At 44.8% G+C, this 143,631-nt stretch overlaps 4 protein-coding genes and 2 long non-coding RNA genes across 17 annotated transcripts in view; 4 read left to right on the top strand and 2 right to left on the bottom strand.

Moving 5' to 3' along the window:
* Nucleotides 1-4,930, top strand: part of GTF3A (general transcription factor IIIA) — a 9,064-nt gene extending 4,134 nt beyond the window's left edge. Inside the window, exons 5-9 of the mRNA XM_035116078.3 lie at nt 75-148; nt 1,175-1,258; nt 2,990-3,219; nt 3,312-3,371; nt 4,610-4,930. Coding sequence (XP_034971969.2) covers nt 75-148; nt 1,175-1,258; nt 2,990-3,219; nt 3,312-3,371; nt 4,610-4,768 — 607 coding nt within the window. The 3' untranslated portion in view covers nt 4,769-4,930. The remainder of the gene's footprint in view (nt 1-74; nt 149-1,174; nt 1,259-2,989; nt 3,220-3,311; nt 3,372-4,609) is intronic.
* Nucleotides 2,014-10,049, bottom strand: MTIF3 (mitochondrial translational initiation factor 3). Of its 4 annotated transcripts, none has more exons than XM_035116079.3 (5): nt 9,898-10,049; nt 7,352-7,867; nt 6,072-6,226; nt 4,537-5,119; nt 2,014-3,345 (listed from the first exon to the last, which is right to left on the bottom strand). In XM_035116079.3, the coding sequence occupies exons 2-4, from the start codon at nt 7,830-7,832 to the stop codon at nt 4,910-4,912; spliced, it is 846 nt and encodes a 281-aa protein (XP_034971970.3). In that variant the 5' UTR covers nt 7,833-7,867; nt 9,898-10,049; the 3' UTR covers nt 2,014-3,345; nt 4,537-4,909. The 4 variants fall into 4 exon arrangements, with proteins under 4 accessions (XP_034971970.3, XP_034971971.3, XP_088524384.1 ...); XM_035116080.3 differs by having other exon boundaries at nt 9,752-9,982; XM_088668258.1 differs by having other exon boundaries at nt 9,690-9,949.
* A 36,632-nt stretch (nt 10,050-46,681) lies between these two features.
* LOC148686012 (uncharacterized) lies at nt 46,682-59,273 on the top strand. Its single transcript, XR_015949680.1, has 3 exons — nt 46,682-46,785; nt 50,477-56,275; nt 56,746-59,273. It is a non-coding gene; the product is annotated as an uncharacterized LOC148686012 (long non-coding RNA).
* On the bottom strand, nt 47,604-126,497 carry LNX2 (ligand of numb-protein X 2). Of its 8 annotated transcripts, none has more exons than XM_088668254.1 (11): nt 123,942-124,192; nt 120,876-121,072; nt 67,377-67,872; nt 63,114-63,361; nt 60,076-60,275; nt 58,859-59,227; nt 55,504-55,647; nt 53,541-53,718; nt 52,024-52,255; nt 50,511-50,669; nt 47,604-49,645 (listed from the first exon to the last, which is right to left on the bottom strand). In XM_088668254.1, exons 3-11 carry the CDS (start codon nt 67,769-67,771, stop codon nt 49,510-49,512), a joined length of 2,061 nt encoding a protein of 686 aa, XP_088524380.1. In that variant the 5' UTR covers nt 67,772-67,872; nt 120,876-121,072; nt 123,942-124,192; the 3' UTR covers nt 47,604-49,509. The 8 variants fall into 8 exon arrangements, with proteins under 8 accessions (XP_088524380.1, XP_034970452.1, XP_088524383.1 ...); XM_035114561.3 differs by lacking the exon at nt 120,876-121,072 and adding an exon at nt 112,558-112,630 and having other exon boundaries at nt 123,942-124,169; XM_088668257.1 differs by lacking the exon at nt 120,876-121,072 and having other exon boundaries at nt 67,258-67,872; nt 123,942-126,497.
* On the top strand, nt 123,532-127,163 carry LOC148686011 (uncharacterized). 2 transcript variants are annotated; one of them, XR_015949678.1, is made up of 2 exons: nt 123,532-123,596; nt 126,472-127,163. It is a non-coding gene; the product is annotated as an uncharacterized LOC148686011 (long non-coding RNA). The 2 variants fall into 2 exon arrangements; XR_015949679.1 differs by lacking the exon at nt 123,532-123,596 and adding an exon at nt 123,619-123,744.
* A 3,682-nt stretch (nt 127,164-130,845) lies between these two features.
* Nucleotides 130,846-138,125, top strand: LOC118085515 (protein POLR1D). The gene is made up of 3 exons (XM_035116254.3): nt 130,846-130,951; nt 135,001-135,075; nt 136,623-138,125. Exons 1-3 carry the CDS (start codon nt 130,926-130,928, stop codon nt 136,906-136,908), a joined length of 387 nt encoding a protein of 128 aa, XP_034972145.1. The 5' UTR covers nt 130,846-130,925; the 3' UTR covers nt 136,909-138,125.
* The last annotated feature ends 5,506 nt before the right edge of the window (nt 138,126-143,631 follow it).

Genomic DNA, 143,631 nt, shown 5'->3' with positions numbered 1-143,631 from the left:
TTCACTTACACTGTTTATGAACTGGGATTTTTATTTTTGTTTTGAGTGTTGTGTGTTTTGTTTTTGTCATGTAGGTGCAGCCACGAAGGATGTGAAATGCGCTTTTCCATGCGTGCCCATCTGAAGCGTCATGAGAAGATTCACGAAGGTAAATTATTCCTCTTGCTTTGGCTGTGTAAAACCCAGCACTGTTGTAGCTTTAATGGGTTGCCATCAGATATAAGGCTCAAAACTGGAAGTTATGGAAGCAGGTCTGTTGGTTTTAAATCAGATTGAAATCAGTCACAGTGCAGGGTGTGTGTCATTTCAATAGCAAATTATATGTAGGGCAGGAGTGTGTGAAAAGCCTTCTTTGAGCCTACATTAGGGCTGACTTTGGGAATGATGCTCCTCTTAAAGGTGGTTTGTAAAAGGCCTCTTCCCCATTGACCCCATGCTGGGTTAACATTTCATTGAGGAATACTATATAAGTCACTGTTAAGAGCAGTGGCTTACTGTACCAGAAACTCAGCTTCAAGTTGAGGTAATTTGTTTACTCTCTCCTTGGACAGCAAGATCTAGGCAGAGCGTGGTAAAAGATGTCCTACAGGAGGGGAAAGAGAACCTGTGGCCGTCCAGCTGTGAATGACAGCTCTCACCATCCTATTAAGGACTGCCTTACTGCTTATGTTCGGTCTCGACCACTGAGATCTTCTGATAGGGCACTTTTCATTGGTCCCACATACCTCTGAGGTTCAGCTGGCTTTTACCACAGGCTGAGGTTGTAGTGTGGCAGGTCTTGCCCTGTGGAACTGCTTGCTTGTAGAGGTTCAGCAGGAGTCATCATTCCTGCTGGTTTTACTTGATTTCTTAAAGACTGAGTTATTCAGATAGGCCTTTCATACTTGAGGTGCTTTGCCAATCACCTTTTACCGTTGTGTTTGACATGGTTAATGTTTTTACTTAGTACTGTGCTTTTTATGTTGTATACTGCCTTGTGAGATATACGAGAGTGTGGTTTTTAAATAAGACAGTCAATCTGTCTCTGCCCATTGGCTGGGGCTAATGGGAGTTGGGAATCCAACTAATGTTTGAGGGGCTGCAAGCTCCCCTTCTATGCCCTACAGCATGTGGCTTTGCATTTATTTACTTTTTTATATTAAAAAAAGGTTGTTTAAACTGTTTTTCTTAATAGGTTATGCATGCAAAAAGGATGGCTGTTCATTTGTTGGGAAAACCTGGTCAGAGCTTCTGAAACATATGAGACAAAGTCATGTCGGTAAGTACTATCAGAACCTTTACACATTGATTCAGCTTGAACGATTTCTAAAGTTTGAAACCCATTATGTACTCTTCCCCCCCCCAAAAAATAGCAATCATTTCTTCTACTAATTATCCTTTCTTGACTTTGTTTGCTTTATAGCAATACAATATGCTGTGCATGCAACTAGTTTCAGGTGTGCATTTGTAAGCATGGCTATAATTGTATATCTATACACAAACAGCAATTGCATAACTCTCTTCAGTGGGTTAAAAGCCTGTCATGTGTACCCTTGACAGTCCTAATAACAACCCTAAAGCAGGTCAATATTATTCCTTTTCACAGATGGGGGATTTGAGACTTGGGGGGGGTTGTAGCTTGTTCAAAGCCATCAAGTGTGTTCATTGCAATGGTAAGATTTGAACCAGGTCCTACTACTTGGTCCACGGCTCTGGACTTTTGGTCACTCTGCTACAATATCTCATATGTAGGGTGCAAGGAGTGTTAAATTGTCCAATTGTCTAATTGGCAATTATCAATAACACAGCTTTGTGAGACAGAAGGATAGCAGAGAAATCTATCTGCCTACGAACAACTTTAGCTGTGTTGCAGACACTTGCAAAAAATACTCGCCCAGTACGCTCTGTCACAAATGTCCAGCCTTGTTTCTAAAACGTCCAGAAACTTTTCCTCCAAAGTTCAGATAACAGTCCGTAGCAGCGAAAGCTTGATCCAACTTTTCTGTGCCTGTGAAATAACTCACGTCTACTCCCTTGTTCATTAAAACAAAGAGATTTATTGCTTAGGGCAGCTCAGCCGGGTGAGTTCATCTCCATCTTGACTGGAAGCTGCGACACGAACAGACAGAATAAAAACATACAGTGTCATATATAACAGATACAACAGCAACAGGTACTACTTCCTGTTTACTTCCTGTTTATATGGACACGTCACAAGGCCCCGTGATCCAGGACGATTGCTGAGCTATTAACCCTCTCAGCTCACAAGGAGTATGTGTGTACAGCTGATGGATCTGAGTAGAAAGTAGAAAGCAGTTGAACAGGGATGGAGAACCTTTTGCTTACAGATCTGCCAGGTGGCCCAATTCAGCCTGCACAGTTGTTTTTGGCCAGCCACACCCACCTGCCAGTTACCTGACATATGACAGATACAGTATGGGGCCTACCGGATGTTGCTGAAATACAGCTCCCATCATCTTTGGCCATGCTTGCTGGGGTTGATGTGAGTTGTAGTTTGGCAGCATCAGCAGGGGGCAAAGATCACTCCAACCTGTCATACAATGTCAGCTGCAGCTGCCCTTTTGTAAGGAGGCTTGCATTTGATGTCATTTAAATTCAGCAGTGAGTGCAAGCCTTGCTACTTTCCAGTGGAATTGGGTTCAGATCATATGATATATCAGGTGATTGATGGGTAGCTGCAGCCACCCAACAAACAGCATGCAGAAGTTTGCCCACTTTTCCATCTGGCCTGCTAGACAGAACTGGTTCTCCACACCTGCTGTAGCAGAAGGCTCTGAGTGCTTGCTGGATTGTACCGGTGCAGGCGATACTCTGATATTATATTCTGCTGCTGAAAATAGTATGCACGTAAATTGTTCCTCGCCTTTGAAAAAAACAAGAGGTGTCACCGTTTAAATCCTGTTTAGAAATTCTTCTATTTCAGGTTTTACATTGGGTCCCTCCCCCCCCCCCACTCCCGCGCCCATTTCATTTTCTCTCTCATCTCCAGAACCGATAACCTGCAGCGTGTGTGGCAAAATATTCCGCCGCAAAGATTACCTCAAGTGCCACCAGAAGACCCACGCTGCCGAGAGAGAGGTGCTTAAATGCCCAAGGGAGGGCTGTGGCAGAACGTACACAACCCTGTTCAATCTTCAAAGCCACATTGCCTCATTTCACGAGGCAAGAAGATCGTTCACCTGCGACCACCCTGGCTGTGGGAGAGTCTTTGCCATGAAAGTAGGTGTTCTCAAGTTGACCTTAACATGCACATTTTTCTTCCTCCTCTCTTGGTCGTGCACGTATAAACTTTTGATTTTTGTTCTTTGCAGCAAAGTCTTGTAAGGCACGGTGTTGTACATGACCCTGACAAGAGAAAGTTGAATTCAGAAGTAAGTCAGAGGTTTCAGTTTGCTCTCCCCATGCAGGTTTAGGTGTGAACCCGCTTTGAATTGCAGGGCCTGAGTGGAGGATGTGATTGTGACAGGTTTATTACTGAACAGGGGTAATCTGAACACTGGGGTCTACATCAGCGTTTATCAAACTTGGGTCTTTGGACTGTAGTTTTTGGACTACAATTCCCATCATCCTTGACCACTGGCCCTGCAAGCTAGGGATATTGGGAGTTGTAGTCCTAAAAGTGGGGGGGGGCAGGTGACCCAAGTTTGGGAAACTGTGGTCTACGTGATGGAACTAGTTTATTTCTTTGTGTGCTGATAATAGCTCATAGTGGTTGGCAAATGGGAACTGATGATTTGGTGATAACAAATCAGGCACCCCCAAACTCAGCCCTGCAGATGTTTTTGGCCTACAACTCCCATCATCCCTAGCTAACAGGACCAGTGGTCAGGGATGATGGGAATTGTAGTCCCCAAAGATCTGGAGAGCCAAGTATGGGGATGCCTGCTTTAAATGAAATATCCATCAGAGCTTATTTGTGAAGGTGACCTATATGCACAGGGCGGGGGTGCATATCTACGTTGCCTTGAAGGGCCTTAGAGGTGCAGGGTTGATCTGATGTTTTGTATTGAACCTGCTGGCTTGTAGGAGTGCCTGCTCTTTGCCGCCTCCTGCTTACACCCTACTTCTGCATTTAAATATCAGAGCAAATATAACAAAAGTACCGTTAAGTTGGATCCATAAATAAGTCAGCTATAAAAGGGGCTGACAGAAACATACTCTTCCAACCCCACCCCACCCCGTCCTGAAAAATCTCCCAAACAGAGGGGGAAACTTACTGAAGGGAATGTGGGGCAAAGGTTGAGGGGATCCCTGAAAACTGGGCAGAGGCAACTTCCATGAGTAAGATTTCCTCTTGTGAAAAGGGCCTCCACCAAAATTTCAGGCATTTCCTCACCCCCAGCACCAATTCCATTCAATAAAGTCCCCAGGCCCCAGGAAACTTATCTCTGGATCCAGGGCTCTTTGCTGCAAATGGAAACCAAACCCTGAAACTTCTCGCCACTTCGGAAAACAGACAAGAGTGGACAACACCACTTTACCATCATTTCCCACTGGTTAGCTGCCAAGATTGCTGACCATAAAACGTATACGTACTTTTTTTAAAGCTTTATTGTTTATATGTTTATCCCCTTCTGTGAACCACAAATCTATGTGTTTCTTTTCAAAGGCTAAAAAGCCACGTCCCAAGCGGAGTTTGGCCTCACGTCTGAGTGGATTCATCCCGCCTAAAGCATGTCGAAGAAATGTTTCCTCTGTAGATGAGACTCTGATCACACCTAAAGTGAGCGCCACATTGCCTACTGTGGAAACACTGTCCCTTGGCTAGATTCTCAGATGAACATGGGCAATATATTCATGCATATGAAGTTGAAAATGGCTTTACGAAGTAGCCGTTACTGGCAAGTCTATGGGGTCTGTAAAGAAAACTGGAGAGACATTCATTTTTTTATATATATAAAAAATTAAATCACTGCTTGAGAGTTTCTGATTCAGTGCTGTCCTTTCTCTTCTCTTTCTCATCTCCTTTGTTCTTCTCCATTCTTTTGTACTCCTGGATTTCTTTGTTTGACATATGCCTCAATACACACACGCTCCTTCCTTCTTTGATAGTGCGGGGCTCAGAGAGGTAAGTCGCTTTCCCAGGCATCTTATCCAAAATCTGACCAAAGAATGCCAGCTGAAAAGGAAAAGATGTACTGGCATTATGAATGTATTACTTGAGCCTTTTAAAAAAAAAGTTTAGTGAAAGGACTTGACTGAAGTGTAAAAAAATCAGACATAGGCTGTTGCTATGCAATGAACGCTGTTGGTGGCAAGCAGAAATTCTATCATTTTACAGATTCTGACTTGGGTCACTTAGAAATGCCTGACGAAGCACAGCCTCCTCCATCTTGTGTGTTAATTTAGTGCACTGGTGAGCAACTCGATTGGGGTTGGAGACTTGCCTATCCCCCATTACGATATTCTCATTATCGTTCTGGCAAGTTCTATTGGGACAGATGCCACTTCACTCTGCATGCTTATTTTCCTCATTTGATTGACAGCTGCACTGGGGAAAGATAAGTAGTACCCTGAACTGGCTCCGAGACAGGGATCTCCAGCTCTTGACCCCAAATCTCTTTGTAGAGGTCAAAATTAGCTTACCTTCACCCCAATTTCAACAGGAATTACTTTCATATAACTATGCTGCTAAGGATTGTAGCCAATTTTAAACCGTAAGCCTGCATTCCTTATGCAGGAATGTGTGGCGTTAGACATGCTTTAAAGCAGGGATGGGAAACCTCTGGCCCTCCAGGTGCATTGTGGCTAGAGATGTAAAGGACTTCAAATTTCTAATTGTGGACTACAATTCCCATCATTCATGATGGCTGGCCAAGCTAGCTGGGGCGATGGCTACTGGGAGTCATAAGAACATCTGCAGAGTTTCAGGTTCCCCGAAGCATTTCACTCATCAAGGTTATGGGCAAGAAAGAGGGAACTGGCTGCTTGAAATCTTTTTAAAGCATCTAAAAAACAAAAAATGCTCCAAATAGTGTTGGCAGAAACGTAAGTCATACTAAAGGTCAGTTCACAATACTGGCCAACTTGACTGTGAGAGGCCCTCCATGAAAACTTTGGTTGTAACTTACCATCTTTTCCTGTCCACCACCACCTCCCTTTTGCTGCAGTGTAACCCGGACATGATGCTTCTTGTCAATCCACTGCTGAATCTGTTTCATCTTTGTGTCTAAATCGTGCTGCTCAATTGCTGTGGAAAAGGTTAGCTCCTTCTGCTGAACGGGGCCTATTGAAATGATAAGCAGAGAGATTGTTAAGATTTGTTTTCAAGCAGCTGTGTTCCAAACCAGCTCAGATTTAATTATGTATGGGGGTTTTTTTTTTTGAGGGGGGGATTGCAGCATGAATTTCACATGGCAAAAGTATATGACTACCCTATGTTCTCCTACAAATGGACCTTGAGCTTGTTTGGAGGTTCTAGCAGGGGAGCGCAGCTATCGTATACCCTTGACCGAAGAACGGTACACTCCTATCTGGGATGGTCGTCCTCTTCCACCGAGCGCACATGTGAGGGCGATCTGGCTGCGACATCTGTCACCCCACTGATCGCCAGGGTTGATTCGGCTGATCTGGCTGGCTAGGCGGGTGCCCCCTTCCTCCCTCACCGCTCCATGTGCGTCCCTCCCGAAGCTGCATGCTCGGTGGAAGAGGACGACCATCCCAGATAGAAGGAGTGTACCGTTCTTCGGTCAAGGGTATACAATAGCTGCGCTCCCCTGCTAGAACCTCCAAACAAGCTAAAGGCAAAAGTATATGAAGTACAGTAGCTCCTTATTTACAGAGGCCCAAATATCCTTAAGAGGACAAGAAATGTACAGAAAATGGTTTTTTCTGCTCTTCCTTCCTTGCTCCCAAGTTGTTATTGTTTTAATATGGCTAATAAACTGGCAACGCATATGCTTTTATTCTTTTTAGAGCATGACTCTGGGTGATGTAGTGATTTGGATCTATGCTCAAGTGGCAATGAAGGAAAGCTTTTTTTTGTAGTCTTAAGAAGTGTGCCTTCTGCCAACCGTGCTGTAGTTATGATAAAGAGCTATGTAGGGCATTAAAATACCCAAAGCTAGTGGTGGTTCTGGGAACATCTTATTCTCTCCCCTCCACTTTCTGCACTTGTGAACTAAAGCAGTAATATAGGAGAGCCTGCAGTCTCTGTTTAAAAAATGGTGCTATCCCTGTATGAAATCCTGGAGCAGATGCAGATCAGCATACTTCCCATTATTTTGATAACCAACTAGGCTAATAAATATGCATTTAGAAAAATGCAGAGAGAAAAAACCAAAGGACTAGAGCCTAATCCATCTTTGAAAAAGCTTTTTAGAATTATGGACTGAATAAGTGCTATACATACCATTTTTAGAGCTAGCTTTCTGCTTATCTCTAAGTCTGAGCCGCTCTTCGAGGATCTGCTGCCCGGACATTAGTCTGTACATTGGAGGGTCTGCCTTCTCATTCAGAAGAACAAGCTTCACTGCCCTTTCATCCATGATTCGAATCACATCTGCCCTGTGGATGTTTCCCTGGTTTTCGCCGTTCTCATCAATCAGCTGAATAATCCGGTGGGGGATTTTCCTCCCAATGCTTTCAATTGTATTTTTGAAACTGGGGATTCTTTGCTTTGCTTTTAGGTTCTCCTTGGCATCTTCATGAGTACAGAATGCTCGTGTAGGGACAGGAAGAAGTCCTTTTTGAGAATCTCTCGTTATCCAGGTTTCCAAGGCTGTAGTCCTTTTTACTGGTTGCACCAAAAAACTGGTGAAATACTTAGTGATGTGATTCACTTCCTTCCTTCTGGCCTGATCCAATAGTTTCTTTAGGCACAAGGCAGCCATTCTGGATACATGGGGGTGGGGGAATGCCCAGAAACCTAAAAACAATATTTAAAAATGAGAAAACCTTGTGAAATAAATATAGTTTCATAAACTGCTTTGAGGTTTTATTACAGCTAAGAGGTATATATGTCTTTTGAAAGAAATAAAAGAATATTTTTAAAAAGGCACTGAAGTTGCTTGCTTAAATTATCAAGATATCCTTTCCTATGTAAACACCTGTAAAATTATATTGTATACAAGTTTTCAGGTGCCCAGAAATATCAACATACCCAGGCCTTTGCTGCTGTTCATAACAGTATGTTATTTTTTTAAATTCCTGCCTGTTTTCAGATGTATTGCATTGCATTCTAATTAATGTATGACAGGACTTATTTTTAAATTGCACACCCCCTTGGAACTGCTGTGGGAGGCAACAGAATGATACCTTAAGGGTATACAACAGTTTATTATCAGTTGGATCCTGTAGTAGTGAGAGCACGCCTGCGCGCGCCTGCAGTCTGGCCCGCCACAAGGTCTGAGGGACAGTGAACTGGCCCCCTGCTTAAAAAGTTTGCTGACCCCTGCCTTAATAAATATATAACCCTTTGCATGTATTGGAGGTGCATCCCATTGAGTTAAATTGGGACATTCTTCCTGGCAAGCGTTTTGTGGCCTAGGGGGTGCAATCCTATTCCTACTTACTGCGTAAGCCTGATGGAACTCAGTGGGGCTTCCTTCTAAGCAGACATGCCTAGGACTGCTCTGTAATTAGGTTGCATGAACACCATATTTGCTTATGATTTTGGACAAAAAAATAATGTGCAATTTTTTTGCAAAAGCATGAACGGCGGATTTGATACACATGTATGTGTGCATATGTATGCATGAGTGTGTAAGAATCTTGCACCCCTTATGACAAGGCCAGAGCATAATGTGTTGGGAGGAAATTTTGCTCTAGCCTGCAGGGGCTACAGATGCACACACCCCTTTTGGAATATCTATGTGTGAAACATTTGCCTGGCAAACGAGTGGCCCCAAATCAGATCAGGCCTACTGAAACAAATGGACCCCAGTTAAATAATGGCCATTCATTTTAATGAGTCTTCTCATTGGATACAAACCAATATTTTTATCATTTTCACATTTTTGCAAATTTGCACATTTCCAACTGTCCGCACACCTGCATTTTGTCAGATATTTTCCACTGAAGGGAGGATGGTTGTGGTCTTAATTCAAAGATTTTCATGCTGCCTATGCGTGGTGCTTTATTGAGCAATATTACGCGTGCTTGTTTCGATGTAATCTGCCATGGTATTGCTTGGCAATGAAGAGTGGGAAAGAAAGAAAATGGGAGATTTATAAAGTGGGAAAATCAACTGGAGAGGATGAAAAGAAGCAATTTACAGTTCCTGCTCTGCAGTTATCCAGTGAAACGGGCTGTACATTTAGGGAAACACAAGAAAGGACTTCATGAAACAATGCATCATACAATTCTTATAAAAATGCATTGCAATGTGATGTTTGCTCTGTAACTTTGCTTTAGTGGAGTGGTGGGGAACTTGCTGTGGGCCTCAGAACATGGCTGGACTGCAAGTCCCATGGTTGGAATCCAACAACATCCATTGGGACATTAAAGAGAGATCCATTCAAATGAGCATAATATATCGCAGCAACTGGTGAATGTCGCACTCCTGCTTTCTATCAGCGCATTAAGCCCTCTGCAAATCCTCATGTATCAGGTGCTTGGAAAAGTGTGCATTTCACCCTGTGGACGGTACACGCCAGAGATTTGGGGTGGAACCTCTTAAAACTGACTAGCAACTTAATGGGGTACAGCAAAAGACTTTATATACAGTATACACATACAACCCGCTGTACCACGCAAGGCTGCTGGAATTTGGGAGACCTGCGCGTAATCACAGATGTGATTTAGACTTCACCATTTGGAGCGAGGGCTCAATCCGAAGCCGCGCCTCGAAGCTCTGGCAGGCAAACACAGCCCTTCTCCGGAGCAGCAAGCGAGGGGTGATCGTTCACAATGGCCGCGGGTTCAAAGGCCTCCTGCAGGGCGAGCCCCTCGGCTTACCTGTCGGTCCCCCGGGGGCCGTCAGCAGCTCCAGCGCCGAGGAACGCGGGACAGGAAGCCAAACGACCCGTCGGAGGGGAAGAGGAAGGGCTTGCGGAGGAAGCGGGGCGGGGAAAGGCCGAGCCGGTCTTCCGAGAGTGCCTGGCTGGCTGAGCAGGGGAAGGGAAGGGAAGGGTGAACGGAATAGCCTCAGGCAGGTGCCTCGATCCGGGCGCTGCGTCCTAGCGCGCGGCTGGGGCAGAGGCTCGCGCTACTCGCGGGTGCTCTTTTTGCTCCCTGAAATAGCAGAGCAAATGTTACATTGGAGGCGAGGTTTCACAGCTAAGGACGGACTGGTGCTTTTCCAGTTCGCCTGGACTACGACTCCCATCATCCCAGGTCACTGGCTCTGGTAGCTAGGGCTGATGGGAGTTGCAGTCCAGCAAAAACACGTGGCAGGCCCAAGGAGTCCCCCAATCCTGTTATAGCATCGTGTGTACGCAGAGGGTGCCATCTAGCTATCTAACTGAACTACATCTGATCTTGGGAATCATGAGGTAGGTGCAGATGTTTTGCCCACAAGATGACTCATATAAACCTTTCTGTGCTGTGAACCATCAGAGATCTATGGATGAAGGGTGGCACAGGAATCAAGTGCTGTAAATAAATAACAAATGAATAAGGGCTTGCATTCTTACATCTATTATCAGTGGCTGTACATTTATTGAAACAAAATAAAAAAATATTCCTTCCAGTAGCACCTTAGAGACCAACTAAGTTTGTCATTGGTATGAGCTTTCGTGTGCATGCACACTTCTTCCGAAAGCTCATGGCAGTGACAAACTTAGTTCGTCTCTAAGGTGCTACTGGAAGGAATTTTTTTATTTTGTTTAGACTACGTCAGACCAACACGGCTACCTACCTGTAACTAGTACATTTATTGCTACGTTTATGTCTCACCTTTCCTGCAAGGAGCTCAAGGTGGCGTACATAGTTCTCCCTCCTTATTCTACGCAATAATACGGTGACTCACCCAAAGGCACACAATGAGCTTCACAGCTGAGGAGATTTTAACCCTGTTAGTCCAGTTCCTAGTCCAGCACTCTGAGCGTTAAGCCACACTAGCTCTCAAACAATCAAGTATATGTTTTAAGCAGGCACAGCCTGTTAGATTAGTGTAGATTTCCGTGATGTACCGATTGATTTAATAAACATTCAGCTAAGATTAGATTGATGAACACATGTTATGTTTAAACATCAGGTTACCAACCCTTTGCCCTTAAACTTGGATTTGTCTGTTGGGTGTTTTTTTCTTCTAAAAAATAAATAAATTTCTAAGCAGGTTCAATCCTGGGTATCTTCAGGTTGAACTGGGAAAGGCTCCTGAGGTTCTGGAAAGACCCTGAGAGACTCCTAGGAGTTTTGGCGGTGTTGAGGTGCACACACAAGTTACTGCACTATAAAAACCTTCTCTTGCTGCTTACTGCTTATGGGTAGGTAAAAATAATGGAAGAGTTACTTTGAAGTACACATACAGAGTCTCTTCAAATTGGTGCATAAATCTACACCACAAATTAAAGGACCGTTCTCTTGTCATACCAACAAAAATTTTGCACATGCACGCAGGAAGTCACAATGCCTACAGCTGTCTGTTTCAAGTTTTTGCCCTTTTAAAAGTTAAGGTGCAAATTAATCCAGACAATTGGGGCAAGGGGGGTGGGAGCTGAACAAATTAACTGTTTATTGTATCTGATCTGGTGGTTTATGCAAATAATGAAAACGTGTGCAGCAAGATGAAGTGGTCGTGGGGGGGGGGGCGGAATACATCTTTTTGTAACTTTTGAAAAACTATTCTGAAGAAGCACGTTCCACCACAATGTTGCCCAAGATAGGCTTTTAAAGGAAGTTTCCTTGAATGGCAATTCTAAAAACAAGCTCTGTGTCTTTTTTGGTAGCAAATGAGTGAAAAATGAGAGAGAGAGAAAAAACACCACATCAAAAAAACCCGTTGCCAGTGTAACAAGTTTATTAAATGTCTAGTTAAACATGGCAACTGTATGGCGCGGGCCTTTCCGCTGTACATCTGAGACATTATTCTGTAGCTTTTGCAAGCTGATGGGTTCAGCTGCAAAGATTCTGAAGGCTGCTTTGTTGCCAGCCTGGGACACATCCGTGACCTTATTAGAGTGGAAGTGAATGCTCTCCTTTTTTGCAACAGTAAATCTACTAATTTTACAGTCAGTTGAACAGCAATAGATTAATTTGTTTAAAGTCCGCATTCACAAAGCCAACGCGAACTTCACTGCCTTGAATGCCCTAAACTACAGTGTTGGTTTTCTTCTCTCTCTTTTTCTCGGAAGGGTAGACACTATTACAGCTTGCCCCTAGAATGGTCTGCGCAGTTCACTGTCACCTGCTTCTCAGCACAGGTGCTGACCTCTCCCTCTATTCTCTACCTCCTGACAGACTAACAACTAGACTGATCCTTTGTGTGCAGCAGCGAACGCTTTCCAAGCGACTGGACCAGTTTTCTTCAGCATTCCACAGGAAACAGGAGAAAGGCAAGGTTAAGGGGGCATTCAGAGGGTCAGAACGGGTTAAATTTAGTTAACATCAGAGGTTATAGCTTTTAACAAGGAGTGTGAAGAAAACTTATTTGAAGATGCAATTTGTTTCTTCTTTGTCAATCATTTTCCTCCCCTGAATCTCTATTGATAGTGACAGCTTAACAAAGTTTTTATATGCTGGCTCCCCCGCCAACTCCCCACCCGCCGACCAGCATCCTTTATGCAGGATAAAAGGGCTGGAATGCTCAGAAAGAGATGCAGGTGGAAAACGACTTTATAAAGCTTCCATGATTTTGAAATTGAGGGTTGAAAGTAGGTCCCCTGTTTGGCTAAGTCAAAATTAATTTGTAGATGTTAAGAAGACGGACACATTATTGGCAGAAGAGGGAGCTGCCGGCGGCAGGCTGTTCTATGGGCTGCATTTTAACAGCCTGGTCTTTGTGTAGGGGGGGGGGTCTCTCCACATACATATCCCACTCTCTTTTCCCTTCCATGGAGAGGGAGCTCAGTGAAATCATCTATATGAGATTCTTGTTGGCGGTTTATTTTGTGGGGAGCTACTTAGCATAGAAACGAAGCACATGTAGCTGAGAGGTTTTGGTGCTACAAAGTGTGCCACCCGAATATTCATCGACTGGCTCCTTTTGTCTTTCCAAAATGTAAAAATTCTGGTTAGGCTGTTCTTGAAAGTACAGTTTAGCCATTGTTTTAAAAGGAGTTATTAAAGTAAAATCCTTTGATTTAGTCGCATTAGAGCCAGTGTTGTGTAGTGGTTAGAGGGCTGGACTAGGACCTGGGAAACAAGGGTTCGGGTCCCTACTCAGCCATGAAGCTCACCAGGTGATTTTGGGCCACTCACGCACGCTCTTATTATTGCATGGTTTTTGGACCCTGGACAATTTGGTATCATCAAACTTGACTACCTTACTGCTCACTCTAAACCAGGGGTAGGTAACCTCAGGCCCGTGGGCCAGATGTTTTTACATGAGTAGAATGTGTCCTTTTCTTTAAAATGTATCTCTGGGTTATTTGTATGGCATGCCTAGTGTTTTTACATGAGTAGAATGTGTGCTTTCTTTAAAATGCATCTCTGGGTTATTTGTGGGGCATAGGAATTCGTTCATTTCCCCCACCAAAATATATAGTCCGGCCCACCACATGGTCTGAGGGACAGTGGACCGGCCCATGGCTGAAAAAGGTTGCTGACCCCTGCTCTAAACCATTTATGAACCATTTTAAAAGTGCATGATCCAGTACTGAACCGTGGAGGATCAGTTAGAGCAGATCCTTGGAGCTACCGGTACTTTCTTTTTTTAAAAAAAAATATATTTTATTAATTTTCCAATTAAAACCAATTATATCACATTCATTATTTCAAATTATACACATATATATATCAATCAAACCGAATGTTATGCCAAATCGTCTAAAGAATTTTTTATTTGGGTTCCCATGCTTCAAGAAATTGGGGATTCCTCGCAACCGTCCACTGCCGTCTTTTTTCTAAAGTTCAAATCGTCCTCCAAGTTCATAATAATCCAGATCTTCCCCTTACAGTCACATAGATGTTTTCCACTTTCAACCGATTGTTTCCCAGCTGCTGAGATAAATATCAAACAAGGTTTCACAAATGTTCTTTCTCCTGTGTGGGTTAATCAGTCCAGCCTCCCCATAAATCTTCTTAGTCTGGAGCTCCCTGTTGCGTCGAAGCAGCGCCATCTTAAAAAGCTCAAATCACTTTCGTTTTCTCTCATAGCCATGAAGATTAACGATCTTTATAAAATTTACAGCTTTTCCAGGCAGAAGACCCAAACATCAAACCATAAACTCTTGGTAAATTAATGGATCTCCTTGCCCTATAGCTGAACTTAGCTTCAGGTCGCTGCTCCAATTCAAAGTGCGTCACAGCTCATAAATCCTCTGAACGCGTCCAGGACTCCTTCCGTCCGACTAGGGGGGGGGGGCTTTTCTCATCGGCAACTCCACATCTTTAAAAAATATGCTCAGTAACAACAGTTTATAAAGTTCAACTCACACAGTCTTTTGCTTCTCTTTCACTCCAAACAAGCCAGGACATCGCGTCTGGGAAGGTACGAAGTAACTCATATGAAGAAAAATAAAACTCCATTCCCTTATCGCTCCGTCCCCATCAATCCTTCTTCCAGATGATATACAGCCTTTAACTCCTCTCCCTCAGCAGCATAGATTTCTCAGCAGTAAACAGCGCTTCTTCCCCTCCTTCTGAAGTATGTCCATAGATTTAAGCCTAATTATCTTCTTTAACCATGGAAATCCCCGCCATGCAGATTAGCGTCCGGGAGTCCTGGCCCTCGTAAGTGCTTTTCAGCCCAAGCTCCCCCCACTCCATAAACAGTCGGAGTGGGTCTGGGGGCATCGCGGGCCAGCGGCCCCTCTCCGTAACCCCCGGAGAGGGTAGGGGGTTGCCATTTACTCCCCTAGCAACCGCCAAATTCCTTACGAAGGTCAGAGGGATGGAAAACAGGTCCGCCATTCCTGCCGGCGGAAACCGGAACCCGCCGGAGCTACCGGTACTTTCAACACCCCTGCATTGGGAGAACTTTCCATTTATTCCCACTGTCTGCTTCCTCTTTCTTAATGAGTTACTGATCCATAAGGGGACCTCTCATCTTATTCCATGACTGATAAGCTTACTCAGTAAGGTACTTTGTCAAAAGCTTTTTGACAGCAAGTATACACTCTATAGGTGAATCACTTCTATCTACATTCTTGTTGACACTCTGAAAGAGCTCTGATCAGTTAGGGAGAGAAGATTTACTCTAAGGCATATCGTAACTGACGAAAGCCTAGCAGCTCAGCCATTTTCACACTGCATGGGGCATCCAACGGGTCAAAGTTGGTGCTGGGGAATGTGGTCTTCTCCTCCAGGCGAAGAGAACCGATGCACTTACTGTAAGTTACCTTTCCCGAGACCCACCTGGAGCTAATTCTGCCTCTGTACATATCAACATGATGTTACTCCCTGTTGTAATCCTGTTGACTACAAAATACATGGGTTTGTGTCTCACATGCCCTCCAAGGGCTCAAGGTGGTGCATAAGAGGGGGTATTCCATTTTATGGGATGCGAGTGGCGCTGTGGTCTAAACCACAGAGCCTAGGGCTTGCCAATCAGAAGGTCGGCGGTTCGAATCCCTCCGACAGGGTGAGCTCCCGTTGCTCGGTCCCAGCTCCTGCCAACTAGCAGTTCGAAAGCACGTCAAAGTGCAAGTAGATACATAGGTACAGCGGGAAGGTAAATGGCATTTACGTGAGCTGCTCTGGTTCACCAGAAGCGGCTTTGTCATGCTGGCCACATGACCCAGAAAAGCTGTCTGCGGACAAATGCAGGCTCCCTCGGCCAGTAAAGCGAGATGAGCGCCGCAACCCCAGAGTCGTTCGCGACTAGACTTAACTGTCAGGGGTACCTTTACTTTTACCTATTCCATTTTATCTTCACAACACCCCTATGAGGTAGGCTACGCTGCGAGAGAGTTAACTGGCCCAGAGTCATCCAGTGAGCTTCATGGCTTGGTGGTGATTCAAGCCCAGGTCTCCCATGTCCATCCAACACTCTATCACATTGGATCAGGATACAGGTGTATTTGGCTCATTTATTTAGAAAGGGGAAAGGGGAATGCTTGTTACATTTTCTAACAAACTCCTCTCGCCCCCTCCCTCCCTGCTCTCACACATCTATTATGAGAAATGTCCAGGATCAGGTAATAGCTGCCTTAGGTACTAGATGATATTATGTTAATGAAGAGTGGGATAAATGCTGTGGCAAATTTGCATATAATGATCACGGCCATAGCCTTTCCTGAAGTGCATATCCCAGTGTGGCTGCCCCCAAACAACAGACCTTTTCCGTACCAGCCATAAAACTCGGGGAAGAGTCTGTTAGAGAGACAGAACGGCATTTTCTAATTTCTGTCCTACATTTAACGGTGCTACTGTTGCGGCTCCGAAGGCATCAAGTAATTACGAGCATGAGAGTGGTTACACAAATGAAATAGGCGGTATAATGTGGCTGTGTCAGAAGCGGGTCTTCGGCTCACAACGAACATGCCCAGTTATCATCAAGCTGTCGCATCTTGTCTATAGAGAAAGAAAGCAGGGGGAACACAGAATTGGGCCTAGGTGATGGGGCATCTCACATGGGACCCTTGTCTTTATGCTCCCTTCCTTCAAACATGTAACTCTGAAAGCTTTGCACATGACGCAGACCTGAGACTTGGTCAGTGACGCAAAGAAACTTTAATCCCGGGCAGTGGGATTAAAACCTATCCAAATTGCACTTTTCATTGTAGAACTAACACATGAGAACAGTGAGAGAGCCCTCCGAGCCTCTCTACCTGGCGCTTGGGACTTTCCATGTCCCACCCCTTCCCCACCCTCTCCCCAGGCCATACCTCTCACAAGCCCTGCTTTGCAGCCCTCTGCAGTGCTTTTTCCTGGCTGGAATGGGCCCTTGGCCCTTTTGCTTGCTTGGCTGGAGAATCGAGAAGTAAACATGTACAAAAGTAAACATTTGACCACCTACTTTTGCTCCTGCCCCCCCCCCTGCTGGTTGGCAGCCCCCCGAAGTTGGCCCAGAAGGCAATGTGGCCCTTGCCCCCCATCCCGACCCAGAACATAGTCTTTTAATGATATTTTCACTGTAGTAAACAGTGTCCCCAGATTTCAGGCACCTACAATCTAGAGCGGGGTTTCCGAAACGTGGGTCTCCAGCTGTTTTTTGGACTACAACTAGCAAGACCAGAGGTCAGGGATGATGGTAATTGTAGTCTGAAAACAACTGGAGACCCAAATTTGGGAAACACTGATCTAGAGGTCCCCCACTACACAAAAAGCGCCCAAAATATTCCCCAAATTTCCAACAGAATCTCTTTACATGGGGTATTTTTCAGCCAATGCAACATGCTGAGGTAAAAATGTTTCCAGCTAAACTAATTGAGAGAAGCAGATTTAAAAGCCTGGGATTAAAAAAAAATGTCCCAAGAAATATGAAGTGTTGTTAGTTTGCCTGCTGCCTTACTGCTTGCTCTGAGGTGAGATTTAAAGGAAGGCAGAGCAGTAGCACCCAATTGGGAATCCAAGCATGAAGGGCAGCCAAGGAGAATAGGCGGAGTCATGAAAATAGACAGGAAATTTGGGAGGATGAAGGCAGGGACTGACACAACCACAGCCTGTACTGTTGTGCTGAAATCTTTTGAAAGGTATGAGCTTGGGCACTGTGGTTCTGCTGCAGAGTTGGCACTTAGAAGAGAGAAGCATATACAGTTTTACGCAGTGCCATTTTTCTAGAAAAAATAATTCACCATGACTGCCTCCTTTGCTCTCTTAAGAATGGCAATGGCGTCCAACACCTGAGAGGTGCTGGAACGAGTCCCAGCTGAAAAAAGCCCTGGTTTTTATGGCGGTGTACCTGAAGGAGAGGTAGGAAAGTCAGGTTCTGTCAGTGGACCTGGTGAGAACTAACTTCCATTTGGTTCCCAACCCCCCTTTCTGCAACCGTTTCTCGTGGTGGCTATTCCACCGGGATATTCTGTAACTTTATCATTGAACAGTACGGTACTCCAAACGGGCTGTAGGTTTGAAAAACCAACAGTAGCCTCTGGAGAGCCCCTCTGTTACCTTGCAGGTTTACCTAGTCTCCTACTGAGGGCAGCCTTCTTTATTTCTGACAGTGCCCCAAAGAATGTGGCTACATTTGGGGGGGGGGGAGGAGGTGAGGTATTGTGTTATATTAAAATGGTGGTTCCCCGACTCAACCACTATGATGGATGGCATGTGCTGATGTTGGGCCTTGCAGTCTGAAAGTGTTTTATTTATTTGTTTATTGCTCCATTCCATTCATGAATCACTTCCTACGAGGCACCTTGAAGTGACAAACAACAACAAAATAAACGATCAACACTGGAAACGTATATTAAGCGATTTCATATATAAAAGCAATTAAAGTCTGTATGGGTTAGGGTATTTTTTGGGGGGGGGTATATGTTCATATAATGTCCCCCCTTTACACAGTTGTGTGTTTTGTTCTCTTTCCTTCCCCCTCCCTTTTTGTATCATTTTACGTCTTTATATTTGAAAAATTATCAGTAAAAAAATAAAGTTAAAACAAAACAATTTCATACATAAAAGCAATTTCAAATCTGAGACAGCTGCTGACTGGGATAAACACCTCCACTTAAAAGGCTTGTTGGGAAAGGAAGGCCTTCGACAGGTGCTGAAAAGATAATAGAAACCATGCCTGTCTGATTTGTAACAGGAGGCAGTTCCAAGGGGCAGGTTCTGTCACACTAAAAGCCCTATTCCTACATGTATGGAACAGACTTCCTGGTGAGATCCTATCTTTAGGGGACCCTACCCCCGGCAGAGCGCAGTGATCCATTGTTTATATAAGGGGTGAGACAAGCTTGAGTTGGTTTCTCAATATGTTTATTTTCCCTCTTCGTTTTATTCCATATCTATTAAACTATAAGCCATTATTTTAAACTGTGAACTGCCTTGATCATATTTATATCAAAGCAGCCTCTAGTAAAAATAAAATAAAATAAAAAATAAAATAAAGGCATACATAATAGCTGGACCCAAAGGTCTACTTTAGACTTGCCCGAGGGCTCGGGAGCACACCCAATCAGATTTTTGAACTTTTCATGTTATTCAAGCAGCACACTGCTCTCCAGCTTTTTGTCACTTGAAGCAATTAAGTCTACATGATGGCTATAACAGATATTTTATTCTTTTTCTATTAAAAAAAAAGGAGAAAGAAATATCAGTTATAACAATCATGTAGACTTAATTGCTTCAAGTTGATAAAGTCAAGTTCTGCCCTCCCACACTGCTGAAGTTTTATTCTTTTTCTAACTTCCGCAATGTGGGAGGGTAGAGCTTGACTCAGTTTTACCATTGGGTTTTGGGTTTTCTCCGTTTGTTGGGTTACAATTGATAGGAAAGAAATCGTCACATTTATATTGAGTTCAGCTTTCTGAAAGTCTCTCCCCCCCCCCAGCCCCCTCCAATACACACACTTTTCCAATTCCACACACTTATGCCTCTGGTGGCAGTAATTAGCTCAATGTGCTAATGAGGACCCTTGGAGGAAAGACTGACAGGACTAATTAGTGGGTGAATTTCACTTTAATAAATGTATGGGCAATTTTCTAAATGCAGATGGCCCAGTCCGTCCTGGTGGGAGTTCTGCCCAGAGCCACTTCATATGGTAAGTGTCTGAGAGAAGTGGTTAATTGGTAAAATGCTACATGATACTGATTAGAAGAGAGCTAATGGCTGCCTTTGCTTCCCAATGCATTATTCATTGCCAGACAATGCGAAAACCTCGTATCCTTCAAGAGGTCCACCACAGCCAGGTATTTTCAGCAAACTGGATGGGGGTTACGAGAAGCAGGGCCGGCTCGTCATAGACCCCCAGTGGCGCAGGGCACCATGGCGCCGGCCCGCCAGGAGGGCGCCGCGAGCTGCGCCCGCCCGCTGGCCGGCCTGTCCGCTGCGCAGCTGTGCGCGGTGCCCACCTGCCCACTGCGCTGGGAAACGGGGCGGGAGGGCGCCGGAGAGATCGTGCTGTGCCTGCCCGCCCACCGCGCTGGGAAACGGGGCGGAAGGGCGCCGGAGTGATCCGGCGCACCATGGCGACGGGCCCCATAGGGCGCCGGAGAGATCCGGCGCACCATGGCGACAGGGGCGCTTAAGACGGCGCTGACGAGAAGCACCTACCTGTGCAGTGACAAGAGCTCAAGTCATGGATTTCTTGCCCCAAAAGAGACTTCCGTGTAGGAAGCAGCATGAAATGTTATGCATGTGTTCATGTTCCTGTGGGCATGCACATGTCCTGGGAAGCCATGGCCAGCTAAAGCTAACAGAACACACCTTCTGAGCCACCATAGAGCCGCTTTATGCTGAGTCAAAGCATTGGTTTGTGTTGCCCAGTGCAGCCTTTCCTAATGGGTTGCTTCTCACCAGCATCTCAAGCAAAAGTTTTTCCCAGAGATTGTTCTAACTAGAGAATTTGGGGGTTATATCTGTCACCTTCCACAGGCAAAACATGCATTCAGTGCTCAATGGACCCTTTCCCTTCGTAGGTAGGTAGATAGATTTAAGAATATTATTATTTTTTTCATTTTCACAATAACCTTCAAATCAAATACATTGATTCATAAGCCAACTTCCCACCCTCATTTCTACAGTGTTTTTACTCAAACATTTTCTACTGCATTATATTTTTATCCGTTTTAAAAAAAAAGTTTCTCTATTGCAATTACGTTGTCATTTTTCTTCCGCGGCTTTTATCTCGAATCCTGCCCACGATTTCATTTGACTGTAATATTCTTTTAAATAGTCCACGAAAGGCCTCCATTTTTCTATTAAAAGTTTGTCATTTTGATCTCTTAATTTCACTGTCAGCTTTGCCATTTCTGCCATAGTCCATGGCTTTCAAAAGCCGCTCCTTCTTCTTCGTTGGAACCTTCTCTTCTTTCCATTTCTGTGCATATACTATTCTAGATGCTGTTGTCACTTAGATAAATAGTTTGGGCATCTTCTTTGGCACACCTGTCCCTAGTATACCTATAAGAAAGGCTTTTGGTCTTTGGGGAATAGACAACTTTTATTCTAGCTTTTGTCTTTCATGACTTGGAGTTTGTTACTTAGCCAATATGTAACTGTACTGATTCTCTATGTGCCCATGTTATGGTTTTCATAGAATCATAGAATTGAAGAGATGGAAGGGACGCCGAGGGTCATCCAGCCAACCCCCTGAAATTGCAGGAATATTTTTTCATCTTTTAATTTTAATCTGTTATTATATAATTGTCTTGTTTTATATACTTTATAAAATAACAAATCTTTTAATAAAAGTACATAGGCAGGGACACACAGAGCATGCTCTGTTATAAATCTCAATCTGGATTTCAAGCCAGGATTTCTGGGAGCTGAATAATTTCTGAGTTCAGCAGCTTCTAAGTATGAAATAACTTTTACTGTCGCTCCCATTGGTTTCAATGGACAGGCGTTTCAGGAGAGTGCAAAATAAAAAAATTCCTTCAGTAACACCTTAAAGACCAACTAAGTTATTATTTTGGTATGAGCTTTCGTGTGCACGCACAATTTTGCTTCGACTCAGACCAACACGGCTACCTACCTGTGTCAGGAGAGTGCAGTTGGCTAACAGATTCAGACTAAGTTTGGGTGGCTGAATTAGTGTTAGGACACATGTACTGCATATTGCGCAAGGATTTATGACATCTATTTGCACCCTCCTTGTTAACCCCTTACAGTGGGACAGTCTTCAGCATCTGGTTGGTCACTGTGAGAACAAGGATGCAGGACTAGATGGTCCATTGGCAGGAGCAACCAGTGGGACTGAACAGGTGGGGCTCCCACCTTCCAGAGGTGCTGGGTTCCTGCTGCTTACTGAGAGGGGTCTCTCACTCTGCTTCACCTGGTCCTCTTTTTAATAAACAGAAACAAATACCCAGCAGAAACCACATCGTAAAATTATTGCAGTAAGGGTATTGTTTTCCGGTTTCAGCATTTCTTTGCTTTATAGACAGCACAAGAGCTGTACTTACAGGCCACAGAAAAACATGCAGGCTTCCCCCAGATTAATGAATAAATCAAAACCGTTGCCAACCTGTGGGGCTAAATTCAGGCCTGGTGTAAGATGCTGCGGCCCCTGTGTCATAGGATTCACTTAGGCACCCAGAGCTCAGCTCGGACCACAGTCTCTTTATTTTATAATAAATTACCACATGGATCATCAAATTTGATCTTCTCTCATAAAGGTTTAATTAAGAAAAAAAGCCAAATCCCCTGACACAGAAAGCCTCTGACTAATAGTACTAATAAAATGCTCTGAAATGTTTGATAGATACTTTCACATACTAATTGGCTTTCATTAACTTTAACACTGGCTGAACTGATCAGAGGAGCGCTGGCTGGGCTCACATACTCCAGTAACTGCTGCTGCTACTGCAGATTATTATTATGGTAAGTAAAGAAGGGAAGGGACCCAGGTGGCGCTGTGGGCTAAACCACTGAGCCTAGGGCTTGCTGATCAGAAGGTTGGCGGTTCGAATCCCTGTGATGGGGTGAGCTCCCGTTGCTTGGTCCCAGCTCCTGCCAACCTAGCAGTTCGAAAGCACGTCAAAGTGCAAGTAGATAAATAGGAACCGCTACAGCGGGAAGGTAAACGGCGTTTCCATGTGCTGCTCTGGTTTGCCAGAAGCAGCTTTGTCATGCTGGCCACATGACCCAGAAAAACTGTCTGCGGACAAATACCGGTTCCCTTGGCCAGTAAAGTGAGATGAGCAGTGCATCCCCAGAGTCGTTCACGACTGGACTTAACTGCCAGGGGTACCTTTACTTTTACTGTTGGCCACATGACCTGGAAGCTATATGCCGGCTCCCTCGGCCAATAATGCGAGATGAGCGCGCAACCCCAGAGTTGGTCACGACTGGACCTAATGGTCAGGGATCCCTTTACCTTTGTTGTTGTTGTTTAGTCGTTTAGTCGTGTCCGACTCTTCGTGTCCGACTCTTTACCTTTACCTAAGTAAAGAAGGGAAAGGCAGATGTCCCATTTTTCATATTTGGGTCTGGAAGCAGGTTTTTCTCCAACTCTGATTGGCCAGTGAACCTTGGATATTTTGTTTCCCACACTAATGTGTGGTTTAGGCTCACTTGCTAAATCAGGTAGGGGGAAATTTTGGCCCTCCAGATGTTGCTGGACTACAGCTTCCACCATTCCTGGCCAATGGAACATCTGGAGGGTCGAAAATTCCGCATACCCGATCTAAATAATGAATTTCCAACTTCTTAAGTCTGGGAAAGGGGCGAAGGGAATACTCTTATATTGGAAGCAGGTCTCGCCAATCTTTTGGAATTTTGAGGAACTGTTGTGGGCACCAGTCACAAAATGATTGTTGTGAGGGACAAGACCTAAAACAAAAATTCTGCCAATGGCATTCTTTCTCTTAGCTGGGGCTAGCCAGATATCCCCAGAAGCTTGCAGAGCGGGGCAAGACGACAATGGCCATCCGTTGTTGGTTACTTATGGCATCTGGTACTCAGAGGAACATAGAAAGCTGCGCTTATACTGAGTCAGACCATTAGTCCTTCTAACTCAGTATTTGGTACACAGGTGGCTCTCTAAGGTTTCAAGCAAGGACCTCTCCTAGCCTCACATAGAGATACTGGAGATCAAATCTGGGATCTTTGCTTGTAACCTATGGACCTTTTATATTCAGTGTACTCAGAAGTACACTGCTTCTGACCATATGCACAAACAAACATGCATTTTCTTTCTCCTCTTACACATGCATTTATCTCTATACTCTATATACACAAAGGCAAGGCAAGGCAAGAAATTTGTGAACAGACCTGTGCATCTTGTGATTGGGCCTGACACCAACAGGCAGAATATGCAGGCAGGTTCTCAGTGCCCCAGAGCCCTGTCAGGAGTACCGCTGCTGGTGTTGCTAGATGGCAGCCCTGTCCCCCCCCCCTCTTCCTTCGACCAGCAATGAGTGCAGCTACGCCTTCCACTTGCTCTGGCTCAGGCACATGTCTGAGGCTGTTTTTACTACAAATATATGTATTTTCCCTGCATAGTTTTTTCCTGCTGCTGTAGCTGAGAACCAATGCAAGACTGTGAGTAAGCAAACCATATTTTAAACTTACTTCCCAGTCTGTTGTCTGAATCTTTGTTAAGCAGGTTAAGAAAAGGGTCAGTCAGCTTGCTTCGTTTTCAGAATTTGGCCAGAGGTAAAAGTCATTTTACTTTGGTGCTGGAGGAGACTCTTGAGAGTCCCATGGACTGCAAGAAGATCAAACCTATCCATTCTGAAGGAAATCAGCCCCGAGTGCTCACTGGAAGGATAGATCGTGAAGCTGAGGCGCCAATACTTTGGCCACCTCATGAGAAGAGAAGACTCCCTGGAAAAGACCCTGATGTTGGGAAAGATTGAGGGCACTAGGAGAAGGGGACGACAGAGGACGAGATGGTTGGACAGTGTTCTCGAAGCTACGAACATCGGTCTAACCGAACTGCGGGAGGCAGCGGAAGACAGGAGTGCCTAGTGTGCTATGGTCCATGGGGTCACGAAGAGTCGGACATGACTAAACAACAACAAAAGTCATTTAGAGGCTGGTGTCAGCAACAATGTCTCTTGAGTCTTCAGAAACTGTCAACAAGCACCATTAAGACCCCAATGTAAGCATCAGCATTTCCATATACAGTATACATAAGATCCCCTTGAACAAGGCAACAATTTCATTTTAAAGTTCATCCTGCCTCTGGTTTTTTTGTCCGTTTCATGTCTAATCCTACTATACCATCTACTAAGACGTTTTGAAAGCACTCTGAGTGAATGGGTGGCAACGTAAAATTAAACAAGTGCAGAAGCCAAAACTTGTGTTTATAGAAAGTGAAGCTGTATCCCTGACAGAGAGGCAGCAGGAATAGATCACTTTCTAACAGAGCTAAGGCAAAAAATTCAAGATTGTGAATTTGAAGCTGTAGGAAACGCCATGTTAGGAAACGAGGCTGTGCTGAGTAACACAGACGGCAAGTTAAAGGAGTGCTCCTTTAACCCCGTTTTAAGGTTTGCTTAGGCTATTAATGCTTGTGGGGATGAAGCACTGGCAGAAGTTCAAACACATGCAATGGGACCTGAAGGAAGTGAAAATATATGCCACAGATTAACCAAAAAAGCACCTAAAGAAGGGCTTGTACTTAGACTAAGAAAGACCCCATCTAAAGCTAGTCCCCAAAAAACTAGCAGCACAGCACAGGATAATCATTGCAACAGGGTGTGGACACATTCGCAAGCCTAGAGCATGCCCAGCCTGAGGTGCCATGTGCCACAAGGGCTCATTTCGCCTAGATGTGCACAAGAGAGAGAAAAGAAGCAACTCCAAAAGTGGAGAAGGAAGGTACACTGTTGCAGAAGTGTGTGGTATGCTACTATTGATGTTGTGGGGGTGCTTGAAGCTAGATAGTGGATCTGAGGTATGCCAGACAATTTTTGCAGTGAACCTGCAAGGTGTGCGCGAAGACATTGTACTAGTGGCTTTCGAAAGCGTCAGAATTAACTAAAGGGTGCGATGATAGCACAGCTGGGCTGCACAAAGTAGATCTAGTCAGGACGGGTGAATCTGTGTGTTGTGTTGAGTTCCCTTTGTGACCACAACTTCCCTGACTATTAGGACAGTCTTCGCTTGCAGAGCACATGAGACACCGTGTGAACCTCAGCTTTCGATGCTGGATATCTTTGAAATACCTTGTGATCTAAGAAGGATCCACAAATATCCAAAGATATTTGCCGCAGTGCTCTGTGTTTCTCTCTGTGTGTGATCAATTAGATTGTTGAATAAAGTACCTCATGTGTACATTGCTTTAGGTGGAGCACTTTGTTCCTCGTTCTACTTTGTATTCCCTTAAACTTGCACAATCTTGGCCTGTGTGGTACTGTTATTGTTGCCTGGAGAACATCTACTCCCCACTCTCTTTAGGACTTAAAAGGATGGGAACTGCCTCCTAATTGCCCAATTAGTCCTAATGCCACGTAGTGTTGACTATTTAGTTGCCACGTATTGTGTACAAAACTAATTGTGGTGAAAGCCAAATGAATAGGAAGGAAACAAACAAGCTACTAGAAAATAATTACATGGAGTGTTTCTTTTTAGTACCTCTAGAGCAGATTTCATTATAGTCAACAGCTTCTAAAGCTGCTCGAAATAGCAGTATTTGTCATTTTCATAGAAACTTGATAATGACATTAATTTATCTTAATGGCCTGTTCTATTGTTATAAATAGTAAAATTAGCTCAAATTGTCTTGCTTTTGCTGGTTTTGGATAGCTCCAAAGGGCCCCACAACAGCAGATGAGTAGGTAATTTGGTGTGCTTGACAGACTTCCAATAATTTGTTATGTGGAACATGAGTAATGTTAGTGCCATTAATGTTCATTTTCCTCTAAATTCATTACTGCCCTTTTCCCTTTTATCTTTTTTAATGTCTGGGCCATTTTTCTATATTTCAAGTGGCTCCACCAAGCCTATTCATATTCCGCTGTAGTAGCTATTAACATTCTGAACATAGCGAACACCAGGTAGAAAAACAACTCTTTATGAAATGATGAGTTTGGTGGCTATTTGTGACCCAAAGCAGGTAAAACAAGGTGGTATTAAACAATGGTCATAATTAAGTCAAATCTAATTGCAAAGGAATTTAAATGTTGTCATGTTTCTTGCAAAGATTAAGAAAACAAAATGCTTCATGAAATGTCTAGGAAAGTGCAAATGCTTTAATATATAATAATCACCACAAAAACAAGAAGGGGTGGGTGGGAGAGACGGAACCCGCCAGCACAACCTGTTTCCCCGAGTATCATCTGTGTTTAAAGTTCACAAGATATTTTCATCCAAAGTGATATCTGAATACAAAGGATGCTCTCCTGCATTTAATTCTTATTAGCCCTGGGAAATGGTCCTTTTGATTGAGGTTTGTTGACATGATTATCATCTAAACAAATGAGAGAGCATTTATAAGGGTAAAAATGAGTATTTGTGAATGTGTTTACTTTTCAATTGTGTTTCCCTTCAATTCCTGCCTCTTTTACTTCCCATGACGCTGTGCCTGGGTTTTCCACTGCTATTGAGATGAGGTGCAATATTTTGCTTTATGAAGTCTCAGTAGCAGACGTGAGCAATTTTCAGCGCGAGGGGTTGTAACTGTCGGGTTAGTGATTTACTGCATTACTCCCCAAAAAACCTGAACAACCTCTGGCAATCCTCCCCCCGAAAAGCTCAACAACTTTGGGCCATTTTCTTAAATTTGAGTCCCCCCAAATAGGGGGCGTTTTATACATGAAGGTGTGTTATACGCGGAAAAGTATGGCAATATCTTAGAAAGGGAGCTGTGGGAACATTGCCCAGACAGATGCTTCGCCTGCCACTTCAAAACAGGCAGCAGCAAGACAACAGCAAAAGACAACACTCCCCCCCCCCCATTGCAACTCTAGATTTTGTTGAGAAGTTCTCCCACCTTGGGCCTGACTCAGAGAAAGGTAGTTGCATTTTACGTCCCATTAAACTGAATGGAACAGGTTCGTGGCAACGAAGTTGATTTTCATTGGGACGAAAAGCCCTTTCACGTATCATACAAATGATCCATCACCAGGGAGCTGCAGCCAATCTTATTTCATTCATTTGAGGTATATTACCGGTAATAATTTGCCCTTCATCAGTGTAGATGCTAGGGCCATGTAAAGGTAAAGGTAAAGGAACCCCTGACCATTAGGTCCAGTCGTGACCGACTCTGGGGTTGCGGTGCTCATCTCGCTTTACTGGCCGAGGGAGCCGGCATTTGTCCGCAGAAAGTTTTTCTGGGTCATGTGGCGAACCAGAGCAGCACATGGAAACGCCGTTTACCTTCCCACTGGAATGGTACCTATTTATCTACTTGCACTTTGACGTGCTTTCGAACTGCTAGGTTGGCAGGAGCAGGGACCAAGCAACGGGAGCTCACCCTGTCGCGGGGATTCGAACCGCCGACCTTCTGATCGGCAAGCCCTAGGCTCAGTGGTTTAACCCACAGCGCCACCGGCGTCCCTCTTAGGGCCGCGTACAGAACACAAAAATAAGAACAACCCCTCCAAATCATAAAATACGCAACAAGACTTACAAATACACAAAATCATTTTAGATATATACCTAAAAAAGAAGAAGAAGTGGGGGGGGGAGGTAGTCAAGGCTCTCAAGCATGACTAACTTCTTCAGGTCGGGAGTCTTGAATGATACATTCAATATGCATAGCTATATTTGCTGTTAACAAACTCAATTTCTCAAATGTTATATATTCAGTTTCTGCTTCCAAGTACTGTATAAGAAAAAGTTTATTTTACAGTGGTACCTCGGTTTACGAACTTAATCCATTCCGGAAGTCTGTTCTTAAACTGATACTGTTCTTAAACCGAGGCACACTTTCCCTAATGAGGCCTCCCGCCGCCATTGCCCTTCCACCGTTCGGATTCTGTTCTTAGACCGAGGTAAAGTTCTCAAACCGGGACACTACTTCCGGTTTTGCAGAGTTCGTAAATCGAATTGTTCATAAACATGACTGTTATTAAACGGAGGTACCGCTGTATAAGATTAATGCCATGAGAAAAACAGTGACTTCATGTTCTTTTTCAACGAGGTAACAGATATTAATTTTCATCTGTAGACTCACGCATAGTAGCAAAGTATGCTGATCACATTTGGTTAATTAAATACTTTCACACATGCTGGAAGATAGAAATGGAAAGTTATTAGTTTGAGGGTTTGTTTTTAAAATGGTGTCACAATGCGCTAGCTTTCCCTCTTTGTTTCTCAACAGCACCTTTCTTGCTTGCATAAGAAGGGGGGGGGGACGACACAGCAAGCATTCATTTCTAAGATCATGCTATTTTGTGGCTTTGTGTAAGGAGCACCATAATCAATACCCTAATCAAAATATACTCGGGCATGGAATTGTTCTTTGTTTTTTTTTGTTTTTAATATGGAAGATAATGTTTTTGTAATGCAGGGTATCAGTGATAACAGTTCATAAATATTTATCCTAATAACGTGAATGCATCCACCTGCCTTCATTTATAAAATAATAGCCTTTGAGAGTAAGGCACAAACCTTATTCCATTTAACTGACTTTCACTGCAGTCCATTAGACTCGGCTGTGTATTCTGCTAAGGAAGCTGCAGCGTGTCAGCAGCCCATAATGGTTCATGGAAGATAAATGGAATTAGGCAATTGAATAATTACAGGGGCACTCTCTATAGCGCTATAAGTAAAGGTCTGTCAGCATTTCCATTAGGAAATCCAGTCCCCCAGCTTCAGCAGCATACATCTGTAAAGTTTGACTGGGGACAAAATTCAACAAACAGAAACTCATTTGGGGGGGGGGGGCGGGAGAGATATTTCCATGTTTGCTTCAAAACCTGATGACTCACTTCTAAAAAGTGCTCAGCACACACAGAGCCTCTACTTGCCCACCATAATGAGCAGAGTTGTTTGCAGTTTATATGCCAACAATCATCACATTAAAGCTGCAATCCTACGGGACCTACTTCCAAGTAAACACAAATAGGATTGCAATCCTAAACACTCTTACCTTTAAAACACCACCCACCCACCCACTAGAAAATCTACAGCCTACAAAATCTACAGCCATTCTGTTTTGTTCTTTTTGAAAATCAGTACTGATAGGAGTCGTGTGGTTTTTGTTTTTGTTTAAAAATAGAAGAATAGTATTATTATAACTTTATGCATTGCCTTATGCCGAAAGGTATCAGGGCTACTTAAACAAATAAGTATTAAAACAATGCAATGATAACAACCACAAGTGACCATGCTCAGTGAATTCGGTGAAAGCACAGGCCTAGTAAACTTAATACACTTACCGAGTACACATTTCCCACCATAAAATCATCACAAGCAACAATCTGAATTCTTTTTCTTTTTGTGGGTGGGTGCTTTAAAGCAGTGTTTCCCAACCTTGTGCCTCCAGATGTTTTGGGACTACAACTCCCATCATCCCTAGCTAGCAAGACCAGTGGTCAGGAATGATGGGAATTGTAGTCCGAAAAGAGCTTGAGGCACAAGGTTGGGAAACACTGCTTTAAAGGTATGGTGGTATGTACCACACCCTTAAGTGTGTCTAGAATTTTTTAAAAAAATGTGTCTAGAATTGCACTTTGCCAATGGCAGTTATTTATGTTTACTTGGAGGTAGGTCCCATAGGATTGCAGCTTTAATGTGCTACTTGTTTACATATAAATGCAAACAGCTCATTATGGTGTTCAAGTAGATTCTCTCTCTCTCTCTCTCTCTCTCTCTCTCTCTCTCTCTCTGTGTGTGTGTGTGTGTGTGTGTCTTGAGGGGGTATTTGAGCACTTTAAATAAGTTAGTCACCAGGCTTTGAAGGCAACATGGAAATATATTCGCCCTTAACTTTTTATTGCCAGTACAGGTTGCATGCATCATATTCCGTCATAGCTGGCACAAACTTATGTCGAAACAAAATAAAAAAATTTGAAAAACAATTTTCTTCCAGTAGCACCTTAGAGACCAACTAAGTTTGCCAGAGCTTTGGTGTGCATGCACACTTATGTGCATCCCCTATAGGAGAAGTGGAGACACTACGGGGGATATCTCGTGTGACCAAGAGCAGTGTTTCTCAACCTTTTTTGGGCCACGGCACACTTGTTCCGTCAAAAAAATCACGCGGCACACCACCATTAAAAGACGGGGCAAATCCTGGGGGTTGGGAATGGGTGGGGGACTGAGGAATAGGGAGGGTGGGGAGACAGGGGGGAAAGGAAGTAGGTCGACCCACTGGCACACACACACACACCCCAAAAAATGAGACTGAGAGAGGTCATTCCCACAACATTTACCTGCTTTGCCAGCCCTGGATGAGGTTGGTGTACTTGCTGAGAGAGCCCTCGAGCACCACCTCCGTCGTCCTGCCTGCCGCCAGCCCCCCGCTCCCTCCTGGGCTGGCCGCGGCTGAGCTGGGGCTGCTGCTGCTGCCGCCACCGCCGCCTCCCTCCGGCCTCCTCGCTGGTGTAGCCGCCGCCGCCGCTGCTCCTTGGCGGCCCGAGAGCCCTCCCCGGCTGGCGGAGGAGGACGGCGAGGAGCCCGCCGAGGTGGGGCGGCTGCTGCTGCGGCTGCTGCTGCTGCTGTTACTGCCGCCGCTGGACGGGGCTGCTGCTGCTCCGGAGTCCCCGCCGCCCTGCGCTGCTGCCGCCGCTGCCTTCTCCGTGGAGCGCGCGGGGAGAGCGCGAGGAGGCGGCCTCGGCCATGAAGCGCTGCCTCGCTCAGGGAGCGAGCGCGAGGAGATGACGGAGAAACACCCTTCGCGCCCTCGCGCCCTCCAGACTGACCCGGCCGGCTTCCTTTCCGGTGGGTCAGCGCTGCCTATTGGCGGCCGCAAATCGCCCTTCTCGTTGCCTCACGTTGTGGCACACCAGCCACCGTCTCGCAGCACAGTAGTGTGCCGCGGAACAGTGGTTGAGAAACGCTGACCAAGAGAACGGCAATCAACTGGACTTTGTATATATGACACTATGTTAAGAAACATGTTAAAATGCAGAAATCTTAGGTGCAAGATCCTAAATGCCATTAGGTGCACTCTTATTAGGCCATCTCAGCGTGCATGAAGGGAGACGTTCCCAAGTATGCAAGGTAAGGAAGATTAGACTCAAGCAGGTAATGATTGTCAAACCATTAATAACATCTTAAATTCTGGACATATCTGGGATAGATTTTGTAGAATCCCAAATAAGAGTTTGTACTGTATGAATTATTATCCCATTTGAAGCACGGAATATATCTCAAATGGCTTTAAAACCATATTGTAGTGAAATATGCAGTTTATTCCATTAACTACTCACTGAGTCAATTGGAGAAGTGCTGTTATTAATTTCAATGGAAAGCTAAAATGCAGTTCATTTTCTGTAATTGCAGGCCCATGGCCTAAAGAGACCGTAAAAGCTTTTAATCCAAGGCATTTTTAGAAGGGCATGATCAGAATTACATTTAGCATCATAAGGTACATAATTATGAAAGCCTCTGTAAAATACAAATGAAAAGAGCTGCGCTTGGTATGATCCAAATCTCCAGTGTTGCAAACCAGACAGGTATCTGATGCTGAGCCCCATCTAAGCACAATTTTAAAAAGGTGATTAGACAAACAAATATTTGCATCTCAATCCTAAATGCATTTCTTTGGAAGTACCAGGATAATTGATCACATTTGTAAGCCTCTGCCTTCATCTGAGCAGCTCAAATAAGCAAAGGGGGTTATTATATTATTATACATTTATGGATTGCATTTCACATGAGTCACAAGGTGATTTACAAACATACAATCCAATTATCCACAGTTAGCCTTTTTTTTTTTTTTTGCAGCAACCTTTCGGGATGGGCTAGGCTGTAAGATAATGACTTACCCAGGGAGCACTGAACCCAGCTTTCTTTAGTCGAAGGGAAGCCATGTGGTGGCCCTCAAGATGTTGTTGGGAGTTGGAGTCTGACAATCTCTGGAGGGCAACACATTGTCTATTCCTGCCTTATTCCAACAAATGGTCTAGTATAGGCATGTCCAACAGGTAGATCGTGATCTACTGGTAGATCACTGGACGTCTGTGGTAGATCACCGGTAGATCAGTGGCTCCCCCCAAAGAAGCTAAAAAAAAAATTGGCTCCCCTAAAAAAAACTCAACATCTTTGCCCTCCACCCCTAAAATGACCTGAACCACCAAAAACTGGGCTTTCCTTCCTAAAAAATAATAATCTCAATGTCAATGTTGCTTTCCTCCTCGCTAAAGAAGCTCAACAACTTTTACCTGAACCCCCCAAAACAGGGCTTTCCTTCCTAAAAAAGCTCAACAACTTTGACCTGAACCCCCCAAAAGGGGATAGATCACTGCCAGTTTTTTAAGTCTGTGAGTAGATCGCAGTCTCTTGGAGGTTGGCCACCCCTGGTCTAGTACATCACACTGGCCTACAGCTCTCCCCTTCTTCCTGTGGTCACCCCACTATTCATTCTCTTGCCCTCTCCCTCTGGGCTCAATCAGCACCACAGACTAGGAGGAGAGGGCAAGACAAGTGAAGGTTGTTCCTCCTTCTCCATGCTCTTGACACTGCTCAAATACTTTGAATGGGCAGGTAAAACAGGCAGAACTTTGGGGTCTGGGCCTTGGCATGCAGTGCTTAATCTGGGAATGGCACTTGCTTTTAAGACAAGTGGAGATTTACTCTAATCCTAAACCCTATGACTCCAATTTGGGGTAAATCCAAAGCAACCCTCCCCCAAATGTTTTGGGCTACAACTCCCATCATCCCCAAGCAGTGGCCATGCTGGCTGCTTTTGGTGAGCCCCCTTGGTAAACACCTTTTTCACTAACACACATTCTAAGAATCTCGTATTGAACAGCGACAATCCTGCATCTCAGCCGATTTGTCCAGGAATTTACATAAGTTATAAAGCAAAATGTTTACTGGTGACACACGGAATCAGAATATGCATGATACCGCAGTGGGGAAAAGCTCAGGAAAATTTGCACATTTACTACAGCAATGGGGAGTAGCTCAGCCGAAACAAAGCATACAATTTCTTTGGTTTGAAGAAGGAGTAGGAGGAGGAGGAGTAGGAGTAGGAGTAGGAGTAGGAGGAGGAGGAGGAGGAGGAGAAGAAGAAGAAGAAGAAGAAGAAGAAGAAGAAGAAGAAGAAGAAGAAGAAGAAGAAGAAGAAGAAGAAGAAGAAGAAGAAGAAGAGTTTGGATTTGACATCCCGCTTTATCACTACCCTAAGGAGTCTCAAAGCGGCTAACATTCTCCTTTGCCTTCCTCCCCCACAACAAACACTCTATGAGGTAAGTGAGGCCGAGAGACTTCAGAGAAGTGTGACTAGTTCAAGGTCACCCAGCAGCTGCATGTGGAGGAGTGGGGAATCGAACCCGGCTCACCAGATTACGAGTCTGCTGCTCTTAACCACTACACCACACTGGCTCCCAGTGAGAGAGTTAACTAAATAATTCTAGTCCTGGTTAAACTAATACATGCATTGCAGACACACAAGAAGGAACAAGCATACATGGCATGAGAAGAGGCAGAAGAAGGGTAAAAAGGGGGGGGGGCAAAAACGATGCCGGACAAAGTGGACCTTTGGTTGGATCCAAAAGGGCTCGTCTAATATTTACTTATATTAAGGATGAATACTCTGTTTCTTCTCGGCTACATTTTACAAGAATGCATTCTCTCTTTGCATTCCTTCTGGTGGAGAGAGATTGCACCCAGGCAAGTGTAGCCTCCAAGTTTTCCTTCGTTGCTTTTGCACCAAGGCATTGAAGTGCTTTATTTTTAGCTAAAACCGCCTATGGTTGCTTAGGGAACCCGTTACACAGTGTACCTTATTTTCACAGAATCCCGTGGCTTGAACAGCTGATACATGGGTGTTCTTATGCCATTGTTTTTCCGAGTGGAAATAAATTAGAATCTAGACTGGATGTTCTCCCGGGAGAAGCAATATTGAATTTGATACTTGCACTAGGCGTGTGGCAGTTGGTGGTTGGAATGGCAGAGAGGCTAAGGCCAAAGTCCTAAACGGGGTTATTTGGTAGTAAATCCTACTGGAATGAATTGGGTTGGCTTCTGATGCAGTCCTTAGTTACAGAGATCATCAGGTTACTATTAGTTGTTTAGGGGAAAAGATAGGTGTAATACAGCCTCCTCTGTGTAATAGAGGTTAGTGGCATGGTTTTGAGGATGGATTTGGGAAAGGGCCAAACCACCTGGATCGCTCAGTTGGTTAGAGCATGCTGCTGATAATGCCAAGGTTGCAAGTTTGATCCCCATATGGGTTAGCTGCCTATTCCTGCATTGCAGGGGGTTGGACTAGATGATCCTCAGGGTCTCTTCCAACTCTATGATTTTGCACACGTCCCCAGTGCTGTGGTCCTGATCCACATCAGACAGTTTTAAGGTCACAAGATGAGGTCGGGAGATAGGATTGCTGACCCCATTGTTTGGCCCTTTTGACATGCAGTTGGGTTAAAAACAAGAGCAAGAAATCTGCGAGAACGGAGAGTGCTCCCGTAGATCTCTGGGGATCAGTCTCCATGAGCAGAGCTCTCCAATTTCGTAGCATATCCTGCTCACAGAAGCCAGGCTGCAGAAGAGTGCCATTCAGCATTCTCATCCTGATTTCCATTCCCTTACATCGAGTTTACTTCTTAACTGGTCAAGACAAAACCAGGGAGTGCACTGTAAGAACCAATTCTTTGCCTCATTGGGTTTTTCTGTGGCTAAATGGACCAATTTGTACAATAAAAGTGCTCTAGATAGAAATGGTGGATAATGATAGCAGGAAACATACGGGATTGCACAGGGCATGATGAGCACTTTAAAACAACTGAGACTCACCTAAACGTTTTGTGGCCTGATTCACCAGGTAACTTAACAACATAGTCTTTTCTCAGAACAGAGACTATGCAGAAGCCAAAACCAGGCACCAATAAAAAGGGAGAATGAGGGGTGTGCCCTGCTGGCCATGGAGTAAGCAGCAGAAACAGAGAGCTCCAGGAGAAAATATTTTAAAAGACGGATTTCTCACTCAGAAGACGAAGTATCATGAAGCAAAGAATACAGGTCCGTCCTTAAGAACTTTTCAAGCAGGAATGTAATCTGGAGAAGTGAAATAATGAACACTACTACTTAATTTCTGGGCTAGATGCCAGGCATGGGCCAAACGCCAAACTTATTGGGTGGAAAAGAATCTAAAGCAAAGGGCTTGTGAAGACAAAAAATGGACAATTAGAAATGATTGGAGATCCTACATTTAAATAGTAGAAGAAGAAAAAGAAAGGATCAATACCCAGGACAGCAAAATATTTGGAAATCTTGGAGTAAATAATGGAATATAATTAATTGCTCTTACTTCTGGTCTCCGGGCCTGAAGCCTGATAGCATGCTGGAGACTAGATTTTATTGCAGCAAAAGAACTTGAAAGGGAAAAACAACAATAAATACTACAAAGATAACAGAAGCGGGTAATGACCGCTTCCCCAACATAAAAGGGAGGCGCATTTTGCGCAGTCGCGCGCAGCCCCCCTTGGGAACCCTAGGGCAGACCTGGAAGTTTGGAGGCTGGCACTGCCTACTGGAGGCTGGAGTCACCGCCCACTCCATCAGCCGACCAATCCGGCCAAAGGGGGCGTGCCAGGGGGATTGGCCAGGTAGGATCAGGTAGGCTTACCTGCACACAAAGAAGAGGAGCCATTCTTGGGAAGCAGCCGACGGATTCAGAGCTTTCCCACCCTCCACTCCCTAACCTTTTGCTTGCTTTACAGGTCCATTAAATAAATAAATAAATAAATAAATAAATAAATAAATAAATAAATAAAATTAAAATAAAATAAAAAATAAAAAATATTTACTTCCACAGGCTTCTTGCTTTTCAGGTTTTCTTCCACAGGCTTCTTGCTTTTCAGGTTTTTCTTCCACAGGCGTACACGCACGCAGGCGCTGCTACGACCGGTCGCTGTTAAAGGGCTGGAAAGGACTTTCCCTGCATTGGCAGGTTTCGCCTTTCCCGTAGCAATTCGTCACAACTTTGGCGATGCAGGCCTTGGGCGGAATCCTTTAGTCATTTACATAAAGGGGAGGGGCGTGGGGGTGGTGACCCCCCACCCTATTGCGGCGGCGATAACAGGGTTCCCGTAATCGGGCATCATGGGGGAGGGATTTGGCGATGCCACTTGGCTGGTTATTGCCCTCCCCTTCCAGCGGCGGCGATCGGGGGGGCGGGCTATCTGCTTGAACATATGTTCTCCAGAGTTAGCCCAACCCCCACTCATGCTGGACAACCCTGAAGATCACCCCACCCCCTGCTGGGGGCTGGGAGGGATATACGCCCAATGCCTGCGCCAAGGTCTTCCTACATCTGAATTTTAATAAAGTTGTGGCCAATTTTTAATCCCATAAATACGTGGTCCTGTGTCATTATTCCACTCGGGGCTGCCCTGGGGGCTGGGGGGGACTCCGCCTGACTGCGCAAAATCCAAGCCGAGACATTCGCATTAAACTATAAGGAAATTATTGTGACTTTAAGGCACGTTAAATAGCAACTTGGTAAAGCATTTGAGTTGGCTAGATGCCAATAGACAGTTCCTGGGGGGCAAAGCAATCCTAAATAAATTGGGTGAGGGGAAAAAGCACCCATCAGATTGAAGTGTCCAGTGATTAACCAGACCCCAATCAACAGAAGCAATTATGGCAAGCAGACAAGAGAAACAAAGTGGAGATGGTAGTAAGAAAAACGGGGGAAATGGAACTAGAGGGGGAGCAAGGAAGAGTTGGGGGCGAAATCTGAAGAAAAAAGGCATCAAGACCCAGTAGATATCTTGGATAAAATAAAAGAAATGATGCAGAAAGGCAACGAGATTCTCAGAAACCAGATCGTGACAGACATTACCACTCAAATAGACAAAGCAATTTCAGAGATCAAAGTAAGAATAGATAAAGTAGAAGCAAAGATGGACCAAATGCAAGAGAAGAGTGGAAAACAATGATGAAAAGATAAAGCAACATAATGTGAAAATTGAGCAGTGGGAGCTGAGAATGATGAGAGTATTTCAGGAGTTTTACCAAGAGTTACCGTGTTTCTCATATTATAAGACATGTCTTATATTTATTTTTTCCTCAAAAAAACACACTATGGCTTATTTTCAAGGGATGTCTTATTTTTTCCTCCTCCTCCTGCTGCGGCCGGCATTGCTGCTGCGCCTATCACTATGTCTTATTTTTGGGGTATGGCTTATATTCCTTGAATGCTTAAAAATCCTGCTATGGCTTATTTTATGGGTATGTCTTAAAATATGAGAAACAGGGTATATTCAGCAGGTAACAATTCTATGGGGAAGATGAAAGAATATATTGAGAGACACTGGAAGATAAAGCTAGAAAAGAGGGATAGAGAGGTTATGAAACAACCAATTTCAGAAAAAGAAATAGAGGAAGTTATAGGGAAACTAAAAGGAGCAGATGGATTGGGAACAGAATATTATAAGGTTTGTTTTTTTAAAAAAAAAATTGGTTTCTAAATTAAAAGTATTATATAATTCAGTAATAGAGGGTGAGAGGATCCCACCATCATGGAACAATCAATAATTATCTTAATTCCAAAACCAGGAAAAGATTTGAAGGTCCCAGGATCGTATAGACCGATTTCCCTAATAAATCAAGATGCTAAAATATTGACTACAATAATGGCAAAAAGGATGAATAATTTCATGTATAAATATATAAATAAAAACCAATGTAGCAGGAAGACAGATCTCTAGTTTAATAGCAAGTGTTGAATAAAATAGATATAATAAGACAGCGTTTCTCAACCGCTGTTCCGCGGCACACTAGTGTGCCGCGAGACGCTGGCTGGTGTGCCGCGAGTGCGGCGACGAGAAGGGCGATTTGGGGAGAAGGGCAATCCCCAAAGCGAAGAAGACCTCAGGCCTGGCAGCTAGGCCTCTTTCCCACTCGCACCCCGCGCCATCTCCTAGCAACCGGCCGTCGGCGGCGCTGATTGGCCAACGTGGCTCCCGCCACCATTTTCAAACGGCTTTTTTTTTTTGCCGAGGCGGCCGGGCGGCCCTCCTCCCTCAGCCGCCGCCATTAACCATTCTCGTCCTGGGCTTAAGCGGAGGCGAGTCTGGTCTCGCCCGGCATGGAGAGCGACCCTCTGGCTGAGAAGCCCCCTCTGAGGAGGAAGGGGAGGCGGCGGCCGCAGCCAGCGGCGCGGCCCACCGCCGCCGCAGGGGGAGCGCCTGTGAGGCGCGCTTCTATTTGAGACCACCGGAGGGGCCCGGCAGGCCGCCTCCTCCTCCTCAACCGCCTCCTCCTGTGGGCGGTAAGTGCCCCCTCCCACCCCTGCCCTGGGTCCTTAGGGTGAGGGGTGGGTGACGAATAAATTCATGGTAATAGGAATAATAGTAATCGACGAGGGGGGGCAGGCGGTGTGAGGTGCTGGGGGTGTTGACCCCCTCCCCAATATTATTCGCTTCAAAAGGAGGGGGCGTAAGAGCCTTCAGCCCCCTACCCGTCACAGGGACGATCCGATTGCATCGCCACCACCACAATCATTATTGATTACAGTGCTATTGAACCCCAGGCCCAGTTTTCTCCCCGAAAAGGGGAGGGCAGCACAGAGTTGGTGTGCCTCGTGATTTTTTTCATGGAACAAGTGTGCCCTGGCCCAAAAAAGGTTGAGAAACACTGTAATAAGAAATAAATTAAAAGCTGGTATAGTAGTATTGGATATCTTTAAGGCTTTCGACAGTGTAGAATGGCCGGTGTTAAAGATAATTATAGAAAGTTTAGGATTTGGAGAACAATCTAAAGGATTAATAGATCAATTATACTTGAGGAACAAGGCATATGTCGTAGTGAACAATGGTATAATAGAAAAAATAACACTAGCCCGAGATACTCCTCGATTGGAAGGTTAAAGAGGAGGAGGTGAAAAGTGCAATGATACATTGGGCCCAAGACCTTGGTCACAATATCCATATGAATCAGTGGGAGAAATTATGGAGGGAGAATATTAGGTTACAATCTAAGAGAAAATGTTATGAAAATGCTCTATCGGTGGCACCTCAACCCAGCCAAACTGGCCAAAATGTATAAGAATAGATATGAAAGTTGTTGGAGATGTAAAAAGGGGAGAGGTTCATATATGCATATGTGGTGGGAATGTGAAAAAATCAGAGAGTTCTGGGACATTGTATATAATGAACTTACCTTCCAAGTCCCGGACTGCAGAATCTGGGACCGGCAGCTGTGTGACACCGGAAGTTGCGTCGGCGTAACTTCCGGTGTCGCTTTGCCCTTCTATGGGCACCAAAAATGGCCGGCAGCGGCTTCGAAAGTCGCTTGTATGCATGTCAGGAAGTGCGTCGACGCAACTTCCAGTGTCACTCCGCCCATCTATGGGCACCAAAAATGGCCGCCGCCGACACCGGAAGTCGCGTCTATGCACTTCCGGACATGCATAGATGCGACTTTTGGAGCCGGCAGCGGCCATTTTTTGTGCCCATAGAAGGGCAAATCGGAAAGAAAAAATGGCCGCCGGTAGGAGAAAATAACGGAGAAAAACGGGAGACGAAGTGATATGGGGGACCACCGGGAAAAGGTAAGTAAAAACGGGGGTTTCCCGGGGAAAATGGGGTACTTGGCAGCTATGATAATGAATTAAAAAAGACATTAAAATTCCCATTCACGAAAAGACCAGAGGCCTTCTTATTAGGGATAATGTCAACTGAAGTCAAGAAAGAAGAAAGACCACTCTTTATGTACGCAACATCTGCAGCCAGGATTCTGGTCGCAATGAATTGGAAGAGTGAATTTACACCTACAAAGTCAGAGTGGCAGGTAAAATGACAGAATACATCCAATTGAATTTTCTCTGAAGGAAATTAAGGAAACAAAGTACAATAACATGATACTTTGTAAAAAAAATAACAAATGAGATTTATGTTATCTTTCTTATCTTTATTCTTTCTTTTCTTTTCTTCTTCTTCTTCTCTATTTTTCGTTGTATTTTTTTTTCATGTAGTGTACATGCATAAATTGTAACATGGTAAATTGTTGTGTAAATATGTGTTGAATGTCTAATAAATATTTATTAAAAATAAAAATAAATGGAGGATCAACAAGATCAATTAAAAGAGGTGTGGGAAAAGGAGACAACAGGGCAGATAAATAGTCAAAGCTGGAGGAAAATATGAGAGAAACACACTTTGAAAATGTTGTCTATAAGGATAAAAGAAAATTATTGCAAGTTAGTACAGAAATGGTACTTAACACCAGTAAGATAAAAACAAATAAATAAGGAATATTTGGTGTTATGTTGGAAGGGATGCCAGGAAACCTGGACTTATGTTCCCAGTTTGTAAAATACATTTGTAATAGGTTTGCAAATATGTACAAACTTTTTGGCAAAGGGTGTTTAAGGAGATAACCGAAATCACAGGGTTAAAGTTGACTGAAAGTCCAGAGGTAGCATTGTTATCAATTTTTGATAGGGTGGAAGGTTTGCAGCCTATGAAAATTTATTGACAGCGGCACAAGTTATTATAGCTAGGAAGGGGAAGGGTGAATATAAAATGGAAGAATGGTATAAAGAGGTGTGGGATATAGATATTAATGATAAATGAACATGTGCTATTAAGGTAGGACAGTGAATATGCAGGAGAAATGATTTTGAGGAGATATGGAAGGTACCTGTAGAATTTGTACTGTTAAAACGGAAAGAGGTCAAACCATCGCAAGAGGTGTTGTCATTTTAGGAGGTTGGATAGTTCTAATGGAATGGTCTTGGGGGTGGGGTGCACATTTTTATTTCTATGTATTTATTAGTAAAAATAAATATAATAATATTTCTTTAAAAGGGAGAATGGGGTTGTTGTTGTGTTTTTTTTAAAAAAACCTCCTATCCTTCAGTTTATATATGACACTGTTGAATCTCATCATTTGAAATCATTTAAGAGGGAAGGCACAGCAGAACAAATCCAACCATACAGACTACAATACTATAAAGGAAGGAAATTCATCTATGTATCAGTAGGGCAAGGGAGGGAGAACCCACTCCAAACAAGTTTTCATTACCAAAGATCATGAACAATAGCAGTAGCTCCCCTGAACAGGAAGCCTGCCTGCATTGCTTGCAATTACTAGATCAAGCATTCAGAGGAAGGAACACTTTGGTTTTGTCTGTATAGGATATGGGTAGGCAAACTAAGCCCCAGGGGCCGGATCTAGCCCATTCGCCTTCTCAATCCAGTCCACGAATGGTCCGGGAATCAGCATGTTTTTACATGAGTAGAATGTGTGCTTTTATTTAAAATGCATCTCCGGGTTATTTGTGGGGCATAGGAATTCGTTCATATTTTTTTCCAAAATATAGTCCGGCCCCCCACAAGGTCTGAGGTACAGTGGACCAGCCCCCTGCTGAAAAAGTTTGCTGACCCCTGAGATAGATACAGTAGATAGATAGATAGATGATAGATAGATAGATAGATAGATAGATAGATAGATAGATAGATAGCGCTTTGCCCTGTTCTCAAACCTTGGTGCCTCCATACCTGCCCATAATGGCAGTGCAAGGTGATGTCTTGTCATTCCGCGTCATTGTTGTCCACAGCCACGATGCTCCCTCTCACTTGCAAGCTGCCAAACCAGATATTTACTGTGGACAAGGGATCCTGAGGTGCACCATGCATTTAAGGTGCCCCCTAATCACTTACATAGAAAGCTGCGTTATACAGTGGTACCTCGGGTTACAAACACTTTGGGTTACAAACACTTCAGGTTCCAAACTCCGCTAACCTGGAAGTAGTACCTCGGGTGACAAACTTTGCCCCAGGATGAGAACGGAAATCGCGGCCCAGCAGCAGCGAGAGGCCCCATTAGCGAAAGCGCACCTCAGGTTAAGAATGGACCTTCGGAACGAATTAAGTTCGTAACCTGAGGTACCACTGTAATGAGATCAGGCCTATGTAGCTCTGCAAAGGACTGGCCTCAGTTCTCCAGGGTTTTAGGCAGGGGTATTCTCAGCCTTGCCTGGAGGCTTGGGGGAGTGAGCTTGGAACTACAGCCCTACACAGGATGTAGAGGACTGTTAAACTTAAATTGGATGGATCCACAAGAAGCTTTGCTAATGTTGATCTTCCAAACAAGAGCACACACTCCTCCGTGCACCATTGTGGCAAACTGCTTTTGAAATTGAGGGGAAATTCAGAAGCAGCTTATGATCAAGCAGGGTGGGAAAATGTTTTCCACCCAAGGGTTGCATTCCTTTCTATGCAGCCTTCTGGGGGGCCACATGCCAGTGGCAGGCAGGGCCAGAGGCAAAGGTGAGCCTGAGAATGAATGCAAATTTTACCTTTGCACAGCACGAGTTTCCGTGCACACCTGTTCTCCATCCAGGCAGGCAAACGAGAGGCATCATCAGAGTTCAAGGACATATTCCAGCAGGCTAAAAACACTCAAGGATGGTGCAAAGCAGAGCCAGTAATGGGTGTGGCTCGGAAGGGTGTGTTACATGAGAGCCTGATAAGGTAAAGGTTAAGTCCAGTCAAAGACGACTACAGGGTTGCAGTGCTCATCAGTACGTTTCCGAGCACAATTCAAAGTGCTGGTGCTGACCTTTAAAGCCCTAAACGGCCTCAGTCCTATATACCTGAAGGAGTGTCTCCACCCCCATTGTTCAGCCCGGACACTGAGATCCAGCGCCGAGGGCCTTCTGGCAGTTCCCTCATTGTGAGAAGCAAAGCTACAGGGAACCAGGCAGAGGGCCTTCTCGGTAGTGGTGCCCGCCCTGTGGAACGCCCTTCCATCGGAGGTCAGGGAGATGAACAACTACCTGACATTTAGAAAACACCTAAAGGCAGCCCTGTTTAGGGAAGTTTTTAATCTGTGATATTTTAATGTATTTTTATATTTGTTGGAAGCCTCCCAGAGTGGCCGGGGAAACCCAGCCAGATGGGCGGGGTATAAATAATAATAATAATCACAAACAGCTTTCCAGGTCATGTGGCCAGCAGGACCAAACCGCCTCTGGCACAACGGAACACCGTGATGGAAACCAGAGCGCACAGAAACGCTGTTTACCTTCCTGCCACAGTGGTACCTATTTATCTACTTGCACTGGTGTGCTTTTGAACTGCTAGGTTGGCAGGAGCTGGGACAGAGCAATGGGAGCTTCACTCCGTTGTGGGGATTCAAACTGCCAACCTTCTGATTGGCAAGCCCAAGAGGCTCAGTGGTTTAGACCACAGCATCACCCGTGTCCCCATGAGCGCCTGATAATGAGTCTTGAAGGGCCATATTTCCCCCCACCCTGTCATAAAGCGTGGGAATTGGCTGTTCGGAGAAAGCATTCCAGAGAGTGAGTGCTAATACCTTTTGCAAGCCAAAGTAACTGTGGATCCTGCCCTATGGAGGAGGTGTACCCTTGTATGCATCTGGGCTAAATACATTCACAAATGCGTACTAATCTTAACACAGTAATATACGGAGACTTCCGCTCGTGCTCGTGGGAGTTATGGCTGACCCGTACCATCGCTCCCGACTCCCATGAGGAATTTTGGCGGCTGCCAGGGGAGTAAGGCAGTCCCCTGACCCCCCCGGGGGTGACGGGGGGGGGCCGCTGGCCCGCGGGTGCCCCTTAACCCACCCCGACTCCTGAAGGGGTGGGGGGGACTGGGCTAAGCACTCATGGGAGCCGGCACTCCTGGAGGCCGCCCATGCGAGCACGAACGCCATGAGTAAGAAGAATAATTAGATTTAAAACCATGGACATGCTTCAAAGGAAAGGGAGGAAGATACTGCCAGGACTTTATCAGCTTCTGAGTGAGAAGAGCCGAGAGAGTATTTTATCAAGAGAAAAGAATGACTGGGGCGGAACGAAAAGGGAAGTGAACTTTCTACTTTTATATTTTAAGACGTACATATAACTTTCCTGGACGGACTGCCTGACTATTTCAGACAAATGAGAAATGGAAATGAACTGTGTGGAATTGGATCTTATTTAAATAGAGGATTATCATCTGGTATGATTTTAGAAAATGTTTTTTTTAACTGGAAACCCTCCCTCCCCGGAACGTTTATCAGTATTGCCTGAATGCCGCTGACGAGTGGGATTTACGAGCTGTGGCGTCTTTGGAATCTGAGAGCTAATTGTGGTTTAATCGGAGTCTCGGACTGCAGGGTTCAGCAGAAAGGTGAGGAAAGCTATAAATCAATTACGGCCCCTCGCTAAAAAGCTGTTCTCTCGCTAAGTTCATAATCAGTTTGGAAGAAGAAGGTATATCCCGAGGCACTCAAGATGGCGCTGAGTTGTGGCGTATGTGAAAATTGATGGATAGTAGCAGCCAAACGGGAGTCTCGGAGTGCGGGGACCAGCTGAAGGACGAGGAAGGCTGTAAGTCAATCATAAGAGGTTATACATAATGTGAAACAGCTGTTCCACGCCAAAAGCTGGACTCGTGCAAAATCTATAAGAAGTTTGGAAGAAGAGTGCATAGAATCCGAGATTCCTAAAATGGCGCTGGTTTGTGTCGGACTGTTGATGTGGCAAGAAAGGCATACTGGACTAAGAGAGATTTATGGGGAGGTTGGATTGGATAAAAAATCCACACAGGAAAAATGGACAGTGTTAAATCTTGTTTGATGCTTATCTCAGAAGCTGCGACGAAAGATAAAAGAGAGAGGAAAACATCTAGAAGGATTATTGAAAAGATTGGGACTATGATGGATAACAGCAAGATTTTGACAATAGGATTAGGATGGCAATGTTAACAGCTGCTTAAAATCCCAGGACTTTGGAGCATGGGGAGTCGAAAAAAATTGTTTTAAGGATTTGGCATAATATTTGGCTTAATTGATATGTATATGTATAATTGGATATAATTGAAATAATTGAATTGTTTTTTTTTAATTGGAAAATTTAATAAAAAAGTATTTATAAAAAAAAAAAACACAGTAATATACTGCATGAATCTACAGTATGAAAGCGGAAAAAACTTCCTATTATACAGAGAAGTGGGCTTTTCTTTTCTTTAAAAAAAAATCAAAGGTCTGTAGCTTTATTATGAACAAAGGTACTTTCATAGGGTGAGGGGTGGAAATGACATGCTGTAATATCCTGCATTACATAGGTTCTAAATTGGGAGAGGAGCGGGGAGAGAAAAAAGGGGGGGGGAATCTCATGCCTCACAATGGATAGATGTAATGGGATTGAGATACATTCTTCGATCATTAATACAAGTTTCATATAATACAGAGATAATTCATGAAATCGGCTGACCGTTTTTGGACCTTGGTTGCATTTTTAAAGCAGGCAAAACCCCTAACCGAAGCAAAAATCTAGATCCGGTCGGGAGCAAACATAGGAGCGCCTTACAAAAGGATGTCCTTTGTGTCCAAGTTGCACAGTCAGACTTAAAACATGCGAGAAGTTAGCAGTTTGGTTTAGAAATGTAAACGTAAGTCAACTCTAGGTAGAAATTAAGGTAGCTGTCATCAGCTCAATGACAGGCGATTCGCCAATACTGTAAAATTATTCCGCAAAAAGACGACAGATTGTTTTCCAGCAGTTCACTTGAAGGCATTTGGGCTTTTGTCAGCAGATGAGAGAGCAAGGGCTTGGGGGGTGCAGTTCCTTTTCTCAGCTTGGGGGGTGGGAAGCAAGATAGAAAAAAATCTCTCCTTTGGACTTCCTGAAATTGTAGCAACGTAGTAACACTTAGCAACAGCTTCCCCCTTTGCTTAAATTACGTCTCTGATTTTGTATACAATCCACTCAAGAGAGCTAAAGACAGCTGCAGTACAAACAGTAAAAATGGTTTTTAGAAAAAAGCGTTTCATCAAAATTCTTACATAGCAAAACATTCACTTTGGAACAGTAATTATTAGTAGACACTAACAGATCAAAGGTCACCTCCCCCCCCCCTTTTAAAATAATTGCCAGCATTCTTAGTAATCACATCAACATTAAGCTTTCATTGTAGGGTACAAACCTTTTCATATACTAAATAGTTCGCTAAGAAATAATCTAATTATTGCACTTCATTATTATTATTTTCTTTTTTTAAAAAAATCCAGGCTTTTGTCCTACTTCATGAGAACAGATGACCTGCAAATAAAACTATGGGATGAAAATGGCTTCTTGCAAAAAGACACACTTTTAGAAGATTATGGAATATGGTAGGTGAATAGGAAAATGTTTGTGTCTGCCCCTTTGTTTTATGTTTAACTTGTATTACGAATCGCAAAAAGATACCGTTTGCTGCATCTGTTGTCAAATCTTGTTCTGCAGAAAAGGGAACTAGAGGATATATATATATATATATATATATATATATATATATATATATATATATATAATAATAATAATAGAGAACTGGCCAATTTTGCCAGGCTGCAACTTGCCTACCCTAATAACAACTATACGTCCAATACAGCGGGGAGTACCACTCACATCATGAATGGGGTGACCTGGTGCAGACACTGATCTTAACCCAGAACAGCCACGTTTATAGTGGTTGCACCAGCACTTATCTCCAATCTAAAGCTGAATATTGGAAACCACCCAGTGTAATCACAACCAGGCAGGCCTGTGTCAATTCTGAGCATCCTGCAACAGCGTTGCGCAGGAATGAGAAGGGGCAGGGCCGGCCCCACGGCCAGGCTGGGTGGCGCTGGGAAACGGGGCGGGGGGGCGCTGGAGGGATCTGTCGCACCACGACGCCAGGGCGCCAGAGGTGCTTAAGACGGCCCTGAGAAGGGGCATTGTGTATTAGCATCACAGGAATCTCACCTTTCATTTAAAGAAAGAAAAAAGCAAGTTTCTAAGCCTTATGACTGACGATATTAATTTGAATTGGTGTTGAGTGAATCCTGGAAGTCTGGGGCGAACTTCTAGCAGCACTGAGCTGGAGCTTCATTCTGCTGCATGGCTGCATGGTTCCCCATCTCACCATATGACTAGCAAGGCAGAATAAATTATGCAAAGCACAGACATATACTTGAAAGTTTTCATAATTTATTCAGATTACAGGATTTTGGTTTATCACAGCGGGTTCACAACCTTGTCCATAGCACAGCGCAGACGATGCATGTAGAATGTGTGCATGGTTACGCATTTGATGCAGAAACGACTCTGGACACAGTGCAGATCTCACTGACTGGTGGCGGCGCACTGATGTGTTCATGAGTTAAATCAAATAGCAGCCGCAGCCTTGGGGCCGATACTAACTGGGTGACAAACTCCGGCTGCCATGCTTGACAGTGAAACATGGGCCTGCTGATCGCATGGAACTAGGGACAGGTTCATACACTACAACAGCGATGTGGAGTTTCCTGGCGCAAATGCTTTTGTGGGACAACACTCACCTCATGGTCTGCCCCTGCGCCCCACCTTGGATTTCCATGCCAGCGCTGCATCCCGTGGTGGCGGCAGGTGACATGGTGCTGTGCTAGTGGAAGGCAGTGCAAAGAGTCCCGCTAGGGCAACATGATTTGCCACCTTCCAGAATCTACTTGGGACGGTCAGGAGAATGGCCGGGAGAGCACGCAGAGGGACGAAAAGGGAGATTGTTCTGTCTGGCAAGCAGAAATGCTCGCGCTGACAGAATGATCCGCTCGGTGCAACTTTGAATACCACCCTAAATTTCCCGATGGGGCTTTTCCAGCCTTATTGGGAGATGCAAGGCTTTGAACCTGGGTTTGATTGCATGCACGGCATCTGCTCTGCCACCGAGCTATGGCCCCTTCCCCTGTACAGTTGCCTGCAGCTTGTTGGACACCAACCTCCCAAAAGATGAATTGCCTACTGGGATGGGGAAGGGCTGAGCCAGTGTAACCACTGCAGTGCTTCCACCCAGTGTGGTTGCACAGTCCCAACCTTGCCTCCACCTTGTCTAGGTAAGCAGCAGTGGCACCACAGACAGCAGGGCGGCTCCATGCCCCCTACCCACTGTGCCAGCTGCTGCTCGCCATAATACAAGGAATTGCCCCCTTCTGATAGAGCCATAGGGATTGTAAGACATAGGATTCAACTTGTACGATTGTTCTCTGGTTGAATGATCAAGAGCACACTTTAACCACAGGAAAGGGTGCTTCTTAAAAGCTTCTTTCCCAAGTGATGGTGTCCACAACATGGGGAAGCAAAATGGGAAACATTTTATAGGGGCTGGGGGGCTATCGTTGAGAGTTCTGCGTGACAAGAGTTTGCTTGCACATTTCATCCTGCCTAGTTCAAGCCCTCAGATCCAGCTTGCAAATTCGATCTTGCTTGTACACTTGGGACAACACTTAGCAGCAGCAGGATCAGCGAGGATGGCTTTGGACATGCCGGCATGCCATCGTGCTGGTTGGTTGAATATAAACACTAGAGTGGCTGGGGAAAGCTGTCCTCTGCAAGCAACCCCTCCATGCCTCTAAAGCAGGCACCCCCAAACTTGGCCCTCCAGCTGTTTTGGGACTACAATTCCCACCATCCCTGACCACTGGTCCTGTTAGCTAGGGATGATGGGAGTTGTAGTCCCAAAACATCTGAAGGGCTGTGTTTGCCTATGCCTGCCCTAAAGTGTGTTGTGCATGTGGATGCTTGGATGGGACAACTTGTGGAAACACAAAACAAAACAAAGCAAAGCAAAAACACAACGAACATGGCAGAAATGGTGGTTTTGAGATGGAAAGAGACACACTGTGAGGTTGAGAGTCTTCCTTTCCCATCCCTAGCTCCCCCGCAAGGTATGAATGTAGCAGTTTTTGGCCCAGCTTATTACCAGCTGCATCAGTAATAGAAAAGGGGAGGGGGGAAGAAAACACAGCTTGAAGATTTTGAACCAGCCATCTAGAAAAATTAAGCTGCTTGAATCAAAGTGGTGTTTGTTTTCCTTTTGTTTTCCTTTTTTTTTTGCACGTCTATACAAGGCTTCCTGGCCAGCAGATAACTGTCAATGTTACTTTGTTCCTCTGTTCCTTCAACATAGGAACCAGTGCTGAGTGGCTCATGCCCACGGTTGAAAGTCCATTGACCGCAACAATCATATCGCCGCATCTAAAAGACAGAGATAGAGAGGGAGAGAAGCCAGTGAGGGCTAGTAACATGACACAGTCGTGGTAGCCTAACCCTGGGATCATTCACAACCCTGGGATGTACTACTGAACAGGAACACACAGGAATGCGCTGTGTCGGATTAATTCTATGGCTTAAATCTCCATACATTTGCATAGGAGCTCTAAAAAGCGATTGGGTGCTGTGTGCTAGCACATAGCTTCTGCACGCTATGATTTATTAAGACAAGGTTCCTGGCTTACCTTCACTCACAAGGTTGTTATTTCCAGCTAGTTTACTTGAAATCAACCCTAAATGCCCTAACCTTGGTGGATAAACATTTTCATTTTTTAAAAAAAAAAACTATCCATTTTGAAAGGTGACTATGTTGTGTACGAAAAAAGAATGGACATGCAAATAAGCTCAGTATGAACACATTCTAAATTTACACGGGAATACGTTTAGAGCACACAATTGAAACGTCCTACAGAATATCACAAAAAATTTGCAGAATCACATATAGTGGTGCCTCGCTAGACGAATTTAATTCGTTCCACGGGGCTTTTCTTATAACGAAAAATTCGTCTAGCGAATCCCATAGGAATGCATTGAATTTTTTTTATTCCCCCCCCATAGGAACGCATTAATTGAATTTCAATGCATTCCTATGGGAAACCGTGATTCGCTAGACGAATTTTTCATAAAACGAATTCGTCTAGCGAGGCAACCTCTGCTCGAAAAATCCTTTCGTTAAGCGGAAATTTCGTTAAGCAGGGCATTCGTTAAGCGAGGCACCACTGTACAAGCTCTAGCTATTGTCCTTCCTTGTTTCAGATACACATAAAAAGAAAGAACCAGAACAGCTTACTTGAGTCTTCCGTCGAAATACGCTGGTGTTCCCAGGACAATTGTTTTTATGAAGAAAGGCTGATTTGTGTGATTTTCCTCATAGCCACCGACAATGCTAAAGCCCCAGCTTGCTAAATTGCTCCTCCGTAGCACCACGTCATGGCAACTATGCAGGCAGCTGTGAAAATATTATTATTATTATTAAATTTCTAAACCACCCTTCGTCTGAGGATCACAGGGCAGTTTACAATATAAAAATGCAAAAACACATAACAGAGTAACAAATAACAATTATACCCCCCCACACACACAGTTTAAAAGGCTATAGATTGTTTAATTAACAAAAGGCCTGGGTGAAGAGGAACTGTTTTGCCTGGTGTCTAAAGATATTTAATAAAGGTGCCAAGCAAACCACCCTGGGGAGAGCATTTCACAAGTGGGGAGCCACCGCAGAAAAGGCCCGTTCTCCACTTGCCGCCCTCCAGGCTTCCCGTGGAGGAGGCACACACAGAAGGGCTTCAACATGGTCTGGGTCAGTTCATATAGGGAGAGGCAGTTCTTGATGTGTTGGGGTCCTGAGCTGCTTGAGGCTTTATAGGTCAAAAACCAGCACTTTGAATCAGGCCTGGAAATGAATTGGCAGCCAGTTGAAGTCAAGCCAGGATTGGCATTATATACTCAAAACTGTCTTACCTCGGTGAGCAACCTGGCCACTGAATTCTGCACCAGCGGAAGTTTCTGAACTATCTTCAGAGGCAGCCCCATGTATAATGTGTTGCAGTAATCTACCCTAGTAATCTACTCTAATCTACACATAACAGGTGGAATTCAACATCACCCTACGATGAATGTTCCATTTGCGCAATCATTGCTGCTTGCCGGATGGAACAATCCTCCCCCCCTCCTATTCTGTGCTGTTCTGGGGGCTCTTCCAAATCCCTACAGCCAATTTCAGGGGGCATGGGAGGGGAGTAGAGGGGGAAAGCCCCATTGCACAAGCAACAGGTTTCCATTGATGCGGGGCATGTTAGGTGAATCCCTCTCATAGGGTGGTAGTCAGCTCAGTTTTATTCAGAGTACACCCACAGAAATTAATGAAGCCGAGTAAGTTAGGTCCATTAATTACAACAGGCCTGCTCCTAGTATAATTTCTGAATATTGCCCATAAATTATAATATGCAAGTGTTATGCTAATCATTCTCTCTGCTGCTCATTTTGGGGATGCATTTCCCCTGTTAGGGTGAGGACACTTCAGTTGGGTGCTGTGGGCCTCCCTTTCCAACAGCCACAGAAGAGAGGTCTGCTTCTTCTGTGCAGTGCTACTCTGCATTCTCCAATATGGCACACTAGATGCAAAGCCAGACCAAGACATGGAAGAGATCTGCACTCGCAAATGGGCGGTACACTGATTTTTAACTAAGAAATATCATTCAGGTGGCCTCAAGGCTACTCCAGAGGCCTGGCCAAACAAAAATGCCAGAAATGCAGAAGACCACAAGCCAAAATATGGTTGTCTGATTGCCGAGCAGTACCTGGGAAGCCCCAGCCACATAACCCATGATGGGGACCAACTTGCATCGTATTCGTTCTCACTGATGGTGCTGGGCTGCTCATCATTGGCCTGGGGCTGTTCTTCAGCGATCTGGACCTCCAAAGCTTTGAGGGCAACGACAGAAGAGGCAGCACTGGCTTTCAGCATGGCCACTGCCTCGCTGTGGCTTAGGCTGGTCAGATCAATGCCGTTAATATTCATCAGCACGTCGCCTGGTGGAAAAAAAGAAAATAGAAGCCATTAGTTGGTCCAGAAACCTGTGGCTTTCCTGTGCAAATGCATAGGCTGTTGTTTCCTGCTCCTCACTCGCACCTGGACCCTACAGGCACATGCACCTGTGATGGTACCCAAGGTGGTTCAAACCCAGGTTGGAACAGAAGCATCTGGCATAGTGACGTCCATTTCTGGACTGCAAAGTCAGCAGTCTTTGGGAAAACAACATACCTCGGGGGCATGTTTGCAGGCCAGAATGTTGCAGGCACCAGATGGTTTGATGGGGGAGACCGCCCTCCTTTCCTGCCTCCCACCTGCAGCCATTGCTGAAGCATCAATAGCAGCCAGGTAAGCGAGGAGGAAGGGATGCAGTGCAAAATTGAAGGGGGAAGAGAGGGGGTTCCGAGGCTCTCAAAGGCCTAATTGGGTTGGCTTGGAAATAAGCAGTTATCTGCGTTTTGGGAAGGGGAAACATCTCGGCTTGTTTCTAATCCAATCCCAATGAGGCTGGTAGGTCCTGTGTGATGCAAGTCATCTGCTAGGCTGCTTGCCAGCTGCCAATAGATTTTTACAACAAGATGCGTGGTGTTTATGGTTATGCTGTGGTGTTGCCGGCTCTGCGATGCACAGAGGATGCATCTCTTAAGTCATGAACAACTTCTTCCTCTTTACCCGTGGCTAACAGATCCAGACAAAGGAGTGAAAATTATGCACATTGTGCGATACATTCAAGCCCTTCAAAGTGTGCTTTCAGGGTGGAGTGGGAGAAGCCCCAAAGTTCTTCCTTCTGCCCTCCCCCATATAAACGGTAATAAATGTGTGTCTCTGCTTTAGAGACATGCAGAACTCATTTGGAAAGGGGGGGGGAATAAAAAAGGGCTAGAAGAGGAAAGTGCTTCCCAAAAATCATTTATACTCCTCAGGCATTAAAACTGATGCTCAGAAAGGATGATGGGGCTAGCCTACAATCCCATTCATCCCTGGCAGGAAGGAATATTCTTCAGATACTGGAACACATATTTAATGTGGTATCTAGTTTGGACTCTTCTATTGTAACTTGCCTATGCAATAGACATTATTTGTAATGATTACAGGAACAGCTGTTATCCCATACAATCTTTGCACAGAAATGGTGAACTTCCCAATGAAACCAATGGGAGGTTTGCAAGAGAAATGGCACCCCCATTCATTTCAATGGGGGTTGTGGAAGAGTGGGAGAGCTTTCCAATTTGGCTCATTGCGAACAGTGCAGCACGCTGCCTGAGGAGCCCATTCTAGTCCCACCTCTTTTGATCCTGCCATCTCTTGCCAAGCAGCCTTGAGGTTGCACGCTTGTGACGAATATTGGCAACTCCCCACTCTTGCTTCCTCGGCCTCCCGCTACAGTCATGCCAAGGGACTCATGGGGCTCTTTCTTCACCGTGATATGCTTCTCTTGGCAAGTAACGCATTGGGAAAGGTCCTGCAAAAAGGCAAATGCTGTCCGTTAAAAGTCAGGTTGCATCTGAAATCCATATTTAGCCTCTTATCAAGATGTGATATCTCTCCCACCCACCCTGCTCAAGAGCTGAGATCTGGAGCACCTCCATAAACTTCCTGGGAAATGCAAAATGTTGCTGTACCCTGTCGTCTGCCTCTTGATACCATGCTGGGTTGCACAATAGCCAAGCATCACTCCACCCTTTGGGGGGGCTGCTTAGGACAGTCATCTTTTGGAACTGTGCAAGTGTCCAGCAACAAAGACTCACAACTTGCACCAGCTGTTGAAATTATACGCTCAGGTGTTGCTCGCTGTACTCTGATTTGCAATGCACACCAATTTTTCATAGATCAAAGGAGATCATGAGAACATAAGAAGAATGTAGGGATGCAAGAGCCAACTGCTGGATCAGGCCAGAGATCCATCATCATCTATTCCAGTATCCTGTTCATACAGTGGCCAGCAGGATGCCTGCAAGTGTCAGGGACTGGTCAGAGGAAGAACGGTGGAGACTGCCTCCTCAGCCTAACCCTTCCAGAGAAGAGGAAGACAGTTCAAAATTACAAGAGGGGTTTGAGGGAGGTCACAGCTCACAGGAAGATGAGGGGGAAAGTTGGGAAATAATGGGACAGTAGGTGGAGGCAGAGCCAGAACAGCAGCTGGCTGACACGTTATCACTAGAAAGCATTCCAGACCCTCCATCTCCCAGAACCCGGTGAGCCTTAAAAGTAGGAGAGCAAAGGGCTCAGAGACAGATGGCTCTAAGCGGCAACCATAAGGGTGTGTGTGTGTGCTGTTGACAAATGAGGAAGTGGAAGAAAAGGGGGGTGGAGATTTACTTGGGATGCCATTATTCTAAGAGGCTGCATTCTCAAGCTTCTCTCTGTAAATATTGAATAAAACACAGATGGTAAGGACTTTTCCTTGTCTTACCCTTTCCTAGCAACCTGCCGTGGGAGTTGGTTCCTCTGCTGCCTGACAGCAAGTGGGATATGAGCACAACAGCACTCGCCCCAGCAACTGGAATTCCAAGGCAGTATATAAATTTAATAAATAAACAAAATAAAATACTGCCTCTGACGCTGATATTGATAGGTGCCATTCAACCACGCATACTGGTAGGAAGAACCACCACTGTAGCAGACATTACTATTGTTATTTATTAAATTTGTATACCGCCTTATGGACGCCTTATGAGAGCTGGACCATAAAGAAGGCTGATCGCCGAAGAATTGATGCTTTTGAATTGTGGTGCTGGAGGAGACTCTTGAGAGTCCCATGGACTGCTAGAAGATCAAACCTATCCATTCTTAAGGAAATCAGCCCTGAGTGCTCCCTGGAAGGACAGATCGTGAAGATGAGGCTCCAATACTTTGGCCACCTCATGAGAAGGGAAGAATCCTTGGAAAAGACCCTGATGTTGGGAAAGATTGAGGGCACTAGGAGAAGGGGACGACAGAGGACAAGATGGTTGGGCAGTGTTCTCGAAGCTACGAACATGAGTTTGACCAAACTGCGAGAGGCAGTGCAAGACAGGAGTGCCTGGCGTGCTATGGTCCATGGGGTCACGAAGAGTCGGACACGACTAAACGACTAAACAACAACAATACCGCCTTATACCCGTAGATCTCAGGGCAGTTCAATTTTTTCCACCCTCCCTCCAACAATTCATGACACCCCCCCTATGAAACTGCTTATCACAACTTTGCTAGTAATAACTAGGCATTACTTTCACTGGTCAGCAAGCCCTACCACCCTTCAGCTTACCTTATGTGGGCTGGGCCTGTTACTGTGATACAGCGAATGAGATTGGTGCTGGCTGATGGGGTGAATCCCTCCATCTCTGAGAATGCTCACGATCTGTGACTTGGCAGGCCTGGAAATGGCTAGGCTCACCCTCTCGCCACTGGCCTATGGGGAACAACAACAAAAAAGGAAGAGGAAGGGCAGTTGGGAAGAAATCAGCATTATTTCCAGCACAACAGGCAGACAGCCCTAAAATAAAAAGGGCAATGCATGACGCAGGGCAATAGTGGAGGAGATTTCTGCTCTTGCTTACAAGCCAACTATCCACCAACTGCAGCCTGATGCAAAAGGTATAGAATGGAAAAATTCTGAGCCCAGGAATCTCTTCTGAGTACCAGAACTGAACTAGGCCCTGTGCACACAACCCTTTTGGAGGGCCCTGTTTGTTTACCTAAATAAATGTGACCATGTCCGAAAATATGACGGAGCTAAATGCATAAAAGTGAGCTAGTTAATAACTTAAAAAACACACAATCAAACTAGGAACTTCTGGTGGACTGTTTTGTTTCATTTTTTAAAAGAGGCAAAGACAAAATATCTTGCTAACTGGCTGGCTGAGGTGGCAAATATGCAGGTAATATTCTACCCAATCAAAGTACGATGATGCAGCCTAAGGGGTTTAAACTCAGTTCATGTGTATAAATCTGCCACTGCACTCAACAGCCATTCTGCACAGAAACCCATTCCTGAACAATTTTCAGTATTTTGGAACGGTGATTTATTACAGTTGCAGGTCTGTGCCCCAAAATGGAAAACCCAGGAGTTACCGACGATTGAATAGTGGCAGACGAAAATGATGGACTATGCGGAATTAGCAAGACTGACTAGCAGGATCCGAAACCAGGGAGAGTAAAGGTTCCAAAAGGACTGGAGTAAATTTGTGGACTATATGGAGAAGACCTGTAGAAGTTTAAAGACACTTGCAGGATTGAAATAAATCCTACGAATTGACTTTAAGTAGAAGGAATAAAGGAACTGTGAGATAGGAATGGATAAGAAAACTGATTGGGGGAAAGGAGGGAAGTCAAAGCTCAGCAGAGCAAATAAAATTGTAATAGTTGATAAGATGCTAAGAAGAAAAAAATTGTGTTTATTATGTTTATTACGTGTTGTTGTGTTTGTGGTTGTATGTTTTGTTTTTGTTTAAATGTGTTTAATTGGAAAATGTAATAAATTGTCTTTTTAAAAAAATTACAGTTGCAGGTCTGTGATGTTATGCTCCAGGATGCCATAGCAGTTTCCCTAAAAGCAGGAAAACAATGCTGTTTCTCTAGTACACCACAAGATGTCCTGTTAAAGGTTGCTTTCCTGTGGAAACTGAGATAGTGCGTGAGCTGGGACGGATGAAAATGGGTTGCCTAGTACCGGTAGTTTGCTTGAAGTAATACTTTTTCTTTTCTTTTTTTGAAAGGTTGACATCTCCTTTGAAATGAGTATATTTAAAATTTCCCTTTTAATTACTTGCTCCCCTCTTCTCCTTCCTGATCCCAGTCTCTTCCCATGTACCCATTCACAAAGCAAGAGGGTGTCTCAAATGCCAATGCAGTAACACAGGGGTCCCTGGGGTGACCTCCCATTTTGCATTTTAGGTGGGGTTTCCCGTTTACAGGGCTCAATCATTCCAGTTCAAGTTCTGTGGATGCAGAACATAATCAAAAGGCTCCAGCCTGGGTCGTACAACTCCCTAAGCTGTAAATGCTGATCACTGTTGATCAAAAGAACTGGACAGGGTACATCATTCTACGTTGGTTTTAAAAGAGACCTAAACACCTGCTTTGCACCAAGTCAGATCATTGGTTCAGCCAGACTGGCAGTATCTAATCTCACTGCCAGCAGCTCTCCACCCAGTGTGGTGTAGTGGTTAAGAGCGGCAGACTCGTAATCTGGGGAACCGGGTTCGTGTCTCCGCTCCTCCACACGCAGCTGCTGGGTGACCTTGGGCTAGTCACACTTCTCTGAAGTCTCTCAGCCCCACCCACCTCACAGGGTGTCTGTTGTGGGGGAGGAGGGGAAAGGAGATTGTTAGCCGCTTTGAGACTCCTTCGGGTAGTGATAAAGCGGGATATCAAATCCAAACTCTTCTTCTTCTTCCAGCGTCCCTGGCAGAAGTCTTGCTACTTGAGAACGTTTCCTGTTATTAAGATACATGACACCCAGCCAAAGCACTGGTTCATGTAGCATTAAAAGCTGAATTCTATACACAGCCTAAGACTGTTTGAGCAAACCCATGCTTTCCTCCCTTTAGTGAAACAAAAACAACTCCTTGTGTTAGGGAAACCAACCATATCATTTTAATATGGAAAACAGCCTTCATTGCCCAAGTAAGAGTCCAAGGATACTCCATGCTAACAAGTTGGTTTAGCACAGTCATGTCCAATTTCCAGCAGGCTGCGATCTGCTATTGAGTATCAAAAACAGGCAGTGATCTACCGCACTCTCCCATTGTCATCCTTCAACTTAAACATATTATATTTGGCTGGGGATACCCAGCCAGATTTGGGGGGGGGGGTATAAATAATAAATTATGATGATGATAAAAATACAGTGGTACCTCTACATACGAATTTAATGCGTTCCGAACACACATTTGTAAGTCGAAAAAAATTGTAAGTCGAATCCCATAGGAATGCATTGGGAGAAAAAATTTGTAAGTCGAAGCAACCCTATCTAAAAATTCATAAGTAGAAAAAATCCTATCTAAACCGCATCCAAGATGGCAGATGGAGCTCCATTTGTAAGTAGAAACATTTATAAGTAGAGTTATTCGTAAGTAGAGGTACCACTGTAATAACAAATTATTAGCCCCACAACAGCCCCCTTGGCACACGCGGGAAGCCAACACGCCCTCAAATGTCCAATTACCCCTTTACCAGATGAAGAGCTGGTGGTGAAAGTTCAGCATCCACGCAGAACTAGGAGAGAGAGGACATGTCCAATGCGTCGATGGATTCTGGTCGACCACAACCAAGGCCTCGTTGTCTCCACCCACCGCCCTCTGATCAACCAGAATGCATCAACACATTGGACATATCTGGTTTAGCAGTATGAGAATCAGATATGACATTTTTCCAATCCAGGAATAGAAAACCTGTGGACTTCCAGATGTTGTTGGACTCCAACTCCCATCAGTCCCAGCCAGCATGGGCCAACAGTCAGGAATGATGAGAGTTGGAGTCCAACATGCCACAGGTTCCTCATTCTGGCTTATACTCTTATCTCACTAGGTTTCACTTAAAATTTGCAGCATCAGCATCCTTGGTAACTAGCAGACCGTTGTGACTGCTTTCTCACCCTACAAGATTCAGCTGAAATTTACCTGGATAATCTGAGCAGCCAGTTCTGGGGTGCCATGCTTCAGGTCGTGCCCATTGATAGCCAACACTTTGTCGTTGCTACAGAGCCGGCCGTCCTGAGCAGCCAAGCCGCCTTCCAAAAGGTCAAGGATGAAAACCCCAGGCTCATCCGTTCTGCGCACCAGCTTGATGCCGAGTTGTTCATTGGAGTCGCGCTTGTGCAGGGTCACATGGAAACTATCCTCTCGCTGCGGAGGGCTGTCACTGTGGTTGTGAGTTCGGCTCCCAAAGCGTCTCTCTCGGAGCACGGTCAAGTGCAGCGCCGTGCAAGGCTGGGAAAGGATGGCCCTGGCATGGTTGTGTGACACATTGCTGATATCAAAGTTATTGACCTGAAAGAAAAGAAATAAAGCATGGCAGTGGGACATGGCAACAAAATGTTGGAGTGTGGAGTGCACTGTTCAGGGTACCAGCTAACTATTCCTACTTGCCAAGATCTTCTATTTTGAAAATGTCTCCTCCCCAAAACACATACACACACAGAGTTCTTTCTTGAAAGGGCTTGGGTGCTCCCAAGTTACAATTTTCACATACCCTGATTTGAGCCTAATCTCTTTCTTGCAGTTTTTAAGATCAATGAGGGTGTGTGTGTGGAATTTATAGAAATTATATTATAGTAATACACAGGGCTTTTTTTCAGCCGAAACTCAGTTCCTGTACCTCTCAGGTGGGCACCATTGTCATTATAAGAGAACAAGGGAGGCGTTCATAGGGCATTCTGGCACCTCTTTTTCTAGAAAAATTGCGCTGGTAATACATACTGCTGTGATAGTTAAATTACGTTAACGTCTTATCAAAAAATAACCTCTTGGGGCATGGAAAGCTAAAGGAAACATAAGCACATCGTTTTACAAAAGGACAATAAGATATCCAGTCTGACTGCCACATTTAGAAAGATGCACCAGAATGGAAAAGAGTTATAGGATGAGAAACCCCAAGAGTTGCGTAAATCACCAGTATCAATGCTGAAAGGGCGGATTCACGTTGCCTGAATAATGTTTTCCAACCAGAGACTGCCATGCTAGCATTTGCCCTGAATAGAGAATTCCAATTGACTGCCAGGAAATGATAACACACACTCTCTCTCTTTCTTTCTCTCTCTCTCCCACCCACCATTTGATATAGCACAGCACAGTCCGGACACACGCAAGTTGAGAAGAATATATAATTAGATACGTACTTGCAGTATTTGATCTCCGGCAAGGAGTCTTCCATCTCTGGCGATGATCCCATCTCGATAAACCTCTTGAATAACAATGTTGATCAAAGGTGTTTCATTGCCACCCACTATGCTAATTCCCAGCTCGATATAAGGATTGGAACGATGGATTTCTATGGTGGTGATCTCACCTTCCGGCAAACTCGGCGGCTGATGAGTTGCTGCCCGATTGGAAAAGAGAACAATATGGAGGCCTAAATACATTTTTGTCCCTCAACAGAGGAAACTCCTGGGCAACAAACAACAGGGTACCTGACATATTGTAATGCAGATCAGCTGAAACCAAACTTGCACAACTTACACCTGGCAGGCTAAACCCTGCCCACTAGATTCATGTACAGGATTGTGACCTGCCACATTCTCATCAGCCTCCCTACTTTTGAAATCGCAGGCAGACAACAAGACCAGGAGCTTTACTGCACTACAATGGGCCTCTAGACATGGGTGTGATCAGCACAGCACAGGAGTGGAGAGCTTCAAGCCGGGGGCAATTGGGGCCCTCGGGATTTTAGTAAGATGAGTGAAATTGCCCTGGAGGCTGGCTGTACAACCACAGTATCTGGTGCCATCCTAAGTGCGGAAGTATTAATTCATAAAGTCCAGTTAAAAGTGAGGCCCTGAGGCACAAATACAGGAAGCCAACTGTAACAAACATGGTTTGCTCAGGAGTGGCTGACCAGATTGCACGCCACTCTAGGAAGGGGAAGCGGAAGAACTCCTTTCCTCTCTGATAAGACTTCGCTTCCTCTCTAAAACCCCAGACTGAAACATTACCAGAGGGTAACTGCAGGTGAATGCTGGTATTATTCAGTTTCCCTTATTCCCTTATTCAGGATAGAAAAACATCCGATAGCTGAGAGTTGATAATGGGGAATCTAATTTTAACAAGATGTTTGACGTATCTGCAGAAAACACAGTGCTTCAGTATGGCTACAGAGGAAGCACATTAAGAGGGGAGGAATTACAAACTATTCTTGCCATAATTGCATTAAAAGAGAGATTTCATATTTTCACACTAGGGTTTCATTATTCAGAAGCAGCAACCACCAATACCCATCAATGGATGATGGAGAGTCTTTTTAGTTGTATTTTTAATGTATTTTTACCTCTGTGGTGCTAATTGTTTTTCTCTTACGCTGTTTTCTAGTTGGTTTTATATAGATTTTATGCTGGTTTTATGCTGGTTTCTAATAGCTTTAGGTTGACTGTATAGATATTGTTTTAATACAGATAGGTATCACCTCCTGGCAAACAGAAGGGTAAGAAATGGAGGCAATGAGAGATTTTACTTTGTTGGGTTCCGTGATCACTGCAGATGGTGACAGCAGTCATGAAATTAAAAGACGCCTGCTTCTTGAGAGAGATGCAATGAAAAACCTAGACAGCATCTTAAAAAGCAGAGACATCACCTTGCCGACAAAGGTCTGTATAGTTAAAGCTATGGTTTTCCCAATACTGATGTATGGAAGTGAGAGCTGGACCATAAAGAAGGCTGATCGCTGAAGAATTGATGCTTTTGAATTATGGTGCTGGAGGAGACTCTTGAGAGTCCCATGGACTGCAAGAAGATCAAACCTATCCATTCTGAAGTAAGCATTTTCTAGAGCAGGCCTGCCCAGCCAAGACAGACAGACAGATGCAGAGGTGTAGGGCATTATTAGAGGATGTTATTAGAGAAGATAAAACATCATCCAAGGATGCAGATTGACGCCCATGCAAAACCATGGATCTCCATTCAGCCTCCCTGCACTTTCCTTTGAAGTATCCATGCGATTTGCCCTCTATCTATCACGGTGACCACAGTGGCAACTTGGAGAAATGCCCTCTGGCACCTACACAATTTGGTACGTAGCCATCTGATTCACCCAGGCTTGCTTACATAACCCAAGGGTAACCATAGCGCTTACTTTGCATTTTGTTTGCTTGCTGGAATACTCAGTGCACTGACAGCAAAGGCCATACAGTGCGCTGAGCGATGCAGTGCTTTGCGGAGCATTTCCATCATCCCAGATCAATTTTAGAAGGCTCCATTGAGGGTGGTGGTGGGGGACCCAAATGGTATATTCTGCTTCAGTGGCAGCTATGGTGGTAAACTTCTGAATGCCAGTTGCTGGAAACCGCAGGAGGGTCCTGCTTGCAGGCTTCCCCACGGCATCTGGTTGGCTACTCTGAGAACAGGATGCTGAGCCAGGTGAGTCTTTGGTCTGCTCTTAAAGGTAAAGGGGTAAAGGGACCCCTGACCATTAGGTCCAGTCGTGACCGACTCTGGGGTTGCGCGCTCATCTCGCATTATTGGCCAAGGGAGCCGGCGTATAGCTTCCAGGTCATGTGGCCAGCATGACAAAGCCGCTTCTGGCAAACCAGAGCAGCGCACGGAAGCACCGTTTACCTTCCCGCTGTAGCGGTTCCTATTTATCTACTTGGTCTGCTCTTATGATACCCCAAATCACCTCACTCTGAGGTGCCCACTTCATCCTGCTTCCAAAATAGCACTACAGTTATTCATGTGCGCGTAAACAGTACACTAGGATGAATTTCAAACATCATGTCACTCTTAGTCTTAGGAGATGTTGGTTCAAAACCCAGCATATTTCAGAAGGACCCTTGGCTTGGCAATCAATGTCTCTGCCTCTCTTAATTTTCTTTCCTGAATGGTATTTGAACCCTTCTAAGGCAAAATTCTGAGCTCAGTGAGCTGATTATGATTAGATTCATCAATTAATTTTTTTCTTGATTACTTAAAAAGGTGACCCAATTAACCAGGTAGATTTTTCTTTAAAAGCCCAGTTAATTAAAGTACTTCTCAAACCATGGTTTGCAGCCCTAACTACTTCAGAGTGAGAATGAAAGAGAAAAGGTTTAAAAAATAACAAGCAACTGGAAAAAGTTGACCATGAAAATGATTGCATGCAAGAATAAATCTAGCTTGGGGGCTTCCTACTTTTCAAGGTTTAATACAGGCAGAACAAACAGGATGTCAAAAGGGAAACAGAACATACTGTCAGCTCCTGTGTTCTCCTCAAAGGCAGGGTTGTCAAGGCCAGACTCATCTGTCCACACAGGGACAGTTGCTGATGTAATGTTCTGCTCTGCTGGTGCTGTTCCTGTCCCAGAATGCTCTGCGTCAGGAGACTGAGAACCTGGGTGATCTATCATGCTGTTCTCATTCTCGCTCTCTGTGTCTGCCTGCAATTTGCTGTTTTTTCTTCTCTCCAAGGCAGCTCTTCGGTGGGAAGCCCCAGGACATCTAAAGGACAAAACACAACAATGTCTTCACACAGATATAAGGAGTCTCACGAAATGTCTGGACAAAGAAAGCAAAGCTTTTGGTTGAATAATCTGGAGTCTTGCTTGTGATCCAACTGAATAGCAATCCATGTCACACACACTCTCCAAACAGACATCTCTGCTAAATAGTTACAGCAGCCTCTGCTGACCTGGTGCTCGCCAAATATTTTGGACTACAAATCCCATCAGCACCTCCCAGCAGAGCTGATGGAAGTTGTAGTCCAAAACATATGGAGGGCACCAGGTTGGCAGGGGCTGAGTTATAGTGTTATTTTGGAGAAGGGCAGTTATTAGCTAGTCTTTTGATGAAGAACCTTTTCCATCTCATGACTTCAGATATAGGTGTCGTCCAAAGTTTGGGATACCCTACCTGAATGTTAGGGACGCAGGTGGCACTGTGGCTTAAACTACAGAGCCTAGGGCTTGCTGATCAGAAGGTCGGCAGTTCGAATCCCTGCGACGGGGTGAGCTCCCATTGCTTGGTCCCAGCTCCTGCCAATCTAGCAGTTCGAAAGCACGTCAAAGTGCAAGTAGATAAATAGGGACCGCTCCAAGCAGGAAGGTAAACGGCATTTCTGTGCGCTGCTCTGGTTCGCCAGAAGCAGCTTAGTCATGCTGGCCACATGACCTGGAAGCTGTATGCCCCAGAGTCGGTCACAACTGGACCTAATGGTCAGGAGCCCCTTTACCTTTACCTGAATGTTAAATCTTCCTTATATTTTTTAGATTAAAGGTATTGAAAGAGAAACATGAAAGCCCTTCTTTGTCAGACAAGGAATGATAAAAAAAGGAGAGCAACTTGTTTGGCTGGGACTGAGTGACTACTGCTGGGTGATGAAAGCAAACTGAACTATCCTTGTAATCCAGTCCAGCGTTAAACTTTTAGAGGAATGTTGTGGGCCCATAATACTTGGGCACGAGGGGCAGGGAGCTGGGGAATGAGCCCAGTATGATGTCTGCTCCATCCCCTTTGTATTACATGTATGCATCAAACTCTGACTCCAAAGATCAAATATAAGTTGGAGCAGTCTTCTCTCAAATCAACTTATGGTGGGTGCTCAGCAAGTTCCACCATCTCTTTTTCTAGGGGGGGGGGAAAGCCCTGACAAGTAATATGCACAAGTCAAAATGGGTGGCCATGTGGACAGTATCTAACAATGAAAAATAATAGAAAATTGATGTTTGGTTGTTTTTGTATTCCCCACTCCAAAAATCCTGCATTCCTCATCCACTGATCTGTTCGGTCCTCTTTCGTTTCTGCCTCTGCTGCCATTGGTTGACCTGTTATGATGTCACAAACTGCCAAATCCCAAGGAAGAACAGGAATGCCTTAGAACAGGTATTCTGAAGTCAAGGAACAACTTTTGCTTAAAGCAACTGCATTGTCATTAAAACATGCACAAATGATGACAAGGCAGAGATTGCGATGTGTCCACCACAAATAAGAATTTGAAGGGATTCCAGTACTAAACAAATTGTGCAAGGGTGGAATCTCTCTCTCTCTCACACACACACAAATGATATAGCTTGGTATGGGAAATAAGGGTCTGGATCCCAACTAAATGGAACTTAGTTAATATTGAAATCACTTGGTCTTAAGCCACGACTAAATGATTTCCAAGTGTGACCTAAATTCAACTTAGCTTGAATCCAACCCACTGGACCTTAAATTCTGCAAACAGCACTGATTATGCCAGGGCACCTTTGGCCCTCCAGATGTTACTGAACAAACTGGGACTAATGGGAGTTTTAGCTCAGCAACATCTGGAGAGCCAAAAGTCCCCCACTCCTGGACTACACAAATCCTGGAGATCTCTGTTAGGTACCAAGTGTCCAGCATAGCCCCAGCCCAGGGTGTGTGTGGTCTGATGTGACCGGATGCACCCGGACAGCACCATGTCTCTCCACCCCACCCCTTGCAAATGATTCAGCAAAGCTGCCACCCTTGTTGAACCCTGCACTATATGCTGAGTTGTTATGCCTATCTTCAACATCTGTATGGTTTTGCTGAACACTTGGCAGAACAATCTTGGTCCTCTGTTCAGTAAATTGACTTTTTGGCAAAGTGCATTCTAAAGGACTATTAAACATTTAAGAAGGTTTTGAAATGTCACATGCTAGGGAATTAAAAGTCCACCCAAGACTTGCGCTGGCTCATTTCAGAGGAGCTCAAAGTGCTCTGAGGGAGCCTGTGGCTCTCGAGAGAACTTGCTGAACCTGAAAATCTGATAAATCAATGGGATGCTAATGAGGCAATAGGGTAATATTGGGGGCGGGGTTAGTGACCAGGAAATAATTACATTTGTGCCCCATTCTTCTAATCTCCTTGTTGAGCTAGCTCGAAGATTCGCCACACACTCCAGAGCTGCCTCAGGGTTACATTGACATTTCATTCATCTTTTATGCTTAAATGAAGCAGATTATTTTGTCAATAGGAACTGCCGGGTTTGAGCCAGAATGACTGCAAGGCCAAGGCCAGTCGAGTCTGTTCTAGTTCACGGTGGTTCAGAATAATAGCGAGTGCTGGCCTTGGACCTGGAAGGTAAGACAGCAAGCCTGAACACATGCAGATTCACTGGGGTGAATTTGGGCAACCAACAGATCTCAGGTTTCCTATCTCAGTTTCCCATCTGCAAACAGGAATGACAGGTTGCAGCTACACTTCTTGAAGTCCCCTCTCAATTCAGTAGCTGTTAGTCACACAGGTTAAAGTATGTATAGAATTGCAGCTTGAAACAGTTGACATGTTGAAAACGGCATGGTAATGATGGCATTTGGGAAGCGACATGGCTCACAGACATGCTTTGCATGTGTAAAATTCCCAGGCTCAATCTCTGGCATCTCCAGGTAGGGCTAAGCAGGACTCTCCTGCCTAAAACCCTGGAGAGTGTAAATACTGAGCTAGATGGAACAATGCCCTCACTTGTTTTAAGGCAGCTTCCTAGGTTTCTAATGATAACCATGGATGACATTCATTTTCTCCTGGGTAGACTGCAGAGACAGCATAGGCCTTGTTCGCAGATTGCGGTGACCCAGAGTTGCAGGCTTATTGTGATTTACTGGGAACAAGCAACATGATGGGTGCTTGCTTCTGATTTGTCCCTCCCCTAGCTCGTGTGGGAGAAAAAGCTTGGGCACCCACAATTACACTTGACTTCCCATGACACCTGAACCCGGAATCATGGTTTAGTTCTCCCTAACATGTCAGGCTAGCTAGCCAGCCCTAAACCATGTTTTGCTTTTGGTATATGACTACCAGCTTGTTGGGGAGACACAAACCACAATTTTGGATTTGGACATTGTGGGAGACCAAACTTAACTGCTGTTTCCTGTTCCCACCCCCTCCTTCTTGTGCCCAGGGAGGAGAAGATTGGGCAGAAAGCATTAGCATGTGGCTTGTTCCCGATAGCTCATGATATGCCACGGACCTAGGCTTATCAGGGGCCAACATGGTTCATAAATTCACCCAGAGGATGTAGTTGACTTCTTTCCACAGCAGGTGAGCTTCTAGAAAAGGACCTGATCTTGATGGTAGAATAGTTGGCACCAGGCTTGCTTTTGAGAGATCTGTCCAGGTTTTTCAGTGCCTTACTCGCGTGAAGGAAAGTCTGAGAGGATTAACCCTGAACACCCTTGCTTTAGGATGTTATTGCCAGTACTGTAGTTTAAAATGGTTTTATTGATTGTATCATGACCCGGGATTTCTGTGCAATAAGAAGTGAGGTATTTTTTTAAAAACAACAACAACACACAACACAAATTAATAAATGAACAGCACCCCTGAAAAGGAAAAGTGTTTCAGTCCAAAACAGATACATACGAAATCCAGAGAAAGAAAAGCATACTTCAACTCACATTGACATCCATGGCATATAAGCATGTTCGTCTTGATGGCTCAATCCCATACTTTTCAAATGCAACTGAAAGATGCAGAACTTCTAAGTTATCCCTGGCGGATGGCCTTTCCTACTTACCTGTTTTTGAGGTGTGCTTCCAGGTCACACCGCTGCATCACTTCCTCGCACGCTGAAGAAAAGGGGCACAACACCAAGAGTTTGTCAAGCAGTTTGTGGACGAGGATACTGGATTTTTTGCACAACTTAAAATGGAGCCGTTTGCGGTCCAGAGGGCAGAAATCCTTCTCCTGCAGGAAGTTCCGTAGGCACTTATAGCAGAATGTGTGGCCGCAAGGGGTATCTAATGGCTGTAGCAAGGGCTGAAGGCAAATATGGCAGACCAAGTCATCGTCCACATCGTTCTGATAATTGTACAAGTGGTTCTCCCTTGTCCAATGCTGTTGGCCACATTCAAAGCACAGAGGGTTCAAGTTCTGCTCCACTGAGACCATCTCCTCATTTGTGGTGCCCATTATAAAGCACTCTGGTTTGGCCTCCTCGTCAATGGAGAACTTGCTTGTAGAGGTTTTATTTGTTCATGATTTTTTTCCCTGTTTAGCAAAGAGTCATTTTTCTGAAAAAGTAAAAAAGATAATAATTATTATTGAGATTCACTGAAAGAGTGAGCAAGAAGAGCTGATGCAAGAGAAACTGCGTCCAGCGCTGTTGTGTGTACTAAACTTGAGCTCAACCTCTGGCTGAATCTGGAGGGAGAAATTTCATGAAGGAGCGGCTTCCCTATTTTTGCATTTTGGGGGCAGGGTGCAAATTCCATGGCTGGGTATGGGCAACATACAGATCTTCAACTAGTTCCTCCCACTGGTAGCTGCTATTCTACCATTCCAAAATGATATTGCCACCAGCCTTTGGGGGGGGGTGACCAACATGGTGGCCATCAGGAGGGAAAAGAGCACCAGCAGATTTTGTCCCCAAGCCGCCCCTGAAATCCTCCACCACTTTTGTACCCTGAAAATGGGGACATGAAATTGGTGTGTGTGTGGAAATAATGGCGACCAAGCAATAGTGTGTGCCACAAACCTAAAAACTGAATTAAAATTAGGTGTCCGTGTAACCCAGATTCTGCGCCAATAAAAGCTGACTGCAACAACCCGTTTAACATTATGCAAAATAAGCAGTTTTAACATAAAGAACATAGGAAGAGCCTGCTGGTTCCACCTTCCTGTTCTCACAGTGGCCAACAAGAAGCCCACAAGCAGGACTCTCCTTTCTTGCACTTTCCAGCTACTGGTATTCCGGAATATTACTGCCTCCAACCGTGGAAGCAAAGCAGAGCCATCATAGCTAGTAGCCACCAACAGCCCTCTCCTCCGATCCTCTTTTAAAGCCATCAAAGTTGGTGGCCGTCACTGCCTCCTGCAGAAGACAGTTCCATAGTTTAACTGTGATCTGTGTGAAGAAGTACTTCCTTTTATTTGGACTGACCAACATTCGGCTTCATTGGATGCCCATGAGTTCTTGTGTTATGAGAGGGGGGGGAATCTTTTCTCTGTCCACTTTCTCCACGCTATGCATGATTTCCATGGTTAGTCTTATTCTGGATAATATTGTGAAATTGTTTACTATTTACATCATTCGTTCTGGTTTGTTAGGGAGGCAACAGGGGCTTATCTACATGTTCCATGAAAACATCCCCTTTTGAGCATTGCGTGTGTGTGTGATTCAGAACAGAGAAGCAGCCGTTTGCGCACATTTCCGTACTTCCTGTAACTCCACTTTCCAAAGCTGCTTTTCCTTACAAGAGGCTGCCAGGATTTTCTTTCACGTATTTGCACGTAAGCTGTAGTTCAGTCCTAGGCTATGCTGGATACTGAAACCCACTCCCAACAGCTGGAAATGTTCTCTTCTGGCTCCTGGCATTGCCTGCACACTTTTAAACATTCCTTGACAGCTGTTAAGAGCTAGAAGTTTGCTGTAAAAAGAACCATAGCTGAATTTGTCACACAGAGGCACCACATTCTGTACTTTTCCAATGCTCCAATGGTGTCACAGAACACTCGTTCCAAAACATTGCACGGAAATGGGAAGGCATAGCGCTTGGCCCTTTATTTTCCCACAACGAAAACATTTTCCAGTGATATGCACCAGCTATTATGTGGGGCAGCAGGAGCACTTAAGCTCAAAACAAAAACAATTCATTTTATTGACTTAGCACAAAACAAATGCTCCTATTGTTCAGTAGAGGTTAGAAGACCTCATTCATCAAACCTGCCTTTTGAAACAGGAGGAAACACTAAAATACGTGCAGAGACGTTTGGCTCCATTTCCACCACTACCACCCGGTCCTGTTATGCATTTTATAGTCAGTAATATCAAAAGCCAAACGCATATGTGGAAAGCTTGTCCATCTCAGTGATCAGCAATTAAAACTCTGTGTGCTCTATAATCTACACACACACACACACACACACACACAGTTTTGATGACTGCTGTTTATTAGTAATGTCTGTGTTTTCATATTTTTGGGGTTTGCATTGTGTTTTGTTATTTTGTCGTTAGCTGCAGTGGACATGGAAAGGCAGGAGAAGTATCTTAATTTAAAACAAAACTCAAGACGAACATCACTTGTCACCTATCTTTTTTATATATACAGTGGTACCTCTACTTACGAATAACTCTACTTACGAATGTTTCTACTTACGAACGGAGCTCCGTCCGCCATCTTGGATGCAGTTTAGATAGGATTTTTTCTACTTACAAATTTTTAGATAGGGTTGCTTCGACTTACGAATTTTTTCTCCCAATGCATTCCTATGGGATTCGACTTACAATTTTTTTCGACTTACGAATGTGCGTTCGGAACGCATTACATTCGTAAGTAGAGGTACCACTGTACATTTTTATTATTTACATCAATAATTGTTGTACACCCTAAACATAACATTTTCAAACCTTAAAAAAGTAGTTCTTTCGAACCTTGAGACCTCCTTCCCTCCCTCCCTCCATGGGTTCCAATTTCTCCTGCATCTTTTACTGTAATCATGGTATCCAAAATCCATATTACCGGTACTTTACAAGTGTCTTTGTATTCCTGCCAATGATTTCAACTGTTTCAACAGTGGTCTCTCAATTATTATAGAAAACTATTCCAGTCTTTTAAGAATACTTGGTCTTCGTCATTTCTGATCTTTCCCAGCTCTCATCGATCTGTGCAATGTGCTGTGTACCAATGCAGACATAATACTGGTCATATGACATCCCCCAAAGACTCCTGGGAAATGGGGTTTATCCTTCAGAGAGCTACAATTCCCAGCACCCTTAACAAATGATACTTCCCAGCCTTCTCTAGGGGAAATCATGAGCTTAAAATGTATGGTGTTTATGTAGCCCAATATTCTGTTTATTTCCCTGGTTTGTTAACTAACACTAAGCTACAATTCCCAGGTTAAGCGCTAGCTTCCCAGGGAGCGCTAGCTTAATACAAACCAGGATTTTTGTTTCAAACCTGTGGTAAAGAAGGCTCTCCCGTAACCACAGTGAGCCATATCAGGAGATCAGGCTAGGAAACCAGAGCTCTCCCTCTGAAGACTTTATCTTACCTTGAAACAAAATTCACCCCTACCCCATAACTGTGGTTAGACCAGGCTTCCTCAAACTCGGCCCTCCAGATGTTTTGGGACTACAACTCCCATCATCCCTGACCACTGGTCCTGCTAGCTAGGGATCATGGGAGTTGTATGCCAAAAACATCTGGCGGGCAGAGTTTGAGGAAGCCTGGGTTTCTACTGTACGTGAAACCTCAGGCCTGGAGGTCAGATGTGGCCCCCTCTCTTTCTGGCCTTTGGGAGTCTCCCAGGCCATGTCCACTCCGCAACCCGCACCCTTCACTGGCCCTCCCCTGAGTCCTTCCTGGGTGTTTTTGCCTGGCCTCAATGCCTCCTTGAAGAAGCACTATGATACCACTATGAACACTCATGGATTCCCCCAAAGCACTCTGGGAGCTAGAGTTGGTTCAAAAAGTGTTGAGAGTTGTTAGGCCACACACACCCATTCCCCTCACAGAGGTACTATTCCCAGAATTCCCTGTGAAGAGGGTCTGATAAACTGCTGCCGGCCAACACTGACAACACTGAGCTAGAGGAACCAATGGTTACTCAGTCCCAGGCAGCGTCCTATGTGACTTCAAACTGTACTTTCAGATTGTTGCTTAAAGAGAAACCCTGGTTGGTCTTAGCTACGATTACGGCTGATGCCGGCAAAACTGCTTAAGAAGGGAATTTGAGGAGGAGAGCGAAGTTTGTGTGGCTTCCAATGCACTAGCTGTGGTTAGCAAAGAGCCTGCTCCGAGCACATTAATAATACACACACACTTGATTTGTGGAACAAAGAGCAAGTCACGTCGACAGGCTACTGTTATAAATAGGTTTCATAATTAATAGCTGACAGCCAATACCCTGGCTTTTCTAATGAAATAAAACATGTGATACGATGAGATGCAGAGAAAGTCACACTGGTGGGAGATAATTAAAATGTCAGTCCCAGCCAAGTAGCTTTGCGTTTGCATGTTAATGAGGTCGCCTTCCTGGCACGTGTTAACTAGCCATTGTCTTAAACAGGAAGGCTAGCAACAGGGAAAGCAACACAGGTTGGTGGCTGGGGGTCTGGGGTGGTTAGAGGTCGTTGCTGTGGGGGACTGCAGTATTATTAACCCCATACTGCAGAGGGGGAAAGGGAGACCTGAAACGGAAAGAGCCATAGTTTGCCTTAGGCACCCTAGTGATTTTGGGGCCGATGGAAGAGTTCAGCTGCGGACTTCCCCATTTCCACTGGTAATCCTGGATATCCTACAGCTTTGGGAATACAGTGGTACCTCTGATTATGAACTGAATTTGTTCCGGAGGTCTGTCCTTAACCTGAAACCATTCTTAACTTGAGCAGGGCCATCCCTAGGCCCGGGCTGGGTGGCACAAGGCGCCAAGGCACCTGGCCATCAGGGGCGCCAAACGCTGATGTCTGCCTCTGCGCGCCTCTGCTGTTGAGCGGCTTCAGGCTGCTCTCCGGAGGCGTGCAGGGAGCATGAGCCTGGGGCTGCCTCCTCCGCGCGTCTCAGCTCCCCGCGCACCCCTCCTGCCCGCCTCACTCACGGGGGGCGCCGGAGGGATCTTGGCACCAGGGTGCCAGATATGGTTAAGACGGCCCTGAACCTGAAGTAGCACTTTAGCTAATGGGGCCTCCTGTTGCTGCCGGCGCGCAATTTCTGCTCTCATCCTGGGTTAAGGGAGTCTGTAACCCGAAGTGTGTGTAACCCGAGGTGTTTGTAACCTGAGGTACCACTGTAGAGGCTTCTCATTGGCATGTTTTCTTGTAGGTAACATTCTGCATTTGGAAACTGTTCCATAGTAGCAATTCCTTCCTCCAGATGACTTAGTCCAGGGGTCCCCCAAACTACGGCCCGGGGGCCGGATGCGGCCCAATTGGCCTGCCAATCCGGCCCGTGACGACCCCCGCCGCCCGCCGCCCGCTCTTACGGCGCGCAGCGCGGCAGCGCTCTTCCGGGTCAGGAAAAAAGCGCCGAAAATCCTTTGTGTGCATGCGTATGGGCCTCTCCTGACCCGGAAGAGGTCATTTCTGGTGCACTTCCGGGTCGGGGGAGGCCCATACGCATGCGCACAACGGATTTTCGGCGCTTTTTCCACCCTGGAAGCGCGCCGCCACGCCAGTAATCACCCGTGCGCATGCGCACGGGCGCACACTCCCCCACCCGCCGGCCCGCACAGGCGCGCGCTCCCCAAACGCCGGTAAGTCTGGGGACCCCTGACTTAGTCATAAGCAAATTACTGTAGTCACGTTGATTCTACTTTTTTTCATGATTGTGTGTAAGCCTTATATTTATGCACAAAATCAAAAATTACTTAAAAAAAACAAAACAACCGGAACAAGGCATCATATACACCACCCGCTGCTCTGCGCAAAAACATGCATCATCACACTTATCCCAAATATTGGTTATAAAAGGATTGCCTTGTATGGCTGCCATCAGCAAAATCATTCTATCCAAAGCAGTTCCATTGAAATCAATGGTAAGTTAAGTGGTTTGGAGATTGTTCCTATCAGGTAGTATGATTCCAGAGGGGCGGGGTGTCAAAACACATGGTGCATCCTAAAAATGTTTTATTTCCCAGCAAAGCTGCAAAGCTATGCAATCTATAAGGCTCTTGAACATTCCAGATTGAAGCAGTTTCAGCATATTCTTGTATTACACGTTTCAGTTAAATATTGCATTATGCAAATATTGTATCTTGTATTATATGTTTCAGTCGTAGCTGAACAGCACAGCAAAGCCATCAGGAAGACAACTGCAAATCCATTTTTAATAGGAATACTGTCGAAATGACAAATGCTCCTGGCATTAGTTGACAACGGATGTATTTGCCCCAGTCGAGCGAAGGAGATCTGTGAGTGCAATTAATGCAAATATGGATAAGCACAATGATACTCAATCCCGGAATCAATTTATCTGTTGATGGGGACTGAAATGTGCATATCCCCCACCTGGGGAACTAATGGTGTGCTATGCACAGCCTAAACTAGCCCAAATATGCTTCAATACATTCTGGCTCCAGCCCTGTGCGACTTTGACACTTTAAGGCCTGTAACGACACCTTGTTCCACCACCCTTCTTCTCAGTTACCTTGAAAGGAAGATCACTGTTATCAGCACAGTGCATACTCTGTGCTAAAAATATTCATACAGTGTCTCAGCAATCCAGATTCTGCAGCACAAAAAGGAATTCCCAAACAATGATGCAACTCAAGCAAATCTGCCTATTTTTGTTTTGCATTGGCTTATTATTCCATTTGGCACCATTTGTGCCTGGTTGCACAGTCGGGGCCGTAGCTCCCTGCAAGCAGAAGGTCCCAAATTCAATCCCTGGCATCTCCAGGTAAGGGCTGGGAGAAAACCTTTGCCTGAAATCCTGGAAAGCCCCTGCCAAGTGATGCTGAGCTAGGTGGATCAATGATCTGACTCGGTATAAGGCAGATTCCTAGGTTCTTATCAAAGATTCCCAGACAATTGTGCCAAAGGACCATTCTCAAAAGTTTTGTTGCCTTCTGCAAACAGTCATGGGGCAGGTAGTGCAGCTTTAGTTGTAAGTTTGCTATCCTTTGCATGGACTCTCTCCTGCATTCTCCCTTGGCAGGAGAGAGTGGAAACCTCCCTTGGCAGGTTTCATGAACTACCCCAGGCATAGGCAAACTCGGCCCTCCAGATGTTTTGGGACTACAACTCCCATCATCCTTGATCACTGGTCCTGTTAGCTAGGGATGATGGGAGTTGTAGTCCCCTATAACTGAACGACCCTCTCAGGCAAGCCATATTTTCCATTGACTGCAAACTAAATTGCTTCTGGAATAAAAGGAGATGCTATCCAGATACAGGACTGGCAGCAGCAGAGACGAATGACAAATAGGGGCAGGTTCAGAGTGCCAAGATCTGAACTGGCATGCAGAGCTCTAAGGTGTGCAATGAATTTCTCTTGCTGCTACCGTGAGAATCACTTTGTTCCTTTCTTTCTCATTCCTCGCAGAGAGATCATACAGCTGATGGAAACTTTTCCTTATGAGTACCAAAAGCGTGGGTTTCCAAGCAAGAGAAAGAAAGGGAATTCTGACCATAAAACCCAGTATATTACATTGTGATCATGATTCTGCCTTATACCATCAGAGCCTTGAAATGTCATTTCCTTTTCAGCCACCATTTGGTTAAGGCAGGAAATCACATGTGCATTAGATGTTTTGAAAGTATTTGCAGGAAACTGAATTGATGTGGTAGACTGTCAGGATGTTTCCCTAACTGAGGATATCTGCTAAATACCTGAACAATTGGTGGAAAAGACAGGGGTGAGGTAGCGTCTAAATGCTTTTCCAGCTATGTTTTTAACTTTCTTAACTGGCTTGTTTATTTTCCTCTCTGACCTGGCTGTTCCAATTTAAGCTCATTGTGCTTTAAGAATAAAAAAATGCGGAATTCCTTTAGTTTGGCTGTACCAAGAATTTAGACACGCACACACACCCTGCAGTCTTCATCATGTAAATAATATTGGGCCCAACGTTGTCTGCTCCCAATACTTGTATGCCATATTAAATTTTTTTCAAACAATACCCAAGTAGAGAATGGATACTTTATTGGCACATTTCTGTGTTTTACTTTGAAGAATTTTAGACAGCAGATTTGCTAGTTCCACTTAAAGATAGGGGTGTCTGCAACCCCTCAGAGGTCAAAAGCTGCTCATGTACTGTACTTTTTTCATAGGGTTATGATATTCTAATGACTATTTCTTGGTTGAGCTTTAGAGATCCTTCTGAGTACCTTGCTTGAGGCGAGTGATGCATTTATTACTGGGCAGGTGGTAAAATATCTGAATGTTGTCATGCCTCTTAAGACTTGCTATGCAAGTCAGTTCTTAGCTTGTCAATGGACTGACAAAAATAACGTGCTTGTTCTACAATTTCATTTTTCCTTCTTTCCTCCTCCAAGTGGGTGGAGGAGGGAAGGAAAGAGCCATGCCAATCTGGGCATGCACCCAAAATAAAACATGTAATTTTATTTTATGCAAAATTTACTCCCACTCTAAACATAAGACATTCTGCCTGCAAAATGAGAACACTTCTTCGCACAGAACCCCAATTTCTCAAACGTAATAGATGTGTTGCTCTCATCGTTAGCCCAGCAAGGAGATAGAAGCATCCCTCACTGATGATGGAGGCAGGTACCAACGTAATGGCAGCCATGTAAACCATTGTTGGAGAGAGGATGGTTTTTATCTTCACAATTTTTTCAAAAAGTTGATTGAATGGTAAAGGAACAGAGACACAAAGTAAACTTGAGCAGGGAAGAGGGAGTAAATAGCATTTATATTCCAACTGAGAGAGTCTGTCATCACCTACACCAGGGATGGGAAACCAGAGGTACTCCAGATGTTATTGGTCTCCCAACTTACATCAGCCCCAGTTAGCACAGCCAACAGCCATGGAAGATTATGGGAGCTGTAGTTCGGCAACGTCCAGAGAGCCATAGGTTATGAACCATAGCGCTACATTGCTACCCAGGGCATCAAAGGTTTCTGGAGAGAAGGCTGGTCATATCACACTGCTATCCCAAGTGACAAGGCTCATCCCTCCTGAATTTGGAGTACTGTACAAGGCTCCTGCAAGTCATGATGAGGCATTGCTATGTACAGCTGAAATGATTACCAGGTGTTGTCCGGGGGAAAGTAGTGCATTGTACATATACCCTGCGTGCAACAGTTCAGTTATTACCTGCCAAATATGATTCAGGTAATTGGGTGCCTTCCACCAGTCATATGGGCCTATTTCATATGGGCTTATTTCATGAAACATACTGGGTGACCTTGTGCTAGTCACTGTCTTCTTGAACTAGCCTACCTCACAGGGTTGTTGTGAAGGGATGAAAAGCATGCTGTGTGTGCCCTGTGCTTATATGAGAATGAATGAATGTGTACATAAAACAGCACTCAGATAAATATGATTGCAGCCCTGTTTAGGGAAGCTTTTAATGTCTGCTGTTTTATTGCTTTTTTTAATGATTATTATTATCATTAACTCTATTGGGAGCCACCCAGAGTGGCTGGAGAAACCCAGCCAGATGTGCGGGGTATAAATTATAAATAATAATAATTGTTGTTATTATTATTGCAGATAAGGGCTAAAATGATTTTTTTGTATGGAGGAGCGTCCCGATTCCCTGAATATAGAAAACTTGCAGGTAGAAAGAGGCTAGAATCCTTCTTTACGACAACTACGGTAGTTTTCAACATATGGGGAATCTGTTTATAAGGAAGAAGAATCAATCAAGTGACACCTGAATTGTGGTATATAAGTTTACAATCTTATCTGCTGCTCATGATCACTAGACCTTGATGATCAGCCTGGATTTTCATGAGCCACTTTACGCAGAAAGGCTCAAAGAGATATCATGGTGCAACATTTTTTATTAAAAACAGCGCAAACAAAAAGGCGATCAGACAATAAAACAAATCCTTGCATTCCCCAACAGAGACAATCAGATAAACCCCAAAATACCATCAACTGCTGTATAAATTTAACAGTGAAATGCTTGAGAGAAGCGAAACCCCCCTGGCACCAGAAAGATGTTGTTTTGGGTGCCAGGTGAGCTTCTCTGGGGAGAGCATTCCATAATCCAGGGGCTGCTACTGAAAAGGCTCCTTCTCTTTTTGCTATCTCCCCCCCCCCCCCAAGCCTCCCATGATGTAATATCTAGCACCCACCACAAACTCTGTACATTGGGCACGGTAGATTTATTATTATAACAGTAATAATACTGGTGAAAGAACTGCAAGCAAGATGATGGCAAGTGTCAAGGGAAAGAGAGAAAGTGCTATAAAATCTGCCTTTCGGCTTCCGGGTTCAGCGCCAGCGCCGATCGGCGGGGTTTCGTCTCGTCTCCGAGACGGCCCGTCCCTGCTAGGAGTGGGGAGGGCAACGAGAGCGACGCTGCGCCCCTTAGAACCTCGGGAAGGGCGTCCCGGGGGCAAATTTGCTCGGCACAGCCCCAATCCGGACTCCCCAACTCTTCGGCTAGCTCTAATAAGAGCTCCGGAGCGAGGAGGGTAGAAGTCGCGGGGGCCATTTTGAGCGGCAACGTTATTCTAGCAGGGAGAAGCTTCAAGCCGAAGGCGGAGAGCGCTGGATTCTTCCGAAAATAAAACGATTGGAAAAGACTGTAAGTAACCTCACGATTTGGATTATAAAACAATTTGGATCTGGGAGAGAGGGGAGAAAAGAGGAAGCCACCCCCCCCCACGGCAACAAAAGAGACAGTAAATAGAAACCCGAAGCCGTAAACAGAAGATTTGCAATTCAAAAGGATCCCTCAAAGGCATCGAAGAGAATCTCCCCTTTGATGCAGGGTGAAAGGGGAGAGAGACTGTGGTTTATGACTGCCCTGCAGCAAGAGGTAAAGGCTAAGAAAAACCTTCCTTTTCCTCGGGAGCCGGCAGCCCAGACAACCCAGTGAGTTGATCAGGATTTATAAGTCAATTTTTATTTCACTTTGTATTTCTGGACTTTGTGGAATTTCTTTTTTGGTTTAAATGTTTGTGAAATGTGAGTTTGAACTTTATTGTTAATAAGACTTGAAGAATGCAGCCAGCTTGTTAAAATGGAGTCGAGAAAATAAACTGTGATCATATTCCACCCCACGTGACAAGTTTTGACCTTGGCAGGATTGAATTATGTCAACAAAAAAGTGTTCCCCTGAGTTCCAGCGGTCTGTTTTGACCTTAATGTGGGAAACAAGAATAGAGCTATGTCAAGAGGAGACACGACGGCAAGAGTTACAGCAAAAATTTCAGATGGTGATGGCAGAATATGATTTTTTAGAAGATGAAGCTTTTGACACTGAAAAAGATGAATGTGAGAATGACAATGATGGTGACTGTGATTTGGAAGGAAAAGATGAAGATGAGGACTGTGATGATTCAACACAAAATGAAGCACACCACGAAAAAAATGATGACTTTACTCTACAAAAAGTTGGATGGAGTGCCCTGCCTTTGAGGGGGGCACGATTGGTATTATTGGAACTCCAGAACGCCCACAGGGAAGAAGGAAAAAATATGCAGAGAAGAGAAGAAATTCAGGGGTCCTGTATGGTGGCCTGGATGGCAAAAGACTGTAAACAGGGGGTGGGGTGAAGGGAAAGTGATGTTGTGATTATAAGGATGGATCAACAGGTTTATAACTGGTCTGCTGATTATGGAATTTGCTGGATTGGGGGGGTGGAGCCGGTAATCGGGGATGTAAGGTTAAATTGAGAATAGTTATAGTTTTAAAAGTGAATGGATTTTGGAAAATGTGAAAATATGGAGGCTTATAGAGGGAGAAAAAATTAGGCACGGGAAGATAAAATGGGAGTTTGATTTTTCAGTGATTTGAATATTAGATGAAAATGTTAACAATTGATTTATAAGTTGTATAAGTTACAAAGGTGTATTTTTATAAAGTAAGAAACTGTTGCAGATGATAAAAAAGGGATGAAAAACGGGGAAGGGGGGGAGGGGAAGCCCACAAAATATGGTTTTACAATTATGAATGTAAGAAAAAATTTTCTGTTTTGTATTGTTTTTTTCTCTTTTTTTGCCCTTTCTTTTTTCTCTTTTTTCCTATTTCTATTTTTCTCTTTTTTTGGTATGACAATAGATGGTTGGATGGATGGCCTCCTGCGTACTGCCCTGGTTTGCTGGAGCTCCCTGGTGGCAGGGGGGGGGGCTTTGGGGTCAGGGGAGGGGGAGGAGGACAGAAATCCAAGCATAAAATGGACCATCTCTGACTGTTCACATACATGGGATACTTCTGTGGCAGGGGAGGACCCATGTGGGTGGGTAGGAAGGAGGTGGAAAAGGTGTTTATGTATGTACCGTTTTTTTCTTTTTTTTTGTATTTTGTAAAATTAATAAAAAGTATGTTTTAAAAAAAAATCTGCCTTTCAAAACATAGAATTCACTCAGAAATGAGCCCCTTGGAATTTCAGAATGACAACTGAATAGCGTGGCTGATGCTATTGCTTCTTCTTTTAAATTTTGCATGACGTGCTCCCGATCACGGTGCCGCTTGCAACTGCAATTTGTCAGTGAGCATCACTGCGCAGCCTTAAGAAGGTGGCTTCTAACAAATTACATCTTGTAGTTTATCCTTTTAAGAAATAGTATGACAAGGAACATCTCTCCCGGAGGGCACAATTGACAATGCGGCTTCTGTCGTGTTAAGATTTGCTAATTGGGCGCACCAGCTTGGTGCGGCTGCACCAACAGAACAATCCCGTGATGAAAACCAATGTGTAATTCACACCAGCCTATGCCTGGTTCTCACATGCATTTACTCCGCTTGATTTCTTCTCTGCCCTCCATGTCTCCTTGGATCACCTCACAGGCAGTCATGGTTGTTTTTGGACTACAATTCCCATAATCTCTGACCTGGTCCTGCTAGATAGGGATGATGGGACTTGTAGTCCCAAAACAGCCAGAGACCCGAGTTTGAGAAACTCTGCTGTAACCCACGGGTTGCTGAGCTGGCCCACCAAAGTGCTTATGTGTCCCCACTTCTATTGCAGCCAATTGTGTTGGGGGGAGGGGGTCATAGCTGGGGAGGTAAGGGCTCGCTGGGAAGAGGGACTGATTGTTGAACCACTCTGTGAATTGTACCTCTATGGTGGGAATAGGGGTTCCTGAACCAACTACAGTTCCCAGGATTCTTTGGGGGAAGCCGTGGCTGCTGGAAGTTGCATGATACAACTTTAAATGTATACGGTCTGACAGTTTCATGCCAGTAAAGTGGCTTTGTCTGCCACCGAAGGCACAAAAACAAGTTAAAATGACGGAAATGAATGACTAGTTCCAAATCAGTTGTGAATGGAATTTTAAATAATTGAAACAAATGGAGTAATTAAACAGGATAGGGAATCATTTCCACTTTGGAGCGACTGACTACGCTGGCTTCAGACTTCCTTTGCCTTGCTTTCCATTTGACTAAGCATCCACTCCACAGGAACCTGTTCTGACAGTGATCTATAGGTCACCTGACTACCATAAAAAAAGGCACAAAAACCTTATAAGCAGAGTTCGGATTTAAGCCTAATTACGCCGCAGCTCCGAAGCAGATGCTCGGCCCATCACAGCGCTCAGCAGAATTACAGCATCTTACATGGGGGCTTAGCCAGCTGCCTTAACTAGGCACTGATAGAGCAGGATAATTAGAGACAACATAAACGGCTCCATATCTGATCCTGTCATATTTTCCGTGACAAGCATCTGGCGCTGTAAAGCAAAAACAGAGCTCCAAGTCAATTTTTGATGACTTCACCCTCCATCAAACATGGCTTGCCTCAACGGGGATCTGTTCCATGATTGAAGGTGCACTGAAGGCGAGGGGATGACAAATGATGCAAAACTGTAAGGAAAGTACTTTTGATTCCACCCCACCCACCATTTTTATTTAAGTGTGCTAATTATATGAAAGTAATCATCAGGGCCCACTTTTATCCAGCCACTACTTTCCATTGACATTGGGGTGTTAGGGGTGTTAGGGGGACACATTGTGTTCCTTCTGGGGTAGTCTGTCCATCTATGGTCCCCACCCTGCACTTAGCTCTCACCTGTGGCTTCTAGAAGCTGTCAGCATGTGACAATGGCCACACCTCGTTAAACACTTTGACTGGCCAGCTAAACCAGGTGAGGGCAGCCGATGGGTCTGAAACCCTCAGTCACTGTTAGGGACTTCCCTGCATGTGAGGCTCTGGCAGATTGAGACCAATAGCGGGTCCAACAGTCAAGAAACTTCAGCCCTCCAGATGTTTTGGACTACAGTTCCCATCTTCCCCAACCGCTGGTCCTGTTAGCTAGGGATCATGGGAGTTGTAGGCCAAAACATCTGAAGGGCCGCAGTTTGGGGGTGCCTGCTTAAGAAGGTGGTTTCTTCACGTGCTGCAGAGGGAAGTGAGGGGCAAATGCAGCTTGTCAATCTCGGAAGGTAGCCCATCTAGAAGGAAAACTCTGATCCTTAATCTCCGCTGGTTTGCGGAATATCTTTGGGAGAATAAAAGGCTAAGGATTAAACCAGGCATCCCCAAACTTTGGCCCTCCAGATGTTTTGGACTACAATTCCCATCTTCCCCAACCATTGATCCTGTTAGCTAGGGATCATGGGAGTTGTAGGCCAAAACATCTGGAGGGCCGCAGTTTGGGGATGCCTGGATTAAACCCTCCACAAATCCAGAGTGGAGTCCCTAAGATGGTGCCTTGTACACCTCTATCTGGCAGGGGGCGCCAACTTGAATAAAATATGGGGGGGGCAGGAAAGCCCCACCCTGCATAATGGATCGCAAGACACAGAACACTCGCACACCAATTGAACTGCAATGCCTGTCAACTTGGGGGGCCAGCAGCCCCTAGGAGTTGGCTCCTACAGCTTCTGGAAATTCCTGCAGCCAAGCTGGTGCCAAACGTATTGCTCTGCTTTCCTTTGGACCACGTCAGTGAGGCCGAGGGGGAGCAGGTCTTGTCATCTGGGCATCCCAGGACTTCCCTACACTCTGCCCAGGCTTGCACCCCCAGGGAGGTCACTTCGGTGTTGGAGTTGGAATCCAACAACATCTGGAGGGGCTTGCCCCCAATGTCCACAAAAACACTTGAAAACATCCGCACACAGCCACCCCCATGTTGCTCAGTATTGTTATACAAAGCATTTGGAGGCAGGCCCAGCATTATGCTAAGCTTTCCTGGTTCTAACTGGCTATAAATGACTAATATATTACATTGCCACAAGAAAGATGCTGACAGCAGGAAGCTGGAAATGCTGCTAGACGGGCAGAAGCAAAAGGCTAAGATTAGAGGTGCCAAGTTTACAAAAGACAGAAGGGAAGTTGGGATAATTTGTGGCAGACCTTTCCACCTTGCCTCCAGGTGAATCACATCTCCTCACCTTATGGAATATTGCAGTCTGAACACTGGGCAAAAGTCTGGTGCCCTCATAGGAAGAAGTCTAGTTTGATTCAAAAGATTCAAAAGTTTCGGGTGCAAAGATTTGCACGGCACTGAAACGGCAATATTCGGTACCTTGGGAAGGGGATACAATTTTTTTCCTCGGCTTCTGCATACATAGCACTCAACACACCACCCAGCAGCCATTAGACCTCTGGTTGATGGCCAAGGCTGGAATCATTGAGCATCTGTTGAAGCCCAGACCCCAATAGGGGTCCCATGTGATGCTACTCATCCTCCCTACTGTTGTTGCCTGTTCACCTGCCCTCTCAAGGCTGCGTTGGTGAGCAAGGAGAGAAGCGATGAATTCTATACATCTCATCTTCCTCCTCTGGGAGAGGCACGGATTGGGCCCAGGGGGAGAAGTGAACATATTAGGCAGTGGCAAAAGTGGAATAGGAACATAAGAACAGCCTGCTGGATCAGGCCAGTGGCCCATCTAGTCCAGCTTCCTGTTCTCACAGTGGCCAACAAGCAGGACCTGAGGGCAACAATACTCTGGGGTTTCTAGCAACTGGTATTCAGAAGCAATGAGAGCACCGCTGTAATGGCTGGTAGCCCTCGACAGCCGTCTCCTCCATCAATTTGTCTAATCCTCTTTCAAAGCCATCTAGGCCGGCAGCCACCACTGCCTCCTGAGGGAGGGAGTTCCATAGTTTCGCGTTCTACTTGTGAGCTTCCTACAGGCATCTGGTTGGGCACTGAGAGAACAGGATACTGGTCTGATCAAGCAGAGCCCTTTTTATGTCCTTCACCTCAGCCTCAGCCTCCCTACCACCCATCCCTTCCCTGCCCCCCCCCCCAACAGCTCCGCTTCAGCATGCACTTGTGAATGCCCTTTCCCCCCAAGATTCATGTGCACTTGAGAATCCAAAAAGGGCTCTTGCCTGTTGGTGGCAGAGAGGGAGGAGGAAGCACATTCGGAAAGCGCAACTTCAACCTTACGGACGCAGAATATTAGGGCACATTTAACGGAGGCCTTGGAACCTGCATTTCATATTTGTGGTGCTTGGCGTTTCCATAGTAACAAGAAGCTTCAGGCTTTAATTACAGCAGCGACTTTAAAAAGAGTGCTAACTCCTTTCTCTCCGTCTCTCTCTCTCTGTTTCTCTCAAGGACACCTCTTGTATGTTGTCTTACGGAAAGCTAATATTAGGTTCTAGAATAAATTATACAGAGAGCTCTGCGTACTCTGCAGAGAAGGACGGGAATCAAAACTGCCCCCACCCCTTCCGCCTCGGTAAGCTAAATTCTGCAAGCTACGTAAGTCGCCGAGTTCCAAGAAATGTGTATTTAATACTTAATTTTGTTTGTGGCCATTCTGAGGTAGGACAAGGATATTTGTGGGACAATGAAGCCCTACCCCCACCCCCACCTTCACAACTGGCAGTCCTACCCAGCCTCCTTGATGTCTTTGCGATATCACAGCAAGCATCAGCGCCATGTCCTTTCAAGCATATACTATACAGCAACAAATAAGGATTTAAAGCCATTTGGGTAAAATAAAATAAAACTAAGCTGCTCAGGCTGCTGAGCGCTGATAAGGAAATGCCCCTTAACTTCCCTTGATTTAGACTTGCAAGCACTAAAAACAAAACACGACTGAGCCTTCAAGAACTTGCAAAAGGAAAAGTTGCAAAAAAGCAAGGATCAGGTCATCTTCCCCCACGCCCATCGACTCCTGTGCCCCATGCCATCCCTTCCCTGGCAGTGCGGCAGGGATAGCAAAGTCATATTCTTCTCTCTCCCAAGGCCTTGGACTCCCCTCTGGTGCCTAGAACGCTACAGCAGCAGCATTTCAGTCTCAAGGAGCCATGGGAAATGCTATTTCCCAGGGCTCCCGAAGCCCCGATATGTAACTGCCCCAACATCAAGTAAGTTTGGGAGGAACAAAAGAGGACAGCGGTATCAGGAGGCAGATTTCGTTGGCATCAGCAGAAGTCATGGTCAAACGCTGGTACACAGCAAACCAAGCCCTGTCCCAGATTTGGAAGGGTTTGGGATTGCCTTGTATTGGGGGTGAAGCATCTCAAACTCCAGGAGTTTGCATTTTGAATACCCCCAAATTCACCATCGTCACCAGTGCTGAGTTCAATGTCTGATGCTAAATCTGGCGTCTTGGGAATTTCTCAGGATCATCTTCTAATAACTGATGCACTAAAAATTCTGGCAGTTTTTAAAATCTGCAAAACCAGAGACTACACTCGTGCATGCACTGTATGGCCATTATTGGAAGGAAGGAAGGAAGGAAGGAAGGAAGGAAGGAAGGAAGGAAGGAAGGAAGGAAGGAAGCTGCAATCCTATAGCCACTTACCTGGGACCGAGTCCCACTGAATTAGATGTCTACTTGTGGGTAGACATGCATAGGATTGCACTGAAAGTTACTGAAACATAGATGTAAAAATATGTAACAGGGAACACAGGTGTGTGTGGGGGGGGGGAGAGGCTTTGTTTCATTAACATAAAGACACCAAAAGAAATTCAGTCATCACAGTTCATTAATCACAACTGCATATTGATCAATCAAATTATAACAAAAAGGAAACATACATACCCTATTTCACACACACTCACCAATTCCTGTACAACTTAGTTATGAAGTAATTTCTACTATACAATCAAGTAACTCAACCAGCTGGACAAGATCTCTTGACAAGAAAAGACCAAAACCTTTTTTAGCCAGAATATATAGAAGGGTAGAGTTTTATGCTTGCAGTCATGCAATTAAGAAAGGGAATAATTAACCAGACCTTCCCCGCCCCCGCCCCCACTGGTCAAGTGAGTTTGGGGAGGGAGGAGGGTGAAAAATCTGATTGCACAGGAATTTCAAACTGTCCAACAACTCTTAATATATGGGATGCTCTTTCAGATTACAAAGTCTAATGCATTCTGTCAAACCCTTTCCTTTTTGACAAGTGTGTGTGCTTCCAAAGATCAGAACAGAGAAAGCTGCAAGATTTTTTAAATTATTATTGACATGACAATAGTCCTTTTGTACTGTTAATACTGAACCTTTTAAAGCAGAAAAAAGTATTTTACCAAAGGTTGCAGTTCCATTTACTCATACATTTACACAACTGCATCTTTTATTTAAGACATTTTTCTTTTTACCTTGCCTTTCTAAAAGCTCAAGCTGGTTTACAATTCAAGCTTTTGCTTTGCAGCTATTCTGAAAAAAACGAGGGAGCAGAGTGTAATACATGCCCTTTGATCTTGTGCATCATCAGAAAAGCACTTGTCTCTCAAAGGAGACTGGAAAATATCTCAATCCAAAGTTCCATGTCCCTAAAAAAAAAGAAAAATTGGTCACAGATCAAACCTATCCATTCTGAAATAAATCAGCCCTGAGTGCTCACCGGAAGGACAGATCCTGAAGCTGAGGCTCCAATACTTTGGGCCACCTCATGAGAAGAGAAGACTCCCTGGAAAAGACCCTGATGTTGGGAAAGATGGAGGGCACTAGGAGAAGGGGACGACAGAGGACGAGATGGTTGGACAGTGTTCTCGAAGCTACGAACATGAGTCTGACCAAACTGCGGGAGGCAGTGCAAGACAGGAGTGCCTGGTGTGCTCTGGTCCATGGGGTCACAAAGAGTCAGACACGACTAAACAACAACAACAACAACAAATCCAAATGACAGCATTCCACTAGCAAAGCACATTAGGTACCAAGTTATTCCATGGCATATATAACGTTGTCAGGATCACAGCAATGGGTGATAGTTCCAACTCCACCCACCCGCCCCAAGAGATCTTTCAGGACTCTCTGTCTCTTTGGTCCAGATGGAGCAAGACAGGATAGCTCCATTTCTAAAATCACCTATTGCCAGGATCCCATGTCTGTACATTAATATATTTCAAGGATAACAAACATGAAACTGGATTCTCTTGCTGTAAGTCTTGATCAGGCACCCCCAAACTCGGCCCTCCAGATGTTTTTGGCCCACAACTCCCATCATCCCTAGCTAACAGGACCAGTGGTCGGGGATGATGGGAATTGTAGTCCCAAAACATCTGGAGGGCCGAGTTTGGGGGTGCCTGATCTTGATCCTGCCAACATTCTCAACCTATGCAACATCCTGATTCTCCAATTCAAGCACAGCAAAATGGCTGTAACAATAGATCACTGGAATGCTTTTGTAATTGGTTCTACGGATGCAATTCATTTGAAAACATTGCATCTGAAGTGGTCACCTATTTGCCAAGGAGGACCTGAACTTAAGATGCTGGTATTCTGGCCAGGCTGGGACTGATGGAAATTACAGTCCAATACATCTGGAGAGCACCCGGTTGGGGAAGGGCTGCTCTAGAACGTTTACACTGGAAGATCCCCAAATTCTGTGTGAGAGGTATGAAAAGCAGCCCCCAAGGCACAGTTAGTTCACAAGCTCCTTTTTGGTAAGGTGAAAATGGAATAAGATTAAGGGTGGGTGGATAGAATTGTCCGTGTGATCTAAATGAAGCAGGTGCAATTTGTTTTGCCTGCTTCTTTCAGCAAAAAGCAAAGATCAACCAGCATAGAAAGAACAGACAGCTCAAGTTCCTGACTGATGGCTGTGGAGTTACCCCGTTTCTCCTATTTTAAGACATACCCATAAAATAAGCCATAGCAGGATTTTTAAGCATTCAAGGAATATAAGCCATACCCCGAAAATAAGACATAGTGATAGGCGCAGCAGCAATGCCGGCCGTGGCAGGAGGAGGAGGAGGAGGAAAAAATAAGACACCCCCTGAAAATAAGCCATAGTGTGTTTTTTGAGGAAAAATAAATATAAGACGGTGTCTTATTTTTGGAGAAACACGGGGGTAGCTACTCAGAATCTGGAGAACCCTCTCCACTCAGGATTGCCAGGAGAGATATGTGCAACCTACAGATCATGTAACTTGCAGTCCAAGTCAGCATGGTCCAATGGGCGGCTAATGAGCTAGATCCGCCCCGTAGAACATTTTGATCTGGCCCTGGTAAGGTACAAGTGATGGAGGCAGAGAAAGTAGACCTCTCCCAGTTCAAGTGCCACATTCTCACATACAGTGGTACCTCTAGTTACAAACTTAATTCTTTCTGCAGTTCTGTTCTTAACCTGAAACTGTTCTTAACTAGAGGCTTGCTTTCGCTAATGGGGCCTCTTGCTGCTGCTGTGCCAACGACACACAATTTCCATCCTCATCCTGGGGCAAAGTTCTCAACTTGTCGAGGTAACTCTTCCAGGTTAGCGGAGTTTGTAACCTGAAGCATTTGTAACCTGAGGCGTTTGTAACTCAAGGTACCACTGTACAAAGGAGATGCTCTACCACTGAGCTACAACCCTTTCCATCTGAGTTAACGCATCCTCCATTTACTCCTTCAGATACATGCTTAAGACTTTATTTACCAAAGCCTTTCCTTGCTGAAAATTTCAATATATGCTTATCTATGAGCTTGGGGTCATCTGCTGATCATCTTCTGGTATTGAACTGTTACTTTAACTGTGCTATTTCTGGTGTCTCTTTCATACTTATTTATTTTGTCTTATGTGCACCAGTCTGATACTTTATCAGCCTTAGTGGTTTATAAATATTTGAAAAATACAAAAGAAAACCCAACTGTGCTTACTTATGAGTAGACATGTACAGGCTTGCACTGTTAATCGTTACAAAACAAAACAGGAAATGGGGTAGGGACATGGAAAGCTAACAGTGAATTCTGGCACCCTGAAAAAAGTAATTAAGACGTCTTACTGGAATAAAGACAATCTTAGGCCAAAAAAAGAGAAAAAAGCCCCAAGCAATAGAAAAACTGAGCAATATATATTTGTTGTTGTCGTTTAGTCGTGTCCGACTCTTTGTGACCCCATGGACCAGAGCACGTCAGGCACTCCTGTCTTGCACTGCCTCCCGCAGTTTTGTCAAACTCATGTCGGTAGCGTCGAGAACACTGTCCAACCATCTCGTCCTCTGTATATAATATTACACACACACACACACACACACATTTATACACATATACTGAAATAGGCTTGCTGGTACAAAAGGAATACCGGTATGTGAATAAAGTCCACGTGACACTCCTGGGGAAGTGTTATTTTAAATAGAAGCCACGTTTGGAAAGATTAACAACTCTTTATGCAGCTTGCTACACTATCAATATTAGAGAAAGGATTTTAAACACAGCCTGCAGACAGGCGTCTCAAAGGCAAATGGCCCTTAGATGATTATGTAAACTCTTGTCTATATCCAAGGGAGAAAAAGAACATACAAATTATGATAATGCTGTATTTGTTCAAGTCAATAGCCGGGCATAATACACCCCTCTATTTTAATCTTCATAATTCTATAGCTATGAAAAGCATTAGAGCCTTCTAAGAAAGCATTTGTCAGATCAAACCAGGGTGCCCCTCCACTTTCCAAACCTATTTTCAAATGCATGTTATGCTTGTCTACTCTTAATAAACCATTCACAATTTCAGATGATTTCCCTTTTATGGACCTCCTCCTTGCAATCATAACTTTTTAATACCAGGAGCATTGGAGAAAAGCATGGTAATCTGCAGTAATCATGTTTTTCATGAGAAGCTTGCCCCATGTTGAAAACAAGTGACCCATTGCAGAGAAGGAGGAAAGGCTCTCGTTTCAGTGGGTTTTGCTTGTAGAGATGCACCTATATTGTTGTTGTTGTTTAGTTGTTTAGTCGTGTCCGAACTCAAACTCATGTTCGTAGCTTCGAGAACACTGTCCAACCATCTCGTCCTCTGTCGTCTCCTAGTGCCCTCCATCTTTCCCAACATCAGGGTCTTTTCCAAGGATTCTTCTCTTCTCATGAGGTGGCCAAAGTATTGGAGCCTCAGCTTCAGGATCTGTCCTTCCAGTGAGCACTCAGGGCTGATTTCCTTCAGAATGGATAGGTTTGATCTTCTTGCGGTCCATGGGACTCTCAAGAGTCTCCTCCAGCACCATAATTCAAAAGCATCAATTCTTCAGCGATCAGCCTTCTTTATGGTCCAGCTCTGACTTCCATACATCACTACTGGGAAAACCATAGCTTTAACTATACGGACCTTTATAGGCAAGGTGATGTCTCTGCTTTTTAAGATGCTGTCTAGGTTTGTCATTGCTTTTCTCCCAAGAAGCCACAGAAGCCACATCGGACGTTCGGGTTTCAAACACTGCTCTAGATGTTGTTGGACTAAAACTCCCATCCTTCTTGTTCACCAGCCATGCTGCCTGAGGCTGATGGGAGTTGTAGTCCAACACATCTAGAAGGCAGCAGGTTGGAGATCATTAATCTCACATGGTATAAGACACATTCATATACTCTTCAGCATAGCTGTTTAAAGGTACAGGAGTCCTAGTTTCCTTTGCATGTGGCCACCCTTATCAGCAAAATCACTTGCAGCTCACAGGAGCGCTCTTGGAAACAAGGTACTTCCATGCTTCAGTACACAGATTGCCAAAGTCTAGGAAAGGGTGAGTCAAGCAAGGCCGTACTATGGAAAATGCCACAGTACACAGTTTACCAGAATAGATGGCCAACTCACATTATTGGTTTAATTTTTAATCTTGCATGACATCATGATACCAGATGCTGACACAACTTGCTTTCCGTTGATCACTTGGAACGGAAGTTGTGTTCGTCTGAAACCTGTTCCAAGACCAAAGGGGAGTTCTGAACACCACTTTTATAACATAAAGAAAGCTTGTTGCATCATGCTGTCGGGCTATCCAAGTCTAGCACCCTGCTTTCGTTGGCAATGTCTTAAAAACATGAGAATCACCACAAACCAATCATAATCAGAAGTCAATCTGAAATTCATAATCTGGAAAGAAAAAAAACACCACTTTTGTCTACATTTGCAGTAGAATAAGTTAAGGATGAGACAGGAGGACGGTTCCTATCAATTCAGACTACAAAAGCTTTTTGAATGCCCCCTAGAATGCACACACACCTCCCTGAAAGTACAAAAGTAAAAGGAAGGAAACAGAATGAGTGTTGGATATCTAGGGTGCTAGGTATTTACTTACATGGTAGAGCATTCAAAGTGGGCACCATCTTACCTGCAATTTGAAGTGGTATTTGATTCATTCATTCATTTGTTCATTTATGCATATATCCCCCAACCCCTTCTTCCATAACAGAACCCAAGGCAGAGTACACGTGGTTCCCAGGGAGTTTGCCATCCCAGATCTAGCCAAGTGGTGGCCTCATATGGTCTCAGACCATCCCCTGAGACCATAGCTCATTCCACCTCCCCATTTTCTGCCAGGTATAGTCTGGCAGTGGCTGTGACTGCAGCCAAAGGTGCGTGGAGCCAGAATCACTGGTGGGTGAGATCACCCCTTTGTCTCTGTCTCTCTCTGGCACCTCTTTCTCTTTTATACTCCCTCAGTTTTTCTTCTTATCCAGTGGGTTGCTGCAGGGATAGATCACCATAGCTGCCAAGTTTTCCCTTTTCTCGCGAGGAAGCCTATTCAGCATGAGGGAATTTCCCTTTAAAAAAAGGGAGAACTTGGCAGCTATGTAGATCACTCTTGCCTAGGATTTGGTAAATCAGTTAATTTTCCAGTCTTAAATTCAGTTCTCCACATTTCCACATCAGTTTGCATTTTTACAAAAACAAAATCCTCATGAGAATCCATCGATGTTTTAATGTGAATTTATCCTAATATATACTTTTCTTCTATGCAATTTTGCCTAACAGGAAAACTGCTTGGCAAAAATGTGTTGAATATAATGCATTTTTCTAGGTTGTTTTCACTAAAACATAAAAGCTTATAGAGCACACTTTACCATAGGATATGCATTTTTCTACGCATCGTTTAGCTTTATTATTATTACATTTTAGAGCTGCATTGCAAAATCCGGAGAAGCAGGAATTTCAAAAGGTGGCTGGGTTTCACTTTGCATTTTGTTGCAGAAAGCGAGAATTCAGCAAGTCCAACTTGAAATGCAAACTGAGTAGATTTCCTCCTCTACTTTGGTCAGTGATCTGCCCTGATTGCTACATAGGACTCCCCATTTCCTTTCATATTGTCATCTCCTCAACAACCCCCTGCTCTATTTCTCTCTCTTTCTCACGTTCCCCCGCCCTCATGAAACTGCGCTAAAGGGCCACATGAAACGAGGCTCAGTGCCCTAGATTGTCCACCCCTGCTTTTAAAACATTTTCTCTTTTAAAATCTGACAGTGTGTTATTTTAAGTAAAAACTTTCCAAACAGAGCAGACACTAATATCACACACATACGCAAACGAAAAGCTTTCTGCAGGGGGTGATTTAACAATAACACTATTTAGAGAGATGTCTGCATTCATTACAGTCGAGAACTTTAATAGGTAACTGTAGAATGATTGCAGAGTATGTATCCTAGGAGACTAGATAGAGCTCTCCTACCTAAAAGGCACAACACTTTCCCTTGTTTCCAATACAAAAAAGTACAGGCTCTATAAATAATAGAGTAAGCTTGACAAATAAAGTTAATCTCTTACTTTGGGACCCATTAAATATGCATTTCCGCTTGCCTGGCACTGCAAATTATACACATTCTGATCCCTGCTACATCTCTCTCATTTCCCCTCCCTCCTTCCAAGCTAACTATGGAGTTAGGACCCTCCGTTAGGGCTCTGTTAGGGTAAAAGAGGAGAGGGTCAGTCTTAACAGCAGCATCGTGATGGCTGGGATTCTGGACTATTTAAAGTATAAGCCATAGGCAAGGAATCTCTAGCCCACAGGCCAAATTAGGGCTAGCGCAGGTCTCAACGTTGCCTGCAAGGCAATTTCCACCAACCTGCCCCACACCTGAGTCACTGGTGAAGCCGGGGGGGGGGGGGGAAAGCTTGCTGTAAGCAATTGGTGCTAACAGCGAGCGCTGCTGGTATCGGCTACACTAAGGCGTTCCCCAAGGGGGCTCACCATCAGCAATTCCTGCTTCATATGTTTGCAGAAATGGTTTGGATTCAAACTGCAAGGGGCCTTTGCCATAAACGAAGTTGGCCCATAAGCGAAGTTGGCCCACAGGAGGTGGGGGAATTAAGGCTCTAGGCACACTGGTTATGTCCAGTTCTGCACCCCTGAAAGAAGCCTGAACATTCAACCAAGATGTTCTGTGTTGAAACAGCAATTCTCTTAGTGCAAGGGTAGCCAATATGGTGCCTTCCATCTTGTTTTGAATCACAGAATCATAGAATCGTAGAGCTGGAATGGACCCCAAGGGTCCTCTAGCCCAACTCCCCGCAGTGCAGGAATCTCAGCTAAAGCATCCATGACAGATGGCTATCCAACCTCTACTTAAAAACCTCCAAGGAAGAAGAGTCCACCACCTCTTGAGGGAGAGCATTCCATTGTAAAACACAGGGGTCAGCAAACTTTTTCAGCAGGGGGCCAGTCCAGACCTTGTGAGGGGCTATATTTTGAAGGGGGTGGGGAGGAATGAATTTCTATGCCCCACAAATAACCCAGAGATGCATTTTAAATAAAAGCACACATTTTACTCATGTAAAAACATGCTGATTCCAGGACTGTCTGCAGGCTGGATTTAGAAGGCGATTGGGCCAGATCAGTCAGAAAGTTTCCCCTGATGTTTAGTTGGAAACTCTTTTCTTGTAAATTGAAGCCATTGGTTCAACTACAAAACACCCCTGTATACTTGCTATGGCTAGAGACAGTTGCGGTATACAACGTCTGGAGGGCTGTTATCCCTTGATAATGGCTAGAATGGACTGCCAAACATAAAAGGCAAAAGCCATATGAATACAAGCTACCTTTCAAACACAGTGCATTTTAACATAAAAGTGAACCTTATTTCAGGCTACCAGGTCTACCCTCTTCAGTTCCAAAGAGAGTTCGGCAGGGAGTGATCCGATGCATTCTTGCTTCTGGAGAGATTTCTCTAAAAGAACCCCCCCCCCAAAAAAAACATGAATGCAGTCTCTAAAACACCATTCCCGCTTCTGAGATCATGAGGAAGAATGCCCAAGTAGGATTCCTTGCAAATCTTCCGCAGGAAGGTAGGCTGATAGCCCAGAACAGCTGCCACTGAAGCTGCTGATGTCAAAGCAGCCTTAATATTGATTCCCCTTTCTCTCCTGTGCTCTCGCACTTTTGTATTGCAATTTAAGCAGGAGCAAAACGTACCTGAGCAACGTGTAAAGCCATAGGGCGAGAGGCATTGTTCTTCCCAGTGGAGGAGGAGGAGGAGATCACATGATAACACAGAAGTTCGAGAGAGGAAAGATTGCCAGCGTGCTAGTATAAGCAAAATACACCAGTGGAATAATTAAAAGAGCGCCAGCCACAGCGACCTATTGCAGGCTCTGCTTTAAACACTGTAAATTGGTTCTTGCGCATAATGGCACATAAATGCAAGCTCAGCCTTGACAACCACTGCTCGGTACGCGCTGTAGTGGCACCTGTCATAGTTAAAAGGATCCACAGGGCGTTAGTATTCAAACTGCTTTCCCTGGAGGGCATATTAAATAAATCAAGACTTTAAAAACATGCTCCAGGCTTGGATTAGGCATATAAATGCTTCTCCAGGTGTAGCAAGGCAATGCCATCCTGCAATTCCAAACTTTAAGTACTTGTTGAGAGCATGTGCTTACTGCATATAGTAGGGGGAGATTCCAAAACCACTATATGCACCTGTGGTTTTGAAACAAACATAGACTGCTAAGCCAAAATAACCTGGTTGTCTAGAATGCCAGGGTGTGCATAGAGTGGAAATAGATGGCACAATGCAATCAAGAGAACATTAACGGGATTCAAATTTCCCATTCATGAGAACCTCCTGGCATGATCTGTTAGAGCAGTCCAGAAAAGTTAGTAGCCTGCAGGATTTATTTATTTTTTGCTTATTCTGTGTGCCTGACTTTTATGTCATACATAAATCCCGAAGAGCTGGAGAGAGAGAAAGCAGTCAAATATTTTCCAGCGGACAAAATCTTCATTGCAAAATTGTCTGCTGGAAATTTTTATTCAATGTGGGGACCAGGTGAGCAGCTATTCATCAGTTTGGCTCCATCCACACTAATCATTCTTATTGATTTTATACTGCTTTGGTTTTTGCCAAAGCATCCTGGGTACTGCAGTTTGCTAAAGGTGTTGGGAATTATTAGGAGACTCCTGTCCCCCTCACAGAACTATAATTCCCACAGCCCACCAGTAGAGAGGTTATTAAACCAGTTTAAGTTTGTGGCATGGCTGTGCCCTCTCCCCACCCCCAACCGAAAGACTGGAGAGATGTGCCACAAGCTGGAACAAACACACACTTCTCTGTAATCACCAACCATCAGCTGATCAATTGCCCCAAATCCGACATCATATATGGCCTGGAACAGTGATGGGGAACCTGCAGGCCTTCAAATGTGGTTGGACTCCAAATCCCACCAGCCCCAGTCAGTGTGCTCAGTGGTGAAGGATTATGGGAGCTGTAGTCCAACAACATCCGGTGGGCCACAAGGTCCCTTTCCTGGCCAAGGGTGTGTGGGTGTGGGTGTGTTTTAGGAGAGTACTGAGGGCAGGATGAAGAGGCCTGGCAAACCAAATTCTTCCTGAGGACTTTAGGCACACCAACTCAGCACATTCTGCTATCTTTATTGGAGCAGAGAAGCAAAATTCTGAACACAAAAAAACCATATGAAATTCTTTTTTCCATCCTTCATCTTCAAACTTCTCTCAGATAAACAAAAAAGGGGCTGTCAATTGATATTCCTTCCAGCCCACACCAAGCTCTCAAAGTCAATTTGGCTGAATGTAAAACAGAACAACAGCTCTATTTATAATCTGTCCACCTCTTGCAGTAACTTCAGGATGTAAAACATTCCCCATTATACCTGGTCCAGGGGCACACATCCAATTTGAATGGGAGGCAGCTTCAGGGTTTTGCAATTTTCGCTGAAAATTGGCAACAAGACTGAAAGCGTTTCATACAGGCCTTCAGGACACAGATACCAACTGGGCCCCCGAGACTTGTCACTGTAATAATATTCTAAGCAAGGGCATCTGCCGCTGCCATGTAAATCGGAGTCTACAGCTCTCTGACCCCCACCTGTCCTCCTCTATCAGAAATCCTGCCTGATATAAACCACTTCAGATATGACAGGCTCTGAGCCGTAGTGCCATGGGAAAGGATTTTTCTTTGAACAAAAGACTGCATTGACAGCAATTTCCAGACATGGGAGTGCATTCATTCATTTCTATCACCACGTTTGTGCCCTGCCCCATCTCAGAGATGCTCACGGCAGCATACAACTGGGTTAACCTCTCTGTCCTCTCACAACAACCCTATAGGGTAGGTTGGCCTGATAGCATGACTGTCATAAAATGAGGTCTAGTTTACCAATGAAGCAGAATGAGGCCATGAAGTGGATTTAATTTGTTCAGCTGCAGGCAGGGGGTGCTGTTTTTTCAATGCACCCACATCTCGGGGGAAAAAAAAACCTGCAAGGGAAAATGTAACAAAACCTAATACATTAGGCAGAGTGATTCTAGCCCAAATTACTCCCCAATGTACTCATTTTTGTACTGTAGGAACAATTTTTTTACTGTAGGAACAATTTTTAAAAGCACACACCATAGAAGAGCTGCCCAAAATGGCATTCTCAATTGGGACAGTCCATCCATTCTACCCCGTCAGGACTAAGGACATAATTTACACACAACTTCTGGAAGTCTTCAATATCACATCCATTGGGCAGGGGGAATCTGACTATTTAAAAAACCAGTTCACTGGATCCTGATTAAGTCAACTGAAATGGAACTTAAGGTCAAAGGAGTATGTGGGGTGTTAGGGAAGGTGTAGTACCTCTGGTGGGGAACACGCCGTGCTCCTTCTGGGGTACTTTGCCCACCTTTGGCCCCCACCCTGCACTCAGCTCTCTCACCTGTGACTCCTAGAAGCTGTCAGCACATGACAGTGGCCATGCCCCAGGAAACGGCGTCAACTGGACGGCTAAACCAGATGAGATTGATGGGTCTCAAACCCTCAGTGAGTTATGAACTTCCTCTGCCTGTGAAGACAGGCACCGGAAGATTGAGTGGACAAGACAAATAGTAGGTCCAATGGCCAAGGAGGTAATTTCTGCACATGTTGTGAAGGGAAATGAGGGGCAGGTGGCACTCATCAACTTGGGAAGGTAGTCCATCTAAGAGAAAGAAAACTCTGATCGTAATATGCCTTGCAGGATATATTTGGGAGAAGAAAAGGCTAAGGAGTAAACCCTACAAAAATCTGGAGTGGAAGCCTTAGATCGATGGCTTTTGGTACACCTCCTTCCAGCAAATTCTGCAAACGTATTTCCTTTGGACTACATTAGTGAAGCCAACATAGGGGTCTTGGACCTCCATACAACCTGCCCAGGCTTACTCCTGGAGGTCACTTCAGTGCTGCTAATGCAGCAGATTGACTTCATCCCCCAAGGCGCACTCCATTGTCTCTCGAGACGGATGGCAAAGGAAAGCTCAATGCGACTTATGTCAGTCATGACTAGCCTGACCAATTGATTTTAATGGAAATTAAGTCCAAGCAGTTTAGGCTGCAGTCCTAACCGCTATTACCTAGGAGAAAGTCCACTGAATTAATTAAGACTTACTTGTAAGTAGACATGGTTAGGATTGCGCTGTTAGTCTGGATCTAACCCAATATAATGTTCCATAAAGGTAAAGGGACCCCTGACCATTAGGTCCAGTCGTGACCGACTCTGGGGTTGCGGCGCTCATCTCGTGTTATTGGCCGAGGGAGCCGGCGTACATCTTCCAGGTCATGTGGCCAGCATTACAAAGCCACTTCTGGCGAACCAGAGCAGTGCACAGAAACGCTGTTTACCTTCCCGCCGGAGTGGTCCCTATTTATCTACTTGCACTTCGAGGTGCTTTTGAACTGCTAGGTTGGCAGGAGCAGGGACCGAGCAACGGGAGCTCACCCCGTCGCAGGGATTCGAACCGCTGACCTTCTGATCGGCAAGCCCTAGGCTCTGTGGTTTAACCCACAGAACCACCTGCGTCCCATAATGTTCCATAGTCACCTATAATAGTCACACAAATTTGAATGGAAATTAATGACCAATGCCAATGTTTGTTGCAATTTCTGAATCAGTGGAAATGTGGATGAGGTCATACCAAAGTTCAAGCATAGTTCAAAAAATAACCAACTCTTTTTGACAATTGCTGTCTGTTTCCTTGTTGACCTTTGAATATCCCACAATGGCCTTTGAGACCGTAGACCGGGGTAGCCAATGTGCAACACGCCAGATATTTTGGACTACAACTTCCATCAGCCCTAGTCATCACAGCCAATGGCCAGGGATTATGGGTGCTGTAGTCCACAAAACCTGAGAGGTACCACATTGACTACCCTTGATGTAGTAGGCCATCAGACAGCGAATGAACAACAACAGAATTAGGAAATGCTGATATGGATTATGTAGCCGAGTCTGGTGCTGTGGAAGGTTCTTCTTAAAATGGGTTTCCAAAGTCTTCAAAATGATTCAGGGATTTCTCATTTCAGCAACCCAATGACTTGATTGCTCAAGATTTATTGACTGCACTTACTCTGTTTTATGGAGCACCATTTTTAATGCCATTTTAATGCTTCCCACCCTTCAAGTAGGCTTCAAAAGGAAATGGGATGAAAAGTATTTTAATCAATCAATCAATCATAGTTTCACACATGAAACTGCTAGAGGTACATGAACATTACTACACACTGAAAAAGTGTATCAGTTTCATATCTATATATATATAAATGTAAAAATTGTGAAAGTGTGGGCTCCACTTTTCTCCGTAACCGCTTGACCGATCGTCCTGAAATTTTGACACAACGATCCAGCCCACTCCCTGAGTGTCCCTAGAAAAAAATCCCTCAGAACTCACACCTGCGCAGGTACAGACCTCTTTTTCAACAAACTAAAACAGCGCCCTCAAGTGCATTTCCTCCCACAGTACACCCCCTCCCTTCCTGTGACCACACCCACATCCACCATGAGATCCACCAGTCACATACATACATCCAGCAGAGGTATTGAAGACCTCACCAGAACAGAAAACAGGCCTTTTGCAGCAATAAGGCCCAACATTGCCAAGTAGAGGTAGGGGCCTGCCTGGGGGGTTGGGGGCCCGAATAGAGGGCAGGGATAGGTAACAACAGGGTGGGGGGAGACACAGGGATGAAACCTGCCCTTTCCACAGTATCTCGCCTCGGCTCAGGGGGACTCTGAGGCTCAGGGGGATCTGAAGGGGGGCTATTACCCTCCATCTCACAGACTAACGCACAGCAACGCATGCAGGGCCAGCTAGTTTTTTTATAAATGCAAAGGTGGCATAAATTGTAATCTAGGACCAGCTGGTGAAAAGTGGGTAAATAGTAATTATAACAATACCGGTAATACGGTAACAATAGCTTCTTTTACCAATGCTGATCCAAAATTGCTTCAACCGTATTAACAATGAAATACTGTTTAGCATTTCACTGTTTTCTGATTAGAAACTGCCAAGGGACAATTGAAGCTCTCTCTTGTACTGTCAAGCAAGGTCCCTACAATCTCTAGTTGTGTAGAATTATTATAATGTCTCATCAAGAAGGAGCTTACCTAGCAACCTTAAGAGGAGCAAGAATAGCCCCTTTGTTTTAAAAATTGCACTGGATTTAATAAAACCTGGATGCATCATTAGGTTAATTTAAAACATTGCAAAATATGTTGATGGATGCTACCTAAATCCAATGACTATGCTTAGCTCAGAGGAATGTAGCTATTAAGGCAGAACTTAATAGGATTTTGTTATTTATTGGTCTCCAGCTTGATTTTTTTTCCATCCAGAGAACTATAAAGTAGACTTAAGCATTCAGAAGAACAGTGGCAAGTTGCATACTTAGATCTTTAAACTAAGGATTTTCAACATTTTTGTCAAAGAGAATTCCTAAAATCCCCAACGTAAAACACATTGGTGAGGGGGTGCAGCTGTATCTGCTAAATTACAGTCACCATAATAATATAGACTAGAGGCAATCTCAGAAGTATAAATGCCTCTGAGTAGGCCCCCCTTGTTTGATCTGTTTACCACAATGCATCACACAAGACAAGCTCCAAGTAACTACATACATTTTATTCTTAGTTCCTATACAGTGGTGCTTCTGTTTACGAACTTAATCCGTTTCGGCCCAGTATACCTGAAGAAATGTCTCCACCCCCATCGTTCAACCCGGACACTGAGGTCCAGCGCCGAAGGCCTTCTGGCGGTTCCCTCACTGCGGGAAGCAAAGTTACAGGGAATCAGAGAGAGGGCCTTCTCGGTAGTGGCGCCCGCCCTGTGGAATGCCCTCCCATCAGATGTCAAGGAAATAAACAACTATATGACATTTAGTAGATATCTGAAGGCAGCCCTGTTTAGGGAAGTTTTTAATGACTGATGCTTTAATGTATTTTTAACCTTCTGTTGGAAGCCGCCCAGAGTGGCTGGGGAAACCCAGCCAGATGGGCAGGGTAGAAATAAATTGTTGTTGTTGTTGTTGTTGTTGTTGTTGTTGTTGTTGTTGTTGTTGTTGTTGTTCCGTTCTTAAACCGAAACCGTTCTTAAACCGAGGCACGCTTTCTCTAGTGAGGCCTCCAACCACTGGTGCCCTTCCACCGTTTGGATTCCATTCTTAGACCGAGGTAAAGTTTGCAAACCAGGACACGACTTCCGGTTTTGCAGAGTTCATAAACCGAATCGTTTGTAAGCAGGACTGCTCTTAAACCGAGGTACCACTGTACAGTGGGACCTCGACTTATGAAGAACTCGACATCCAACGTTTTCAACTTATGAGCGGGAAAAGTGGTGGCACGCTTACGATTTTTTCGACATCCGAACGGAAAACCCGTTCGCGGCTAGTTGCGGTTTCCTCGACTTACGATTTTTTTCTGTTTCCAATGCATTCCTATGGGAAACCGCTTTTCCTATGGGAAACTCGATTTATGAAGTTTTCGACCCACGAGTGTGCATTCGGAACGGATTAAATTTGTAAGTCAAGGTCCCACTGTATTATTATTATTCCAGCTACATCCCACCTTTCTTCCAAGAAGCTCAACTAGCAGACTCAGTTCTCCCTCTCCCCATTTTATCTTTACAACACCCTGTGAGGTAGGTTAGGCTGAGAGCCAAGGACTGGCTCAAGGTCACCAGTGAACTTCATGGCTGAGTGGGGATTTGACCCCTGGCCTCCCAGGTCGTAGTCCAACAGTCCACTACACAACAGTTCATCTTAAATATTTTGTGCATTATGGAAGAGAGCACACGAGCATAATGCTTGCCACCAAGCACCACCACAACCTACACACTAGGTCCATGTTTGAACCAACATATGATGTGTACAAACATGCGTCCAAAGTACATTTCTCCAGTAACTTCCCGTAACACCCTCAGGGCTATGTTACGCAGTATACATAACCGAACTTTGATTCGTTATCTGTATAACTAGGTTACTAGGAACAACCAATCAGAATTCCCTGGAAAGTGCATGTGTTATCAGCCACCTCTTTGTGGCACTCACAGTCAACATCAACACTCAAGAAAGGAGATTCCGACTAAACATCAGGGAAAACTTTCTGACAATCTGACAGTGGAACGTCCTTCCTTGGGAGGTTGTGGACTCTCCTTCCTTGGGGGTTTTAAAGCAGCAGTTGGATGGCCAGCTGTCATGGATGTTTCAGCTGAGATTACAGCACTGCAGGGGGTTGGACTAGACGACCCTTGGGGTCCCTTCCAACTTTCAAATCTATGATCTTGTATAACTCAACTTTCTAGAACTTCCTATGTGCAATGAAGTCCTTAAAGGTTAAAAACACAACTGAAAAACAACTGCTTTTTAATTGTCTGCTAGTGGAAGAAATGCCAACCCAGTGTGCGGCAGCCATGAAAAAGGCAAATTCCTTGCTAGGGATCATTAGGAAAGGAATGGAAAGTAAAATCGCCAGCATCATAATGCCACTATATAAATATATGGTACAACCACATTGGGAGTACTGTGCACACTTCTGGTCACCTCACCTCAAAAAGGAGATTGTAGAGTTGGAAAAGATCCATAAAAGATTCACAGTAGTGAGTTTGTTACATGCACAAAGATGGAAAGACTTATCATTACCTACTGTGGAAGAATGGTTGTTGAAATTAATGGCTTTGGCTGAGCTGGCAAACTTGATGTGTCTAATTAGAGGGAAATCATTGTTGACGTTTATTAATGATTCAAAAGCCCTTATGGATTTTTTGCACAAAAAGGAAAATGAGCTTGTTTGGAGACTGAAAAAAGGTTGGTTTATGGAAAGTAGAAGAGTTGGATATTATGGATCAAGGGTTTTGCATAAGTCTATAAAGCTGGAAGAGAATCAATCAGGTGTCTCTTTCTTTCCTTCTTTCTTTCCTTTCTTTTAGTTTATGTGTAAAAATGTGCTTCGTTTTTATGTTAAATGTTGTACATGGCTTTTTTCAGCAAAAGTGTAATGATAAAAAAACTTTTTTAAAAAAGTAAAAGATTCAGAAAAGGACAACCAAAATGGTGAAGCGGATGGAGTGCGGATGGCTGTATGGGTTGCACTAATTCACTGACTGAAGTAAAGCATACATCCAAAGTTGCCCTCTCTTGAAAGAAAGTCCCATTAGTTTTAATGAGACTGCCTTCCACAGAAGGGTTTTTATGTCAACATGCCAGGAACCAAGAGTTTGAGCTCCCTCAAATGCAATTAGACATGCAATCCTAAAAACGCCTACTTAGAAGTAATTTACAGTATATTGAAAATGAACAGAACTTAATTCCAATGAGATTGGCCTAGTATACGGCAATGAGACAAGGGCACAGATGGCCTGCCCAGCAAATATTTAGACTCCCCTTCAGCCCAATGGGAAAGGGAAGCACTGAAGGGCCCTAGGGAAGTAGGGAGCTTGCAAGAAAATGGGAATGTAACAGAAATATAATAAAAAATAGAAGAATGGAAAATTTGCCACTGGCTCCCAAACTGCATTGCTAGGGGGTAGGTTCATCTTTTATTCACAGTTAGTTTTTTATCTAGGTCCTAGGCAACCTTCCCAGGTCCACATGCTAGTAGTAGACAGGGTCAGAGGTAAAGATTGTGGGATATATCCAGCCTCATATAACCAACATGCTTAACTCTAATTAATGCATGAAGGGGTTAAGACCATAGAGTAGGCTGTCCTGCCAGGCTTAGCTAAGTCACACTCCCTCACCTTGGGAGGAAGGGCTAACATACTCTTTATTCTCCCACTTTCTACCATTATTCCACCATGTGAATCCTACCAGCTTGGCCCCAAGCTTAGACCATGTGGCTTTAGCCAGCCACCTTTGTGTTTCTATACAAACTATTTAGAAACACTGACCTTTCTGGAGCCAACCTAAGTTGTGCTACCTGTCTTTTCTTGCTGTTGTATGGTAAAGCACATGCATCTGACCTTTGAAGAGTTTGTAAGTAAATCATTTTTAACTTACCAAGCATGCGGTCTCTTTCTATGCTAAAGAAAGTAGAAAGTTTGGAAGCAACTTAGAAGGGGGTATTTTAAAGGTCTAACAGCCTGTATTTTCATGCTTTACTTTGCCGCATGTTTTGTGATCTTAAATTTCTGCTGGGGCTCTCTCACCAAAGACTACTTGCCCCAAACCTGGATCTAGGCATCCAGGGAATTCTTTTTATTTTTTACTCATATTTCCCCCTTCTAATCGTATTTAAAACCAAACGAAAGTAAGCAGAGCATTATATGTGAATTGTACCTTTGTACAGTAGGCTGGTTTCTTCACATTCACACATCCCTCTCTGTCCTCCATCCAGGCATGCAAGTAGCATTATACTGTTGTAACACCGCCCCCCCCAAAGGGCCTTATGGTGAAGGGTGGGCCTTATGGTGAAGGGTGGGTGGTAACAAGGGGGCAATATTGCTTGCCTTTTTACAGATCTGTTTTAAGGATTCCAGAGTCTGGAATCAGGTAGCAAGTTTGAAAGAGGGATTGCTGTTCATAATGTGTAGATTCCTTCCACTTTTACCTCTGGGCCAGAAGAATACGCAGGGTTGTTTAACGGTTTAGGAAACCTGCAAAAACTTGTTTGATCACGGGTAGCTGTGGGGGCAAACAAAGTGTGTGTACACAGCATGCGAAGCAACACATCTCTCCCAAAAGCTATTGCATGCCTGCAGTCAAGAGATCGTGCAAGTGGAACCCTTGCGATGGGCTACATAAAAGGCTGTTATGAAATCCAAAACACAACAATTTTGGCATTGTAATCCTCCTGTGATACCATATTGCTGCTCTACTGACTCCAGCTATTTCCCCCTCATTATTTCCTCACTTAAGCAAGCAGTCTGAGGAGTGTTGCCAACAACGGCAAAATCACACAGTCTCTCTCACCTCCAGCGTGTTTTGCTGCACAGCAGTCGATCCGTAACTACCCCATAACATGGTCTATTGTTGTTTAACATCCAGTTTTATTCTTCAATTACTCTGCTGGCTTGACTCTTAATTTATTACATTTTCTGGTACATTTGATTTTGGATATTATGACATCCTGGCTCATGCCATTAGAGAGGAAACATAAAGCGATGGCAATACCAGGGGATACAAGAGGACAGAATACCATTGTCAGCCTGGAAAATTAAAGCTTTTGCTGCTTGCTTTGTTTCCCCTGGTGGCCCTTTCCCCACTGGCCCTACAATGTAAATAGCATTTTTTAAATAAATAAATTGAGGCACCTTTCCTGATGCAAAGTCTGATAGTCTCCTAGCGCATAAGGATATTGGTGGCTGTTGGCCTTGAAAATAGGTAATCACACTAGTCTTCAGTGCCTTGTTGTTGTTTAGTCATTCAGTCGTGTCCGACTCTTCGTGACCCCATGGACCAGAACATGCCAGGCACTTCAGTCTTCAGTGCCTTGTGACTCCTAAATATGTTTGGATACGTTAAAATTTGATATTTTGCAATCTTTGAATCTCATGCAGCAATTCTAGGCTCACTAACCTGGGCTCTGTAAAAAAAGGTAAAGGACCCCTGACAGTTAAGTCCAGTCGCAAATAACTCTGGGGTTGCAGCACTCATTTTGCTTTACTGGCCGAGGGAGCCGGCGTACAGCTTCTGGGTCATGTGGCCAGCATGACTAAGCCGCTTCTGGTGAAACCAGAGCAGCGCATAGAAACGCCGTTTACCTTCCCGCCAGAGTAGTACCTATTTATCTACTTGCACTTTGACGTGCTTTCGAACTGCTAGGTTGGCAGGAGCTGGGACCGAGCAACGGGAGCTCACCCCGTCGCGGGGATTTGAACCGCCAACCTTCCGATTGGCAAGCCCTAGGCTCAGTGGTTTAGACCACAGCGCCACCCGCATCCCACCAACATGGGCTCAAGTCCCACTGAAATAAGCATGTGAAATAAATACATGGATAGCTAGTTAAGTCAACTAATGAGCTGCCTCTTGAATCTGGACTACTGATTCGGGCTCACAAGAGTTGCTGGCAATTGTGAAATAGCTTATTAATGAGGTGAGATTATATTTCCATATATGGTGGGGAGATTCATGACCATAATTGCTTCCACCACCCTGCATTTAAAGCACATTGCTTCCCCTCCAAAGAATCCCAGGAACCGCAGTTTGTTAAGGGTGCTGGGAACTGTAGCTCTGTGAGGGGTCCTAAACTATAATGCTTAGAACAGGGGTTCCCAAACTAAGGCCCCGGGGCCGGATGCAGCCCAATCGCCTTCTCAATCCGGCCCATGGATGGTCCAGGAATCAGCGTGTTTTACATGAGTAGAATGTGTCGTTTTATTTAAAATGCATCTCTGGGTTATTTGTGGGGCCTGCCTGGTGTTTTTACATGAGTAGAATGTGTCATTTTATTTAAAATGCATCTCTGGGTTATATGTGGGGCATAGGAATTCGTTCATAATTTTTTTCAAAATATAGTCCGGCCCCCCACAAGGTCTGAGGGACAGTGAACCGACCCCCTGCTGAAAAGGTTTGCTGACCTCTGGCTTAGAATGTATTGTGTGGTGTTGTCCTGTCCAGTTAGGCCTTGGCACTGTAGTAGGGCTCTAAACACAGGCCTGCAGCAGGGTTTCTCCTGAGCCAAGGAAGAGATGGAAGCGGGGAGGAGACTGGGTTATACTGAACGGAAAGTATATCATTAAGTCACTGTGTCTGCATAAAACTCATTTAATGTCTCCCAATCATTCCCTAGGTACTGAAATTATAAGATGTAGTATATTGTACGAGCTAGCTTTCTTTATCCAGGCCTTTGACACCTGAGATATATGGTGTTCTTCTGGTTGTAAATCAGGTTGTAAATCAGGCAGGTAATAATAAAGTAAAACAGTTTTTAAAAACTATAAAGCAAAAGAATAAAAGCAGCACTTAAACACTAAAGCAGCAGAATAAAAAAAGATTAGAAGTACACTGAAGGCCATAAAAGCTAATTTAACAAGAGTAGCTTCTCACAAGTTGAAACAATTCAATGAAAGGACAACCACTCGTGGCCCAAAAGTCTTCCTGAAAAGGAACCTTTAAAAACAGCCAGCAGAGGAAGGGAACTTTATATACTGAAATTGTCTGTGGCTGTAGTATTAGCTGCAATCCTTTCCTAGGAATGGGGGATCCAGTTTGCATTTAAAAGCAAATGTATCTAGTCTTCACTTTCCAAAGCAATATCATGGACATACAATCAGTGCTTAATGAAAAATAGGTGCCGGTACTCACCATGAAGTTGTTACAGTAAGTGCCACACTTTTTAATAACAAAAAAAAAGATGTGCCGGTACTGCGTGCCCTTGAATACCCATGGGAAAAAACACTGCATCCAATGCAGCTGAATGTTGGGAGATTCAGGCAGCACACATGGAACTCGCTAACACAGGAGGCAGTGATAGAAGCCAACATGAATAGCGTTAAAAGAGGATTGGACAAATTCATGGAGGAGAGGGCTATTGGATAGCTACTAGCCACATTGGCTATGCTCTTCCCTCCACAGTTGGATACAGCAATGCTTCTGAATACCAGTTGCTGGAAACCACAGGAGGGGTGAGTGCTCGTGTGCTTGAATCCTGCTTGCTGGTTTCCTACAGGCATCTGGTTGGCCACTGTGAGAACAAGATGATGCACTCAATGGTCTGTGGGCCTGATTCCACAGGCTGTTCAAACTGAAACATAGCCATTCTCTGAAATTTGCTTTTCTCTTAACTTTGCAGTGAAGTTCACTAGCTGAGTAACATGTACAAAAATGCATACGATAAGGTAAAGTGTGCACACATAAAAATGCATATATTAGTGAAAAGGACATAACAAAAATTCATTATATTAGGGGAAATTGGTTTGCAAAAATCCAGCTACGAAAGCTGCTGAATAGACTCTCGGGCTGTTTAGGGGTTTTTGTTGTTGTAATTGACATTAATTTTTGTATCTTTATTTTTAGATCTTATGATTTATGTGGAAATTGTTTCACTTTAGTTGTGTACTTTTTGATTTGTTTTATTGATTGTTTATGACTTTCGTTATGTGTGTTATTATGTAATTTTTGTCACGTTGCAAGCCACCTTGAGCGGCATACAAATAAAATGATGATGTGGAGGCTCGCATTAAGTTACTAAATAACTATTCTCTGTATGGAATTACACAAATAGCTTTTGTTCAAGGTGCACCCAGTCAATCTTTAAAGGAAACAAGGTTATTTTCATTATGTTACAGAACAGATTTTTAGAGAATGAATTCTGTACAATATTTTTTAAAAGTGATAATTACCATGGTGATGTACTAGTATGCACATTTTAGGATGGGGGAGAAAGATTCAGATTTTGTCAGAGTCTCCATAAACAGACAAATATTTCTGAAAGCTTCTAAGCTACAAGATTCCACATTCCCTGTAATCGGCTTACTCCGAGCTGTTCTTAGAACATTTTTCTAGTATATTACCCAGATCTCTTTGATACTGAGCATGATCTAAAGTCCTGCGCACACAGATTTCTATAAAGAAAAGAAAGATTTCTGTACCACCTTCCCCCGCCCCCCCAAAAAAATTGGTCACAGAGCAGTTTTACAGAAAATAAACCTAATATTAAAAACAAAATACATAACAAACAAAAACAATGAAGCAATTCTCACTAATTACATAAAGAAGCTCCATTTTTTAAAACCATAAAGATGACTTAACCTCATCAGCCACTAAAAGGCGGCCTTTTTTCCTGGCACCTGAAAAGGTATGAAATTCAGGTGAGATGCACTGCAGTGAGGAAGTCATTCCACAGGTACAGAGTCACCACTAAAAAGGCTCTTCCACAGGCCCTTGCACTATGAACTCCATTTAATGCAAGAACCACTTGGAGAGCCTCCTGCGCTGATCTTAATACACAGGCAGGCTGCTGTGTAGATACTTTCCCAGGTTGCTCGGTGCTTTAAATGTCAACACAAGAACACTGAGTGGCAACCAGCACAACTGTCTGAAAATAGGCGTTATATGCCACTGGTTCATTAAACAATCTATGGCCTTTTAAACTGTTGGGGGAGTATTGTTATTGTTTGTTACTATGTTATATATGTTTGTGTTTTCATATTTTAAACTGCCCCATGATGTTCAAATGAACGGTGGTATCGAAATTATACCACTACTACTAGGAATAATTTCTAGCCATGAACAGAGCACCTATAAATTCCTCTGTTGAAAACTACAGAAACAGGCTACTTTTTCTGGACTGTTCCCGACCCCTCGCCTAGACTTTTTGAAATGCACAGAAACCGTCTATGGCAAATCACTCATCCTGGTGTAGTTGCACCAACTCCACATGGTTTCTGATCTGCCTCCTTTTGCTTCTAAAACTGGAAAGCTATTGCATGTATTTGAAAACTCATTATCAGCGACCGCTTCCAACGATAAATGAATTCTGGATTCACTTAAATCAATGGCATGATAGTCCTATTGATTTTAACAGAATTAGGAATTCATCCTTGGCTCTTCAGTAAATCCAGAGCTTAAAACATCTGAACAATGTGGGGTGGGGAAAGGAAGGGGGGAAGCTAAAAAAAACATCCCTCTATAATCTTAAAACTCATTTCATAAGCATTCTGCATGCATTTTGAACTAAAAGCTAAATAATCTGCCCAGCTTCAACATTCCTTGTATAGCTGTACCATTCTGGTTTTGATTTATTACACACACCCAAGGTCCCAGGGCAGGTTACAATAAGTTAAATTGCAATCACGCAAACAGGGTGGGTCCTAAAATATATACATCTCAATTTGTCAAAGATTAGAGCAAAGGGGGGGGGGAGCATCTTCAGCATATGACAACAACTGTATAGTGAAGATACCAGTTGCACCTCTACATGAAAGTAGTTCCACAAGCAGTAAATGCAACCCTGAAACTACAGAGTTATCGGTACAGAAGGATGAAGCAGAATAGAGCCATGTTTAGTAAGTAAATATATCATCCCTACCAGAGCTTTGAAGCTCAATGATGTAACTGGCCAACAGGATATGGATGGGATATTGTGAATCTCAGTAAAGTAAAGATTTTTTTTAAAAAAATATTATAACAAAGAGAGTCTAGCAGCACCTTTAAAATTAACCAATTTATAATAGAATGAACTTTCTTTCATGAACTAGGCTTGATCAGATGCATGAAGGAGAATAATCAGCTGCAGAGATAAGTATACTGTACATGGGTGGAATTGTAAGCGATCAGGTCGGAGGGAAATAAAACGCAAAGGATACAGATTAACAATTCAATTGCAGCTAGAATGTGTGCAAAGTAATGTAAGTGACCCTATTATACTTCATGTATCTCATCAAGTGGACTCTAGTTCACGCAAGCCTAGACCAGAATAAATTGGTTAGTCTTTAAGGTGCCACCAGATTCTTTGTTATTTTACATTGATTCACAGGACCTCACCTCTGAAAAGAGAATTACGCTTCGCCAGTTTTGTTTAAGAAGACACACACCTTAGGAAAGCAGGAGAAACAAAAGCATACCACACACAAATACAAACCCAAAAAAGTCTGCCAGGAGTAAGTCTGCTGATTAACTGGATAAAAAGGCAATTTTTAAATCTGATCAATTTCTATTAAAAAGATGGTAAATAGCCATCTTTAACATGTTGTTTTTTTTTGTTCCACAGTACAGTAACACACTAAAGCCAAAGGAGCCACAAACAATGGACAAGTATGTTCTTAACTTCCACCCCAGCTGATTAAAATTTGGCCCCACCAAGCAATCAACCTCAAGTTTTGGTACTATTTATTTTAATGGTCACTGTTGAGCTCAACAGACCATTTAATTTGCTTCTACTTTCAGCCCATTACACACCAAAATCAATAAGAAAAGTTTTCATCTGCAACAGTGTGGTGTGGATCTGGTCAAACACAATGAGAACACAAGGAAATGTATATCAAACATCTGCCACCTCTGGAATGCAATCTTCTGGGAAGATCCCCTGCAATAGTCCCATTGAAATTAATCAGAGCATCAGAGGGCACAGTAGTATGCCCCTGAGACACTGCAGTGGTAAAATCCTGCTAATCACAACGCAGAGAATTTGAGGATTTCGCTCTCAAGCTGCAATTCTATACCCAATTACCTGGACGTCACTGACCTCAATGGGGCTTCTGAGTAAACATGGACAGGATTCCACAGTCAGTGCATAAAAGTAGTGGCCTTTAGAAATTCTATGTTTTTAACTTCCCCCCAAAAGACATATTACTACTGTATACAGGAACAGTTAACAGCTGCCTCCTAGGCAAAATAATTTAAAGGGCGATACTGTCCTGTAAGAGTTTTAGAAATTGTCAGTCTGGTATTGAAGTACAAGCATGATCTACATATTATTAAAACAACCATGTCAATAGCCCAAAGATGGAAAACTTGGAATGCCTCTCTTCACACAATGTTATTGAGTGTAATAGTTCTTAGATCAGCATTATTCTCCCCTCCAAGATGCATCAGACATCCTGACATTGATTTAAGTAATTTGTACAGCTCCTGGGAGGTAATGGTTCAGTTTAATGCACTAGCAATTATGGCTATTAAAAAATGTACATTAGGCAGCAATCCTAAAAACAATTATCTGGAACCATGTCTCACCCCGATCAATGGAACTTACTTCCAAGTAAGCAAGTTTGAGACAGGGTGGAGCAAAATGAAAATATGAGTAGGTGTATGGAGATGGTGTGTGTGTGTGTGTGTGTGTGTGTGTGTGTGTGTGTGTGTGTGTAAAACAGACAGTATGTGCAGGTAGCCCCAACCACTTTTGGCATTGGCTATGTCCAGTGATGGCCCACAGAAGGTTAATCATGAGGGAATGCGGCCCTCAGGCTGAAAAATGCCCCCTTCCTTGCCATAGCCACTGGCACCTCAGATTTATTTTCAAACTAGTGTCATTCAGCCCGTTCAGTAAACGGGCGCTAGAACATGTGAGGAGTGGCGGGGCCGCGGCCTTCCCTCCCTCTCTGCGCTCGGCTGCTGCGTCTGGGAGGAGAAGGGGAGGCAGCCTTCTGAAGCCCGCTTCCTCCCGAGTAGACCTGCCCAGCGGGGTGCAGCGAGAAGCAGGGTGGGCCGCCAGCCACGACCGAGCGAGGGGGGCGAGAGAGAGAGAAGGAAGGAAGATACCCCCACACACTTCCTTACCCTCTCCTCCTCCTCGTCCTCCTCCACCATGCAGAGCCCTCTTTCCTTCTTTGCGTTTTTTCTTCCCGCCTCTGAGGCAAAAGCTCCCCTCACGTGAGGCGGGGCTCCTGCCTGGCAGTGCCGGAGCTCCCTGCGGCCGCAATGGCAGCGCCGGCGCTTGAGGGAGCCAGCCAAGAAAAGAGAGGCGGAGGTGTGGGGGAAAGAGCCATAAACTCTTCCCGCCGCAGTGGCTGCTAACGCGGGTGGGCGGGGAAGGAGGGCGGCGGCGGGCATGTGAGGCTCGGCATGGCGGGACCCGGCCGGGGAGCCTCGGCGAGAGCCAGTTGCCATGAGAGTGTCCTGGGCGCGCGAGCAAGTGTCTCTGCGTCCAATCCCTGTGTCCGTGGGGCACATGCGCAGTAGCGCAGACACAGGGACACGGACTGGACGCAGAGACACTTGCATATTATTATATAGGATCTCTGAGTAGCTGTAGATTCAATTCCCATAATTCCAAGGTCCCAGTTTGGTACAAGGACTTTCAGTGCTGACATCTAATTTCTTTATAGTCCACTTTTCCTTAAAGGCGCTCCCAATGTGAGTTATGGTACATTCCCCCTCCCCATTAGTCCACCCTCACCACCACCCTGTGGTACCTGTAGACTACGAGGCAGCGAAGGCCGCTCAGTGAGCTCAATGGCCGAGTGGGTATATGCCTGAATACCTGAAGGAGCATCTCCACCACCATTGTCAGCCTGAACACTGAGGTCCAGCCCCAAGAAGGGCCTTCTGGTGGTTCCCTCATTGCGAGAAATGAATTTACCATCCTGTCAGATGTCAAAGAGATAAACAATTATAGGGCACTCTGTAGGCATCTGAAGCCCTGTCTTGGGAAGCTTTTAATGTTTGCTGTTTTCTTATGTTTTCTTATATTCTGTTGGAAGCCACCCAGAGTAGCTGAGGCAACCCAGTCTGATGGGAGGCGTACAAAATTGTTGCTGTTGTTATGCCTGACACTCCAACCCGTAAGTGGGAAATCTCGGGCTTGGGGGCCAAATGTGGCCCTCCAAGCTTATCTATCTGACCCTTGGAAGCCTTCCCAGGACATACCTCTCATTGGCCCGGTTTTATACACCAAATATTTTTACCTGGATATTCTCCCAGTCCTTTTCTAACCACTTAAATTGCATGGGTTCTATTGCGCAGGTTCTCTGCAGCAGCCTGTGGGTAAACATTTAACATATACTGAATAACAGCTGGTGCTGCTAATTGTAGATTATTCCTCCCTCCCTCCCCCCCTCCCTGAAAATAACTTTTCTCCAGCACGTTTAACATTCAAAGTTTCATAAATCTCACTATTTTTTAAAAAAATGCACATTAAGAACACCAAGTTACTGTTTCCAACTTTAGCTTTAAGTCAACTTAATAAGGATATAAAATTAATGTGCAGATGTGCTCAACTGTCACAATGAAATATAATCCTAGTTATAAAAGTAAATCTGCAGAACAGCCAGCTCTTCATGCGTAAAATTCGGCTTTATCATTAGTTAAGTGAGCACAAACCCCTGCTGCAAGAGATGGGTAATAAGATCACCACTAAAGGAGGAGAAGTGGGTGGGGGAACAGCCTGGTTCCTACCCACCCCCAAAAAACTTCCCTCCCACCAAACCAAAACTAGCTTTCTCCGGGGGGGGGGGGCAATACTACTGCAACACCAGCCTAACAAGAGAAAGTGTAATGTTCTACTACGGTAGCCAACATGTACCGTTTTGACCCGAAAATAAGTCACACTCTCCCCCCCAATTCCAACTGCGAAAAGTTAAAAGTGTGGCTTATATTCACGACCGTATGCTGCTGACGAAGAAGCGCGGCTCCCCCCCCCCCCCCGGAAGCAGTCCACAAGCATGAGGAAACGGCGCGCTCCCAAGCCTCCCCGTAGCCGTTGGAAAAAAGAGGGAAGAGGGGGAGACCTCTGGCAAAGCGGTGCGGCTCCCCCCCCCCCACAGCAGAGAGCAGCCTGAGAGCGCAGGGCAAAGGTGAGCAGCCCTCCCGCTGCTCCAAAGCAGCACGACTCCCCCCCCCCAGAGAGCAGCCCAGGAGCGTGGGGCAACGGCGGCCGTCCTGTCCCATCTGCGGCTCCTAAGCCTCCGCCAAGCAGCCAAATTTTAAAGGTGTGGCTTATTTGCAGGTGCAGCTTATATTCGGGCCAATACAGTAGCTCAAGGGCTTGGATGAGGATGCCAGATGTCTTCCCACTGGTGTCAGTCTGTTTCTTGAATTCAGTCCATTCTGGAGAGGATTAGCATCTAACCAGGATTGACTGCCTTCTTTGGGTCCAATTGATGGAGCTTGGCTGCTTCGCATCCAGCATTCCTTTTGGTGCAGGGTCTAGTAGTGACTGGTATTGCTTGCCCCTCGGGCTTACATGCAGAAAGACCCAGGTTCAACCCTTGGCATCTCCAGGTAGGGTGAGGAAAGACCCTTCTGCCCGAGACCCTGGAAAGTCGCTGCCAATCCGTGTAGGCTTTTTTCAACCTTGTGTCATTTATTTATTGCACTCCTGTATCACACACTTCACCCTGTGTTCCAGGCGGATTAAGCAGCTCACCACAATAAAAACAATCCAAGCAGTAAGAGCTATTTAAAAAGAAGAAGTTAAAAATTCATAAAAGCTTACACCAAAATAGCAGGCAGCTTAAAGATCATAATCTTTAACAGATCCCAAAGGAAATATTAAAAAGATGTACATTGCATCCGTTCCAGAAAATTCAAAGGGGGTGAACTGATGCCATCACCTTCAGGAGCTCATTCAAAAAGCTCAGGGCAGCTAATAGCTCCTGCTAATAGCCACCACCATTTTTTACTTTGCTAATGCAAGGACTTGGAGCAGGAACTTCCTAGACCTTAAAGGGAGTTGGACTTCTTGAGAGACATGCAGTCTCTACAGATTTACGCAGTACTTTTATCAAGATACGAGGTACTTCATTTTTAAACAAAAAATACTGCCTGTGGCTACCATACTACTGCTGAGCGAAAAATCAGGTGGGCATCTATTCTGTATCACCAGCTGTACAAAAAAAGTGAAGAAAGGGGTGCTTTCTCCTGATTTTTTTGATTTTTTTTACTGTAAACCATGAGAGGAAGCTCATGGGAAGTGTTAGGCACTCCTCGGCAGTTTTAACCACTCACCTGCTCTAAACTAACACTCTAAATGTGAGTCAGGTGGCGCTCTTCCCATGTTACCTGGATTTCTATAACAAGATTTGATGCTTCACTCTATGAAATTAAGTTGATGATGTTGAACACTTCCTACAAAGAAGCAGAGGGGAAACTCTGGCCAGCAGGCCTCACTTGGTCCACCAGACCATCTCCCCAAGCTATGCCCAGCTGACGGACCCCTGGTGTCACATGGGATGTCTGGTTTGGGACAGGTAAAGATGCTGTTCCTTGACAAAGTGGGGTTTGCAAGCACCGCCAATCAGAGACCAGCAGTCCCTGAAAATCTCTGGGCCTTGAATGTTCTTTAAGGTCCAGGGATCACAAGTTATCTTTGCCACTCCTGCACCTTTGCTGTACTCCGCTTCCTCCCCCCCCCAAAAAAAAACAAGCTGTACAATTGCGAAGAGTTATTTATGCACCATATTGCTTATTTGCAGAATTAAACCTTTACTGGAACAAATATGCCAAAAAGCAAAGTATTAAATGACAAAAAAGATCTAGAGGATTTGTTCATTATTCAGCGATGCTAATGATCCAGGCGAAAATATTTTATATTTAAATGGAAAATGCAAAGCAATAAAGCAGCCACACTATATACACGTGCTCCATCCTTGAAACATTTATACAATCTTAATTTGGCATAAAAGCGTAGTTGTCGCACGGGCTCTTATGGAAATATTCACATTTTAAGTTAATTATATGAATGCTTGCAAGGTTGGATCCCAAACCAGCACACATTAAAACATTACTAGTTGCTTTCACATTATGACCTAACATTTACAGCTTGTAATTAATGGCATTTGAAATTATTTAATTTTCAAATTTGCAAGGGACTATAATTTATACACAACAAATACCAGTCATTTAATAAGGGAAATCAAGAGGCATGAGCATCAAGTACTGTATATCTTACTAAACTGCTACAAATTGAATTCAGTGATACTTTTAAATATCCTAACCAAGAGTCGCCAGGCTGATTTAGAACTTTGCTTTCCGCACCAATTTTTTAAGTAGCCTCGCTCGCGGTAATTCCCAGGGCTGGCATAGGAATCACTCCTAAAAGAAACCGTAACTCCCTGGCGCAAAAGTTGCTGCTGATTCAAGTGCCGAGAACAGGCTGCTTGTATTGTGAGATCTCCCCTAACGCTTTGCGGACTGTCTCACCAGAGTGGTGCATGCTTTAGTTTTATCTCCCACTTGGACTACTGCAATGCGCTCTACGTGGGGCTACCTTTGAAGGTGACTTGGAAATGACAATTAATCAGAATGTGGCAGCTAGACTGGTGACTGGGAGCAGCTGCCGAGACCATATAACACCGGTCCTGAAAGACCTACATTGGCTCCCAGTACATTTCGGAGCACAATTCAAAGTGTTGGTGCTGACCTTTAAAGCCCTAACGGTCTTGGCCCAGTATACCTGAAAGAGCGTCTCCACCCCCATCATTCTACGCAGACACTGAGGTCCAGCACCAAGGGTCATCTGGCGGTTCCCTCACTGCGAGAAGCAAGGCTACAGGGAACCAGGCAGAGGGCCTTCTCAGTAGTGGCACCCGCCCTGTGGAACGCCCTCCCATCAGATGTCAAAGAGATAAATAACTACCTGACATTTAGAAAACATCTGAAGGCAGCCCTGTTTAGGGAAGTTTTTAATGTGTTACATTTTAATGTATTTTAATCTTGTTGGAAGCCGCCCAGAGTGGCTGGGGAAACCCAGCCGAATGGGCGGGGTACAAATAATAAATTACGGTATTATTATTATTATTATTATTATTATTATTATTATTGGTATGCACACCCACTTTCAACATGCTAGGGGGCCACAAGGCTCCAATGACTGAACTTCAGTGAATGTTCTGCCATATTAATTGGTAAAAGGCTGGAGATAGGAGCCTTCTTGTCTGTGAGCCTAGAGCACTGTTTCCCAACCTTGGGTCTCCAGCTGTTTTCGGACTACAATTCCCATCATCCCTGACCACTGGTCTTGCTAGCTTGGGAAGATGGGAGTTTTAGTTTAAAAACAGCTGGAGACCCAAGGTTGGGAAACACTGGCCTAGAGCAACCTTTGCCAACCTAGTGCTCTCCTGATGTTTTTAGACCACAACCCCCATCCGCCCCAGGCAACAGGGCTCAGGAAGCTGCCTTGTAACGAAGTCACAGGTCCATCTAGCTCAGTACTGTCAACACTGACTGGCAGCAGTTCTCCAGAGTTTCAGGCAGCCCTACCTGGAAGGGAAGGTGATTAAACCTGGGGCCCATGTGATCTAGTACTGAGCTGCTATTATTAATTATAATTATTATTATTATTGTCATCTACAGCGGCAATCAACTTGATTGATTGATTGATTGATTGGCTTATCGTAGAATTGTGGAGTTGGAAGGGACCAGGAGGGTCATCTAGCCCAACCCTCTGCAACGCAGGAATCTTTTGCCCAATCTGGGGCTCAAACCCACCACCCTGAGATGAAGAGTCCTGTCCTCTGGAGTGGCAAAGAACACGCCTCAGAGGAGGAGGGCAAAGACCTGCAACAGTAATTTTCCGACAGGCTAATATTTCATGCACTTCTTTTCTATCGGAAGGGAATTTGTTTCCACAAAGTCAGGGCAGCATATGGCACAAGCATCTTTACTGAGACAGCAGCTCAACCCCCATCTGATGTTAGTTTCCTAAGCCCCTTGATCTCCTGTCTGATTGTATGCTTAGGAAGTGTAAAACATCAACAAGTCGGGAAGAGGAATTCACATTGGCCACATTGCTTGTTTAAAGGGATGGAATGAAGGTCTGGCCAGGAACAGCTTCCCTTCTGAACAAGGGCAACAAAAGGTTAAGTGCACTTTATAATTTAGGAAATCATTTTCAGAAGCGGATTGTCAAACATACCTTCAGCTAATCCATAACAGATTTTTTTTTTACTGCGTACAAAAGAAAAACACTAAGCTCACAATATAATGTAATTAAAAAAGGAATTAAAGGAAGCTCAGAAGTACTTAATAGTGGATTTCTACAAAAGCAAACAATCAAATAGCACTGAGCATGCATTAGTAAATGGGAGACGAGAAGGGGGAGTGGATCAAAGAGGGCAGGCTCGTATCTGCCCATGCCACATCTGAAATAATTCATGTGCTCACTAGTTTTTATTTATTGATGCAATTTTAATCCCATCCTTTGGCACAAGTAATCTCATGGCAGCTCACAAATCCAGAGGTCCTCTTCCACTGCTTGTATCCTCACAACTACCCTGCAAGGTAGGCGGTTATGCTGTCAGCAGAGGACTTAAGACGTTCATGGCATCCCTCTGCCAAATGAGCAGGTGCACAGCAGGTCTGGCTCACCGCCTTTTAAGTTAACATTACCATCTAAAGCAGTGTTTCCTAAACTTGGGCCTCCAGCTGTTTCTGGATTACAGCTGCCATCATCCCTAGCTCGCAAGACCAGTGGCCAAGGATGATGGGAACTGTAGTTTGAAAACAACCGGAGACCCAAGTTTGGGGAAAGCTGATCTAAAGAGAAGATAGCTATCGGTGGCTACTAGCCATGATGGTTATGCACAGTCAGAGGCAGTAATGCTTCTGAATCTCAGTTGCTGGAGGGGAGAGTGCTCTTGAGCTTGGGTCCTGCTTCAGGCATGTGTCTGGCTACTGTGAGAACAGGATGCTTGACTAGATGGGCCACTGGCCATACCCAGCAGGCTCTTTTCACATTCTTATGAGATGGGGAACCTATGGCCCCCCACGTGCTGTTGGATTCCAACTCCTGTCAGCCCCAGGCAGCATGGACAAGGCTTGGCAATGATGGGAGTTGTAGTCCAACAGGCTTCTCATCCCTGGTCTAAAACTGCCCAGTTGCACCGGTTAGGCTGGGAGATGACAACTGCTTCCAGGTCACTCAGTGAACTTCATGACTGGGGGGGGGGGTGGAGAGGATTTTAACCTGGGTCTCCACTGTTGTGGCCCAGCACTCTAGCCACTACACCACATTGCCTGCAAATTTTATTTTCAGTCGAATAGCAATACTAACATCTCCTTTAATCTCACGTGATTTCCTACCCCCCTTCTCAATAAAAGCAGGATCATACAGCTATATGGTGGCTTGAAAAAGCAAAAAGTGCCCAAGAGAGATTGCAAAATCGTTCTTTAAGGCACACACTTCCAGACTTGAGTTTCCAAGTAACTAACTGTCTGTTCGGATATGTCCCAGAGAAGTTTAGACACAGCTATGGTTTTCTTTGGCAGGGCTGCAACACACACAACCTGAATCCAGCTCTTGTAACAGGGGCTCATTTGCAGCTGTTCTTTCTTCCACCCACACTCAGCAATTCCATTCCTTTTCACGTTAGAGCCCTTTTATAGAACAGCATCAGGGGAACACAGCAACATTTCAATCTCCGAGGGGAAAAAAATACTTATGTACACAGTCTTCCATACATAAGCAACATCCACAAACCGACTGAGAACGGGCAATTTTGGCTTAATAACCATACTTAGCCTCTGATAATGACAGGTAAGTTTAAACCAGAGCAGTGTGCAATTTCAAATGCAATGGGATAGTGAAATTCTGCACCATTAATCCCATGGGAGAGTTACAACCATTCCTTCGCTTTAGGGTATAATCAAGCATTATGCAGCAAACAAGGGATTCTCAACCCTCTGTTTGCTGCGTAACACCAACACAGGGATGCACAAGGGGCTACTGGCAGGTGATAATCAGCTGACGGAAAGGGATGCTTAACCCTTACCCACCCACCAAGTCCCCCCTACAACTCTACAGCATGGCCATTTGTTCCTTTAATTTGATTCAACTGGACTCCAATACTAGTGGACATGGGGACAGGAAAGAATCCTAGTAGAATCGCAGGAGAAGGGTTAAGTACACTTGCCCCCTTCCACCAGCCATTTCTCCTCTGCAAGCAACCCTGCGCCCCATGTAATCCATCAACCAGAAAACATACATTTGGGAAACTATTTTAAAAGGGAAGAATGCAAGAAGTTCAGCTTTTTTAAAAAGGTCACAACTGAGGCTTATACATTCCTGCTCAATTCAAAATGCTTGTATAAGGGGATAATAATTTTGAGAGGCAGGGAGAAAAAAACTCAGTCATCCACAAGAACCAGAGAGAAGCAGCCCCAGGATAAATGGAAGCAAACAAACAAACACACACAGAGAGAACTCATTTGTGCAAGGGCCAGTGGTCAGGGATGATGGGAATTGTAGTCCAAAACATCTGGCGGGCTGAAGGTTGGGGATGCCTGAGCTAAACGAACCATCCTTCTAATGGACGTAAGCACCTTTACCTTTACAAAAGTAAACTTTTAAGTTAGCTCAGGGTGAGAAACACATGACCCTCCCAACTTTGTTGGATCACAACTGCCACCAGGAAAATGACAAACAATTAGTGGAGCTTCTGGGTTTTATTCCATATTTTTTCCCTCAATGCCCTTGTGGGAGGGAAGGTGCTGGCGATAGCACCATAGTGAGAGTCAGAGATAACAGGGAGAAAAGCTCCAAAGGTAGGCAGGATGAAACAGACAACCTTAGGAACTGGAGGGATATAAAATGGAATTAAACTCAAGAATACAGAGCCATGCCTCTGGGGAACAACAACCAGGTTTTATATTTTACTAGTGACTCCTACGCAGAAAGAACACAAGGGCAAAAAGGTCCAGGGATCCTCATCAATCACAAGAGAGCAACACAGTGGTGCTCTCAAGGCTAGACTTTGGGGTCCAGAACTCCAGTGAACTGAGGCCGTGGGGAGGGGGACAGTCAGGCAGAACAGTAAGGCTGACTTAGCAGAGTTTGAAGTAAAACAAATCGAGATTGCCGTCTAAAGAAGGGGCCCCACGTAAGACCCTTAGGCCCAGAGTCCAAAAGGACCTAACTGCATCACTGGGGTCATGATCCAGCAGCAAAGCAGGTAAATACCTGACTATGCCAGACAGGACATTTCTAGGGCTCATCTGCATCAAGTACAAAAGAAAGTATTATGTCACCAAAAGACAAACGGATTTATTATGCCGTAAGATTTCATGGACAACAGTCCACTTAATCAGATGCATGAAAATGCACTTCCTACATCTGATGAAGTGGGTGTAGTCCACAAAAGCTTATGCCATAATAAATCTGTTAAGTCTTCAAGGTGACACAGGGCTCTGTCGTTCTTCCTATAGCCGGCTAAGAAAGCAATCCCTCTGGAAACAGTATCATGAACACAGGAATGTTTAGGAACGCAGTAAGTTGAATTATAGGTACCAAGTCAGGCGATTGGTCTGTCCAGCTCAGTATTGTCTACTCAGGCAGCAGCTTTCCAGAGAGAGGCATTTCCCTTTGCCTGGTGAGACCATGAACCAAACCTGGGGAGGGATGTGTGCTGACAAGGTGAAGGCCTGTTTAGCTTCAGCAAGGTTGGCTGCTGGCTGCATCATTGTCTTTAAATCCATTCCCTAAGACTGAGGTGCAAGGAAGAAGGAAGAGAAAGGGATTGAATCAAGTCATCTTTGCATCATTAACGTTGCTCATTTTTACTCTCTGCCAATGGCACACAGTAATTTGAAGGAAGGAACTTGTCTTAAAGTTGTCTTGGTAAAATAACTTGTGTTCCTTCTCATCCTTGCACACCAATATAATATATTGCTGCGGGTCCTAGCTCAGTGACAGAGCACATGGTTTTAATGTGGAAGGCCCCAGATTCAATGCTTGGCATGTTCAGGTAGGACTAGGAAAGCTCCTATCTGAAACTCTGGAGAGTGACTGGCAGCCAATGTAGAAAGTTCTGCACTAGATGGGCCAGTGGTCTGTGTTTCTATGTACCGCCATAAAAGCAAGTTCTCACGGCCACAGTCATGTTTATCCCAGTTCTATGTTGTTGTTGACATCCGTCTGTCTCAAGACACAATGGAGTGTTCCTCCAGGAGGGAAGTCAAACTGCTGCATTTGCAGCACCCAAGTGACCTCCCTGGGGCGCAAGCCTGGGCGTGGGTATGGAGGTCCTGTGCTGCCCAGATGACAAGATCTGACCCCTCTCGGCCTCGCTGATGTGGTCCAAAGGAAAACAGAGAAATACAGTTAGCACCAGCTTGGCTGCAGGAGTTGTACAAGACGCCATCCAACCGCCTTGGGGACTCCACTCCAGATTTGTGCCGGGTTTACTCCTTAGCCTTTTCTTCTCCCAAAGTTATCCCGCAACACAGTGGAGGTTTAGAATCAGAGTTTTCCTTCTCCTAGACGGGCAACCTTCCCAGGTTGGTAAGCCCCATCTGCCCATCACTTCCCTCTACAACACATGCAGAAACCGCCATCGGACCCACTATTGGTCTCGTCCACCAGAGCCTGTAATCGCATGCAGGGGACCCCTCACAGTACGTTTGAGACCCATTGGCTATCCTCACCTGGTTTAGCTGGCCAGTCGAAGCCATTTCCCAGGGTGTGGCTGCTGTCACATGCTGACAGCTTCTAGGAGCCGCAGGTGAGAACTGAGTGCAGGGTGGAGACCCAAAGTGGACAAACTACCCCAGGAGAAACACAACATGTCCCTCACCAGAGGTACTACCTCTCCCCTAACATCCCATACATTCTATGTTGTAGGTCATTCTTTTACATACTCCACCAAGTAGCCTACCCCACAGTGCCCTATCCACCTGACATAAGGCTCTTACACATACACGCACCACCTATGTCTTATAATTGCCCATTGCTTGAGGGTAGAGGCTGGCCCTGTAAAGACTGGACAAAGCAACAGGCTCCTGCTTACAACCTTTTGGATGGACCCCCCAACTCATGTGTGGTTTCTAAACCCCTGCCTGAAAAAGAGTTCAACAAGAGAGTTCTGTGTTGGTTTGTGACTCGCCGGATTGTTTCATGGGCTTGTCCCCCATACTACACTATCTCTTGCTTTCTACTACCAACAGATGGGTGACCCAATCATAGATCTCAGACTTCTCAGATTCTGTTCCCTGAGCTTTCTCAAGTCATGGAAGGGAGAGATTTGTAGATATTCAATTATCAAAATAAAGTCCAGGAGTTCAGCTAGAGGCTCAGTTCATGTCAGGAAACTGGCAGAGTAGCCTAGGAAGGAGAGAACTTTACATGTCTGCAAGAGGATACAAGATCCACCTTAACTGTGGGATATTATGGGACCAAAAAGGCAGTGCTTAACCTGGAAAACATGGAGGTTCTGTTAACAGAGCACCACATATCAGAATTACAAGCTGACCACAGCTCATCAGGGCATCTGTCTCTTTCAACACCCCAAAGCTGGTTCGAAAGTAGGGTGGCCAGACAGAACACAAGGACAGGACTCGTGCATGTTTAATAGTTGGGTAGAAGAGGGAATAAAGGTGCAGGAGTCCCACCCTCATCTGGGCACCCTACTGAGCACCATCTCAGTCCTGGGCACCATTTGAAAAGCCTACTGAGGCGGGGGCATGTTCGTGGCCTAACAACCAAGAGAGCCTTCAAGGAGAGACCCACCTCACAAACTTTTTGAGGACTGTCCCTTTAGAAGCCTGTTGGTTTATCAAAGGTGGTGTGATCACTGAGCAGTGTTAAGCAGGATGAAGAAGCTGGGGAAGACCCTTCAAAATGCCACAGCTAAGAAGCAATGCTAAATCTCACTTCCAACCTAAAACTAATATTAATAAATAGAAAAAAATAACTTGGAGAAACAACTGATCACCCGGCCTTCCATTCTTATAGGTATATCGGGACTGATTCCCAATCCAACCACCCCTAGTTCTAATAAGGGGCGGAAAAGAGAGAACTTCATCTCCTTTAATAACAAGCAGCCACCATCAGCATCTCTTTTTCAGCTGCCCTGGGGGACCCTGCTAAACTGTGCTAGCGTGCAGACAAAAACTGGGAGAGAAACGCCTGAAGGAGGGAGAGGGAAGGCGTAGGTGTCACAAGACCTGCGGGCAAAAAAAAAAAAAGGCAATGAACGGAGGTGCAAGCAGATCAAAGCTGAACCCAGGAAAGGTAAGGACACAGAGAGGCGCCCTGGGGACAGTGCAGCCGGTCACGGGGTAGAGGCATAGGGCAGCACCCACTGCAGAGAGCTAGAGCTCTGCCAGATCAACATTCACAAGGAAAGGAACACTCTGGAACCGCAATGCCTCGGAGAGAGGTGAAAGGCGGCGACGGGAGAGGAGGGGGAGGAGATGGGATTTGGTCTGAAAGGAGCCCCAAACACGTTGTCACCGGAACGGTGCGATGGACCAGGAGACTGCGCGCTGGAACTGGCAAGAATGTCGGGTTGCATGGGGAGGGGGTAGCGCTGGTCCCTCCAGCCAGCGGCTGTTGCTGCCCATGGAAGTTACTCACCTCGGCGGGCAGGAGCTCCCGTCTCGTTGCACCGTCCCATCGCGCTCCGTAGGGCAGCGGGGTGTGCGGGGAGCCGCCACCGGGAGCTGGGCAACTGCTGGCCCCGCTGCTGCAAGCGGCCGTGCCTCTGGCTCCTCCTTCTGGCTCCGCTGCTGCCGCTGCCGCCGCCGCCGCCACCGCCGTGGAGCTCCTGGAAGCAGCCAAACTCCAGGCAGGACTTAGGCGCGTCTCTCTTGCTTGCGCGTGGCCCCCGCCTCCTGCTCCTCGCGCTCCTCCTCCCCGGGGCCGGCGGCGCGTCTCAGCCACTCAGCGCCGCCCCTGAGCCGGGGGAGGAAGCGCCTGCCGCCTATGGGAGCCCGGCCGGGGCGGGAGCCGGCTGCGCAGGCCAGCGGAGTCCTGGCTTTCGCTGGGGTTGTCCCTGTCAGCCGCCTGATTCCAACGGAGCAGCGAGGGAAGAAGGAGGGAGGAGGAAGAGGGTGGAAAGGTCTGGCGGGATGCTCAGTCCTCCTTGGTCACCTTGTACTGTTTTCCATTCACGCTGCTCTGGTCTCCTTCAGTGTACAGGTTTTTTTAAAATAAAATACAGTCATACTTTGCAGGTTTGCTGTTGCCGTTGTTGTTGTTTTTAAAATGTGACTATTACGTTGCATTTTAGTAAGCCGGGAAACTGTCAAGTGGGCAGGATGCCTTATGGTATCTATTTTGGTATGCCTTAACCACAGCTGTTGTCATCATAGATCTGGAGTAAGAAGAGTCTGTAGGGAAGGGTGGAAGTTGATAAATGGTAGCATTTAGATAATATTCGGGATGCAAAGGGAAAATACAAGCTGCAGACCTGTGCCAGACAAGAAATTGTTGGGTTTGCTTATGCAAGCCAGCCTGGCCGTGCAGAGCCATTGATAGGTGTTTCGACAAAACCAGCCAAGATGACAAAACTGAACAGATTTATTAGGGCATGATAGGGTTGATTCCATAATGTAAGGTTTTTTAAATGTGTTATTTGTGTTTTAATGGTGTTATTTGTACTTTACTTTGTTTCTACAGGGGTGGCCGTGTTAATCACTTGCTATGGAAACCAAGGGTCTTGTGGCACTATAAAGGCTGACACATTGGCATAAGGTTTCATGGAGCAAAAGCTTGTGACATAATAAATGTGTTACTCTTTAAGATGCCACAAGAGTTGCTTTATTTTTACATTCTGTGTGGTACCTGCTTGTTGCAGCACTCTCATTCAGTGCAGAAGTGTTCCCAAAAAATGCTTGGGATTTTTGCACCTGGATACTTACTGCTGAGGACAAACAGGTAGAGGAAGGCCATTGTAAGAATATAAGGAGAGCCCTGCTGGGTCATATACCATAATAAAGATCCATCTAGGCCAGCTTACTGTTTTTTGTAAGCCTTTAGGAAGCCCACTTAGACAACAGCCATTTCTCATCTGGATTTTGTTATCCTGCCTTATCACAATTGACAGAAATATCCTCAATGGATTTATCTATTTCTCTTTTAAGACTATCTCTAAGCCAGCAGCCATCACCATATCTTGTGGCAATGAGTTCTGTTAGAGAATGGTGGTATCTTCCTTATCATGCTGCTTGTGAGTATTTAGAGGTCTCTGGATGACTCTTGTTGAAAACAGATGGATTAAGTGAGGCAACTCTTAAAGCAACGAAACCCAAATCATGGCTTCCTACTACTGGAACACTTTGAAGTGGGTTCCCTAGCAGCATGTCCACCCTAAAGCTTATTCAAGTATTGTGTGTTGCATGGACAGCCTGCTCTATCTCTTCATACCATCTAAATTAGGTGAATCTCTGTAGGTGCAAGATTGGTGTCTGGAGGCAGTAATGAGCTGGACGAGGGACAATAAAATGAAGCTAAATGGTACTGTGAATGGGTGAGTCAGGTTCAGATTCTGAGGAGAAAGCCTCTTCTATATAGGATCACACTCCCATCTGAGAAAGCCTGTTAATAGTTGGGGCACTCTTTGATTCTGAACTGCCTAGGGAGCCTCGGTGGCAATGAGTGCCGAGTTCTAGCTATGGCTGTTCACAGACTGGCCACAGTTACCATTGCTCTGGTAACCTTATGTTTAGATTGCTGTAATGCTGTATTGTAAATCGGGAGTTTACATATGAAGACAGTCTGGAAGCTTCAGTTGGTGCAGAACATGGCTACCATTGGAAGTGGTGCTTCTAAATGGGACCATATTACATCAGCGCTGGGCAAACTGTGCTAGTTTATGCTACTAGTCTAAATGCTAACTTACAAAGTTCTGAATTACTTGAGTTAACAAAATAAAATAAAAATTTCTTCAAGTAGCACCTTGTTGTTGTTTAGTCGTGTCCGTAACATGTGAACGGCCTTGTTGTTGTTTAGTCGTTTAGTCGTGTCCGACTCTTCGTGACCCCATGGACCAGAGCACGCCAGGCACTCCTGTCTTCCACTGCCTCCCACAGTTTGGTCAAACTCATGTTCGTAGCTTCGAGAACACTGTCCAACCATCTCGTCCTCTGTCGTCCCCTTCTCCTAGTGCCCTTCATGGATCAATGCCTTGTCGTGGCGAAGGGGCTTGAATAACTCAGAGAAGCTATGAGCTATGCCATGCAGGGCCACCCAAGATGGACAGGTCATAGTTTTGACTAAATGGGATCCACCTGGAGAAGGAACTGGCAAGCCACTCCAGTATCCCTGCCAAGAAAACTCCATGAACGAAGACAACAGTAGCATCTTAGAGACCAACTAAGTTTGTCATTGGTATGAACTTTCGTGTGCATGTACACTTCTTCAGATACTTGAGTCTTAGTTACTTGTCCCAATTAACTGCCAGTCCATGCTTTAAGATCTGCTGAAAAGACTCTTCCCATTATCCTCCCAGCAAGCATTGCTCATTCAATGATCACTTGTGTCAGTTATGACACCTCATCTGTGCAATTCTCTCTCTCCAAGTGTGGTTGGCTACCTCATTACTGAGTTTCAGGTTGGCCTTTAAATAAGTCCTTTAGGACCAAGTTAGTTGTTTATGTATACTGTGATGGAATTAAGATCTCTACTGTGGTCACTGTTGCATTGATTTGATGTGGGGTTACTGGCTTTTACATTTAAGGTTTGCATTTTTAATGGGTTACTATTTATTGTATGAACCGAATATCATTTTTATTAGTTTAATCAGGTATATATCTAAAGTGTGGTTTACAAATCAAATAAACAACTTTATTAGCTGTGTTATTTAGTACCAGACTTACTAAATAAATTTACAGCGCTGTAACTCTCCAACAGGTTTAATTTACCCCCGAAGGTGCACTCTTCTATCATCTCCCAAGACAGACAGATGCCAGCAACAACAAAAATAGTACCAATTGTTTTACACTGCAGTCCAAAATACATTTACCCACTGAAGATAATGTGGGCTACTTCTGAGTAAACCTGTGCAGGATTATGTCGTTTATGTGTTTTGTAGTGGGTTTTTTTTTTAGGCTCTCAAAATGGAACCCTATAATTGGCTTTTTCACATTACAAATATACTACAGGGTGTGACTCAGTTACAAGGAAAATTCAGTTACAACCCATTCTCAGCCATGCTTACCCAAGAAGCATACAGTGGAACCTCGGTTTATGAACACCTCGGTTTATGAATTTTCGGTTTATGAACGCCGCGGACCCATCTGGAACGGATTAATTCACTTTCCATTACTTTTAATGGGAAAGTTCGCTTCAGTTTATGAACGCTTCAGTTTATGAACAGACTTCCGGAACCAATTACACCCATGTTTCAGTTTATGAACGCTTCAGTTTAAGTACTTCGCGGACCCGTCTGGAACGGATTAATCCACTTTCCATTACTTTCAATGGAAAAGTTCGCTTCAGTTTATGAACGGTTACTCCGCGGACCGTCTGGAACGGATTAATCCACTTTCCATTACTTTCAATGGGAAATTTCGCTTCAGTTTATGAACGCTTCAGTTTATGAACAGACTTCCGGAACCAATTGTGTTCATAAACCTAGGTACCACTGTACTACATTGATGTTAAAGGGACTTTCTTCCAAGAATATCTTATTGGATTACATAAACCCAAGGGTTCTGAGCCACTTTCCAGCAAGAATGTGGAATTTCTGGTCCTCAAAAATGTGCTCCCATCATCTTCATTTGCCTTGCTGGCTGCGGCTGCTGGAAGTTAGATATTCCAATAACATCAGGAGGCTCCTCATCACTGCCTTTAAAACACTGAACAGCTTTACTGTAGCATAAGTTGTTACAGGAGAGGCAGGGAGCCTCATTTTCAGGGAACAAATATGGTCTCTCTCCAGGCCTCCCACTCCTTGAGTACTTTGACATGGCTAGAATGTGTCTTTTAAGCTGTGATCAAGCCTCTCGCTTGCCTTGAAGGGGGTTTGTAGAGGTGCATAGTATAGCAAGGTGACTGAGCGGGTGGTTGCTGAACAACTCCAAGCACGCCTGGAAGAAGCGGACCATTTGGATCCCTTCCAATCGGGATTCAGGCCTCACCATGGGACTGAAACTGCCTTGGTCGCGCTGGTCGATGATCTCCGGCAAGCTGGGGACAAAGGTGAGAGCTGTTTCCTAGTTCTGCTGGATCTCTCAGCGGCCTTTGACACCATCGACCATAACATCCTTCTGGACCGTCTAGAGGGGCTGGGAGCACTGTCATACAGTGGTTCCGCTCCTTCCTCCTGGGCCGTGTTCAGAAAGTGGTGTTGGGGGATGAGTGTTCAGACCCCTGGACACTCACTTGTGGGGTGCCTCAGGGTTCCGTTCTCTCCCCCATGCTTTTTAATATCTATATGAAGCCGCTGGGAGAGATCATCAGGGGGGTTGGGCTGGGTGTTCATCAGTATGCAGATGACACCCAGCTCTACCTCTCTTTTAAATCAGAACCAGTGAAGGCGGTGAAGGTCCTGTGTGAGTGCCTGGAGGTGGTTGGAGGATGGATGGCGGCTAACAGATTGAGGTTGAATCCTGACAAGACAGAAGTACTGTTCCTGGGGGACAGGAGGCGGGCAGGTGTGGAGGATTCCCTGGTTCTGAATGGGGTAACTGTGCCCCTGAAGGACCAGGTGCGCAGCCTGGGAGTCATTCTGGACTCACAGCTGTCCATGGAGGCGCAGGTTAATTCTGTGTCCAGGGCAGCTGTCTATCAGCTCCATCTGGTACGCAGGCTGAGACCCTACCTGCCTGCAGACTGTCTCGCCAGAGTGGTGCATGCTCTGGTTATCTCCTGCTTGGACTACTGCAATGCGCTCTACGTAGGGCTATCTTTGAAGGTGACCCGGAAACTGCAATTAATCCAGAATGCGGCAGCTAGACTAGTGACTGGGAGTGGCCGCCGGGACCACATAACACCAGTCCTGAGAGATCTACACTGGCTCCCAGTACGTTTCCGAGCACAATTCAAAGTGTTGGTACTGACCTTTAAAGCCCTAAACGGCCTCAGTCCTGTATACCTGAAGGAGCATCTCCACCCCCATCATTCAGCCCGGACACTGAGATCCAGCACCGAGGGCCTTCTGGCGGTTCCCTCATTACGAGAAGTGAGGTTACAGGGAACCAGACAGAGGGCCTTCTCGGTAGTGGCACCCGCCCTGTGGAACGCCCTCCCAGCAAATGTCAAGGCAATAAGTAATTATTTTACTTTTAGAAGACAACTGAAGGCGGCCCTGTTTAGGGAAGTTTTAATGTTTGATGCTGTACCGTTTTTAATATTCAGTTGGAAGCCGCCCAGAGTGGTTGGGGAAACGTAGCCAGATGGGCGGGGTATAAATAAATAAATAAATAAACAATAATAATAATAATAATAATAATAATAATAATAATAATAATATATTGCATGCGTAAGTAGAAACCTCCAACTTTTGCGTGGCTGGAATGTATCCTACCGTGCAAACATAGGAGCTGCATCCATTGCTGTGCCTTGCTGTTGCATCTGGCTCCATCAACAATGGGAATGCAGCCCTCATTAAGGAATGTGGTGCTTGGGCTGAAAAAGGCCGCCACCCTGCATTACAGCCACAGCAGATCTATTGCACTGCAATCCTATGCCTTTCCTGCTCAGAAGTCATTTCCCAGAGAGTTCAGTGGGACATAGGCTGCAAAGACACCATACATTGAATAGCTTTCCCCCATCCCTGGAATCCTGGGAACTGTGGTGTATTATAGGTGCTGGAAATTGTAGCTCCGTGGGGGATTAACGAGTTTCCACAGTTCTTGTTGTGTGTGTGTGTGTGGTGTGCTTTAAATACAGGGTGTGTACACCACCTTACTCTAAGTTCAGTGTGTATGGTTACAACCTGCAAATCATGTACTATAAGTTAAGTATAACCCACCCTTTATCCATACAGATGACAGGGTGGTGTTACAAAGGTGATTAATCATGTCGAAACAATACAGGGAGTGTGTGTGTGTGTGGAGGGGAACATACACCGTGAATCAATAAACCAGCATCACTATCAAAGAAAGAGGCGCAAAGCTTTGGGGTTGCTGTTGGTTTTTTTTTGCTGGGATGAATCATGGAGCGTGCGTAGGACTGCGGCCCGAGCAGCACCCATGGCTGCCAACACCACGCAAGGAAACCTTCGCGGGTGCCCGCCATGTGGAGCAAGATCAGTAACGTGTGAACGGCCAAGCTATTCCCGCCCCCCCTCTCGCCATAGCTGCCAAGTTTTCCCTTTTCTCGCGAGGAAGCCTATTCAGCATAAGGGAAAATCCCTTAAAAAAAAGGGATAACTTGGCAGCTATGCCCTCTCGCCCGGGCCATCAGGCAATGGGCGGCCGGGAAGGGCGGCGCTTCCGCTCTGCCTTGAAGAGGAGTCTCCTCCCCCTTCCCAGGGGTCATCGCGAGCGGCTGCTTGGACTTGTCGCGAGCGCTCGCCTCCGTTTCCGGCGCTGGGGCAGGAAGAGATGACGGGCGACGGAGGCGCTTGAGAGGCAGCCAGACCGGACGACCGACCGACCGACCCCACCGGCCGCCATGGCGGAGGATTCGGAGCTGGAGAGGTGAGGCTGGCAGGTGGGGAGAGGCGCCGGGTTGGGGGGGGGGAGAAGGCGGAGGGTTACTCCTCGAATAGGCAGAGGTGGGCAGTGGTGAGGCTGCAAGGTAGGCCTCGGGGAAAGGGGCGCCGTCGTTGCGCTGCGCAGAAGCCGCTTTCGTGAGTCGCTGGGCGCCTGACTAGAAGCGGGCCCAGCGCCTTGACTTAAATCCAACGGGGAGAAGCGAGCGGTGAGGGGGAAACCTCGGCAGGCCGACTTTTAAAATACCGTTTCTGTATTACGTAATAAACATGGTTCCCCCTCGCGGGCCGGCCTTGCCATCCTGTATACGTTGTCTCCTTGGAAGTAAGCCCTGCTGAAGTCAACGGTGCTTACTCCCAGGTTGGTCAGCGTGCTAAAGCTGCAGCTTTTTGCGGCCCTTTATTTATATTTATGGCGGAGCAAGCTTCAAGACAGACTTCGGAATGTCGAAATCTCGCGTTTTATTGTCCTCCCTTCAATCTTCCGCCCAGCAGTGACTTTTTAAAAATTATTTTATTCATTATCGCTATGCATCTCGAGTACTTGAGTACATGCCTAATATTTGTTGTTTCGTTCGTTTATTTCGTTTATATCCCACCCTCCTGGAGGAGTTCATGGGTGGCAAGCGCATGTGTAGTATAATAATAATAATAGCAAATGCGATGAAAAATAAAAATACGTATAAAACTGTTAAAAGGGCAACGGTAACTGAACCATATGTCTGGATAGAACTGCCAAAACGGAACAGTTTTCAGCAGGTGTCTAAAAGTGCATAGGGATGTTGCCTGCCTAACATCAATAGGCAGAGTTTTCCAACACACTGTTTAGGTACTGCCAAATGCAGAACATTCACATCTTGGACTTCTAGAAATGCAAGTTCTGCAGATGAAAGTGATCAAGTCTGTGTGCATGGTGGGGCCGTGGCAGAGCTTGGGTCTCAAATTTCAGCGGCACCCTGTGCAACACCAAAATTTGGTGCCCCCTCCACATATCATGCTCCATTCTAAAGCATAGTTGCAACATCCCTGAGGCTCCGCACCCCATGCGACAACCAGTTGGGCTCCCCTAAATCCACCTGTGTATGGGGTAAGTAAATCGGTCCCAAGCCATTCAGGGTTTTATATACTAATAATAACACCTTGAACTCAGCCCAGCAGTAAACTGGCAGCCTATGTACTTCTTTAAGCACAGGTGTAATACACTGACAGATTCTTACTCCTGTCAGTAATTGTGCTGCTGCCTTTTGCACTAACTACAGCTTTCAAATGGAGCACGGGGGAAGCCCCATGTGGAGTGCATTGCAGTAGTCCAGTACTGAAGTTGACAATGCCTGAACCACTGCAGTGAAAAGTAAATTCCATTGAGTTCCATGGGACTTACCCCCAGGTAATGGGTTAAGAATCACAGCATTAGCATAACAGTATTTGGTAGTAGTTGTAGTGAAAGTATATAGAATAATTAATGTAGTAGTAGTAGTAGTAGTAATGTCAATATATTTAAATATAATATTTAGGTATTTTCCAGTACAATGTTATGCATCTTTACTTGGAAGAGTAAACTGCTCAGTAGCTCTTACTCCAACATCTTGGTGTGCTTAGAATTGTAGGCTTTGTTACTTTGAGTAAATTGATGTTTCTAGATCAGTTAGTGTGGACTCTCATCCATGCACGACTGTTGAGGTACAGGAACTCTGGCATCAGGTTAAGCCTTGGTTATTCACCCAGGCCTTTGCAGGAATGTAAGGTCCAATTACAACCCAAAAAGCATGCAATGTATTTGCCTTGTTTTAGGTTGGTATTTCTTTCTTTCTTTTGAAACCGGCTATTGCAGGGTGGCTAACATCCATAATAAAGCCACATTAAACACAATCTTAAAATCACAATTAAAACCACCTATCAACAAAATATACAGTGGTACCTCGACATACGAATACAGGTACTTCGACTTCTGAAGGTTTCAACTTACGAAGTCGACAACCCCGGAAGTCTTTTTGCCCCGCGCGCGCCCCGCCGCGTTCTGCGCCTGCGCAGAAGCAGCGCACGCGATCCGCGCATGCGCACAACGGGCGCTTCGACAACTGAAGACCTCTACTTATGAAGAGCGTCGCGGAACGGATCGCCTTCGTAAGTCGAGGCACCACTGTAATGGGTATAACAGTTAACAGCATGTTAGATCATTAAGAGGTAACACCATTTTTGCTTAGGTTCTGAAGGCATGCAGCAACAAATAAGTTTTTAATTGATTCCTGAACAATGCCAGTGTTGGGGGCAACTGACTTCCTATAGGGAGTTCATCACTAGGGTGCTACTGCTAAGGAGGCCCTGCATGATATGGTAGCCCTGTAGACTGCACACAAAGGTACCACCAGCAAAGCCTCCCCAGGCAGTCTTAAATCTTGGGCTGGCTGGTAGTAAGGAAGGTGATCCTTCAAGTACTTTGGTCCTCAGCCATTTAGAGCTTTGTACATTAGTACCAATGCCTTGAATTGGGTCTAGTAGCTCACTGGCAGCTAGTGTTGTTCTTTCAGGATCAATGCAATATGATCCCATCGCACTATCCTCAACATCATCCAGGCAGTGGCATTCTGCATCAGCCACAGCTTTCAGACCATCTTCAAGGGAAGCCTCATTTATGCTGGCCATTTATGTATATTTTATTGTTACCTACTCTGGACTTGCTTTTTAAAAGACTTGAAAGGAAGCATGTGGGACCAGTAGGTGGATCCCGCATGAAAACAGATAATGCGCTAGATGGGAGTCCTGAAGGATTTGGCATCCATTTCAGGACATCTTGAAGCAAAGCTAGCAGGCAAGCCAGCAGTTCAACAGAGGTTCTCATATTACTCGCCTCATGGCCTCAAAATACTAAGTTGTGATTCAAAGTTCTTCTATGGGACAGGGACAGGCCCATTCTAAGTGTAGCATCCTCCTGTTTTCCTCATCTTTTCCTATTCACTTCCCTTCAGTTAAGTGCCTGGGGAATAATCACAGCACCGCACTCACTTTATCGCCTTGGAAAGTTATCTTGGCAGTTGGGATTTGGAAAAGGCTCATGCAGGGCCTCCTTCCAACCTAGCAGTTCGAAAGCACGTCAAAATGCAGGTAGATAAATAGGAACTGCTACAGCGGGAAGGTAAACAGCGTTTCCATGTGCTGCTCTGGTTTGCCAGAAGCGGCTTTGTCATACTGGCCACATGACCTGGAAGCTATACGCCGGCTCCCTCGACTGGACCTAATGGTCAGGGGACCCTTTACCTTTACCATGCAGGGCCTAGGAACAGGAGGCAATTCTTCAACAGGTAGGGAGCTTAAGAACTCCTGGGGAGGTACAGAAGCTAATGGCATAAGAAGTCCTAAAGCCAGATAAGGGGAAAAGGAGAAAGTAATTGGAGCTGAGAGGTAGAAGCCTTCAAAGAAGAATAGCAGGATGGAGGGATTTAAATCAAAGCAATTTAAAGTGGCAATGGTAAAGACCAATTTAAATCAAATTTCCTCTTGATAACTGCATATGTTTGTTAAACAGTGGTGCAGAACTGACCATTTAAAACTGTCTTGATATGTAACTGAATAGACTATTATTTACTTCCATCTATTTGTTGCACTGAACACTTTTTGCACGTTCCCTTTCTTTTAAAACATTCCCATTTAGGGAATAAATAGTTATAAATATGGAGTGAGATTGCTTCTGTCCCCCATTGGTGCTGAATCTTTCCATCCCAGTTTGGGTCTTTCCTCTGGATAAACTGCCTTTTGGGAGGAAAAAAAGGTTATATCTTGCAGGTCTGTATGGCGACTCATGCAATTTAAGCAGTTAAAGAGAAAAATGGCTAATTGAATGAGGATAACACCCTTTAAATGCTTACTTTACAGTTTCAGTTTGTTTTGATTCTAGAACAGTAGCTTTAATGAGCTTGCAGTGGGTCAGTAGTTTGCACTAGCTTTCTTTTTCTATCAACAACTGCAAAAAATAGATCTGCCAATACTGGGAAAATTGATCAAATTTAATTATTATTTTTAATCTCCTTAAATGTTTAGGAAGGCAGTGGAAGAACTTCTAACAGAGGCCAAGCGTGGGAAAACCAGAGCAGAAACTATGGGAGCCATGGGCTGGTAAGTTATTGAAGCTAAACCAATGTTGGTGTTTTTCTAAAATACATTTTTTGGGGGGAAACAGACACTGTGACTGCAATCGTAAATATGTTTATAGAGAGTAAGCCCCACTGGACATGGTGGGAAATATGTTATATTGAACATGCATAGACAGCACTGTTAATCTTCCATAACTGAATTGGATGATAATCTTTTGCTGTTTTATGTTACGTGCACATGCAAGAAATTCAATTGAAATTAATGAGAATTAAGTCCACATAATTCCTGTTAGAGCAAACGTTCATTTTTCTGAAAGCAAACATAGTCTGTTATAGCCAGTGACCATGGATCATGCTAGGCAATTTTTTTTTACACTTTCCTGGAAAAATACTCCAATGTTTCTGTGCTGTTGAAAGTAGTAGAACACCCTAGTGCACAAGCATTCCATTAGTTGCTTCAAGAGGTGTCCAACTCTGCCACCACTCCTTTTTTTTTTAACCTTTTCCCTTATCCTTTGAGAGGCCTCAAGACACCAGCAGAGCTTCTTTCCTCCCTACAGATTATCCCAAACCCAATGTGGAAGCAAGGTCTAGAACCTCTTCCATCTCATTCCCTTTCTCTAAGATAAGTAATGGGCCTTGAGGCAGGGGAAGAGAAAAGTGGCTATGTCCAAAAGTTCATGGTGAGCTGGCTCTTTAAAAAAAAAATAAAAAGTCAGATATTCCTAACAGCAACAGTGTGATTTGATGAGCAGCATAAACTGGACTTAAATATCTAGCAACTGCTTAGAAGTATAGAATATGCAGGGTTTCTTAATTTTGCCATATTGAAATAATTGTTTCAATGAACCCTGCTGCTTAAAACTGCTTTAAAGCCTGTTCTTAATCAAGGTCCCAAGTTCATAGCATTCTTGAACTGCATTTCTGTGTATGATGATTTTCTAATTAACTTGCTTTGATGGGTTGTGACTTTCTGAGGTCTCAAGCAAAAGTCCTTCCTAGCTCTGCTTTTTAGTTGGAGATGCCAGGAAATGAACCTGAAACCATTTGTATGCAAATAATGTTTGCTACCACTGGCACACTTTTTTTAAAAGAGTGGACTCCCTACCATCTCCAGAGCACTCAAGCAAAAGGAGTAGTCATGTAGCCATTTACCAAAGAGGAGGAATGGCAAGTTTACACTAGAGGAGGAATGGCAAATGCCATCAAGGCACCACCAATACTCTCAACTCTTTAGCATTTTAAACTGTCTTGGGGCTATGGAAGACGACAATATAATACAATTTGTAGCTCATGTGATGTTTTTCTCAGGTGTGTGGCTGTGAAATCTGTGTCATAAAATAATACTATGTTATCTTAATATATATCTCCTCTGTATAGAATCTGGCTGTTTCTTTGAAGCCAGTGTTAAAAGGCAAACATCTTGATTGTTTCTTTCTGTACTCAAAGTTTACACTAGGTGGCATGCAAGGAGAGCCAAAAGCATGCATAGTTGAGCTATTTGATTTGGATATTCGCAGCATCTTTGCCTCTTGTGTGAGATATTTACGTTGTTGCTTTCTAATACAGGATGAAGTGCCCTCTTGCCAGCACAAATAAAAGGTTTCTGATTAATACTATTAAGAACACCTTGCACTCCCCGAAGGAGCAAGAGCAGGGACAAAACCATCAAGAAGACGATAAGGAATCTGAACCAAACCAGAGCAGGGAGGAAAGCAAGCCAAAGAGACACAGATCCCACCCATACAAACCTAGCTTTCGGTCTAGAAGAAGGGTAAGCTCTTCTCCTCCTAGGCACCACCGGAACAGGAACCAGCACTCAAAGGACAAGCATGAACAGCGATCAAGCAAATGAGGAGGAACCCCTGCCATTCCAAGAATGAAATTAAACACTGAACTGTTTGGGTGGGTGGGAGTGTTTAACTATTTTGAAATAGAGGGCATTGTTCAGTACAGATGTCCATGTTGGCAACAGCTTTTTAGAGGCAAGCAAATCCCGCTTCTCATGAACATTCTTTGAGGAGTTCTTGTATTCTTTAAAGTTGTCAGTGTATTCCTTCTGTTTCTCCCCCTGCCCTCCAGTCTCCAACCAATTAAAGTTGTTACTTTGTATAGTTGTAACATGTTTAGTGCTTTGCACAAACCATTTGGAAACAATTTATTTAGACAAAGATACACGGAGGTGTATTCGGTACATGGTAAGATATTTTGCTTCCCAATTCCTTCAAGGAAGCTACTAAATCTTAGTTTGAAAAAGCAAAAAACAAAACAGAAAGATACTCCTGGTACAGAAAATGTGATATGCTTCTTGGCCTGCACATAGATGAATTTGAATAAGTTTACTGTGCTTGTAACCTGAAAATGACTGATGTGGTACCTGGATATTACAGATAAGTAAATGCAGGTTAGGCTAAATGTATATTAGTAAACAAGCTACCCAGACTGAGTGACTCTTGTGTCCATGTGGGAACTCCAGTGCCCACATGGAACTCTGCATGAACAATAGATCCCCATTCACTTCAAACTTGGGGAGAATGCATCAGACATGTTATCTGTTTGTGTGCACAGAATATTCCCCAATGCTGAAGTGAATGCTGGTACCCTTTTTTGACCTAGAGTTGTGTGTACACTTGAAACCTGTGAAATCACAACTGTGGGCTGGATCTGAAATTGGCTTTCATTGTTTTGCATCCTTTGGTGTAAATGATGATTTGTGAAGGATCAATAATGAATGCAACTGCATTGGGACATCTCTTGAATGGCAGTGGAATGAAAAACAGCATCAGAAGAGTCTTGAGGGATACATTTCTCATCACAAATTGCTGAATGCTTTTGCAAAACAATACAGACAATTGCCACCTAAAGTCTGACTGCTGTCTAGTTACAGTTGTATTGGTCAAGTTCTCAGTGTTTCCTTAACTGCAGATAATTGATCCTTGTCATTGCTCTATTGTATGGAAACATTAACATTTAAATCCTTAGGCAAAGTTGTTTGTACAGTATGGTTAAGCTGTTTTCAACCTTGGGTAGTTTTCCTGAGTTAACATTAAACTTGAACTGTGTTACTAAAAATGCGTTGTGTACATTTCCTTTATATGTTAACAGATTAGTCAATCTTTGGGAATTAATACACATTCTCTGTTGCCAAAGATAAACAAAACACATAACCGGTTTATTAAGCATACTGCAAATGTTTCTTGGGGAGAGAAAAAAAGAGGTCTTAAGCTTCGAAATGTTAAATTTAAAATAGTTGTTTTAGTACAGTCTTAATCCTTAATTTACTCAAAAGCCCTTAATAGCATAAAACAAGCCTGCTGGATCAGGCCAATGACACCTCTAGTCTAGCATTCTGCTCTCACAGTGACCCACCAGATGCTTATGGGAAGCCCCAAACAGGACTAGAGAACACAGCATTCTTCCCACCTCTGAATCCCAGCAACAGTACCGTGTTTCCCCCTTTTTAAGACACCGTCTTATAACTTTTTTTCCTCAAAAAAACACACAGTGTCTTATTTTCAGGGGATGTCTTTTTTTTAAAAAAAATTATTACTGTTTTTATTACAGTACTTGTAAAATACAGTATTACAACTTGTGGCGGGCTGGACCGTGTGTGTGCGCACACACACACACACATACACATACGCCCATGCCTTCCCTCCCTCCCCGCGTTCAGATGGAGCAGGCTGGGCTGGGGAGGGGGCACCCCGTCGACACTGGGTCTCAGCTTGCGCTGAGGGGCCGCAGCCACCCTGTCAGGAAGGGCCCCTATCCCGGGGTGTCCATGACCGTGCTGCTAATGTGCCACCGCCAAGCAGCACAGAGGAGTCCTCCTCCTCCTTCTCTTACTGCTCCTTCTCCCTCCTCGCAGGCTCTCTGCTCCGCGGCGCTGCTGGGCTCTCGAAGCGTTCTGCACTGCAGCAGCCGCCGGTTCTGGGCTGCGGAGAGAGCAGGCAGGGCGAGCACACGCAACCTGCGGGAATTGATGCGCTCCCGTCTGCGGCGCGTGCAAATGGCCCGGTAGGTCGGGTCTCCACACAAGGCGCCTTCGCCGCCGTAGCTGCAGGCTTCCCGCCGGGGCCGCCTGCAAAGCGCCGCGCCGAGGCTCCCCGGGAGAAGGCGTGCAGGGGCTGAAGCCAGAGGCAGCGGGGGGCATATTCCGGCCCCGGTGATGTCAGGCCTCCCCATGGGACCGGGACCGGGAACGGGACTGGGGGGGGGAATCTCGCTCAGCTTCGTCACTCTCCCGGACAGCAGCAGCAGCGAGAGGAGTGCACGCTCGTCCCTGGCGTCACAGCCTCAAGCGCAGGCTGGGGAAGAGGAGGCGAAGGAGGCGCGCTCAGTGCGGTGGGGGCTGAGGCATGGTGGAGTGCTCCGAGCCTCTGGGAGCCGGCAGGAGGAGGAGGAGGCTTGCCGGGTCGTCACCCAGCAGCGCGCGCAGAGCACCGGCAAGCCTCCTCCTCCTCCTGCCGGCTCCCAGAGGCTCGGGGCACTCCACCATGCCTCAACCCCCACTGAGCGCGCCTCCTTCGCCTCCTCTTCCCCAGCCTGCGCTCGAGGCCACGGTGCATGCAGCCGCCTGCTGCCCAGCCTTTTTGTTCTCCTAACCCCTCCGTCTTGCCTACCTCGAGCCTCACATTGTTCGCCTCTTCGCCCGCAACTCCATCCCGAGACGCGGAAAGCTGCTTCGCGCAGCGGCATCCGCCAAAAAGCAGTGTGACTCTCGCGCCCCCTCTCCTTCCCCCCCTCAGGAGTCCAGCGCAAGGTCCGGCACTGAGCTCTGCCTGCGGGGGCCCCGGAGGATCCGCGCACACCCTTGCCTCCCCCTCGGTGGCCCTGTTCGGCGGCAGCCCACGCCGCTTGCCAGACATCCCTCTTCGCTGTGACTTCTTTCTCTGCTTCTCCTCCTCTTGCCAGCGTGCTGGGTCCCACTGGCTGGCTGGGGCACTCAGCGGTCTCGCTCCGCGGAGTATGGCTTATTTTCGGGGTATGGCTTATATTTCCTAAACGCTTAAAATCCTGCTATGGCTTATATTATGACTACGTCTAAAAATAGGGGAAACACGGTACTAACCATTCTGAATGGGAGTCTCTGATAGCCTTCCCTTCTATGAATTTGTCTAATCCTTTTGTAAACAGGCCCCAATTAATTGATGGTGGCAACAAATAAGCAACAAGCTAGCAATCTTGTTAACTGAGTTAGTCAATGCTTTTATTTTATATGGGCAGAACGAAATTCCTGTTACTAATACCTTAAAATTATAATCAGTAATAAAGCTCTCTACAGATATTTAAAAACAAGGCAGTCCCTTGGCCACAGGCTTAGGATCTCTCAAGACACAACACAGAAGGAAAAATGAATGGGGAGGGAAGAGGGAAGCCAGCATGCTGACATGGATATTTATTTTTTTAATCGTTCTATCCTGCATTTCATCCACTGGAGCAGGCTAACCTGTGGCATTTTAGATGTGGATTACAGCTCCCGTCAGCCTCAACCATCTGGAATGGTGGGAGTTGTAGTCCAACAACAACTGGAAGGTTACATTGGAGGAGGTTGGACTATAGATCACCCTTGGGGTCCCTTCCAACTCTACAATTCTATGATTCTAGGTTGGCTACCATTGAAGTAGGGGAACTCAAAAGTGTTAACCAAGTAGAAATAGAAAATAAGGTGGTGGTTTTTAAAACAACAACACTACAGTAATTGACTACATTAGGAATGGTTTATTGGTCCAGGCTTCTCTCTAAAGAGCCAAGTCTTCAGCATGTCATTATTACACAGCTGAAATTTCTGGAGACACCGATTCCAAGGGGAAGGGGGGATGTATTAGTTTAAAGATGGGATTAAAGAAGAAGATATAGAAAAGGATGTAAGGATATTTTGGGGTAGGGAATAATGGTTTTGAAAATGTATAAAAGTTAAGAGAACTATGATATTATAGGAGAGAAATTAAGAGGATTCTTTGTAAAGATAAATGTGTAAGAATTAAGAATCAAGGTTTAAAATATGAGGTATGATGTTAAATTAAGATATTTGGAAACTGCAAAATTTAAATAGCAAAAAAATGAGCTCAAGAGGGTGATGTGAGGAAGTCTGTAAAGTTAAGAAACAAGAATTTAGAATGTATCTTTTTTCTTTTTTGTGTTTTCTTTTTTCTTTTTATATTTTTTGTTATTATAAAACCAATAAAAATATTATTTTAAAAAAACATAAGGAGAAACCACTTGCAGGTGACAAGAACTCCATGCATTTATGGCAGTCCTGGGCCAGGTCACTGGGTCAATCAAAGCTTTCCAAAAATATTTACTGGGTAATAGGTTACCCTAGGAATGAGAGTGTGGATTACCTGCTTTTGAACACAAGCTGTACTGTAAGAGAATGTGTTTGATTCAGCATGTTGCTTTGTGATTTTTCCCTTTTCCCTGAGTTGGTAGGAATTTTCAGGACCAGCTATTTGCAGGCCATTTCCCATATAAAAGACTAAATTCTGAAGCCCTATTGTGTTCGTAAAAACTACTGTATTTTTTAAAAAATAATAATATGCAAGCAGGATGTGTATATACATGAAACAATTACTAATACATAAGATGAGCATGAGAGATCAGGCAAGCACCCAGACAGCTGGAGCTAGACCTTAAAGCCAGAGGAGGAAAACCTTTATCAACTCAAGGGCCACGTTCCCTTCTCGGCAAGTGGTGGGTGGGGCAAAAGTGAGCAGAGCAATGAATGTGAAATTTATGAATTGGTATACCACCAAATACTACAATATAAAATGGTGGTGTTCAACAATATATACAATACAATGTATTTTATAAAACAATATACAACAGTGGCATACAATAACATATAAAGCACCATACCAGAAGGTTGCAGTTGATGCAAAACAGTGGCTAAGCTGCTTGTTGGGGCAAACTACCACCAGCATGTGAGACCTTACTGATGAGATTTGCACTGGCTGCCAATCTGCTACCTCGGCAAGTTCAATATGTTGGCACTGACATAGTAAGGCCCTATACAGCTCAGAACCAGGTCACCTGAGAGACCACCTTATCCCTTATATATCCAGGGGGTCGCTGGTCTAATCCACGATTGATGCACCCCAAAATGGGTTCAGTATGGTTCCACCTGCACATATCAGTCACAGCAACTCACTGATCATTGTTGTCCTCGGCAACTTTGGCGTGTTTGGAGATGCCAGCTAAGCAGTGTTTGAATTCACAAAGGTGAACCCGCAGGTCTAAATGGCTTTTGTAGGAAGCAGAAACACAGCTGCACTGTCAATGGAAGGGCTATTTATTAAAGGTAAAGTATCTCCATCAAGTTGCCATTTGCAGGTTTCCCTCCACCCCCCCACCACCTTATAAATATATGTCATGTATTTTTCCTCCTCCTCCTGGGATTTGTCTTTAAAAGGGGGAGGGGAGCAGGACGGAGGTGTCGGTAGAATGGAGGTCATAGAAATATAGTTCCTTTTTATTTCCTGCCTCAGATGTCAAATAGAATCTTCAGGCAGGTGGTTGAATTCACAGACTCTCTAAAAGGGAATATATCGGTCCGAGGAAGACATTGCTTAAGGAAGGGGTGGGGGGTGGCTGTCAGCGAAACCCTGACAACATCAGCTGCTTGCTAGCAGAAAGGCAAGCTAATCATGGCAACTTTTTTCCCCTTTTTCTTTTTCTTTTTTCTTTTTTTTTGCAGACATGCAGCTGTCCAAGCAATAAGGTAAATGAGACTTCGCCGCAGAACTCTAAATAGGAGAGTCCTGAACTATAGAACCATCCTCCTCCGATTCCTTGGTAATGCATGGTTTGGGGCCTGACTGGGTGGTCTTAAGTCCATTGCCACAGTGGCTACGGAGGAGGGTTGATACCAATCAAGGCCTTCGCAGCTGAGACCCCTGGTGACCTGCGCCAGCGGCTTCCACCCGCACCCCCGCTGCCCCTTCCTCGCAGGCCCCCCAATTCGCTCATTTGTGTGCGGGATGCTTTTCCTGCTTTTATTTATGGGATTACATAAATGAGCCATTAAAAATGTAAATCTTCAGAACAGTTGAATCTGGAAGATTTAAGCAATCAAGGACAGGGCAGTACAGTAGAAGAAAGTGCCTCCCCTCCCCCCCAAAAAACCCCTAGCCGCCCTGTGCCAGAGTATTCTGACTACACGGACAATAGGAGGTTAAGGGAGAGAATAACAGAACCGTCACTGGCACCAAGGGGAAGATTAGGGTTTGGTGGGTTTCCTAACCCCCACCCCCACCCCGTTCTTTTCTTTTTAAAAGCACGTTAGGACAATAATGATGAGCTATTATAAGTGACAAAGGAAGACCATCCCACTCTCCTCCTCACAGTGCAGGTGTCAATACAATCAAGCTTAAACACAGAACTGAGTTTGGGGGGGGGGGAGATGAAGATTATTCCATTTCCCCCTGCAAGCCATTTAACTCTTTAATATCTATTGCAAGCTACCAGAAACACACACACACACCCTTCGCAGATACGAAAAGAAGCATAGCTATTTCAAGGCAGTCATTCGACCCCACTCTTACCGCCACTACCAATAGTGACGGCTGGAAACTTCATT

The sequence above is a fragment of the Zootoca vivipara genome, chromosome 4, assembly GCF_965207765.1.
Source record: "Zootoca vivipara chromosome 4, rZooViv2.hap1.1, whole genome shotgun sequence".
Classification (NCBI taxonomy): domain Eukaryota; kingdom Metazoa; phylum Chordata; class Lepidosauria; order Squamata; family Lacertidae; genus Zootoca; species Zootoca vivipara.
Note: the sequence above shows the minus strand (reverse complement) of the source record. Positions and strands in the feature narration are given on the sequence as shown.

Coding starts and splice junctions, on each gene's coding strand:
- LOC118085515 (XM_035116254.3), top strand. CDS start 130,926: ATGGCGGAGGATTCGGAGCTGGAGAG. Junction 130,952..135,000: donor GAGGATTCGGAGCTGGAGAG/GTGAGGCTGGCA, acceptor TTAAATGTTTAG/GAAGGCAGTGGAAGAACTTC. Junction 135,076..136,622: donor ACTATGGGAGCCATGGGCTG/GTAAGTTATTGA, acceptor TTTCTAATACAG/GATGAAGTGCCCTCTTGCCA.
- MTIF3 (XM_035116079.3), bottom strand. CDS start 7,832: ATGGCTGCCTTGTGCCTAAAGAAACTATTGGATCAGGCCAGAAGGAAG. Junction 6,227..7,351: donor GAAAGCTAGCTCTAAAAATG/GTATGTATAGCA, acceptor TCATTTCAATAG/GCCCCGTTCAGCAGAAGGAG. Junction 5,120..6,071: donor GTGGTGGACAGGAAAAGATG/GTAAGTTACAAC, acceptor TTTCCTTTTCAG/CTGGCATTCTTTGGTCAGAT.
- LNX2 (XM_035114558.3), bottom strand. CDS start 67,771: ATGGGCACCACAAATGAGGAGATGGTCTCAGTGGAGCAGAACTTGAAC. Junction 63,362..67,376: donor GAAGCACACCTCAAAAACAG/GTAAGTAGGAAA, acceptor TTTGTCCTTTAG/ATGTCCTGGGGCTTCCCACC. Junction 53,719..55,503: donor ACAGGCCCAGCCCACATAAG/GTAAGCTGAAGG, acceptor GCCTTTTTGCAG/GACCTTTCCCAATGCGTTAC.